The sequence below is a fragment of the Phodopus roborovskii genome, unplaced genomic scaffold, assembly GCF_943737965.1.
Source record: "Phodopus roborovskii unplaced genomic scaffold, PHOROB, whole genome shotgun sequence".
Classification (NCBI taxonomy): Eukaryota; Metazoa; Chordata; class Mammalia; order Rodentia; family Cricetidae; genus Phodopus; species Phodopus roborovskii.
The window spans coordinates 3,928,288-4,072,466 of record NW_026126651.1 but is presented as its reverse complement, the minus strand read 5'-3'; the positions used below and the strand labels follow the sequence as shown (position 1 = coordinate 4,072,466).

Here is a 144,179-nt window from a genome sequence, read left to right as displayed (position 1 = left end):
AGTAACTATCAATGACCCGGTATTGCAGATAGGTACAACCAAGAAATCAAGTGAGTAAAAATATATTACGAGTAATTATGAGCCTTATGTTACTTTTAATGAACATAATCAAAGGATGAAGATTACTTATAATGTTGCTTTCATGTGCAAGGATGTGAGTTCTTTTTCAAAATACTTACTGCTTTCCTCCAGCCCTCACATTTAGATCTGAGATCTGCCTTAAATTAATTTTTGGATATTGACTGGCAAGTTTCAAAGTTCCTGTTTTATTAGACATCTAACAGTTCCACTGATATTTATGGAAGGGACCTTTTGTCATTCTATCAACTCTCATTAGGGACTTTATCAAAATGATTATTTCTCTTTTATACCAAAACCGAGAGGGTAATTACTCTGCTAAACAGTCATTATGCAGTGGAGCACAGAACACCCTTTTGGGAAGCAGAGAGAATCTGAGGGCAGCCAGGGCCACGGGCAAACAGCCCTCACACTAGCTGTACTTCACTGGTCATTTCTTCCTAGTGTCTCTCTTTCACTCCAGCTGTGACTTCAATCATGGCTCCTTTGCTCAAGACAGTCTGTCCAGTTACCTATTTCCAGATGGCCTTGACGTGAACAGCTCCCTAGCTCATTCCTGGACGGCATGACCCCTCAGCCGTCCAGGAATGAACAACAAAAATGTTCATATTTGATAAAATATAATGGTAGCACCTAGCCCTGAATCGGCCCAGCAGGTGACCTTGGCCATGGCACATATTGGCCTCCCATTCTTCGTGTCTTCTTCTCTCAAATGACAGGGTTAGATGGCTGATCTTAAAAAACGCCTGAGCTCTGACATTATGGATTCAGAGAAGGGGCTGGAAGGCCCGACGTGATGAACGGCCCAGACTTCCTCATTCATTGCTGTCTTTGGAGGGAATGAAAAGAGCCAAGTTATTTCTTACCTCACTCCTTGTATTCAATAACACAATCCAATTAATTCCAATTAAAATTTGTCGTTTCAATTACTTAGTCTGATGGATTTCTTTTACAAAGCCCCCTACATGTAAATCTCTACCCTCCCCTTTCAGTGACAGCTGCCTAGAGCTTTATAATTTCTGCTCTTGAAGCCCATGAAGGGCATCGCCTGTGATTCATTACTCTTTGTTCCCATTTATTGATTAAGCCTGTTTCCCCTCGTCTCTCCCGATAGTGATAACATTTTGCTTAAGCAGAATTTTAAAGATTGCTATAAAGATCTTAAATTATCTTGACACTGTTCCATTCACAGCACCTTTAAAGATTGTTAAAGGGGCTCCCACCCCAGCTGAAATGGGTCAACATCCCAGCCGCCTGGTCTTCCTGGTCTTCGTCCTGCTATTATTGCCTAGCTGCTCTGTCTGTGGCCTGCTAACTTCTAGAGTCATGTGATGTAAGGAGTAGAAGGAACCCCTCACAGCCAAATACTTTCCTCACAGAGCTGCGTGGTCATCGATACTGCGGGCACTCGGTTTTTATTTTACCGTATCTCAAAAATCAGTACCAATCTGAGGTTTTGTGAAGACAAAAATGCCCCAAATTCAATTATTTGTATCTTCCAAGATAATATGAGAAAATAACGCTTACATCTTTGTTGGATGCATTCACGAGTTGAAAGTTTTAAATGAATGAATTAACTAAGCGTCGTTAATTGCAGTCTAGTTATGTTACTTGAGAACGCTATCCTCAATTAACCACAGTGTGACTGACATTGTGGCAATGCTTCTTCAACGGTGGCTTTGACCCAGACACCATGCTAAGCATTTAGTTAGAGCAGTGAGCCTCCTTGTGCTACACCAACCAACTGCAGGAGAGAAATGCCATTGTTCTTCATTCTTTAATTATTAAGCTCGGAGTTAGGAAAGATAATTTACTCAGGTCTTAGAACCCACGAGTGACAAAAACAGAATTATGACTCAATTAAAAACAGAAAAATTTAAACGTTGAAACACCCATTAATATAAACCACCACCGTTCTGATTTTTGCTTCCGTGACTCCTGGTTTTAGCTAACGGTGTCAATGTTTTTAAAATGTACCATAATTTTTACATGGTGTAGTATTGCTTTCCTCTTTGCTGTGATTAAAAAGCCCAATAAATATTGAGTTAAGAGAGGACGCATTTCTTTTTACCTTACAGTTGGAGGGCATGCTGTCTGCCACAGCAGGGAAAGCTTTGCACAGCTGTGACAAGCAGGTCAGCTCTTCCGCCAGGAAGCAGAGCACAGACAGGAAGTGGGGCTAGGCTAGACAACTGCAAGACCCGCCTACTTCCTCCAGTAAGGCTCCGCCTCCTAGCTGCTCCACCACCTTCCCAAACAACTGCCCCCATCTAAGCACCCGAAGTGCTAACAGATGAGTGTCCGGGGCTGTATTCACACTGCCACACACTGGGCGAGACTTCTTTGCCGTGATTAGCACCGTAATGTTTGCAATCTAACTGATGAATGCCTGCTGCCATGGCTGTGCCTTCTCTTACCAAGTTAGCCCTGCTCTCGAGCATACACTCTCCAGTTAGTACTGTTTTATCCCTCATGTCACATCTTCATTAATTTCCCGTTACTCTAATTCCCAGGTATCACACAGGGAGGAGGGTGGTCCCACAGCGTGTCAGCGGCCACAGAGAGCACCAAGTGATAGATACTCTGTCCCACATAGCGTTATTGACTTTTTAAAGAGTATTTATCGCATACGTGTGTGCGCATCTATGAGTTTACATGCACCCTGTATGTGCAGTGATCTCAGAGACCAGAAGAGGGTGTTGGATCCCCTGGAGCTGGGATTACAGGCAATTGTGAGCTGCCTGTTGCAAGCTCTAGGATCTGAACTCAGGCCCTCTGCAGGAGCGGTAAGAGCTCTCTTGGTATTTTAATTCGTCTTTTCAGTGAACGTACAAAGTAGTGGGGTTTATTATGGCAATTCTCCTACATACCATGTTCTTACTTACCCTCTTGCCTCCTCCTTCCTCTCTCCTCCTGTGACCTCGGGCTGGTCCCCTCCCCACAATCAATCCCTTCTGCTCTTACCATTATTTGTATTCTATTATGTGCTCCCCTCGCCTGAAGATTTCACCCTCTCACAGTCCTCTTTCTCCCTTAATGTTATAGAAACACACATGCACACAGGCAGAAGAGTACAAACACTCGTGTGTGTGTGTGTGCGCGCGCGTTGAAACCTAGGATCCACAAATGAAAGTAAACATGCGTCTAACTTACTTTACCTGACATAATGCTTTCCATCCACTCTCCTGCAAATATCTCCGCCGTCACTTTTTCTCTGTGGCTGCCTGAAGCTCTGTGGATGAACTATAGACTGTTTCCAGTTCTCAGCTGTTACGACTAGTGTGGCATTGCACAGTAAGACTCCTTTGAGTACATTCCCTGGAGTGCTGCTGCTGGGAAGAGGCAGTGGCCAGATCTCCTTCTACTGAGGAACGTTCACACAGATTTGTAAGTGGCCGCACCAGTGCGCACTTCCATCAGCAGTGCTAACGGCCCCTTCTGCTCAACATCACCAGTATTTGTTGCCCATTGTTTCATCCGGCTTGGCCATTCTGGGCCGAGGTGGAATCACAGAGTAGCTTAGTTTGTGTTTCCCTGGCATAGGACACTTTTATAAATATGACCTGGCCATCCATATTTCTTGTTTTGAGAGCTGTGTGTTCGCTGCCTGCCCATCGGCAGCATGGGAACGTTGTTCCGTTTGTGCTTGCCTGTTTTTGCCTTTTTAAAATGTTTTCTGTATATCAACCTCTAGTCTGAGTCAACAGTTGCCTTTGCTGTGCAGGAGCTGTTTAATTCTTGTCGCCTCAGATGGACCAGCTTTCTGATGACCAGCATTCCTGGGGCTCTTTGGAGCAACAAAGGGCCTCAAGGAGAGGCCAGCACCTCCTTCATCCTGATGCCTACATTCTCAATTCTCTCTGAACACTCAACGTGCACAGCACTCTTTGCCATTTGGGGGCATATTAGAATTTTAGACTTTGCATTCCTCACTGGAGGAACACATTTGTCTCAGTGGGCCCCACTGTTTTTTTTTTTTTCAATCTGCTTTCCACACGCTGACATTTCCAAGAGCATTTAACTGTCTTTCCTCCTTCACATAACGCGCATCTCTTGTCTTTCTGTGAATGGGCAATTTCCATGTCTGTTGCACTACAGCAAGAAGTGCTCAACTCACTCATCGTAGGGTAAAGCCAAAAGTCCTTCGGTTCTGCATACGCTTTGTTACAAGCCAAAGTAATAGTGCGTGCCTCTTTGCCTATGTGTTCTTGTTTCCTTTCTAAGTAATTTTTGCAAATCACTCAGAATTCCATGGTGGCCCAGCATGGAGCATCTGCTGGGCATTTGTGTATGATAGCTGACAAGCTGCACACCACACACCTCGGGAAATTTCCTGTCTGCGCACCTCTGACCTCTACTGAAAATCTGTATCCTGAGGTCTTTCTGGACTCTGATGAATGTTTTTGTTATCAAATAACCAGATTAGGAGGCACTTTCCACCTCCAAAACACTGTCCTACAGCTGCACTATTGTTACAACTGTTCCCATCCAGCCTGTTGTTCTGTCATCGGCTATTACATTTCATTTCTTATAAAGAAGATAGTTAAATTTACTTAAACACAGAAAACACACTGGCCCCTGGACTTCAGGGTGGTCATATCTCTTGTATGTTCTTTCTGTATGTCTAGGTGGGTTTCTCTGGATCTTGTTTTAATTTTTATTCTTTGGTGGTGGGGAATAAAGCACAGGGTCCTTGGTCCCACAAGGAAAGATCTCTACCACCGAATGTTGCTCCTAGTTTTCTTTAAGACACCCTGAGAGAGGAAGATTTAGGATACAGCTAATATGCATTAGGAAGAAACACCTTGGGGAGGGCTAGAGCAAACCCTAGCATCTTCTGGATAGGACAAGATACTGCATTCTGGAACCCAGAGCAGCTACGGGTGCCTGCACAAGACCAATATTAGATCAAGCCAGTCAACATCCTATCATGGAGTAGGAAGGGGTTCCTGGGCCCCCATCTCCAACTGAGGAGCAGTTGATGGCTTCTAGAAGAGGGAGATTCTGTTCTCCTTTAATATATGGCTCCTGGGGGATCTACCATCCTCCAGAGGATGGCCCTACACCTGGAAATATATGAGCAGCACCATGGAGTTGTTAGATACTTAAAAAATGGACATGAGTTTGGGAGAGGTAGGAAGCAGGGTAGACCTAGGAGGAGTTGAAGGGAGCTTTTGGGGGTGAATACAACCAAAGTACATTGTATGAAAGTCTCAAAAAATCATAAAAATATTTTTCAAGTGATACTTGAAGATGGGTGTAGAGCTGCTTCCTCTTCATTTTATATGGTTCAAATCTTTTCATTCAATACGTGAGCCTGTACCTGTTCCTGAGTCACTACATCCACCAGACTAGTAAATTCATGGCATTCCTTAGCCAACCATGAGTCATTCATCTGTGCTCTGTATTTTTCCCATATCCGTCATCACTGATAGATTTTTTTCATTGTCATGAACACAATAGCATTTACAGAAGTTAAATCCTATTCAATAGATACAAGAAAGATGTAAATAACAAATTGTAAGAGGAAAGAGGAGAGATCTGCATTCTGTCTATAGTGTCTCTGCTAGCTTGCTCATCTAGCAATTAGCATATTACTTGCCAATATATGCAGTGGCTTGCCCATCATGGCAGATAATTAGTGAATGGACAAATTATATACTGTGAGTTGTTCTGAGCACTGGAAGTTTCATAAGAGCACTGGGTACTGAATTCACTCTAATGAATTATCAGACATTGTCTCAGGGCTGGGGAGATGGCTCGGTGTATAAAACACTTGCCATACAAGCATGAGGACAAGAGTTTGAATCCAGAAAACACAAGCAGATGCCAGATAGGCATGGAAACTCAGCTATAATTCCAGGATGTGAAAGGGAGAGATCGGAGGCCCCCATAGCAAGCTGATTAACTGGATCAGCCCATACTGGCAAGTTGTAGGTTCACCTGAGAAAACCCAATCTCAATAAAGAAGGTAGAAGGCAACCAAGGAAGATTCACAATGTCAGCTCGAGGCTTCAGCATACATGTGCACACGTGTACACAATCATCTTCAGACGCAGATGCACCCATGTATGTTAGCATGCATACATAGACTATACACATCATATATTGCAAAAGGAAAAAGACATCAATTGTCTAATCTAGATGTAGAAACGAGGTAGCAAGGCACAGAAATGAAATGAACGGGGCTTGCGGGTAGGGTACATAACTCCTGAGATGAGGAAAGAATGACCTCTGCATCCATCTCCTCCAGTCAGCCTTGCCTCCGTTCAATGGCATATTCTTCCCAGATCAGGAAGCATCACTTACAATCTTGTCTTTTTGTCCAAGGCCGTATTTCTAGTGGATGAATGCAGTCCTTTGGCCGCTGGTAAGTATTAATTACAGGGATGTTATCATGCCTTGTGAGTAGATAAAGGAAACCTGGAAAGGCACGTTCATCTCAGCCCAATTAAAAGACTTACTCATTAGTAAATAAAGCTATCTCATTAAAGTAGTTTCACTAATCATTGAGAAAATACGTATACTTGGTAGTGGGGGGCAGGTATTCAGAAGACTTGAAATATGCAGAGTGACTGATCACTTCCAGAAAGAAAGAAAATCCTATCAATAGGAAAACATGACTGAGAGTAACACCATTTCAAATCCACTAACAGAAACTAAAACTAATGAAAACACTAATGCAATACCGAAGACTTCATGGGACAAATGTCCCTAGTCTCCTGGAGCACCATCCCTGGCATCCATCATTCAATTTGCTTCTGCTTCAACCCTAACTTCAAAAAAAAAAAAAAAACAACATTAAAAAGTCCCCAATTACATTCTGTTCATCTGTTTAAGGAGTCTTTAGAAAGCCAGTGACAGACACAGGTGTTGTAGAATGTATCCACTTCCTGGAGGGATGTCTGAGCTCTCCCAAGACCAAACTTTTGTTTGATTGATGTTTTATTTTTAGAAGTGTGTGTGTGTGTGTGTGTGTGTGTGTGTGTTAAGTGTGCAAGAATATTAAACTTTCTCCTTTGGGGAAAATTGTGTGCCTGAAGACTGTTAATTTTACCAGAAATAAATTCCTATGTTGAGAGACTGGTAGGTCTTAGTCTTGCTTCATCCATCTTATTGGAAGATTTGATGTCTACCTTCGGAAGACACCAGCCCTGTAATTGGGACCAAGAGAGAGACAGTCCCGCCCCTAGGGTGCCTGCTGTCCACCAACAGCCACGTGAACAGAATCTGCAAGTCTCCTCTCACTCAGAACCCTGCTAAATGTGTTCTCTTTACTAGCGTGGGAGTGAAAAGGGACCTCATTCTTTACCGGATTGACACTCCATTCTTTGCAAGCCTCGTGGCTATATTTACACATAGCTTATGTTCCTAAGGGTAAAGATATTAAATATATTAAATAACCTTACAATATGACATTAGATTATCAGAATTAGTGATGATAGCAACTTGTCAATTATTATATGCTGTTAGGGGTGATGATATCTCCCAGAGTCATGCGAGTGCCAAAGCTGCATGCCTATTTTCAATACTATGTTTGCAACACACACACACATACATAATACACACACACACGCACACACATACATAATACACACACGCACACACACACATACATAATACACACACACGCACACACATACATAATACACACACACATACACACACACACACACACACACACACGCATCCCTCTTAATGGGTCTACCTGTGTTCCTGGAAATAATTAAGGGAGGGTGAGGCCTTCCATGGAGAGCCTCTTCAAAGTCTATCATATCATTTGGGGCAGGCCCTAGGCTCTCCCCCATGTGTCTAGGCTGAGAGAGTATGCCTCTATGTGGAATGGGCGCCCAAAGTCCATCTGTAGAGATAAATACTGATCCTCTACCCATAGACTGCCCAGTCCTCCTAACTAGCACACACACTTAGGGGTTCTGGGTCGGTCCTATGCTGGTTTCCCAGCTATGAGACTAGGATCCATGAGCCCCCTTGTTCAGGTCAGCAGTTTCTGTGGGTTTCTCCAGCCTGGTCTTGACCCCTTTGCTCATCACTCCTCCCTCTCTACAACTAGATTCCATGAGTCTGGCTCAGTGTTTAGCTGTGGGTCTGCTTCTGTTTCCATCAGCTACTAGATGAAGACTACCTTATATGCTGGCATATACGGTAGTCATTAATTTCATTATCGGGGAGGGTAGCCTCTCCCCTATTGCTTAGATTGTCAGTTGGGGTCATCCTTGTAGAACTCTGGACATTTCCCTAGTGCCGGATTTCTTTTAAAACCTATAATGGCTCCCACTATTACGGTATCTCTTTTCTCGCTCTCCTCTATTCTTTCCCTGACTCAATATTACTGCTCCCTCATGCCCACCTCTCCCCTCCTCTTCCTCCTAATTCCCTCTCCCCTTCCCCCATGCTCCCAATTTGCTTGGGAGATCTTGTCCCCTTTCCCCTTCTCCAGGGGACCATGTATGATGCCAGAGGGTTCTTAATCAGTTGGCTCGCCTTGCAGTCCTGAACTTTCCTTGTGCTCTCTGGCGAAAACTTCTCTCACAAAAAAGGTTTTGGAAATTTTGACACTGCATGTTTAACATGTGGCACAACCTGTCTTCATGGCAGCTGTCTTCCTTTACTTCCACTCCAAACAGTCACATTGTTTGGCAGATGATATTGAACAAGTATACATCTTGTCTTACAAGGTTGGTGCCTGCCAGAGGTGACATTGATAGAAAAGATCTAACACTCCAGAGATTTGCATGTGTCTGTCATGGCCTGGAAACCTTGGACATGGGCAATATTCCAAACATAAAGCAAGAGGGCACTTTGCCATGTTAGCAGATGGACATGTGGAGCCCAGAGCCTCTGTAACAAGCACCATGATGTGGCCGGAGGACAAGACATGCTGCCAGTAGCATTTAATTGGCTATTTATCTGTTGCTTAGGAACCTCAGATTCAGGACCAATGTCCTTGCTAATTACAACTTGAGCTTAGGATATTCCCATCATAAGAACCAGGGTCCATGACTGCCATGGTAAATGTCGGGCCACGGGCAGCCAGCTGGGTGTTTGAAGCTGCCAACAATGCCAGCCATGAAGTCTGCCCTTAGAATGAGACTTGCTTCTTTTAATCTAAGTCAGAAGTGGTCTGAAGAATAAAGATGAATCACTGCATGTTTGCACTCTCCCCTGCTTTTACAGTGAGTGAACAGGAAAATCGTGTGACATGCAAAATGCCGGAGAATAAATCCTTCCTGAACTGCAAAGACAGATGAAGCTGTGCTGAGCCCAGGCAAGACCAAAACAGAAAACAAACGAGAAACCTGGAATCTAACTCACTACTCTGAACCTGCAGGGTCAGAATAGAAGGGCTCAAAAGTGGCTTCCGGTTCTAACCCTGACCTTTACTCACTACAGTTCTATTACTCCAACCTCATATATGGCGATTACAATGAATTTCCCCAGGAGAGTTTCCATGATCTAGAGTTGACTTCTTTGTATGGAACAAAGATTGCCTAGCTATGCTCGGTCACTGGAAACCAAAGAAATGGGAGGGATCAGTTAAGCATCAATCTTGAGTGCATTGCTTGTCTGTCCCTTGTCTTGTTATGCAAACCTTTGTGGTGTCTGCTTCATCCATCTCTGTATCTTCAGCTGCTTCCTGGAGAAGAAATAGGAATCAATTCTCGGTGCTATCTGTGTTTATCCAGTTGGTGTTTCAGCCATCTATCCTTCGTGTCCTACAAGCCTGCAGACCTTGTGTATCCAAGCGGATTTTTATATCCACTCCAATTCCTCAGCACGCTGATGCTTTCCTTGCCCTGTATCCCTCCGTTGTCCATGGATCCCAGTGTACCTTGATGCTCTGTGTGGCCTGCGTATCATTTCCACAAGGTTGAGTGCGAAACTGATATGTTGCTCTAGTGTCACAAATCTAACCTGGGCAGTAATATCACCTCACATATCTGACTTAACTCATCTCCATTCATATTTAATTGCTCTTACGTATTTCTAGTTTGGTCTCACCTGTGGGGGTAACTTTATTACTTTAGTCACTTATTTCTCGTGGCGTGTGTGTGCCTATACCTGAGGGATGCTGTGGCATGTGTGGAGGCCAGAGTTAACCTATGGAAGTCGGACCCTACTTCCCTCATATGAATCCAAGGGACTGAACTCGGGTTCCCAGGGTTGGTAACAAGCACCTTTGCACCTTCTGCACCATTGAGCCATCTCTCCAGCCCCTTTGATAAGGACGTCCATGAATGGTATTCCCGTGTTCAGTTTTGTTCCAACTATATCATTCTCAGGACCACTGTGTTGGTTTTAAAACACAATCGCGTCTCTGATACAAAAAAGAAAAAAAATAAATAAAAGCAATCTCTGTGCCCATATAACACAACTTCAGCTGAATATCTGTAGACTAGTGAATCCCAGCATTAACCCTTCATGCCATTCTATCAGCCACATGACAACCTTGAAGATCCAACTGGCCTATTCCAAATCTTTCCTTGTACGGTTTAAGCCATGACTTCCAAATTTCAGCTCAGAATCTTACCTGACAATATGTTTTTCCTCAGGCAGGGCAGCCCTTTGCCTGTGGCTTTCTCCTGGAACCTGGGGGATACCACTGCCTCCTCAAGTCTTTCCCTTTCCAGTACCTCTACTCACAGGTGACTTTAGGGTCTGCTTTGGTGCCAAACAATGCCATGTCGCACAATATCTACCACAACCGCCGAATACATTTCTCTCTTAAACTATTAGGATAGACTCTTTTTTCTTGCCTTTACAAACTGACTTAGGGGCTGGAGATGTGGCTCAGCAGTCAAGAGCACTGGCTGCTCTTCTAGAGGACACCTAGGCACCTCTTCTAGGTTCAAATCCAGTACCCACAGAGTGGCTCACAACCATCTGTAACTCCAGTTACAGGGAATCTAAAACACTCTTCTGGCTTCTGCAAACACAAGACACGTGCATGACATGGTTCCTAGGCATGCATGCAGGCAAAACACCTATGCACACAGAATAAAAAAAATCCTAAACAAAATAATAAAAACTGAATTTAGTAATGAATTATTCCATGTTACCTGTTTCTTGGCTTATTTTCCATTGTGTTTTGTATTTTGACTCGTCATTGAGTCAATTTATAGTGCATATTTTCATGTTCAGGCATGAACTAAGGACCCTAAGATGCACTCCATTAGCTTTCTCAACTCCTATGGTAGAGAAGCATCTGCATTTTCATAGCTATAAACTTCATGTGCTTTTAAATAGTTACTACTAGTAAAGAGAGAAAACTGGAGAATTTCCCTTCCCACATCTTTATTGTTACTTGTCCACATTTCAAAAGGTCAATTTGCTATTATATCCCTGTATCAAAAGAAATCTTCATTTAAAAATTCTTGGGCATAAACTCACAGGTAAGAAAATCACAGCTTGATTTCATTCTGTCTTTACTCCATGTCCTTTTATGAGATTATTTTGCAGGGCACAGATTTTTTTTCCCCAATACTTGGCCCAGGTATATAGCTCAGAACAGGGGCATAAATTTGGTTCCTGTTGCTTTTTCATAGCTGGAAGCTCAAAAGCCAGAGGGATTCTTTTAAAATGTAAATTAGACCATGTCATTATACTGCCAAAAACCCTTCTGATAGTTTCTCGACTGTCTCACGGTGAAATCCCACAAACTTCTCCCAAGAAGGTGCATGCAATCCAGTAAGTTTGATGAAGCTTCATATCGAATCCTCTTTTGGGGAGTCAGAATTCTTGTCATCATACCAACGGGTGGGAGAACTTTTATGATAAAAAGTTAATGTCTTCCAAACATGTGTAAACGTATTTCTAAAAAGATAGCAGATCTCCTGGCCTCCCGGAGGTTGCTCTGTTCTGGAATCTTCAGCATTCGGGTACAGGGTATAACGTGGTATGTTTAGCTTCTCCAGGGAGACTGGAGAGTGAGAGAGTCACATAGGATTAAGAATTGCCTCCCTACGTTTTGCTTTAACTCGAAAGTAAAGTTGATGAGGAGATGTGATGTTCCGTCTTCACTATTCACGTGACAGGACACGGAGTCACCTAGAGGACGAACCTCATGGCATGCCTATGGTGTTGCCAGCAAGGTTTAATGAGGTCAGGAGTCCTGGGCTGAACTAAAAGGAGAAAGCCAGCAGGCGCCAGCAGCCAGCCCTCTTTGTTTTCTGAATGTAGGAATAATGCTCCAGGCACCTCACACTCTTGTCGATGTGCCTTCCCCAGCATGATGGACTCAATTTTCAAACCATGGGACAAAAGAAGCCCTTCTTCCCTTAAGCTGCTTTTCTCAGTCTTTTGCAGCAATGTGAGAAGTCACTGATACACTAGATGCTTCTGTTTTCATGCTCCAACTGAGGAAAAGTAGGGTCAGAAGTTTGGAAATAGGAACAGAGTAAGTCTGCCCTATGGGTATTCTTGCTGCATTCATATTTTTTTAAGAAGTTAAAAAAAAAGACATCAGAATTCAGCCTCTCTCTATCAGAGGGAGCAACCTAACACGTTTAAGAGCTCAGATGCACAGTGTATGACTCTCAACAAGTGTCCCCTGCTTTTAAGACTCAGTTGTCACCTCCTTGGAAATGTGAGTAAGAACAAATTCTAACGCAAAGAGCTGCGGCCATCATATTCAACCACACAGCAAGTGCTTATTAAATATTATCTCCTGATTTATTTCTACACACGAATTAAAAACTAGAAGGAAGAGAAACCTATGTCTTCAGAGTTAAAATTCAGCTTTATTAGAAAAGGGAGACATTCATAGAAAAAGCACACAACAACTTAAAGAAGTCTGTCCCTAGAGGCAGGAGGGAGGGCCTAGTCCCTACTCCAAATGACTCAACAGATTTTGTTGATCCCTTCTGGAAGGCACCACCCTCCCTGTGGAGAGGGGGGTGGATGGGATGGGAGGGTGGTTGGGGGGCATGGGCAAGGGAGGAAGAGGGGGGGAGGGAGGGAGGGGAAACTGGGATTGATATGTAAAATAAAAAATGTTGAAATAAAAACTAAAAATGTAAACACTGAATTTTAATTAAAAAAAAAGTCTGTCTTAAGGAACAAAGACATGGGTTTATCTCTTGGCTTTGCCATATTCACTTGGGGCTTATAAAGAAAGACATCTCTCTCTAGTAGATCTCATTTTCCTCTGATTCATGTTGAAATGAAACATTCCCTTGGCTGGGGTGACAGAAACAGGTGTGTGCACCATGTAAGAAACATGGAACGCTGCTGTTACCAATGGAAGCTTCATAACCATGTTCAGCATGAGTGGCAAAATGTTGCCTAGTCACCATGAGGACCACTGTCCCTATATACATTGAAAGCAGGGGGGACAGGTCACTTCAAGATTAAAAGCACTTGCCAATCTTGCAGAGGGTCTGGGTTCAGTTCCCAACGTGCATGTCGGGCAACTCACAACTGCCAGTAAGTCCTGTTCCAGAAGGTTCAGTGTCATCTTCTGGCCTCCCCTGGTACTGCACTCATGTGGTACAGATAAATGCAAATAGGGGCATCTATATACACATAAAGAACAAACACGTAGGAAATGGAGAGATGGCTCGCTGTTTAAGAGTGCTTGCTGGCCGTGTAATGACATGAACTCTGATACCAGAAACCCATAACAGACAGCTCAAACTATACATAATGCCAGCTCCAAGGTATCCAACACCCTCATCTGGCCTCTGTGGGTACCCTCATTTGCATGCATGTACTCACACAGACATATACATTTGTACGCATAATTATAATGTCTCATTTTAGATCTAGTAGTGATACAGGACTCTGGGAACTCCAGGATGCAGTGAAAGCCTCGGGGTTAGAGTTTCAGATTCAGACTTTGGGGCTGCGCATTCTATTTGCTCTTCCTACATGGGCTCAAATTGTGCAGTCCTTTCCAAATAACAGCCAGTGGTGGCAATTTACATTCTAGTCATGGGAAACCCCCTTTCTCCTTGTTTGCCACTAGCTGAGAAGCCCAGAGCAATGCTGTGTATAAACCACATGTCTCCCTCGAGGTCAATGATATCGACATTTCCCTCCTCATCTGGAGATGCTTTATCCACCAGCCACAGTAAATCTGGCTCAGTCTCATTTTCCCCATTGTTGATAATTCTGGCTTTGGCAGAAGCATCTGTCATTCCCCAAAAAACAAAGCAAGGAATAGAACCTCCTTCCCAAGATGTGTGATGAAGGCTCCTGCGGTCCAGTTCCTGTGTTTTACACCTGGGCTCCAGTCAGCTCTAAAGAGACTTGGATATAATTCTGTGGACACACTGGATCAATTCCCACTCAAACAGAAATTTGTCATCATCTCATCTGGCTTGCTGAGAAGGCTGTGGTGCAAGGTATGAGTTTTTAGACGCAAATAAGCGGTATGTGTTAGAGTTGGCCTAACTGGAGGAGTAAAGAGAAAAACATCAACATCATTTTTAAAGAGATTGATTTAAAATCAAGGTTATAACACCCTGGGAGAAATGAATTCAGCCACTGATTGTCTTTTCTCAAAAAAAAAAAAAAAAAAAAAAAAAAACTTTGAAAATCAGATTTCTCAAGTCTTAGTACAGGGTCCAACATCAATGTGAATATAAGTCTTAAATGAAAATTTGGAAAGATACACACAGGGAATGTCTTTTATAGTGACCATTATAGTGAACATTTGCTTTGTTTTGTTTGTCTCTTGGCTTTTTTATCTTCTCTTCTACATTTCTAGTAATAGCACAGTGGGTTTTATATCATAAATTAATGTTCTATTCCATACATTCCTGTTAGAATTGTAAGCTACAGTGACTCTTCTTCAACCATGGCCCGTGAGCATGTTATCCAGCCCAGCCTCAAGACTGACTGTCTTCCAGGCTGTAATTATGGAGATGGAAATGGACATGTTGCGTGGCTAAGGTTTTCAAAGGACTCTCTTCTCACAGAAACAGCAATAGCTATTCATTTACCTGTGTACCTTCACGAGACGTAATGTAGCCAGGTAAAAAAATTACAGGATCTGGCTTTAAAGCAGTAAGAAAAACATGCATTAAAGAAGGCAAGGAAGTAAGAAGCGGCCACACCACCAGCTACTAGCTTCCAAGCAATGCAGTAGGTAAGGCTGTCTCTGCTTGGGAGATGAAAGGATACTGAAAGCAGACATTGGGCTTCAAAACCAGTAAGAGCCACAACACACTGAGCCACACGGCTGGATAAAGCACCATGACTGCTAGCCACAGGCTGTTTCCCCTGTCCCAGTCCTTTGCACCTGAATTAGCCAGACTGACATTATACACCTCCCAACCTTAGAAAACACAGCATAGAACAGGTCTCCATCCATCCGTGTTGGTAAAGGAGAGCAAAGCAAGTCCAGGGCTCTACTTTGGCAGTCACCACTGCAGTAAAACCTAGGAACACATTGGTTTGAATGACCCCCTTTCCCAGCTCAGTACTGGCTTGTGAAGTTGCTCTAGGTAGACAGGAGAGTAAAACATTACAACATCTGTGTTTGTCTTCATTATCTCCAGACTCAGCCTGGGCCTGAGACATGTTCTTGAGCCTGTCCAGGCCTCTCGGAAGGATGGACCCAACTTCGTAACAACCTAATGGAACTTCTCCACCAACCCTGACTGAACCTCTGGCAACACAGCACTAAACCATCTCTATTTAGCAGACCTTCCTGCTACCTCGCTGCGCAAGTGGCTGAAGACGGATGAGTGCCACTATGATGAGCAAGTATGTGCTGGAGAGATGGAGAGAAGAAGAAGCAGAGTGCTGTGAGGAGAGGCAAACCTGGATACAGGGCAGCAGCGAGGTCCAGGCTGATGTGGGTGGCCTACTCTGTCATCTGAGGCCATGACAATAGCTGGATCCATGCTGCTATTAAGGGCCATGTCTTGTGCCAAGACCTCCTGAAGCCTGGGCCTGTGTTGATGTCCATGGCCTGTGTTACCACTCAAGGTCATGTGGATGACCATGGCCTAAGCTGTAGCCTGAGGCCATGTTGATGTCCAAGACCCAAGAACCTTCAGGGGCCATATTGATGTGAGGGCCTGAACTACCACCTGGGTTCTAGTTGATGTGCATGGTTCAGGCCACCTCTACGAGACTTGTCTGGATCCATGGTTCTACTACAGCCAGTGTCTGTGATGTCACCAGACAGCATGAGGAAGCCCATGACCCACGCTCCCACTCACTGTAAAGAGCAAGGAAGCTATTTTTGCAAGGATGTCCATGATTATAGATGCACAGTTAAGAGGCAGACTTGGAAGGTGTCTATGACAACCCATATGGGCCCAAATCCCCCCACCCCCTCAAAAAAAAAAAAGGTAACAGCCTAAACAGGAAGCCATTGAAAAGAGCTCTTCAGAAGTGTGATGGTAAGGATGCTAAGGTTGGCTCGCCACAATTGATGGCTGCTGTCTGGGTGTGGGAAGGCAATGACTCAGTTCTACTTCAGGGACAGGCCACTGAAAGTTTGAGCATGCTCCAGTGAATGTATGGATAACACAAATTAAACTCTGACTTTTTGGGGGGCAGTGATAAGGGAGGTGGCAAACAAGGATGGAGTGGGATGTGAATGCTGTAAATTTCCAAAGAATGAGAAAGATGGGGGGGGGGGTAGTTACTAAACAACTGTTCTATTTCCTACACCCTGATTTATGATACAAGCTGCAAAATCACACAGTAATTATACAGCCATCATATCATGAGACAACTCAAAAAAATTAAGAATTCTTCTGGGGGTACATAACAACGGACACTGAGGAAATCCAGAGACTCTTCCAGGTCATACTTTGAAAGTCTGTACTCCACAAAATTCAAAAATGTAAAGGAAATGAACATTTTTCTGGATAGATATCATTTACCAAAATTAAATCAAGAACATGCAGGCAATTTAAATAGACTTATAACCTGTTATGAAATAGAAGCAGTCATCAAAAGTCTTCCAACCAAAAAAAGCTCCAGGGCCAGATGATTTCAGTGTAGAATTTTATCAGAAGTTCAAAGAAGAGCTAATACCAATACTCCTCAGAGTGTACCATACAATAGAAGCAGAAGGGCCATTGCTAAACTCTTTTTATGAGGCTACAATTACCTTGGTACCCAAGCCAAACAAAGACACAGCGAAGAAAGAGAATTATAGACCAATATTCCTCATGAACATTGATGCAGAAATACTCAATTTAAAAACTGGCATATCAAATCCAAGAGCACATCAAAAAAAAAAAAATCATCCACAATGATAAAGTAGGCTTCATTCCAGGGATGCAGGAATAGTTCAACATATGAAAATCCATCAATGTAATCCACCTTATAAGCAGACTGAAAAAGAAAAACCACATGGCCAAGTCACTAGATGCTGAAAAAGCCTTTGACAATATGCAACACCCCTTCATGATAAAGGTCTTGGAGAGATCAGGGATTCAGGAACATACCTAAACATAATAAAAGCAATATACAGCAAACATCAAACTAAATGGAGAGAAACTCAATGCCATTCCTCTACAATTAGGAAGAAGACAAGGTTTCCCACTCTCTCCATATCTCTTCAATATTGTACTTGAAGTCCTTGCTAGGTCAATAAGACAACAAAAGGAGATCAAGGGGATACAAATTGGAAAGGAAGACATCAAACTCGCTATTTGCAAATGATATGATAGTTTACATAAATGACCCAAAGAATTCTACCAGGGAACTCCTACAGCCGACAAGCACCTTCAGCAAAGTGACAGGATACAAGATTAACTCAAAAAACTGAGTAGCCCTACTATATGTAGATGATAAAGGAGCTGAGAAAGAAATCAGAGAAACATCACCCTTTACAATAGCCACAAACAACATAAAATTTCTTGGAATAACACTAAACAAACAGGTAAAAGACCTATATGACAAGAACTTTGAGTCTTTAAAGGAAGAAATTAGAGAAGATATCAGAAAATGGAAAGATCTCCCATGCTCTTGGATAGGTAGAATCAACATAGTAAAAATAGCAATCTTGCCAAAAGCTATCTACAGTTTCAATGCAATCCCCATCAAAATGCCAGCACAATTCTTCACAGACCTTGAAAGAACACTATTAAACTCTATATGGAAAAAACAAAAGACCCAGGATAGCAAAACATGACCCTGTACAAAAAAGGAACTTCCATAGGCATCACCATCCCTGACCTCAAACTCTATTATAGAGCTATAGTCATGGAAACAACTTGGTATTGGCACAAAAATAGACAGGTAAACCAATGGAATCAAATTGAAAACCCCTGATGTTAACCCACACACCTACCAACACCTGATTTTTGACAAAACAGCTAAAAGTATACAATGGAAAAAAGAAAGCATCTTCAACAAAAGGTGCTGGCATAACTGGATGCTGGGGTGTAGAAGACTGAAGATAGACCCATGTCTGTCGCCATGCACAAAACTCAAGTCCAAATGGTTCAAAGACCTCAACATAAATCCAGCCACATTGAGCCTTTTAGAAGAGAAAGTGGGAGGTACCTTTGAACAAATTGGTACAGGAGACCGCTTCCTGAACATAACACCAGTAGCACAGACACTGAGATTGAGAATTAATAAATGGGACCTCCTGAAACTGAGAAGCTTCTGTGAGGTAAAGGATACAGTGGCCAAGACAAAAGTGACAGCCCAAGAATGGGAAAAGATCTTCACCAAACCCACATCTGACAGAGGGCTGATCTCCAAAATATACAAAAAAAAATCAAGAAGCTAGTCACCAAAATAATAAACAATCCAATTAAAAAATGGAGTACAGAACTAAATAGAAAATTCTCAATAGAGGAATCCAAAATGGCTGAAAGATACTTAAGAAAGTGCTCAGCATCCTTAGCCATCAGGAAAATGCAAAGATAACAACTCTGAGATACCATCTTACTCCTGTCAGAATGGTTAAAATCAAAAAACACTAATGGCAGTTTATGCTGGGGAGGATGTGAAGAAAGGAAACACTCCTCCACTGCTGGTGGGAGTGCAAACTTGTACAGTTACTTTGGAAATCAGTATGGTGGTTCCTCAGGAAAATGGGAATCTGTCTACCACAAGATCCAGCAATCCCACTCTTAGGCATATACCCAAAGGATACACATTCCTACAACAAGGACATCTGTTCAACTATGTTCATAGAAGCATTATTAGTAATTGCCAGAACCTGGAAGCAACCCCTTCAACTGAAGAATGGATAAAGAAAATGTACATTTACACAATGGAATACTACTCAGAGAGAAGAAAAACAATGGAATCTTGAAATTCACAGGCAAATGGATGGAACTTGAATAAACCATCCTGAGTGAGGAACCCAGTCACAAAAAGACAAGCACGGTATGTTCTCGCTCATATATGGATATTTGACATAGAGCAAAGGATCACCAGTCTACATCCACACATCCAGAGAATCTAGGAAACCAAGAGGAACCTAAGAGTGACATGCATGCTCCCCCAGAGAAAGGGATAGGGACAAAATCTCCTAAGCAAATTGGGAGCATGTGGGGAGGGGAGAGAGAGTTGGGAGAAAGAGAAGAGAAGAAGAAGGGGGGGGAGAGGAAGACATGAGGGACAAAGAAGATTGAGTTGGGGAAGATTAGAGGTCAAGAAAAGATACACCTTAATATGGGGAGCCATTATAGGTTTAGAGAGAAATCTGGCCTGAAGGAAATGTCCTGGGATATACTAGGATGACCCCCAACTAAGAATCTGAGCAACAGTGAAGAGGCTATCTTAAATGTCCTTCCCCTATAATGAAATTGATAACTGATATGCCATCCAGTAGCTGATGGAAACAGAAGCGGAGTCCCACAGCTAACCACTGTGCTGAATCCCTGGAATCCAATTGCAGAGAGGGAGGAGTGATGAGCAAAGGGGTCAAGACCAGGCTGGGGAAACCACAGAAACAGCTGACCTGAACAAGGGGAAGCTCATGGATCCCAGACTGACAGCTTGGAAACCAGCATAGGACAGAAGAACCAGGCCCCCTGCACATGGGTGATAGTTAGGAGGCCTGGGCAGTCTGTTGGGTCCCTGGTAATGGAACAGCATTTATCCCTAGTGTACTAATGCACATTGAGCCCACTCCCTATAGAGGGATACTCTCTCATCCTAGACACACAGGGGAGGCCTAGGCCCTGCCCCAAATGATGTGACAGACTTTGATGATCCCCCATGGAAAGCCTCACCTTTTTCGTGGAGCAGAAGAGGGATGGAGGGGGCTGGTGGAGGGCATGGGAGGACAGGAGGGAGAGGAAACTGGGATTGATATATAAAATAAGATTGTTTCTAATTTAAATAAAAAATAATTCTTTTGGTAGGTGAAGCCAATATGAAGTTGTATTTGGCTGTATAGTCTTGTCAATGAAGTGGCTGTTTCTTGCTGTAGATTATTCCTGAAGCTTATTCCTTTCTGGAACAAACTCGGGATTTACTTCCCATAGTTTAGCACTAGCTGACCATTTACTGGGAACAATTTCCCCTATGCAGTTGGAGTTTCCTGATCACATTCCTTAGCTGTGTGTGAGACCTGTTTCCCGCTATCAGGACCTTGTTCCCCTCTCCATTGTGATTGCTGAGATCTGCCTTCCTGCAGTTATCCTTCTTGACAGGTATTTGGTCAGTGTTTAGGGTCCAGGCAAAAGCATTCCATCTAAGACATTCTCGGATATCCAAGGACATCGAATTACTACACTCCCAAAGCTGTTGATCCATAGCTGCCTGGGTGGATAGAAAACAATAAGCATGCCCTGGTTTTACCTCACTGGCATATTGATAAGCTATAACCTAAACTAACCCTGCACTAAAAGATTCTCTAACTCCTTGTTTTAGTAACTCAAGATTTTAGTTTGGAAATGTACTGCTCCATCCTGTTTTCTCTGAGAAAATGAAGACAAGGGCAATCAGCCCTTTTGTTCATCCTCAGAGAAAAGTAGACTGTCCTGAAGGCCTGTGCTGGCTCTGAAGCCAGAGAGCTGGAGGGTGCCAGGTGTTGTTTGTTGTGCAAATTAACCTTAGACCTGCTCCTTGCCCTACAGTCCTAAGCAACTGGTGCTAAAAAGTTTCTAGAAGGTTTAGTTTATAGCTCTGTGTGTGAGTCTTGTCTGTCTCGATGACCCGGAGAAATTCAAGCCTCACATTTTATTGCAAAAAGATCACTGTTATAAATGTATATATACCCATACCACCAAGAACTGGAGAGAGAAAGAGGAGGAGGAGGAAGAGGAAGAGGAAGAGAAGGAGAAGGAAGGAAGGAACATGCAGAGGAGCAATTGTGTGGGAGTCCATTCCTTTTTCCTTCAGATTTTAGTTTCTTTTCTTATTTGTGGCACCTTTTCTTTGAACCCTGAGTGAAAATTTTAGAAGCTGACCTTCTAAGTTTTTGACAGATTTATCTAAAAGGTCAGAGAGTTGGTGTAAGACATTAAACAAATGGCTTTTTTCTTGGCACTTAATCCCAGGTTTGTGAAGTCCAGAAGAGGGAGCTATCCAAGACCTCTTTCCCTATGCCTGTGAACTCCGTAGAGCTTCTGAACCCACTCCCTCACCAGGACACTGCAGACCCAAGCCCAGACAGACATGCATTCTAAAAAGCATACCAGTGACGGAGTCTACAGTGCTGTGTTAGGAGCACCAAGTAGTACTAGATCATAGCAGCATTGGCCTTGATCATACACCTGCTCTTGTACTTGAGGGGTCTTGGGGGGTTATGGGTATAAGGTACATTCTAGAAGAGGTGACCATGAGACTGCCAATCCCATTTCTTCTCACGAACATTCACAGTACACAGGGGGCTAAAGAGAAGCAGTAAATAAGACACTTAGGCTGGTCTCCATGGAGAGGCCAGCTCTAGGCAGAATCACAAAGCGTTTTACTGTAGGCTGGTGGCTGCTTAGCGACTGTCCTGTCTCCAAGTGCAGGCACGCACAAAGGCACAAAGGAACAGGATTTCTTGGTAGTCCCACACATATTTGTTTTGGTTGCTTCTTCCCCCCCACCTCCCTGTATTCTTTCCTTGTACCCTTCTATCCCAGGATTCCCCATTCGGCTGTTGTATCACATGTTTTCTTCTCTGCTCTACTACTCTTTCCCAACTTCATTAAATGTGTTCTCTAAGGCTGGAAAGATGATTCAGTGATTAAGAGCGTTTGCTGCAATTCCGGAGTTCAGTTCCCGGCTCGCACACTAAATAGCTCCCAGACGCCTATCACTCCAGATCCCGGGAATGTGGACCCCACTCTTCTGGACTCCCCAGTATTCTGCACTCACATGTGCAAACACACACACAATTGAAAATAAAAGTAAATATGTGTAAAAAGTTTATTTCTCTCCTCTAATATATATAAAACATATGTGTGTGCATATATACATGTATGTGTGAATATATATATGAAGACAGAAAGAAACAGAGTTGGATCAGTATGTGTGTGATGGTTTGAATATCATTTACCCCCATAAGCTCATAGGGAATGGCACTATTAGGAGGTGTGGCCTTCTTGGAGGAAGTGTGTCACTGTGGGGGCGGGCTTTGAGATCTCCTATGCTCAAGCTAAACTAGTTCTGTTCACTTCCTGTTGCCGGCACAAGATGCAGAACTCTCAACTACTTCTCCAGAACCATGTGTAACCCCACAGTGCCATCTCCCACCATGGTAATAGACTGAACATCTGAACCGTAAGCCACCCAATTCAATGTTTCCCTTTGTAAGAGTTGTTGTGGTCATGGTGGCATAGCATAGCAAAAGAAACCCTAACTAAGCAATGTGATAGGGAACAAATGTTATTTCTCCTTCTGAAAAAAAAATAAATTTTTTCAGATCTACACATTTTCCTGCAATTTTCATAATTTTATTTTTCTTGTAGCTGAGTAAAATCTCATCGTGTACGTGTACATTGTCTGTCTGTTGATGGAAATCTAGGCTGATTCAGTTTCTCAGTTGCTATGAACAGTGCAGCAATAAACACTGTAGAAGATACAGAATCCTCGGGGTATGTGCCCAGGAGTGGTCATGTCCTAGCTCTGCTTTTAGTTTTTCTAAGAAACCCCCTAACTCAGTTTATTCTTTCACCAGCAGGGAACAGGAACTCCTCCTTCTGTACATCCACTTCCTGTCATTTGTTTGCTTGATGACTGCGTTAAGATAGAATCTCAAAAGACCAGGACTGAACAGGTTCACTGTTGGGTTATATCATAATTTTAAGGAAAATCGAATTCCAATATATCCCAATTGGGGTTATTCTTGCTGTGATGAAACCCCATGGTCAAAAGCAATTTGGGAGGAAAGGGTTTATTTTACTCACAGTTCTGTAGAACAGTTCATCAAAAGTTGAGAGGGCAGGAATTCAACCGGGGCAGGAACCCGGAGGCAGGAGCAAATGCAGGATCATGGAAGACTGCTGCTTACTGGCTAGCCCCTCATGGATTGCTTAGCCTGCTTTCTTATAAAACTCTGGCTCATCATTCCAGAGCTGCCCCCACCCACCTCCGCTGTCAATCACTAATTAAGAAAATTCCCCACAGACTTGCCTGCAGCCTGGCCTTATGGAAGCATTTTCTCAATTGAGGCTCTTCTTTCTGATGACTCTAGCTTCTGTCAAGTTGACATAAAAGCAGCCAGCACACCATGCTTCTAAAACCATTCCACAAAATAAAAGGAAAATAACACTACCAAAACCATGCCACAAAATTGGTGTTTCCTGATATCAAAACCAGATAAAGACACAACAAAGTAAGAAATTACAAGCCAGTTTCCATGATGTACATAGATGCTAAGCTTCTCCAAAAATGACTCACAAACTGAATTTGATAATACACTAAGAAGATTGCACAGTGCAATCAAGTTGGTTTCACATCCAGGATGCAAGTTTGGTTCAACGTATGCAGATCAGTGAATGTAATGCACCATTTTAACAAAGTCAAGGACGGAAATACACTATAATCTTGAAACAGCAGGCACTTGACTAATTCAACACACCTTCACAATAAAAGTCCCCAAGAAAATTGGAATGGGAAAGCCTATATCCAACCTTGTACTAAATCTGGAAAACAACTGAGAGCATTGACTTTAAAATCTGGTCTACAGTTTCTTAGGAACTCAGTTCATACTGGTGTTGCCAACTGTGGGTATGGACAAACTTGGACCTGGGGTGCCCTCTAGTGTTGAGACCGTGAAAACACTCCAAGAACAGACCCCGAATGCTTAATAGTAGTGAAATAGGAAATTGTAACAATGACGCCTTCACACCCAATAACAGAAACAGGATTTTCATTATCCACAATGGAATATTAGAATTCAGCTGTTAACAGACACGAAATTCACATGTAAAAAGGGTGGAGCTAGAAACAATTATCCTGAAGGAGGTCGTCCAGACCCAGAAAGATGAATATGGCATGTTTTCTCTTATATGTAGATGTTACCTTTTCAAATTTAGGTACATGTGTTCCTCTTGGAATATCCACAGAGGTTAGTTAGCCACTATGGAGCCAGAGGCTAGGGAGGGGGGACTTGAAAGAAAAGCAAATGGAATATATTGGTGGTTAGTTTTTGTTTGTCTGCGGAGTTGATATTATTTTTTGAGACAAGGTTTCTCTGTATGTACCTCACTGTCCTGGAGCTGGCTTTGTAGAACCAGCTGGCCTTGAACCCAGACCTGCCTGGCTTTGCCTGGAATGAATATAGAGCTATAGAGAGATAAGGGATAAACTAAAATAAGATAATTAAATGAGGAGGGGAGAGAAGGGAAATGGATGGATTATGAAGAGGATCAGCTAACACTAAAGGCCATTTGAAAATAACAGGGAACCTACTACTGTAGAGGTTTCCTAAAATAGATGCATTTGTGAAAAGAATCTAAATGGAATCCCCAAACAATAGGAAAGACTGTGCCCCAACTGGCATTTTATTCCACCAAATAAAACCCTCAGTATTAGGAATAGGTTACATCGGGCTTCGTCATTGCCGAAAGAGGTCTCATAGACCCTGGAACCATTATAGGCTATTGACAATGCTATTGGTTGCCATCTATAAAGAGGGCAAGGCCTTATTGCTGAAGACATCACCTACTTATGTCATAGAACACGGAAAGAATGGGCTGGTGTCCAACTAGAGACCACACACCAGCATTCATAGCACTGGATGGTGCTAATCACATTACTGAAGGAGGAGAGTAAGCCTTGGTCTCACCTACAAACCCTATGAGGTACTGTTGCAAATAATGGCCAAAAAATGCTATGGGAGTAGCCAGACACTTTTTCATTAGACTTAAGACCCACTCCATGAGATCGACCCCATACCTGATACTGTGAATGAGGACAAGAGCCTGAGACTAAACAGGCCCTAGAGGAAAGCCTGCTGTTGTTATTCTGCTAAACCAGTGGTTCTCAACCTTTTAAATGCTGTATGCCTTTAATACAGTTCCTCATGTTGTTGTGACCCCCATCATAAATTTTTTTTCATTGCTGCTTAATAACTGTAATTTTGCTACTGTCAGGAAGCACAATGTAAATATCTGATATGCAAGGTATCTGATATGCAACCCCTGTGAAAGGCTCATTTGATCCCAAAGGGGACATGACTCACACGTTGAGAACCAATGTGCTAAAAGAACTACTCTTTTATTTATGTAGTTTGGTTTTTGTTTTTAATATTCAACTGCAATTTTCCCTCCCTCCTCTCCTCCAAGCCCTCTCCCCCCATTCCTCTTCATCCCTGTCTCTTCAGAAAAGGGCAGGCCTCCAGTACGGGGAATGGGTCCCCAAAGCTGGCAACACTGTTAGAACTCCCACAAGAACAGTGTGCTACTCAACTGTAATATATACGCAGAGGACCTAGGTCTGCCCAATGCAGGTTCCCTAGTTGTTGGCTCAGTCTCTCTGAGTCCCTATGAGCCTCCTTGGTTCTGTAGGGTTGTTTTGTGATCTCCTTGACCCCTCTGGCTTCTACCATCCTTCCTCCCTCCCTTCAGCAGGAGTCCCCAAGCTCAGCCTGTTTGGCTGTGGGACTCTGCATCTGTTTCCATCACTTGCTGAGTGAAACCTCTCTGATGACCATTGATCTAGGCTCCAATATATGAGTACAGCAGGATATTATCAGAAATCATTACACTGATTTATTTTGCTAGTTGTGTAAAACTACTCTTAGTCTATACCCATACATCAATACTGCTGAATGTTTCTTTTCAACCATCTTTAAAGGGAAATTATACTGAATACTATATATATATATATATATATATATATATATATATATGTGTGTGTGTGTGTGTGTGTGTGTGTGTGTGTGTATGTGTGTGTGTGTGTATGTGTGTGGTGTGTGTGTACGTGTATATATATATAATCCTGATACACATGTATCAGAAGACTTCCTTAATACATGCTATGCATTTAATTCTCATGAGAGCACAGGCTAGTAATTTTATAATCACTATTTTCCAAAGAAGGAAACAAAGGCGAGAAGGGTTTGCCGTCTACCTAAAAGTGATACCACGGAATGGGAAACTGAGAATGAAAACTAGCCTGGGCCTGGAGATTCTACTTTAGCAATACCACACCCTCCCTTGAAGGCATTACTTCTTTCTTTCTGTCTTCCTTCCTTCCCGTCTTCCTTCCTTCCCCCCTTTTCTTTTTCCTTTCTTTCTGTCTGCCTTTCTTTTATTTTTTGAGACAGGGTTTCTCAGTAGCTTTGGAACTCACTTTGTAGACCATGCTGGCCTCAGACTCGCAGAGATCCACCTGTCTCTGCCTCCCCAGTGCTGGGATTAAAGGCGTGTGCCACTACCACCTGGCACCACACTTAAAAACCCATCATGGTGGCAGAGACCCACAGCCAAATATTAGGCCAAGCTAGAGAATCCTGCTGAAGGTGGAGAGGAAAGATCGTAGGAGCCAGAGGGGTCAAGGGCATCACAAGAAAACCCGTGGAATCAAGAGCCAGAGGGGTCAAGGGCATCACAAGAAAACCCGTGGAATCAACTCTGGGTTGAGGAGGGAGGAGAAACTGCACTTGGGAAGTAAAAAACTGAATAAAATAAAAAAAAAAAAAAGCCCATCATGGTTAGTGTTTTGATTTTCTTTTTGAGGTAGGTTCTTGTGAAGCTACACCCATGAAATCTCAACTGTATGGTCACCTAAACATGATCTACCTGGTGAGAGCAACCGTTGACATGACAGTATGGATATGGGAAATGTCCCAAGGTCTCGCCCCCAGACGATGAGCTACAGACAATCAATGGCTGTTGAGAGAAGGAGAATAACTCTTCTCCAGTAATGAGCACCCTGATAGACTATCCAGTCCCAAGTAGAGTCATGAGCACCCTGATAGATTATCCAATCCCAAGTGGTCAGCCCCAGACACACGCACAATGCAAGTAACAGTAAATGAACTCGGTAGACTATGTGCCTTCGGTGTCCTGCATATTCCCATAAAGATGGGTTCTAACTCAGATCTAGGCTGAGATATTACCTCCTAAGAAAAAATGAACTGAGGGCTTTCTATAAAATAGAAAATAGTCTGTCGTATCACTGTTGCGCTCTCTCTCTCTCTCTCTCTCTCTCCTCTTTATCTTTCTTCTGTATTATATCTTCTCCAACTAGAAAGTAAGTACCTGTGTGTCCTGAAAGTATTTGCTTGGTTTTTTATATTTTTTTCTTCCATTCTTCTATCACTTTGTGCTCTCTGGTTACAATAGTCAAGGTCTTAAAACAGCTATTTTAGTCTGTCAGTCTTCTGTTTTATACTAGGACACTAAGTCCTGACCCTGCGTGACCCTTGGGAACTGCTCTATTCTCCTTTGTCCGACATTATTCCTGGATCCTGGGCATCTCCCCTGCCTGAAAAGGGGGAACCACCCACCCACACACCTTTCCTTTACCTTCTCACTTGCCTCTGCCCTTTGCTTTCTCAGCCTTCTTGTGTTGATAAGAAGAAGAAAGTTAGCAAATGTTGTGCACACCTTGTGGAGACTCATTATTTGACTCCCCCAAGCTTCTAGAGCGCAAAGCTTTAAAGCAGTAGAAAGGCTCTCACCACACAACTTCGTGGAGGAAAGAGAGAGCTGTCTATCCTGTGTTGGTCAAAGATTAAACGACCGCACTGAATTTTTCTTTTCCACGGCAGTATGTGTTTCCCAAGCACCAAGTATACAATAGTGACAGTGAAAACTAAACAGAATCCAGTTTCTCTGCACGAAGATCTCATGGTCCAGCCACGGGCGTTTCTGAAAATGAGTCTGGGACACATTTTCACTGGTTCTGAGGGAACTTCTTCAGTAGCCATGCAAGATGCACTTTCCAAAGCTATAAGAAACAAATGGAGCACTCTGAGCTCTCGTATCTCAAAGGACAAGGTAACAAAAGGCAAGTTAGCCACTGGTGCGTTTGGGGGTTCATGCCAAACAGCACGCCTGACTTTATGTTTGTGTTCCAGACATAGAAAGATATTTTTGGCGTATTCCCCACCGGACTTTATTTCAGTGTCTGATAACAGCTCAGCCTGTGACTATGCAACTCACAGCGTTAATGAAATCAAGGTGTCAGAGGAGAGACAAATTTGGAATTTATGTATTCCATGTAATAAACAACCCCTGCTTAGTCCTTTGCCTGCTCCATTTCAACAATACCCCCTCCCCAGGACATGAGAAACTAAAAGGTAGTAAAGAAAACAACATATCCTTAAAAGATTCTATCCTATGGAGAGTCTATAAACTATGACGGCATTTCCTTGCTACATTTTCTTTGTGGTGCTGAGCTTTAAAATTATCTCATATAAATATTGACTATATATATATATGTATATACATATGTATGTATATGTATATATGTTTATGGGCATCTGCACTGTGCATACTTGTGTGAACTAATGTCAGGTTGGTACCCAAAGGACAGTTAGCACTTGAAGCAATGCACTTGAGAATCCATATTCTACAGCCTTATTCCCCTTGAATATGCATAATATTTATCCGCCAATTAAATAAGCCAAGAAGCGCCAACATTTCAAACTGACTGTTGCAGAAAACATCTATTCTAAAGCTATATCTAGTCAAAGAAGTCATAATTGGCACAGGGGATGTTCACCTACCCCCAGGGGTGAATGTGTGGGATGCTCAGATCTTTCCGTGGGTAAGGAAATAGTTTGTAAGTTCTGAAGCCTGATAGGAACTAGAACTAAAGCTCTACTTAGTGCAGCTGCATCGGGACCTTCATCTCAGTATGAGATTTTGCCTAGTCTCCTCCTAACATAGCTTCTGCCACCTTATCCAGCTGCAAGGCAGCCTGCAGTCCGGCTCAAAAGGAACCACTCAAGCATGGAAAATGTGCACTGCCTGAGGTCATACAGACACAGAAAACATTTTTGGAATGACGGTCTCCTTACCTGTTCAGTAAATAACACAGAGATGCACTCATTGCTCCTCTGTTGCTGTGATAAAACACTGCCCGCAGCCAAAAGCGTGTAGAAGGGAGAATGTATGTATCCCCACTGGGTTTGGGGTGCCGGGCGGGGGAGGGCGGTGTTAAGATTCCATCATAGCGGGCGGGCAGCCTGCAGCAAGCCTCAGGCATGGCTGGCGGCAGAAGCAGGAAATCTGAAGATCCTAACTTTCACAGCAAACAGGAAGTAGAGAGGGTATCGGAAGGGGGGGGGGTTAAACTCCCAAAGCTGGACCCTAGGGACGCACTTCCTCCAGAGAGACTTCCTTCCTTTTAACCTTTCCAAACAGTGCCACCAACTGGGGACCAACTGTTTAATGTCTCAGCTTATAGGTACCTGTCTCATTCCATCGCGCTAGGAGTAAGGCTGAGGGCGAAAGTCTCCAGCGTTTGTTGCTTCCGACTTTCCAGAGTTTCCTCTGCCACCCACTTAACTTAGATCGCTTTCCAAAACTAACTTCCTCCTGGGGCCTTTAATATGTACTGACTGACTCTAGGACAGTGGGGATGGGAACGTTCACTTCCTCCACTTGCTAATTGTTTTATACCTTTAAAATTACCTTGAATGCCCCACAACACTGGAATAAGTGCTATATGAAACAAATCAAAAGAATTCGAAATACAATGTGGAGCTGGGATGTGGCATTTGCCTTACAAACATAAAGACATGAGTTTAGAGCCCCAGAAACACCTAAAAAACTAGGTGTGGTGGCAGCATGCCCTAGAACCCAGTGATGCTGAGATGAGAGATGGAGGCAGGCGTACTCCAGGAAGCCGACCTGCCAGCCAGCCTACTTCCCGGGCAAATCTCTGGACCAGTGAGAGGCCATCAATCAAACAAACGGTAGAAAGTGTCTGTGGAATGACACTCATTCTACAAAGATAGAGACACGTGCAGCCCTCTTCACATGAAGTCTCACACACACACACACACACACACACACACACACACACACACGGAGTTGGTTTTTCCGCCCACCTCTGGTCTCGTCCCACCGCCCCGCGCCAGCCCCAATTAACACACCAAGACTCTGTATTAGATATAATGTTGGCCAGGTACTAGTTTCTTATCGGCTAGCTCTGTCCTAAGTATTAACCCATTTCTGTTAATTTAAGTATTTCCATGTAGTCTTATCTTACCAGGGAGTGGGGCTGGCGTCTGGTCTCCCCAGTCTCTCCATCTTGACTCCTCCCTACTACTTCCTGGAATCCTCCTTGTCTCCTAGTCCCACCTACCTTGCTTTCCTATTGGCCAACAGTGCTTTATTCATTAACCAGTATGAGAAACATATTTACAGAATGACATCTCCCAACACACACATTGTTTTCAGTGAAAGAGAAGTCACAACATGTAGAATAATTGTATCTTATTTAATAAAATGTAGCACAGAGAACTAGGGATGTATCTCAGCGACAGAGGTTTTACCTAACATGCACAAGGCTCTAGATTAAGTCCCCACCACTATATATATATATATGAATAAAACAAATTTACTATAGTCATTTTATGAGAAATGGACATAAAAGAAGACCTTTTCAGTCCCTAGCAGTGGGCGTAGGGGCAGTTTCTGACTCTTTTGCCTGCCTTTGGGACCCTGTCTTCCTACTGAGTTGCCTCATCCAGCATTGGTATGAGGATATATTCCTGTATTATGGTAGTTAGCTATGCCATATTTGGTTGATAGTTCTGGGAGGCCTACCCTTTTCTGAGTGGAGATGGGGGGGTGAATCTGGGGAGAAGAGGTTGGGGAGAGGAGGGGAGAGGGGAAGGGAAAGAAACTGTAGTTGGGATGTAATGTATGAAACAAGAACAAGTTTTTTTAATGAAGAAAAAGAAAAAAAGAGCCTTTCATTGGTCTGCTACTTATTTATATGTGTATTCTCAGAAAAGTACATTTCGGGTTTAAATTTTCATAGAACAAAAACATTAGCGCCAAAATTAACCAGACCCCAAATCTATACAACTCATTAAAGTTGGAATGGAACCTGTGACGCTTCATAGTAAAAGTTTCATTTTCTTCATCAAATACATTTTATTCTATTATCCACCAGCAAAACAAACAAACAAACAAAAATGAAAAGAAAACTCCATGACAGACAGGAAAGGAATAATAACCTTTGCATCATTGTCTTTCATAAAACGTCATGTGATATATTTATTTGTAGATTTTAAAAGTCATAAAACTTTTAAAGTATTTTTATAGAACATGTGTTATCTACATTTTATCCAAAGGTCCTAGGCTCTATAAGTGAATCTTAACAGGGAAAAAAAAAAAAACATCCAGAATGATCTTGTAGCAACTTAAATCTTTACAAAGCCTATATGGTCCCAAATGACATGACCAGAGAGCACAGAGCAGGCAGGAAGAGGACAAGATTGCTCCCTGAAAGGGTAATTTGTGTGTAATTAGTACTTAGGAGGGATTGTGCATCTCGTAATTCACTCATTGTTCTCTGCTGCCACTTCTAATATAAAATAGTTGAGTTGAACCATCCAAGATTAAACAATAAAATCCTAAAAGAAGTGTTCTTTTAATGAGGGCAAACATTTTTTTCACTTTTTGATAATCGCTCAAATAGTTTGAAGGTTGGAAGGTCAATTGCACTGAGTACCATCTCTATTGTGAGATTTAATTTGTATCGAGGGTGTAGATGCCTCACAAACACCTCAGGCAAAGCACACTGCACACACGGGAGGTACAGGAACCGCAAGGCCAGCGTGGAACGGCACACATGTATTCTAGGGATTGAGTTGTTGGACTAGGACACAGGGAAAAACATACATTTGAAACAATTGTCCAAATAAATGAAATTCGAAACACAGCGACGCTGTCTCCCAGCCATGGCATGGCTGTTGCGCTCATCGACTTACAGCATTGTGGTTATCTCTGCACTCTTGAGGGTTGAAAATCCCAGCAGAGAGGGGGTGGATGAGCTCTAGGCCCCACACTTTGCTTAGGCAGTGATAGTTGCTGAGGAGACAGAACAACTTTTTTTGGAGAATGTGGCAACTGGTAGCCTTCCCATTTCTCCAATGGATAGCCTCCCAATCATGTTTCTGTGGGAAACACTAACTGGATTTAATGGGCTACCTCCCTGCAAAAAGACCTGAGGTTGGAAGGGGGCATGATGGGAAGGATCTAGAGACAGTTGGAGAAGAGGGAGATAGATACAGTCATATTTTAGTATGTATATGTATATAGATAGATATGATATAGATATATAGATAGATGTAGATATATATATATATAGAGAGAGATACACATATATATTTCTTAGCAGTAAATATTTCTAAAACATACATATGTTCATTCAATGTAGCTTTTAACTCTTTATAATCTAGTCATTAACCTGTATTAGTATGCATAGATGGGCATAAATCTCTACCCATTGATTCTGCCATTTGTAAACAAGAGTTGACAGACTTCAGCCCAATAGTGTTCTTCCTTTTGTTGTGTGTCCCAGTTAAATTCTAATTGGTATCCCAGTTAAGTATGGGATGTCCCAGTTAACTGTGTTCCATGGTAGAATGTATATAATTCCCTCTGGCCTAGTGCTTCTGCCACTATGAATGCATTCTGCATATATAAACATAGGTAATTAGAAAGAAATATTGTACTCAAAATATAGATGGTAGACTGTTAGGGACCTCATACACACAAGGCAATATCCTGAAATTCCCCCAGCATTCCTCGGGTTTCCAGAATGAGGTAGTTGTCATAGTTACAGGGTGAAGCAAAAGCTATACTACCACAGTAGCATCAGTTGCTGTTGCTGTTTTATAAGCCACAAAGTTGAAGCCTTAAATCAACAAGAAGTTTAATGTTCAGTGTTTGGAGCCAGCATCCTGGTCTGAGTGCAGTGGAGAAGTTTTCCTTTAGATCTGGTCTGCCATCACTAAATCATTGGCAATCTCATGGCAAATCAGCTAAGGCAAGGTAGTCTAACATGGCTCTGTTCTTTCTACGTTTTTAAATTTATTTTACATACCAACTACAATTTCCCTTTCCTCTTCTCCTCCCTGCCCCACTCCCATTCCCAACCATCCCTGCCCCCTTCCACTCCTCCTCCATCTCCATTAAGAAAAGGGCAGGCTTCCCATGGGCTTGAAGAAAGCACAGCACATCAAGTTGAGGCAGGACCAAGCTCCTCTCCTCGCATCAAGGCTGGGCAAGGTAATCCAGCATGGGGAACACATTCCCAAAAGCCAGATAAGTGCCAGGGACAGATTCTGGTTCTGATCTCACTGCTAGGAGCCTAACAAAGAGGCCAAGTTGCACAACTGTTAGACACATGCAGAGGGCCTAGGTTGGTCCCATGCAGGCTCCCTACCTGCTAGTTCATGAGCTTCCATGAACTCAGGTCAACTGTCTCTGTGGATTCCCATGTCATGACCCCACCCCACCCCTTGACTTGTACAAACCCTCCCCCTTTTCTTCAGCAAGACTCTTGGAGCTCAGCCCAGTGCCTGGCTGTGGATCTCTGCATCTGCTTCCATCAGTTACTGGATAGAGTATCTCTGATGACAGTTAGGGAAGTCACCAATCTGATTACAGTAGATGGCCAGTTCAGGCACCCTCTCCACTATGGCTAGGAGTCTTAGCTGGGGTTGTCCTTGTGGCTTCCTGGGGGGTTTCCCTGGTACCAGGTTTCTTCCTAACCCCAAAATGTCCCACATCGAAGCATCTCTCCTTTTACCCTTCCCCTCAGTCCTGCTTTGCTCTTATGTCTGCCCATAGGTATCAAGGAAGTCATTCTCTCTCATTCTTCATAGAGATGCCCATGGGTACTATCATGTAGAGATGCCCATGGATACCATCACACCAGTCTTTCTCTCTGTGAGGTCTCTCTCCTCATAGAGGCCTCTATGGGTTGTATCTATCATGGAGGCTTCTCTTTACTCATCCCTGTGGCTTCACACAATGTTCACCAGGTTCTAAGTGGGGAAAGCTGGACGGACGTGGGTTTCTTGGAAAGGTTTGATTCATAAGTTAGACGTTCTTACCAGCATGCTCTGTAGTTCATTGCACATTGCAAGGCCAGTTCAAATACGACTTCCCATCCTGATAGCAGAAGCAGAAACTTCACACTGCAAAAAAAAAAAAAAAAAAAAAAAAAAATGAGAATTTTTTTTTTTTACTTATTAAAATTTGTTTCACTTTTTTTTTTAATTTTTCGGATTCCAGAACTTACTACAGTATGGTAACTCCAAAGCATTGAGTGTTTGAGTAGTGTCTGCCTCCCCTGAACTAACTCCACCACTCACTGATGTTCTCACTCTATCTACAAGGACAAGACAAACGTCAACAAATGATAGCTAAAGGAATATTGGATAGTCTTTTATGTTCTCTTACATCATGTGTTTCATAGGATATTGAGTAGTTGTCAGAGCAATGAATCATAGAAATGAACAGCGACTTTTAAAGCGTAGGGTTGACCTTCATACATAACCACTATGAAATACTGCTTGGTTTCCATAATTCCTACCCATGCTTGTATGCTTGGTGAATTAACCCATGTGTACAACATTAGAGTAGACATGGCAGAGAATGGGCTGAGGCATAGGAAGGCAGGTCAAATGTGAAGGGCAAAGTAAAAGATGAGCCAGGAAGGATGTATGATAATTATCTAGGACACAATGAGAAGAGCAATAAATTTATTTCAGCACATTGAGTTGAAAAATCCTAAAATATTTCATGTGGTAAGATAGAGGTGCAACACTGATATGGAAAACTGATATGAGTTACCAAGTAAAAATTAGCTATTTAGTCATCTGGTCTACCGCAAATATGCATATATAGCACACACCAACCCTTGTATGTAGGGTTAGAAATCTCTGCCAACACGCATGTTTAAAATGTTTTGTGCTCGGTAAATAAACCAACATTTTACATGATTGACGTTTTGATGGCTTTATCATGAAAATGTAATATAAACTTCATTTAAAAAGTGAGATAGTCAATTAGGAGTCCTTGACATTGGAATGATGCTGATGGCGACCTTTGCTAAGTTTAAAACTTCAGAAACTCCGTTTTGATGAACGCTTGCTTCAGATCCAGGAGGCAGTGTGGGCAGAAGTGATAACAGATAACACAAGCAAATAGGAAAGGCTTGGTGACAGGGGTACTTCCATATGTGCAGGAGTACAAAGCTGTGGCGTAATATCTGGACACATCTGGGGGACATCTGGGTAGTTCATCTTCTCATTTGCCCTTTATTCAGTGTGGGTCTCTAGTCCATGGGGTGTTACCACCAGTATCCAGGACGAATCTATCTCCTTGTTTAGATCTCTCCAGAAAGGCCCTCATGGACATGCCTACAGATGTATTTCACAAGTGATTTTTATTCCAGTCAGCTTGTCAGTGAAGAGCCAGTCACAGCTTCATATGCAAGTAACATGCTCCTATATCCTGTGGCATTTTTTGTTTGCTGAGATATTTCTTCAAGTGCTTGGAGGGAGAAGATGCCAGAAGTATCCAGAGACTGTAGAAAAATACGCTGTAGTTTTCAGTCTCACTCTGAATTCCCAGGTGTGAAGCTTTGTGCTGTGTTGCCTACCATGTTTTATATTGTCGCCAGCATCCTCACCCATGCGAATCATTCCATGGCTTGTGGCCATGAACAAAGTAACCCTTCATCCCTCCTTCTTCCCCTCAGTTCCTTTGCTATGCATTTGGTCACAGCAGTGAACAGAATGACTAACGGTACATTCTAGGAGTAGGGTCAGAAACATAGTAGGCCTCCAGCAAAGAAGATCCTGAAGGAGGCTGGGAGGCTGGCATGCCACGAGGCTGTTCATTGGCCATAAAAATGTCTAGATCTCTGATTTTGAAGGAGAAAACGTGCAAAGCACTTGACACCATGCTTATTATTCAAAAAAAAAAAAAGTTGGCCACAAATTCAATTGCTGTGCTTAGTATGCGTTTAAGCCTGCTGTGTGTTAGCCATTGCTTGATGTGCTGGAGAAATCGTTTTTTAAAAAAAAATAAACAAAAATCTGCCATCTCAAATGTTCGTCTGAATAGGAAAACAGACCAAAATGAAAGGAGCCAAATATATGAAGTAGATAAATCAGTAGAGAAGAGGAGGTCAAGATGGGATTGCCATTCAAAATAGGTAGAGAGGGACGACTGGTACAGTAACACGGAAGACAGGCAGAGTCCTACAGGTTCCTGCTTCTAGGGGTTCTGGCTGCAAGACCATTTAGCACAAAGTATTTGGGTACCTGCTAGTCATGTTATTGTGCCAAGTCCTGTATACAAATAATTAATACAGCAAACCCTTGTTGGGATCTCAGCATATGCAGGCACCATACTGAGTATGCAGTCTGCATCTAACCTTTCTAAAAATGATCTCATGGCATGTACTAAAGACATTAAGTGTCTTGATTGCTACTGGCAGTCACTCTAGAGCTTAAACTCAGGGCTGAGACACCAGTGCAATTACCAGAGTCTCGTGCTTACCGAGAAAAAGGCAATCCTACCCTCTCAACAAGGCCTTCCATTTTTAATTCACCGCCCTCGGCATTGACGTTATGGCCCATTCACACAGTGGCTTCTCTCAGCATCCATCTCATACTGTTTGGAACAGTAGAGGAGATCAAAATCAGTAGAACTTCTCTGAGCCACCACTAAATGTGAAGCATTAGAAATAGCATCAAAGTCCCTGGCAAGTTCTCAGTCCGTGCCTCCTGGATTAACCCATGAATCTGACATAAAGGTTCATTTTTATTTTAGGGATATGCATTCATCTCTGTGTACCCATGTGCATAGGAGGACAGGTGACCACGGAAACTGGAAGAAAACATTAGCTCCCCTGGAGCTGAAGTCACAGAAGGTTGTGAGATGCCTGACATGAGCTCTGGGAACCAAACTTGGATCCTCTGAAAAACCAGCAAGCAGTCTTAACTGTTGAACCAACTCTCCACCTCCAAGAGTCTCATTTTAACTGGCAGTTTCTTTGTGGTACCTCATGTGTTGCAGTGAGCACATTACTTTTCTCCGTGTCCAAAGAAACATTTAATAAAAGGAATTCAATGATACCAAATCACTGTAGTGTTCTGAATCACGAGACTAACCTGGAGCTTTGGAAAGCGTCTTCTAGTCTGTGTGTGTCTGTCACTGGTGTCTGTGATTTTGCTAGCCCAATGCTCTCTACTGAATCAGTACCCCGGTTTATTTTGGAACGCAATTGTTTTCTGTGAGAGCGTTCACTTTGAATAGACCTACCCTACATTTGACACCAATAATATCAAATTAAGCATTTATTTCATGACTTTAAAATGCATAAAACTGTGTGTATGTGTATATGCACATGTGGGTATGTGTGTGCATGTGCCTGAGGAGGCCAGAAGTCAATATAAGGTTCTTTCTTAATTAGTCTCTAGCTTATTTTAAGACCAGATCCCTAGGAAGAAGGCTGTTGACATGGTCCCTTGAAAAGTCTCCCTGCATCTAGGATCCAATCCTCATCTTCTCCATGTCAAAAATTCTGGCCTATTCATTTATTCAAGGTTGATCCGATTCTGGAGGACTGACTGACACTAATCAAACTCACAAGAGATTGATTAGGAACCCTAAATCTAATTTCTTCGTATATAATGAGAAACACTGCTGCTTAATGAACCAAAATTCTCACATCAACTGGACAGTGTATTTTCCTTCTGATAGGAAACTGTTCTTGAGAACTGAATTAATATGTGAAAGTTGCTGGGTAAGGAAAGAGATGAAGGGAAGGAAATGCAATTATCTTAATGAACTTATAATTAATTGCTTTCTCTTCTGTTGGTTATAGTGCTTGATTTATTTGTTCATTCCACACATCCTCAGCATCTTCCCTTTGCCTGTATTACTGCTGAGGTATATAAAAATGTGTGGAAACAAATACAGAAGATAAATACAACAACGTGACAGTGTGCACCTAACCTATCCCCTGAGCTTTACAACCACACAATACTGAATTTCCATAAAAATTCCATGAGGAATTTATATTTTTATTTTGCCCCTTTGGAGATGGCAATTACTTTTAAGGAGCTGCAATTTAAAGAAACTCGGATCATACAGTTAAGTGTTTCAAAACTATATATTTCTCTCAAAACTCACAATATTTATATCGTATAACTCAACACTGCTTTTAATTACATAGGAAACATGAAAAATGTATGGATTAAAATGGTGTGGAAATTTGTGCTCTGGTTCCCAGTCTAGAACCAGGGAAGGGTTGCAAGATGACTGAAGAAGTTCCTTTGGGACATATTAACCAGAGATCTCTTCCTTATAGTGTCTTAGGTGATTATCTCTGAGGGGGTCTGTATTTTTTGTGACCTTAGGTAGGCTCTGGTGCCTGTTATTGGGATTAGCAGACTCTGAACAAGGGGGCTCTCTGTAAGGTGGGCGTCTCTCCTTCCATTAGCCAAAGGTCTCAGTACAAAGAGGTTTCCACAGAAGGTTGACTTCTCAGTTGCAAGAGAGAAATTCAGTCTTTTCAGTTCTCAAGGCCATGGTAGCTACATACTTGACTCTCCAATCTTCTGCCCTATAGACTTTCAAAATTTGCCCAGACTTGCAAAGGTCATGCAAACCAATTTTTCAAAATCTTTCTACCACTCCTTGTCTCTCTCCCTCTTCCCCTTCTTGCCATCTTCTCCATTCCACTGTCCCTCTGTCCTCTACTCCTACTATTTCTATTTCTCTAGTAACCGCCAACTAACGAAGATTTTCATACTTGTCTCTATTTTATAAGAACGGAGAAATCTTAATGCTATTAGGATAATGGAATTCTGGAGTGCCAGGGACTAGATAGAAGCACAGGTATGTGAGAGGAAAGATCAAAAGTCTTGCTAAATACACATCAGAATTAAACCAGCAACAAGAATAATTTGCCTCAAACATACCTGCAGTACTGGGCAGTTGATCCTGGTATCTCAGAAGGGAAATGCATAGGCAGTCCATTAAGTTCTTACTTGAACTCTAAGTGAAATAGCTCTGGGTTGAGAAAATAATGTGTAAGTTTAATTCTTTTGAAAATAAACACTTCCTGTATCTGAGTCTAGAGCCCCCTTGAACAAGACAGTCAAGACCGCTTGAAGAGGATCCATGCTGAGCCACTGAACACTCACACTATATTTTTGCCATCCCTCCCCAACAGGACCTACATCTACAGGCTTTGACCAAGGTGGGTATGCAATGAGGAAAGAAAACACTCCTTTTTTCCATGGTTTTTTGTGTCTGGATTTAGACTAGCACTAATTCTCAGAGACCCAAACTATCTCTGTGATGCATTATCAACATGGAGCCTCATAGTGTTCAAATGATTGATGGAATGTTGCCTCAAGTTAACCCCACAGGGAGACAAACTTTGTTAAGAGTAGATTTTTCCTGCCGGCCTGGTCCCACAGCTGCACCAGCCCCAAATAACACACAAAGATGCTATATTTGATATAAAGCTGTTGGCCTATTTCTAATGTTTCCTATTGGTTAGCTCTGTCTTACCTATTAACCCATTTCTATTAATCTTAGTATCTCCACATGGTCTCATCTTACCGGAGAGAGGGCCCGGACCTCCTCTTCTCCTTCCTCTCCCCTTCTAGTCTCCTAGTCCCGCCTATCTTGCTTTCCTATTGGCCAACGGTGCTTTATTCATTAACCAATAAAGAAACATTTACAGAATGACATCTCCCATCACAACTTGTTCTCACAAAGACTGATGTTTATCTATCAATTTGTTTGGACCATAAGGCTCAGGTAGCTGGTCAAATTATTCTATAGACATGTGTGTTGGGGATTGTCTTGACTATGCATTTATATATGAATGCCCAGACCACTTTGGGTGGTAATATTCCCTGGGAAAGAGATCCTGGTCTATATCAGAAGACCAAAAGAAAAAATAGAATAGAAAGAAAAGGAGCTAAGCATTGGTATGTCAGCTAGCCAGGGAGGGAAGTGATCCTCTGTGGTTTCTGCTTTAATTCCCTGCTTGAGTTCCTGCCCAGACTTCCCTGGTAATAGACCTACTGTCGGTCAGCTCTGACCTAAATGAACCCTGTCTTCCTCTAAGTTGCTTCTGGTCATGGTGTTTGTCACAGGAACGGGATAACTTATCCATATTGATGGATCCTTCCTTCCACTTCCACATGAATGAATGAATGAATCTATCAGTGTTTACCTTTACAAATCCCCAATTATGTGGTAGGGGAAGGAGTGTTTATGCTTGAGTAGGTGAAATGTAAAGATTGCTGCGGAACTTCACATTCAAGACAGTATTCTAATAACTAATCCCACTCAGTTGATATTTCCATTTCTACTCTAACAATGGGAAATGAATGTCCTTGATTAGGAGCTTAGAAAGACAGGCTGTGATAAAGCAGGCTGCTTTTGAAGATATTGCTTGTCTTAGTTCTCTTATACGCAGGCGCAGCTCATCAGCTCAGTTGATAAGTCTGCACCGAGTTCCAGGTTGAAATGTCGCAGGGGCAGGGGTACACAACTTACTCCTTGATTGCTCAGAAAGCTTTCTGACTTAATTCACTTCAATTTCCATATATATATATGTATATATATATATATATATATATATATATATATATATATTCCCCATTCTTTTCTGAAAAGAGACTTCAGACTCTTATGGTGGCATAGGAGGTGGAAATTTGCAACGTCATTTTCACAAAGCACTCAGGGAAAGTATCAGGTGCTGAAATCTAAAACAGGCTATCTGGATGATCTTACACTCACTGGTGTGATAGCTACTGGAAAGATCCTAAAATACTCACCAGCATGCAGACAGCACTTCCCAGGCAGGTATAGGACAGGAAGTAGAGTCTAGGTCCTGACATTTGCTACTTAAAGCAAACATTGGTGTAATAGAGGGTATTGCTTGTGTTAGAAGGAGTACCATTACAAATATTGCAGACTTACATCTTTCCTTTGCTAGCGTTGCTTGGGAACCATTAGGAGACTCAGCCACAATGTGTCAAAAATAGAAGTGGGTGTGTAATCAAACCAAGATTTCCCAGTGCACATCCCCGTTTTAGAAAGGTGAATTGGAATGGTAAAAGCCTCAGGCAGCAGGTTCTCCACCATAAATAGATCAAGAGCAACTAACAGTCACATGCTTACTTTGGATGCTATCAGACTGCTATTACAGGGCCCATGGCCTGGCAAGGTGTTAGCTACTTATCCCAGCTGTTCCGGATCTCAGATTCTGGAATACTCAGAAGTCATTCCTTCTAGAAAAGTTCTAAGACTGCACATACCCAATCGAAGGTAAACCTAAAGTATTAGAAGACCATAGGAGACCAATGTAGATCAACTCGCATGTGCCTAAGGGTGCAGAGACCACCTGTTTGCGTAGTTATACCACCACAGTCATTTCTGCCTCATTTTGGTTTTATTTATGCGTGGGCACATCCGATCCCCTAGAGCTGCGGCTGCAGGCATGATGAGAGGCCCACATGGTGCCAGAACCTGCCCTCCAGTCATTTACAGCACCAGTACATGCTCCTAAGCACTGAGCCATCTCTACCCCTTCTGTCTGTCTTAAAGACTCTGGGCTTATTAATATACACAGTTAGCATATTCTTCCTGTAGAAAATCTGGAAACTTGTAAGGGAGGAAATGTCCATTGTAATAACTCCAGATCTACACAAACCATCGTTAATGTTTTGGTATGTTTTCTCTGTATCTAAAATTAGAAACAAAGATTTTTGACATGCATGGTAAATGACAAAAGTGTGTGTGTGCGTGCATGTGTGTGTGTGCGTGCGTGTGCGTGCGTGTGCATGTGTGCGTGTGTGCCTGTGTGTGTGTGTGTGTGTGCATTGAGAGAGAGAGAGAGCAAACAACCTAATTTATATCATACACATAGTAAACATATTATTGCCCCTGCTTATTTACATGTTTATTTTTCTGTATTAATATTAGAGTAGTGTATTTGTTTCTCTCATACCCATTTGTCTATTTTAAATACAAAGGTGATCCTTGTATACAAACATGATCTTTTTATTGTGTTTTGTATAATACACATGTGTGCAGTACATGAGTGCAGTGCCATTGAGGCAGAAGAGGACGATTGGATGCCCGGGAATTGGAGTTCTAATAGATGGTTAGGAGCCGCTGTTTAGATGCCGGGAACTGAATGCTGGTCTTCTGGAAATCAGCCAGCGCTCTTAACCTCTAAGCCATCTCTCTGGCACAATTCCCAAATTTGGACATTACAAGTGATGTAATAAATTTAGCTTTGTAGAAAAACTATGATTTTTTTCCACTGGTCCATGTACATCATTTTTTGTTGTTTTGGTTTTGGTTTTTGTTTTTTAATTTTGTAGACTCCAACTTTAGAGTTCAGAAAGCAGGGCCATTTTTATTAAGAATTGCCAAGGATATTAAAACTCTGGTCTGATTTGCTCTAAAGTTCTGAATTGTTCAATGCCAAGGGAAATAGAGAAATCAAGGGGAAAACATGCAGCTGTTAATAATGAACTCTCCTTGGAGTTGGACAGATGGCACAGCAATTAAGAGCCCTGACTACTCTTCCAGAGGACCCAGGTTCAGTTCCCAACAGCTCCCAATCTCATGTACCTGCAGACCCAGGGAAACCTAATGCTCACTTCTGACCTCTGCATGCTTGTGGTATATATCTGTATTGTAGGCAAAACACCAATACATGCAAAATAATGAATTTAATTAAAACAACCTGGTGAGGGAGGTACTATCATTTATTTAAAAATAGAAGATTAAAACTCCTAGGTATCAAAATATGGGTAGCTAACAAAAGCTGCCAAAACTTGTCAACCAAGTGAGTAATAAGTAGACTTCTGATCATACTCCCTTTACCCGAAAACCCACGAAGCATGCCAACCAATCCTGACTACACAGACTTTTTATCCCTACCTCAAAATTCCTGAATGAATACTTAGACTCTGCAGGTTCAGGGTGTTAACTATAATTATGTCTGCTTTAGTGCAATCAGAACATATACTCACGCAGGGTCGTCCCTCCCCAATTCCTCACTCAGAGGAGAGGTCAGAGGAAAGGCAAGCATGCTATCTGCCCGTTCCCCAGCCCTTGCCCACTGCAAGGACGATCAGCCTAGTCAGGGGCAGGAACTCCCTTTATTGATCAGAGCACATGTTTAAGTAGGCTTCAGGGTAGGGGCAGGGCTTCAGAGGGAGAAGTTTGATGATAGTGGGTGGAGAGATTGGTGAGGGCCAATAGCGTTGTTTTTAATCACCAACTACCAGGCAGAGGTTACTTTCTTTCATTCCCTGCTGAGTCATGCTGTACAGAAGTATAACCTGATATAGGGTTGAGTCATGCCTTTAGGCCTGGCCTGGGAACCATCTCCAGGCCTGATGTCCCTACATAACTCATCAACCTGAAACAAATCATTTAGAAATGCTGGGTAAATAGGAAATCCGGCTCAGTAGAACCCTGTGAGTTTCACCATCCCATGGGCTATCACCCCTGTAGCAAGGGTGGCTTTGCCATGAAAATTCTGATTTGCGGGTTTGATAACAGCTGCAGCATGTCAATAATTAGTGTAAACACACACCAGACACTCTCTTTCAACAACGTGTCAGGAAATTATCCCTGAAAAAGGCGTCGCACAGATATAAATATATGCAGAAGTTTTATAAAAGGATAGAATTTATGGATTAATGTTCCGTGGTGATGGCTTTTACTTTAGTATTCAGGACTTTTCTCTGTCTTAAACTTTACCAAAATCAAGAAGACTGGCAGAATATGCCAGAGTATCTAATATCTATTCTACATATTACAAGTAGTTAAAAATACAAACCTTGATTCTGACTTGACTTTAAAAATTAATTGCACTTCTAACTGGGATACATTCTTCTTAGTACATGGACTATAAGATTACTTCCAAGAATGATGTCACCTGTTATTATCGGAAAGGGGGTGCTCCCAAGGCCTAATGTCTAGAGTCCAAGACTGTCTACGCTTCTTATATTTCCATATTGCAAAGATTACATACCCACGACAAAAAGAATTGTGTAGCCCAAAAGTCTGTAGTGACTGAGAAACTTGGTCATAATGTTGAAGATGTAGATTGGGTGAATATTTTAAATATCAATGAACACGTTGTTTCTTCCCCCCAATTATTTCCCATCCTTCCCAAGACAGTTGATGCTCGCTCATTCTGGTTTATTGATTGGGTCTGGAAAAATTTGATCTTGCTGGGGAGGGGAAAGATGGCCATATAATAGTTGGGAAATAAACTGGCTGAGGATTATTGATCTAGGTTTATGTTAATCTCAAGAATAAGACCACTAACACAGTTATGGGCCAAATTTGAAGCGAGCTTTAATTAAATCTTGCCCAAGATGTTGAACTCTGGCCACATCCATTCCCAGGTCCTCATAAAATGGCAACGAGTCACATTCTGCAGAGACTTGTGAAAGCAAACCCATTAGGCCACAATATTTCCCATCAGGTCCAATCAAACGCAATCATATATCCTGACACACTTCCTATACCAAACTCCGCCACACTCACATCCAATCAGGGGCAAGCATACATCCTGATGCATTTCCTGCCCACATACCTCCTGCCTACCTGTGATTAAGCACATACAGTGCAGTTGGGTCAAACAAACTTGTTTAGGGGAGTGAAAACATGTGGCTTGTTATCTCCCATAAATAACAGCCTCCAGCATTTCAGGAACTATCTGTCCTTGGACAAGGGACTTACAGGTTAGAGAAAATTTGGTTTTATGAATCGCCTTGCAAGTAAAACATAACTTGGCTCTCACATTTATTACTATATGAGATTTTGTTGCATTGTTGGATATATGAATATTTTCCCTATTTTTAAGGCATTGTTTGAACATGAGCCAGGAGATCTCTCAGCCAGAGCCTTGCATCATCAACCACACCTCTTACATCTATTTTTTGAGGGCAGATCCTGGAGTAATATGGTCAGTATCCTTACAGAACAAGACACGCAGCCTTTCTCCCACCTGAGGACACAGAAGGTGACACCTGAAAATCAGAAGGTCTGCCCACACCAGACACCAAATCTCTAGAATGCTGGTCTTCAATTTCCCAGTCTATATAACTGCAGGAATCTAAAACAAACAAACAAACAAATGTTCACTTTATGATGTTTGTTTTACCATAGTACCCAGAGCACTGACTTCGGGTGGCTGACAATCAACACTGAGAACCAACCAAGGCCAAGAGGGAGGTATCCTAATAAAGGGATAATCCTAGGTATACTAGAAGGAGAAATTGGGGAGTTTTCCCCTCTAATCTATACAGAGTTATGCAGAAATTTGTGCATATAGTCTGTCAAACAAGTCTTTCTGTAACTGTAGCACACTTTCTCATTCTGTCCTTTACAAGCATAAAGAATAATTCTAATGTCTTCTGTACATGTAGTTGTTCTAACAGGTATTTTTTATCTGATTTTCTCCTTTGGCAAGTACTAAAGAGCAAGTGTTGTAGTCTGTGCTTATTCTTTCCCTGAGGGATAGGCTCTTAAAAGCTTTGCATTGTGAGAAACTCTGGTAGGAAGGTGGCTTGGAACATTCCAAGGTCACTAAGTGCCTCTGAGAAGATGGGGGCTATGAGGCTGAGATCCTCCACACTGTCATTTCGCAGACTCTGTCTTACACACAGGAGTCTTGAAGAGCCACCGAAGATCAGCATTCCAGGCTGCCCTTACATTTCAGAAGGTGAGAGCTGCCAAGGTACTTCAAGGACCAAAGTTATCAATGCTGGATTTTCTCCATGGAGCACAAGACAGACTTTATCTCCCAATTATTTCATTTTCTTTCTGTCCATAAAAATATTTCTGTGCCTAAAAAGCAGTTCAGAGCTTGGTGTAAAAAGTGTTAATCATGAGGTGGCATTGTGAGTTAAAGACATCTCTCTCCAGTGCTGCCAGAGATGAGCAGTGTCATCTTGGAAAGTTAAGTAATTTTTTTTCCAAGTGTGTTAGCTTAGCTGAGTATTGATTTAAAAAAAAAAATCTGTGACTATGACTTTTGAGGAGACTTTATTGAAGAAGTTTAGAAGTCTAAAATAATCATAGCAAAATTCTATCAGTCCCAATTCACCGTGTCAATAATCCTCAATCAATAAATCCAAGGGATCTGGAATTTCCCTCCTGTAATATCGATTCAATATACTGAGTTTGTAAGTCAAGGCTGGGTGGTGGCTCAGGAGAGCTCCAGGGGCTGTCTTCTAAGCCTAGGCTTGGTGCTTCCTTCTCCCTGTGCATCTGCTCGTTTGGCCTTCCAGTCCCAACCTTATGCTTGCTCTGCTCTATCAAGTGCTCCCCACCTGCACCACCATTGTGCCGAATTAGACTGGAACCAAGCAACTATTTAGTTTCCGCCATGTACTAAGAAACCTGTAAATGTTTTACAAGCATTGCTAGAGTATTTGACATATTTGAAGTGTTCCGTAAACATGTAACAAACAAATGTCTCTGCGAGTGAGCCTCAAATGATTTCCCAGCAATTATTATGCCAATTGACAGCGCAAGCTGTTGCTGTTGTTTGTGTTCTGCTAATTTTTTAGCAACGAATGACCCCAGTTTACTTGTGTGTGAGAGGAAGGAGACAGAGAGAGGTGGGGGGGTGGCCGACTCTGCCACATGGGTTCAGGAGTCAATGGGGGCCAGAAGAGGCTTTTGAATCCCCTGGAGATGGAATAATAGGGAGATGTGTGCTTCCCAGTACACGTGCTCAGAAACAGACAGGAATGTTCTGGGAGAATGTAAGTGTCCTTAACCACTCAGCCATCTCTACAGCACTAAGATCACTTTCCTCTTAACTGTCTCTCATTTTCTTATCTTGGAAAATGGTAAAAACATCTCATAAAATGTTTGTTAGAATGAAGTCAAACCAAAAAAAAAAAAAAAAAAAAACAAAAACAAAACAAAAAAAACAAATTTAGTTTTAATGAATGAATACAATTTGTACAGCTTTCTATAGGCGTTTCCATCTGAGCATATAGTCCAACACTATAAATTCTAGACATCATGCAAGAGACAAAATACAGAGATGGTACCTGAGACAGGTAGGTTGCTCTTAGAGTCATTCATATCTCATCCTTTTCATAGTGGCCAATATCACCACCACTACCGCCACCACCCAGAATCATAACACTGAGTTCACAAAGGCACATACCTACGTGGTCCAAGAAGCTTAAAGAAGCAGAGCAGGACAAGCCACCCCTGTGCTACATCCAGCCCCTCCGAGGAACCAGATTTCCAACGTTCTTCTCCAGAGTCCAGCCTAGTGATTCTCTCCGACTCTTCCCCTCCAAGAATCCTTCCAAATCTGCCATATCTAGCCTAGGTTGCACATCCAGTGTTCACGCCTAGTCTGGTTGCCCCCTGCCTGTGCAGTAACCCACCTATGGGATTCTGCCAGATCCCACCACCATGCCCCTGCTACTACCCAGAGATTCCTCCCACAAGGCATCCACCCTCTCTACCCAGCCAGAGCTACACACACACACACACACACACACACACACACACACACACACACACACACACGGGTGGGGGAGGGGCGACACAAGGGATAGAAAGAGTATTATAAAAATAGTCTTTTAGAACAAATACATTGCTATGAATTCCGCGGCTTATTAACAGCATAAATTCATGTTCTGAGGGTGTGACTATGAGGGCATAACACCAGTGCAGTCTTCGGCTTCTAGGACCTCCCTCTCCTCATGGTGTGCCAAGAGCTCACTTGGTGGCAACAATGATTCAGAACTCTCTTTCTCTCTCATAAGGAACCACTAGTCCACTTCCGAGGTTTCTATGTCATAAGCTCCTCCCAACCCCTCTCTTTTAACACTGTTTAACACATGGCGGTTAAGATCTTGACAGGAGTTGTGAGAAGAAGCAAGCTTTCCAGGGAGCCATTTCCTACAGAATCAAGTCTTCAATTTCACTCCATAGTTCCAAAGTGAATTAAAAAAAAAAAAGACAAATCAACTTAATTTGTAAACAGAGCCAAAGAGAAAAAAAGCAAATGATCCATCGTCATCCCTTCGTCAGTCCATATAGAGCAGCCCCTCACACCTGTGTGCCAGGAACCCCACCATGACACGAGGGGACCCCACTGCTCCCGAGAGCCATGTCTGACTTGTATCAGGTAAAGCTTTTAATCCCCATAGTCCTAGTCACTATTCCCTCCACGGGAATAAATATCACCAGTTTCTTTATGCGGCGTCACTAGGCAAAGGTCATGAGGGAAGACTGGATCAACAGCTCCCACAGAATGTGAGATAGCAGTGCAGCAATGTAAACGTATGTTTGTGTGTGTGTGTGCGCGCACGCACATACATAGGGACCAGTTTACTCCGTTAACCTTGAAGGCAATGAATCTATAATACAGGCATTCACAGCTAGCACATAAAGACATTGGTTACTCGGAGCAAATAAGGAGTAATCACAACAGGACCTGGCATCTGCTCATCCACCTGAACACGCACACTCAGATCACATGATAGATCACGTGGACAAACGTTCAGGAGAAGAGCTCACCTTGCACGTTTCCAGCTGTGTGAATGGTGATTGGTGGGCCGTGGTGTCACAGACAAACGAAAGCAGGGTTGCTGGAACTGTGGCTATTCAAATCGCTGGCCAGACAACCAGAAGTTGGTCGCTGCTTTTAAGGATTGTGTGTTGCTTTGCCATTGTTGTTGCTTTCCCTTATGGATAGATCTTGAAAACCTATTCCCATAGTTTTGAATCACACAGTCTGTGGGTTCCCCCTGCTGGCTCTTTGACTGTTACAAGCTCGAAACACTTAACACCCATGTGCTGAATAGCAATCCTAGAGAGAAAAGGAACATCAGAAGGGAGCCTGATCCTGGAAGCTTCTGGTCTCTTTAAGGCGGCAGACAGTGAGACATAGCCCACTGATCCACAAGTCACACACGTAACGTTTGAGGATTGGTTGCTGAGAATTAATGTTTCTGGCCTTATAGGAAAGGATGTTGAGAATGAACGGTTATCACCCTGAGGTCCAGCTGGGCTTGTCTGTCTTAGATGCAGGTCACTCTCTGGAATGGGTGGTCATCAGTCCACCTGTTCAGCAGCCTGGTATACCAGTCCCATCTCATGCCCTGCCTTCCCCTGGGTGTTCGAGTCTTGAGTTTCTGTTTCAAAGCATATTCTCCACAGCCCGCTATGCTTTATCCCATACCTCATATCACAGCTGCTTCCAAGGGCAGATTTTTTGTGGTTTCGATGCAAAAGAGAAAATGTGCCTGATAGTAGATGCTGTAGGAACTCTAGTCCGGGACTTAACTGCTTGTAATGACACATCTTGTGCTGCTTAACATTCAGATGTGTGAAAATGCATATAAACACTGTTCACAGTGCAGAGGCCACTAAAAGAAAGCACCTTGCAATACCGCTTCACTTTTGGATCCGTTTCTACAGCAACAACAGGGAGCAGAGATTAGAATCCCGTAGGATTCGCCAGGCAAAGAGCAGAAGAAAAACATACTATCTGGAAACGGGAGGAAAGGAATAGGGGAGGCCATTTAAGTAAAGACCTCATAACCTCACGGAGCCCTGCCTCCGGCAGGCTGAGTGCAGGAAACCCAAAGCCCCTTTCACACGGAGTCCCGGTGAAAAGCAAACCCCCATTCAGTGTGTTACAGTGTGCAACTGAGAAATCCGAAGCTGCCATCTGGCTCCTTGATAGCAGAGAACACAGGCACCCAGGAGCTCACAAAGCATAGGTTACTTTTATGCCACCTGGATGTTTGCACGAAGCGAAGCTTGTTTAAAGGGGAGGAAAATAGTTAAAAGCGGTTAAATAACAATTTCTGAGAACTTCGCATAATTTTCCTCTCCAAGTTCAGGTTCTTCCCTTCATCTGCCCCTCACTCTAGGAACCCTCTCTCGTAGATCTGGTTAGCCTAGCCCTTCTTCTGTGAGGATTCCTGGATCTAAACCATGGCACACACTGGGAAGGAGAGACAGAAGAATCAAGAGTTCAAAGCTAGTCTCCACTCCATAAAGCGCTCCATGGTAGCCCTCTTTGGAAAACAACAAAAATAAATAAACAAGCAACAACAAAAGCAAACTGTGGCTCAGGCCCTGAGCAGCTCTTGGGCTGGCAAAACATAAATTTGAAAAACATGGTATCATATTATTTCTCTTGGTGCCTAACATACCATAATACATCTATGTATGGGCACGGAAACACTTGTGTTTTCTATGTGTAATATTTGAAATGACAAGAAACAAAAGCCATAACAACCACAGCTGGTGTGTGAGTGTTAAGCATAACTCAAATGAGAGGAAAGCATATGCTGCCAGAATTTCCTTTGGGTGTGGATCTTGCATAGGGACCTCTTCCCGGTTCCTGATGAAATGCCTGTGAACTGAAACCTGAAAGTCCAAACCATGCGATGAATAACTAACGGCATGATTGGCCTGAGCCAGCTACACAGATACTGGGCAGCTGGTATCAGAAGGAACAGCTGCTTAGGTCACAACTGCTTGAAAGATGGCACAAGTCCCTGGGGCTTAATGCATCCACAGGAGCTCCAAGTGTTAAGGGATCGTGAATGTCTTCTTACATTTGACATGCATGTCCTGGTCTTTTCGAACAAAGCAGAGTTCATCTAAGGATATTCTATAGGATGTCACTTGGTGCTTTAAAGAGAAAGGAAGGAGTTATTTAGAGTCTATTGAATGAATTAAAGGGTGGTTGAAGGGATTCTTCCAATGATTTTATTTTCTCAGTGTGCAGTGTACTTTGTGAATTTACAGAAGATGGCCACTACATTTGTTCTTAATGAGGTGTGGTGCCGTATACTAAGGTCGTTCAGAAGACTATGCTATGCGGGCGATTTTGATTACTGTGATAGCTCAGAGCCTTTCTTCGCTTTTCAAAGGCAGGTGCCATGGATGATAACTGCCTCCACACAGTCGGAGCAACACCACCTAGCAAAGGTGGCTGTCGCTGTCAGTAACCTCTCCTTGGCATCAAAGCAGACTGACACTTCCACAGAGAGGTGACTAGTGTGTCTTTGATTGAGACAGTAAGCTTGATCCAGAGAGGCCTGCGGAGGTTACCTTATAGGCTTAACCCGCTTAGATGGGAGGAGAGAAGCATTCTCTCTACCACCTGTCTAGACACAGCTCAGCCCTTCTCTTGGGTTTGGTTACTTCTTAGGGCATTTTCAGAAGCCTACAGTCCCAGGAGCCACACACTTCTTGCCTTTATGCTGTGGAAACTGGCCTCTGCCTCCCACTGCCCACATCCACTCAGCCTGTCTCTAGGCAAGCTGTGGTCTTCCTTCTTGGATCCTTCTATGGATCTTTCTGGCTTGTCACACCCAAGGCCCAGCTGACTCTCCTCTCTGTCTCCTTGAGAGGCAGAAGATTTCGAATCTTCAAACCTCCCAGAATGTGAAGAGAAGCAGGGAGAACCCTGAAGGACACCAGGAGACAGCAGCCCTTGTTCTGCCACCACTACAAAAGCAGAGAGGGTAATCAGGGAGGTGTCGAGGCCGGACAGAATTCCCCAGGGCTCCATCCAATTGTCAACCTGAGGCGACCTAGAATCACCCGCGCCTCTGTGGAGGAGTATATTAGTTAGGTTGCCTGAGTTGGGAAGTTCTATCCACTGTGCAGAGACCATTTGTTCCCTGGGTGGGATCCTAGACTGTGTAGAGAAACCTGGCTGCACACTGGTGTTCACCTTTCTGTGCTTCTTGGTCATGGGTACTATGGAAACAGCTGCTGCTTCAGGCTCCTGCCACATTGACTTCCAGGCCAGGGTAGAGTGCACACCTGAGCCATGAGTCAAAATAAGACCTTTTCCCCCATGTCCCTTTTGTTGTGGTATTTTACTAGGGCAAAAGGAACCATCACTAAGATGCTCATTTTAGTACAAATATGTAACTACCTGCTTTTAGCTTCTGAATTCTAGCTGGTAAAGACCTTCGCTGTATCTAATCTTGAGTCTTGTTCTTGATGCATTCTTTCTAAGGTTTATTCCTCCTAGATCTTCAAGACTTGTGAGAGAAACACATTGTGACATGACAAGTTCATCAGCAAAGTCTAGGATAAACAAAATCACAAGTCACAATAAAGCAAGAGCAGAGACAGGGTCCAATCTCTAATGTCATTATGAGCCTTAAGTGAAAAGTCTGAAAATAATTTCAGGATGGTACCTAAGGGTCCATAAAGGTTTACTCTCAACATATGATAAAATCATCTCTTGATAATAACCACACAGTCTCTTCCTCCAGTAACAAATTTGTTTGTCTCTTTTAGACATGGTTTCTCGGTGTAACAGTCCTGGCTGGCCTGGAACTGGCTTTGTAGACCGGCTGGCCTCAAATTCCTAGAGATCTGCCTGACTCTGACATCCCAGTACTGGGATCAAGAGTGTGCACCACCACCTCCCAGCTTCCAGCAAAGAATTTAGCCTTCCCGAAATATTCTTCTCCCCATGACACTAAACACTAGAAATTATTAGTAGAAAAAAAAACATATTAGTTTACCTGTCTGCTTTTGTTCCAGTTGCTGTGAAATTAAAATGGAGAAACTCCCTGTTTTTATTTAAGATTTATTTCATTAACTTTGCATGTGTATCTGTGTGTGGGTATGTGCACATGAGTTTGGGTACCCGAACAGACCAGAAGAGGGAATTAGACAGCTTGGAATTGGAGTTACAGTCGCTAATGTCACTCAGTATGGGTGCTGGGAACTGAAAGGGTCAACTCTCTGGCTCCAAGAAGGGCTTAGTAACCAAGCATTGAAATTTACTCTTTGTTTGGTCTTATTGACATGTGTGTTCAAAATGGAAAAAAGATTTCCAAAGGAAAGTATGCTTTGGAAGCTTTGCTTTCTGGGTGTCTTTTAGCTTTCAGTCACTTGCCTAACTCAGGAAATAGTCATCAAACCCAGATTTATATAGTTCCTGCTTCTGAAATGATCTTGTTTGAGTGGAATTATACTGAGCTATACATATAGGGTGGTTCTAAGAAATGTGTTTTTATTAAAAATTAGACTCAGAAGACTTTACTTTCCAAATCAGTAAATTAAATATAAGGAGGTGATTGCTTGAATACACATATACCCTCATGGAGCTATATATATATGTAATTGCTATAAAGCACCAAATGAAACAATGCATAAAATTTAACTATATTATTAAATGGTTATGGCCAATACAATAATAATAACAAGACATACCTAAGAACACTCAGCTGTAGCTATAAAGCCATAATAAGAAGCTTCAAAAGGAACACAAATTCAAGATGAAGTTCCAAGGAATAAAATTCTGATTCCTTAAACACTCTGAGCAAAAAATAAAAGGCAGCATTGGATGGACTCCTTAGAGTCTCTCAGAGCATTCCATTTCTAATTTTGCAGAGAATACAGGAAAGAGAAGTCTAAAAGTTATCCTGGACAAGACAAGCAGGCAGAGGACTACATTTTGCCCTTTTTAAGACAGAGTCTCAGTCTACCGTCCACTCCCAAACTCACCATGTAGCTTAGCCTATCCTTAAAAAAATTATAGAAATCTTCTTGCCTCAGCATCCTGAATGCTGGGATGGCAGGCATGAGCTACCATGCATGAGTTAGATTGAAATTGGTTGTATTCCACACCTAGTATCAGCAATAGAGCAGAGAATGCAAGCTAAGTCCTTATATCAATGCTCAGTTCCACTGAGACATACTAAATTTAGTTTAAGGAGTGGGGTGGTAGCATTTTACAAAGGCCTTTTGACTAACCCATCTTACTCAAAATAATTTCTTATTCTTGCATCTTCTGGCAAAGACTGTTTTTACAACTTGAAAAAAAAAAAAAGGCCACTAGAGTAAGACATCTGCCCTCCCCCAAACACTGGGAGATGGAGTGGTACCTTACTTGATAATTATCTGATAAAGGGGTAATTTCCCTGTATTCAGAGACTAACAGGCAGCTTTTTAAGAGATGTAATTCCCAAAGGGACAGGAAATGATTTAGGATTACAACTTTTCTAAAATAAATAATAGTAGGAAAGGGGAGTGGGATCTCAGCTTCAATCAAATTGAGTTAGGACTACTGCTGTCACAGGACATTGGGGCATCCTGGTCAGGGGCCAGTTTTTGGTACACACACACACACACACACACACACACACACACACACACACAAAGACCTTGTGGGAATGTCAGAAATGGTAAATCCCAGAGACAACAATACATAAGCATGACAGAAGATAGCTAACGTCCTGGGAAAACCTCAGACAAGTTCTCATAGGCACTGGCTCCCATCCAGCAGTTAGAGTTTAGAAGTGAACACACATCTTCAAGAATAACAATTTTGATCTAATTCTACCTCAAAAATGGGTGCTGAGAATTTGCTCCAAACTGAGAAACCAGAATGATGGAGAGGAGGGGAAGAATAAGGTAGAAGTAAAGACAATACCCCAAGGATGCCCCTCACATACACTCTTTCAGACTGGATTTTCTTGGCTGTGTCCCCTCACTCCTCTACCATGAAGAGGGTCTTGTCCTCTGGACCACTTGCATTCTAGGAACTGTGTTATGACAACAAGATACACTGCGATCAGTCATCTGCTATTTCATCTTTAAAAGGTTTTGGCTCCTAAGATAGATGAATGCCTTTGGCACATTTCCTATGACAAGGACCAGCCACTGGTCACCTTGCACTGCAGACTCTGAGGAGCCATGGCAGATACTTTGTAGTTGGCTTTAAATGATGGCTTGATGTCACTTCTACGAACTGAGTAGAAGTATAGTCAGAGAGTAGATTTATCTGTGTTTCTTTTTAAATAATACAAGAACTAATTCCCATCGTGCCACGACAGTTTAAGATTTAAAATGTTCATTTTACACATGGGGATATATTGAAGTTTATGTTTTGTAGCTTTGGGTGGGGGGTTAATTAATATGGTGGTCACAACAATATTTACAACGATATTATCCTACTTTAAACAGAGAGAAATGAAGCTGCTGATCATATTGCCAGAGTATCACGCAAACATCAGCACCTCTGGTAGAAACAGAGCAAACACCTTGAGTGCTAGCTTTAGCTGTCTTCCTGCTTAGACGTAATTTCCAAGTGTGTGGAATTGCAGGACCCATCTATCACTTCAAAGTCAACATCCTGCCCTCAATGACCAATATGTGGTAACAGCATCAGTTTTAGGCAGCCTGTGATGTCAAAGTTCTGTGCAAAGGGGGAAGTCATCGTGCTCATACAGCTGCATGAAGTTCAGAGATGGATGGGAATGCGTCTGAGATGTTTTCTAAGTGTTTTTTTTTTTTTTTAAGATGGTGTTAAGGATGAGTTTTGCTATTTTCTCCCACTATAAATCAGTTTGCCAACATTTGTTCATTTCCTGTATATTCACAAGAAAATTTGTTTGCATTCCCTAAACACAAATTCCTGGGTAGCTTCAGATCCTACAGCCACCCACCCGAGTCCACTGATTAATAATGGACCAGATATCTGCTTTGATTTATTTCACAGCTAGTGTAAATACCACCAATTGGACAGCACAAAAGTCCTTTCCAAACATCACTAAAGCTACATTGGTTTTCCTGGCATTATTTCCTACCTGGGGACTTCAGTGAAGCAGACCCAGAGGGAAGATCATAATCAACATTGCACGTGTACTCTCAGGTTGAAGATGGATGTGAAAGGTAGAGCTGAGACAGAGTCCTTCTAACAGTCCAAGCCCTGTTTCTGGTTTCTGTTGCCTGCCAGTCTGTTATGAAACTGGGGCTCAAGACTCCAATATAGAACCTGACTTTTAAAAGTGACAGTGTCTTATCTTCAGGCAGAAAAATATCTTAATGAACATGGAGCCTTGAAATCAATCATGGGATCTGGAGAGGTCTCAAGGAGTCAGACACTGGGACCCAAGGAACCCACAGCACACCACGCCATGCCTCTTGGGCTCTCTCTTTCCCAGTGGCCACATGCTATATGAACAAGCATCTCCAAGGCTGCAGGCAGATTGCTCCAGCTGTGTTAGTTACTTTCCTCATTGCTATGACAAGAAACCTGGAAAAAGCAACTTAAGGAAGAAGTGGTTTATTTGGGCTCCCAAGTTTGGGGTTACAGTCCGTCATGGCGGGGAGGCATGCAGATGGGATGTGATGAGGCTGGGAACACTGTGCCTACAGTATGGAAGAGATGTGCTTTGTTCAGCTTCCTTTCTCTGTATTTTATACCTTATTTATTCATTGAGGATGTCATACATGTATATAAAATCTTTTTTTCCTGGATGTTTTATTTATATATTTATATTTTTTTTCTTATTTTACATAGGGATCCTAGTTCCCTCTCCTTCCCTCCCTTCCATGCCCTCCCACTCCCCTTCATCCCATTCCCCACCCACTCCACAGGGAGGGTGGTGCCTTCCAGGAGGGGTCATCAAAATCTGTCAAGTCATTTGGAGTAGGTTAACGGAGAATCCCTCCATGGGGAATGTGCTCCCAAAGTCCTTTTGTGCACCAGGGATACATCCTGGTTCCATTGTCTGAGGTTCCCTCAGACTGCCCAGGCCTTCCTCCAGATTTTCCTCTTTCAGCCCGCCCCAACTCCAGAAAGGGTGAGTAGGTCAAAATGCCATGGCCTCGCTGGGTTTCGTGGTCTCATGGACTCTGATGTCCCCTCTGTCCTTCTGAATATTTTCAAATGTTCACCAATTAGATCACTGGCTGCGTTAGTGTTAATGTGTTCAATTATGTTAGGAACAGATCCAGGGAATTTCAAAATCTGATTATTTACAGGGAGTAGGCAAGAGGACATTGTGCTGACTATCTGGAACAAATGTAAAATATCATTTCCATGGTTGCCTAATTAGAGTGAGTTAGTCCAGGAGAACAGACAGGACGCCCAGCACATTAGGTAGTTCACTCCCACACTCTGTCCGTACTGCTGGCCCACCCTTTGGTAAATGTCTAGTTAACTGATATTTCTCTTATTTTGGTCGTCTGTTCCAGACTAGACTCTGTGATGGCAAGCGCAGAGCTTTGGAATCACATACAAGAATGAAAAGTCCTTAGGTGTAGGGAAGCCGCACTGTAATTTATACAGTACTCATGTGACAGGGAAAGCTAGCTCCACACCTTACCTTCACCCACAAAAGCTCTTGTCAAGAGATGCGATTTGCAAGTGAAGGGAAGAGGTGTTTGTAGTAGCCAAGTCCTTGCCAGGGAATGTGTTAATGGCCACACCCACTTTGGGCGTGGCTTCATCCTCTGTTAACAGAGGGAGAAGGGGCTCTATCACAAGATGAAACTTGGCTAGGCAAATGGGGCAGGAACTCCTCGGAAACAACCTGCTCATCCTGCCCAGGTAACCGGAGGGCAGACGAAGGGATACTAATCTGTTTGTGAGTAGGTGATGTGCTCACAGGCGTCCGTATGGTGGGCAGTGCCATGAGCAGCAGTGGGTAGCGCGGGTCGGACCCCACCTATACTTCTCCACCTTCCAGTCACGTTTGCCTGAAGCCACGTCCAAAGGGGGTGTGGCCACTAACAGATTCACTGGCCAGGAGATGCTACTACAGGGGTTCATTTTCTGACTCTGTAAATGAAAATCGTCCCCCAACCCTGTAACTGTATCCCAGCAATGGCTTTTTTTCCCCCCCTCGCATTTGAACATGGGAATTTCGGGTGATTTTTAAATTCCACCACTAAATTCAATGTCCTGCAGGTCCTTCGATTTTTGTAACAGATTTGCAAATCTTTGAACCCCAGATAAACTTTGTTTGTATAGATAAAATTCACCTGCACCCGGAAACCTTAAAGTGAAAAAAGCCTGGGACAAAACTCATTGTGACCAACCCTTTGTAAACACCAGAGGGCACTAAAGAAAGCTGTAGAAATTGGCAGACTGGGCACAAACAGACCTCAGTAGAGGGATTAAAGACAAAGTCCAGATATGAAAGCACAGAGACCTCAGAGAAGTCCATCTATATAGAGTATCTGTGCTGCCTCAACACAGAGGGTGCATGTGGGTTGCAATCTAAGGAAACATGCTACTACCCAAATGAGATTAAAATTAAACTGATACCTGTGATCTTCTCTTAAAGAGATGGAGAAATCTGCATCTGAATTTAAGTAATCGTCTAATCCCTTCTCCTTCCTTTTGGCTATCTTCACGTCATGAAGTCTTCATTTCTGTCTCTGGCTACAGTTCACCCCTTGTCTCCACCACCACAATAGAGAAGTGAGAAGTGTCAATACAGAAAAGTAGATGCTCCTAAACCACTGGGTATTCCCAGAGTATATACTGAAAATTGTTGTTATTACTAGAAGTCACGAAATGCAGAACCAGACAAATATATATTTATAGCAATGAATGCACATAATGTTAGAGCAGGTCCACAATAAAATGAAATTTAAAAAAAAAAACAAAACCATGGCGTTGGTGTGAAAATATTGGCTTTAGAAAGAAGATTGATCTCTGCAGGCTATTTTTTTTTTTTTTTTTTTTTTTTAAGGAAAGAAAAAGGGGAAGCTATAAAGTTAGGAGGGGTAGGGATGGATCTGGAAGGACTTAGGGGGAAAATTTGGGGCTGAATATAAACAAAACATGAATGTCTCAGAGAATAAAATATTATATAGAAAGATAACCCTTTTAACCATATCTGAATATAATGTACATATAATATAGTTATAAAGATTTTCTTAAAACTAGCTGGGCATGGTGGTGCACATCTTTAATCCCAGCACTTAAGCAGAGGCAGGTGGATCTCTGTGAGTTCAAAGCCAACCTGGTCTACAGAGTGAGTTCCAGGAAAGCCAGGGTTGTTACATAAAGAAATGTTGTCTTGAAAAAGAGAAAAAGAGAGAGGAGAGAGAGAGGAAGAAAGGGAGGGAGGAAGGAAAGCTATTTTATAACTCTTCTACCTACTGACAGCTTGATTATATAAAGTAATAGAAAAAAATTGTAAAAAAAAAAAAAAAAGCAATGTGTTCTGCTTTCTCTCCTTTTACTCATCATACTAATAGCATATGCCTCTGTATTCTTCTTGTAGTGAATGGATTGAAATCCACCAGTCCACCAATGCCACTTTAATTTGAGCCTCTGGCCTCAGTTTTGCCCGTCAGGGACAACCCCACTGTACTCTTGACATGCCCTGCTAGTTGTTAGATTTCCTTTGGGCACATCCTTACATGGCAGTGTCTAAAATGTGTATGTTTTCTCCTGAGAAACTGTAGAAGCTTCCAAGTCAACAATACAGGCCCCCCCCTTGCCTCCCACTTCCTATGTGCCCAGCCCCTGTGCTGAGAGTGGGAAGTCCCATTCCTACATCATCAGCGTTCTTTCAGAATCCCAGGAACACATGCTGGGCATGCCACCAACAGCTCATGGGCTTTACAGCCCTGTCTGTTCTTAGAACATAGGGACTGGAGAATAATGCCCAAATTTTCCTTTATGTATGTTCAAAATCATTTGAAAGAAAATAAGTCATTCAGTTAATACTTTTATTTCCTTCAAAGTAGTTATATTACTGAATTTTTTTTGTACAAAGATGGTTACATTTGATTAAAGTTGGTTTAATAGAAAAAGCAAAATTGAAGATCTTTGTGTGCTTATTAGTGTATTTTAATGTGACTCCAAATTAGAAACTTTTTCTGTCTTGTTTTTTTTTTTTTTTAATAATGCTTAACATTTTAAGAGCTTTTGTAATAGTATTCGCTTATTTTGTGTATAAGTCTAAGTTTGTGGGGGGGATGCACGCCAGAGTGTGTGCATTCTTTCCTTTTACCACGTGGGTCTGAAGGTTTGAATTCAGGCCATTGGGTTTGGTAGAAGCACTGTTACTGGCTGAGCCATCTTACTAGCCTTCAGAATAAATAAATAAATAAATAAATGAATAAATAAATAAATAAATAAATAAATCTGTAATCCAATGTATAAAATAAATATCTATTTGTATCACTGATACAAATAAATCATGGAATAGATTCATCAGAAGCAAGGGGCAATTTTTTGATGCTGAAAGATTCTGAATAACTTAGGTAGTTCCTTAGTCTTGAGGAGGTGGAGCATGGCTTCCTACCCTAAGGTTAAGCCGTATATTGTAACTCCCTTCCAAATGGTACCAAAATATGGAATTAAAGGAGCTGCAACCCTCACAGGACTGGGCAAGAGCATCCTCTTGTTAAAGGGGGCAAGGGATCACCGGGTGGCGGATGAAACCCTTACCCTCCTCACCCACCTGGACTTAAGTGATGAGGGCAGGGAGAGGCACAGGGCATACATCTGTAGACTATTACCCTTCTCTTATTCTAAAGTACTAAACCACGATTGCTGGAAGATTTTCAAAGTCTCGGAGACAAACACCTCATAATCACACCAAATCAAGCTGTGGCGCATGGAGGTGTATGATAGGCACCAGGCTGTCATCCATGCACTAAGAAAAATACATGTATCAAGCAAGTCAAGTTCAACCACCTGTAACACATTCTCCCTCCCTTCCTCTCTCCCTCCTTTCCTCACTCTCCACCTCTCCACACTTTCCTACCATCATCGTTTATCTTTCCTCCCATGATCTGATTGTCCGAGCATCTTTATGCTCCAGTCAAATCTACCACCACTAGACTAGACTATGATCTTCATAAGCATATCGTTGAGCCACTTTTAAACGGCTTATCTATAAAATGGGAACAACACTAATAATAATACATTTCACATATCTCGTGTCCATTATGGAAGGACAAAGCAAAAAGCTTTGAACTATGCCTCCCAGAGACAACCATGGCATCCTTTCTGCCTGATGTACAAAGGAAGTATGGAGATACTTATAAGGGATGACTGTTACTGTCTAGAGCCTACTGGGGTCCTGATCAGTTTCGTTTTCTCTGCCAGCTAAGAAATTAAAAGGCAGGAAAACTTCTCCAGCCCAACAGGTAGGAGTGGAAAAATAGTGAAGACGGCAAACAGGAGCAGACAAAAATCAGTGGTTGAAGGCAGGCTTTGATTGGGGTGAGGAAACACATACCACAGCTGACGGAGAAGACAGCCCTGCACAACACAAAGTAGGAGCGCAAGAGAAAGGCCAGCTTCTCCCTGAGGTCTGGGCAGTTTCAAGTCTTTGAAGGGTCTTCGGGTTGGTCAGCTTCACAAAAACAAAACAAAACAAACAAACAAACAAACAAACAAAAACAGAATGGCTGATTGGCCCAAGACTATTGCTTAAACATGTCCTAATCAGACCTTGTACTTGTTGAGCCAGTCCATCAGAGTATGGGCCCTACTGGTGGGAGCAAAGGCCCACAAGGCTTGTGCTTTTAGCTGTCAGGCTTCTGTCTCGGGTCATGTAGGTGAGATAGCAGCCAGCCATCTTGGGAGTTCGCCATCTTTATTATCTAGCCAATGGCCCCTCCCCCATCTTTCTACCTACCAGGAAATCTAACTCCTCATCCCTCAACAGGGGTGGGGATTCGTTCCTATTATTAAGTTTGGGATATGCAGAGGTCTTTAGCTTGAACCTTACCTAATTCTCTTTGCACCTTCCCCCTTTAGAAAGACCATCACGCCCATTTCAAAGCTGAAGAAACTGAGGTCTCATAATATTTACATCTCAATTAGGATTTTAAAGCTACTCAATGGCACAGCCTTGAGTTAAACTCTACACACACACACACACACACACACACACACACACACACACACGCCTTTTTCCCCTTGTTCCTCAGGCTTTGCCACTGTCTAGTCGTTAAATAGAATCATGTAAAACATGTGTGGAATGGGCCAAAATTAGCCAAATTTGGTAATTTGTATTGCTCAATGTGTCTTTAGAAATGTTTGCAGAGGTCATCAAAACGCTATGTTTTAGAACAATTTTATTAGAGTTTAAAAGGAAAATCTCCATAGCAGGCAAACTGTAAATCCTGGCAGATTAAATGGGAGAAAGGTGAAGGAGAGAGAAATCTGTCATTTATAAACAGCCACATGGAGGAAAGGGAACCGAATTAACTTCATAGAAAAGGAGTGAGAAGACCTTGAGCACCTCAGAATGCAAGTCTAGGCTTTGGCAAGTATTCAAGAGAGGGAAAATAGTCAAAAGAAAAACAAGCTTTCTTCATGATACAGAAACGCAGGTGTATCACGGAATAAATAAGGATGGGGAAAACAGACAGGCTGATGGATGTTCCTTCAGGGAGAAATCACTTACAACAGAGACAGATGACCGCCAGCAGGTTCCCGTCCAGATGTCTCCAGATGCTGACTCCGACCGGGTAGCAAGAGAGAGCCTCTGGGGTCATGGACTCCAGACCTAATTCTCCCAGATGACTTCCTCATCTGTCCCCACCCCCAATGGGCGTGGTCGGTTCAACAGGTAAATATCTCACACACAGTCATTAGCATGGCTGGAAATAGCAAATACCTAGCTGAATGATTGCAGAGGGGCATACTGGGACAGGAATTGTCAGGATTTTTGTTTGTTTGTTTTTTCTTGGTAGTTAAATGCCTAGGTCTGGCTGTGCACCCAGGCCTGAGACTGATCTGTCAGAGGTGTCTGATGATTAAAGTGGGTAGCGATGACTTAACAGAAGTACAACGCACTGATTGTAAACACTTCCTCGTTGCCTTTGGAGATGATTTTCCTATGACAGGGCTGGACTAGAGTCCTGCTCTCCGAGTCAAATGAATATATAAGTAAGTAGGGCAGGGCTCCTGTGAGACCTTTTTTTTTTTTTTTTTTTTTTTTTTGAGACTGTTCTTACAAAGAGGAATTTGCTAGAAGGGACTAAATAAAGATAAAGAATTTGATAAGTAACTGTCTCCTTAAAGTATAAAATTACAACCCACAGCAGGCTCAATTGAAAGCTTGCCCAGCATCTGGAGAAATCAAATAACATTCCTGCCACTTCGAATGCCCCTGCTAAATACTGTGCTACCATTGGGTGGAGAACACACATGAAGAATTAATTAGGGTAGATAAACCCCAGACTTACCTGCTGGGTCACTGAAACTCTTTAATTTCACTCACTTGCTACCATTTACTGGCATTGCATATAAACGATAAACCTTGTGTGTCTTTATTTAGACATATTTTATAAGAATTCTGACCAATTTCCTTATACATCAATTGTGTGTTTTCCCTAACTTGAAGCTCTTACATTTTATTCAAATTTGGGTTTTATTTTTTTTGTTTGTTTGTTTTTTTGTTTTTGTTTTTGTGTTTTGTTTTTTGAAACTCAAGTTTCAAGGACACTTGGGATTTTAATAGTAAGTATGTTTTGAGGAGCCTGAATTGGCTGAGAGCTTATTTGAATCTAAGCTTGAGGTCATCCTTTGACGAGTGTACTGATTTAATGAACACTCTAATCAACACGAGAGTCCATTGAGTATTAAGAATCAGTTCCAGTATTCTAAGCAATGTTTGTATTGGCATTTTTATGTGTTATGTACTTAAGTTTTTAAGTTCGGAAGCCTTTGCATTTGTCCCACGGATTGTAGGAATAGGACATACTGATAAAATCAATCTCCTTGCAAAAATTAAAGGTATTAGTAGTAAAAAGTTACAGCACTTCCTCAATAATAACAAGTACAACAGAATGAAGACATCTTTTGTTTTATTTATTTTCAAGGTTTTTCAAATTTTTACATGCATACATGTATGTGTATGTACACATGTATGCAGATGCCTAAAAAGACCAGGATAGGGCTTTACACTTCTTGGAACTTGGAAGTTCCAGATGGTTGTGAGCCACCTGACATGAATGCTGGGAACTGAACTCAGGTCCCCTCTGTTGTAATTTTAAAAAGCAAGCAGTACGTAAGAGAGATGCCACATGACAGAGTTTGGATGGAGGGTTTTTTTTTGTTGTTGTTGTTTTTTGTTTGTTTTGGTTTGTTTGTTTTGTTTTAAATCCGGAGAAAGTGAATGGGGAAAGAGGGGAGGGGAGGGGAAAGACCAACCTCTGGGGACAGAAGCAACAGAAGAGAGTGGTAGACAGGTGGGGGAGAGGGAGGGGGAGAGAGAGAGAGAGAGAGAGAGAGAGAGGGAGAGAGAGAGAGAGGGAGAGAGAGAGAGAGAGAGGGAGAGAGAGAGGGAGAGAGAGAGGGATGGGAAGTGAGCAGGACCCTTTAAAAAGGGAACATAGTGAATGTGCACAGGTGGTGCTCTTAGTGGCTGCAGCTGAGGGTGTGTCCTGTCAGAACCCCAAGGACAGGCCAGTACAGATGCCTGAATACTAACACTCTCCGTGAGCAGCAAGAGCTCTTAACTACCAGACTGTCCACCTGGCCCTGGTTAAGTGAAGACTACTAAACAACCTTGTGCAGGATGAATTGTTTTCTTCATTTTATGGAGAACAGAGCTGCCACTCAGAAAGGTTAGGAGACACAAAGGCATACAGCTAAGATGTGAATGGGCTAGTGTTTGTAACTGGCTCCTCTGAGCCATCGAGTGACCGAACCCCCATTAGATAGGGATGGGGACAGGAGCAGGAGTAGAGAAGAAAGGATGAATCTGGGGCAGTTCCCAAATTTCCCATTGTGGGTCAGGCATTTTAAGATAAATGACCAAATAAATAAATAAATAAATAAAGGTCTAGAAATGATTTTAAAACACTCAACAGCATCGACTGGCTTGTTTCCACTTCAAAGAGTGACGAGAAGATGACAGACAGCCTGTGCTGTCAGGCTCTCCTGCATATTGTTCCTTTTTTTTTTTTTTTTTTTTTTTTTTTTTTTAAAGTATTTATCCTCTTTTCGGTCCCAGATTCCTAAATGCCTTTTTAAGGATTGCAGTCACGGAGCCTGGAATGAGGCATGCTGTAGAAAGACTGCTCAGGGACACGAGGGTTGGGACTAGTCAGACAGGAGCAGAGAGAGACAGAGCTCAGTCACTGACTGTTCTGAACCTCACGGGTATCTCAAGGGCTGTTGACTGCACCAAGCTCCCTTTGTTCCCACACTCCAGGGTCAGCCTGAAACTCCTATCACAGCTACCAAAGTGTGGCAGAAGTTGTTCTCCGTTACCTCACGTTTCATTCCTTTTCTAGGAGATGGTCTGGGATCTCATTCCTGAAGCAGGAAAAGGAACATCCTTTTCTTGGGGTGGTGGGTTGGAACCAGGCTAGTCTTTATCAGAGAGAAATTTCCCATCACATTCTGAAAAGTTAATGCACAGGCTCAGAGGGCCATTTGGTGGGGCACCAGCTTATAAAGGGTTCCACAGTTTAGGCATCTCCTCACTTTGTGCAGGCAAAACCAATGCCACTATATAAGCCTCATCACAGATGCAGCCCACTATTTGCTTGTTGGTGACGGGTGGGACTAAAGTAGGGTTTTCCTTGGTGCCAGAAGCTGCCTTTGGAGATGGCATGTCCTATGGATCCAGTCCCTTCCCTGCTGCTATCATGATCTCCCTTTTCGGCCCAGTCACCTACTACTACATCAGTAGGAAGATGGCCTCCAGAAGCCATGGAGCCGGTTTCAGCTGCACCATGGGCTGGGCAGGCCCTTAGGGCCTGCTCTACCAGAAGCCCCACTGTACAAGTGACCTTGAACCATTGCTCCAGAGCCCAGCCAGTGGAGCTCTCTTACAGTTGTCAGTTTCAAATGTGGTATGACAAGCTGGTTCAAGTTCCTGCTGTGTCTTCTCTGCTATGATGGACTAAAACCTGTAGGTTCAGTCAAAGCCTCTCTCCTCTAGGTTGCTTTTTGTCAGGGTATTCTGTCTTAGCAAAAGAAATGAATTTAGGGAAAAAAAAAAACAGCAGCTACATAGTATAAAGGTTAATCTTGATTGACATCATGTCTGGATTTAGAATCACCCAGGAGACACATCTTTGGGTGTTTCTGTGATGATGATGCTGTCAGAAAGATTTAACTGGCTAAAGTGTGTAAGGGGAGGTCAATGAGTAAGAACCAAACAGTTCTGCCATAGTTATGATTATAGGCTGAGGGGCCATTTAACATATCAAAGCATACACGGCCACCAGGTTCTCCCAGCATCCCTCAGTCTCTACCTGTTTCAGGGTCTGGCTCTCATACTCTACCCTCTACCCTGAGCTCTCCAGCCCAGGGACTGGGCTGCCCTTCCCCCAGAGCTCTTCCCTGTGTAATTGAGACATTTTTCGTTACCTGCCCAGTTTGGACATCTGACCTCCTTGACTGCTACAGTTGGTTCCCGTTTCCCCCTTTTTCTTTCCTTCCTCCTCTCCCTGAATGGCCCAGCTCAGTATGGTCATCTCTACTCTGGACTCTCCCCAATATCTCTGCCTCTACCTACAGTCTCCCTTTTATGCACAATAAACTTTCTCCTCCACCGTACCAAGAAGCAATCATGCCCTTCCCTTCCCTTTCCTTTATATTTATGTATTTATTTAATTTACAAACACATCTATTGCTCGCCTTATCCACTCTTCAAACACAATTGCAAAATATGTCAAGGAGAGAATTGTTCGAAGCCTTAAATCGTTTGGCCACGCCTGAGGTGTTTTCAGAAAGTCAGTGGGAGAAAATCTGGACTGTATACAGAATTAGAGAGCTCGGTCCTTACAGCAAAATCCTAGCCATCCCGGAATCTCTAGAAGGTGATTGTCCATTTCAGAGCATTCCTGGAACAGAAAGATACACCGCAGCCGTGCAACCAAGCCACACACTTTTCTTTAGTTGATTGTTCCTCAGTTCTCGAATCACCCCAATCTAGCCCTAGACGGCGACTGGCCACTGCATTGCCAAGGTGCTCTGCTCAGGTGCGTGACCGGCTCACCTTCAGCCCATCACTCACCGCTTACCCTGTATCACTACCTCCTCGTTACTATAGGGCTGCCAGGCCCAATTCAGAGCAATTTGTTCCCCGGGGATTCCTCTGCTTCATTTTCAAGGTTAACATTCTTCCTAGCCAAGAGTCTTCTGGAACCTTGGAGAAGACCCGTCTCACGCTCATGCCTTAAAGGGAGTGAGATGCTTTAAGGGAAGTGATTCTTTTTCTCACCCGACAGAAAATAACCCCCAACTGGGAAGAAGGTTTTGCCCTAGCAGGCCTCACATTGAGTGGAGGGCCAAGCAATCCAGGGGAACCAGGCCTACCAGTAGGCTGAGGCTGCCCATCAGAGGGGACGTGAGAAGGGCTGGAGATGGCGAACTGTGGGTACCTGCCCTGAGTGGGTGGACCGGTGGAAACGGGAAGCTCTGAGCCTGTCGAGTATGGAGCAGGAGGATCAAGATGGAAGGGAGCCAGCTGACTCCCAGGAGCCCGCAGGGGCTGGGATCCCCAGGCAAGCTGTTAGGGTGGAGGGGCCAGAAGTCTCTGATGATGTGGATGTGGCCAGGGCCTCTGAGGAGGCGAGACAGGGAGAGGGGCCTGAAGTCTCCTCGGCTGTAGCCATGTTGAGGGTCCCCGAGGGGACAAGAAGGGTGGGAAGACCCGGAGTCTCCAGCGCAGAGAGGCTGTCTGAGGAGGACCAGCTGGAAACCCTGCAGGAGAAAGGAAGAAGGCTGGGGCTGCTGAGGGTCCAGGAGGCAGAAACTGGGGCGGAGTCCGAGCTGTCCGGAGAGATCAGCGAAATGGTGGTCCCCAAGGGCAGGGCGCCAGGCAAGTCGAAAGGGAAACGGAGGACTCGCCAGCATGAAGTGGATGAGCAAGACGATGAGCAAGACGGGGAGCGGCAGAGTGTGGAAAGCTATTTCGGCCAGCCTAGCCAGGAAGAGGAGCACTACTTAGAGCCCTACTTGGAGGGGACGGTGCGGCGCTATCGCTCGCGCACAGTGAAACGCAAGGGCTTAGCAGCTGACAATCTGCAGGGCGGCCGCAAGAGCCAGGGCAAGTACCGCCTGGAGAGGAAGCCCAGCATGAGGGCCCGCGCCGAGTCTCTGGCTTCCGGCCGCTCGCCCTTGGCACATCGCACGTCCCTGGCGCCTCGCTCCCCTCTGACTCCTCGCTCATCCCTGGCTACTCACTCGTCTGTAACGCCACGGGTGTCCCTGGTGCCCCGGGTGTCCCTGGGTCTGGGCTCTCACTTCTCTGGCATCTTGAAGGAAAGCTCCAGCTGGATACAGGAGCCAGAGCTGGAAAAGCGGCGGCCTACCATCCGCTTCAGCCTCTGCCCCAGGTCATCTCGCCGCCTGTCGCAGCGGTCCGACGGCCGCTGCCTCTCCTTCATCAGTGCCTTCAACGAGCTGGCAAAGATGGGCGACCCGGACCTGCTGGAGATGGTGAAGGAGGAAGGTAGGACCGCAGGCCAGCGCTCAACAGGCGCGTGAACTTGCTCCGCGAGCGTTTTCTGGGGGACGTTGGCAGCTGTGGGTCTCTGTCCCGGGGAAGTTCGCAGTGTGTGTGGCCAGCCCCGCGCTGCGCCTGCCAGGCGGTGGGTGACATTCTACGTCCCCCGGTGCACCTGCGCGCCCCGGACCTGCAGCCTGTGACTCCCTAGGGTATCCCGGCTCCTTGGACCCCACTGACCCCGAGTGATTGGCGTGGTGTGGCGCCCTGGCCAGGGGAACCCACTCCTGGCAGGTTCTGTAAGGGGCTGGCTCTGAGATCTTCCTGTCAGCTCTTTGCAGACCTTCCGACAAGTTTTGAGATTGTGATTATGGGATGGGCAGACCTTTAGGTCTAAAAGCTCTTGGGACCTAGTGTGTGTGTGTGTGTGTGTGTGTGTGTGTGTGTGTGTGTGTGTGTGAGACAACTTGAACTGAAGCCTTACTTCTGTTGAGAACAGTTTTTAACTAAGGTTTGCACTGACCTACATTCTGTCAATGTATTATTTAGTTAATGCATTATTCCTAAACATACAGTTTTCATGCTAGAATCACCAAGCCTCAATTCTCTTAGTAATTCTGGGGTTTTGTTTGTTTGTTTTTTATCCTTGTCACATTATTTAAATATAAAAGGTGTTGGGTGTTGGAAGAGGGGAGGGTAAGACCTCTCACTATGTTGCTGAGCCAGACTTCAAATTCATGGCAGAAATCCTGTCTTAGACTGGTGGCTGGGAATAAAGGCAGGAGCCACCACCCCTGCCCCTCCAAAAAAAGAAAAAAAAAAATCATTAGAAGATACAAATGTAGTCTTACTAGTCCGTCTTAAAGGGACCAAGAAATCAGGGAATAGTGTTATTCCCACCAACCCTTTATTTTTCTTTTTGAAACAGTCTCACCATGTAGACCAGGCTAGCCGAAAACACACACAGATATCTGCCTGCCTCTGCCTCCCAAGTGCTGGCGGTATTCACACTTCTCTCTTCCCTTCTAAAAACAGCCTTTTATTGAGACATAATCTTTATCCCATAAAACACACCAGTTAAGCATTGTGGTTAATGGTTTTTGTTTACCATTGCCATAGAGTCATTTTATATCATTTTCATCATTTCAGCTGATAGGCCTCTATGTAGCCATTCCCCATCCCTAGCCACAGGCATCTGTGCCTCTTGTCTCTGTGGATTTCCTTATCTCAGATATTTCAAGTAACTGGGACCATGAAGTTTGTGCTGTGTGTGAAACTGGCTTCTGTCTTTTGATATGTTTTTGAGGTTCAGTCACATAAAGCACCGTTCCTTTTATTTAACAAGTGCCATTTCACTGTGGAGTAACACCACACTCATTTGTCAAACTGTGGACATAACGCTAATTTCCCCCTTTATGCAATGAATGATACAGCAATGAACATTCATCTGTAAGTTATTGTTTACACATTGCTTTTCATTTTTCTTGAGTCTATCACAGGAACTCTGTGGAACATGCAGTCACTCTGTATTGACATGGCCACAGTGTTCTAAGTGTCTACATAGTTTTTAATCCCAGAGTGACTCCCATTTTCTTCTTTGAAGGAAAAATATGAAACAAGAATATACATGAGATGATATTTTCTGGGCAATAAAGGAAAACATTTCATTACAGCCACATGGAGATGGACCACTTCAGACTCTCAGGCATGTGCAGCTTGATGTGGTTTAGTCTCGAGGTAAACCATTTATTTACTAGAAGGTGTGGGGTTAGCAACCATCTGGCATGAGGACACGTGTAGCTTCTGTCCCCCTAAGAAGTTTCAGAACATCCCTGCAGCTCATCTCTTTTTGTGGCAAATGCCACTGTGGTGTATGTTTCCTCATGTAATTACAGTTAGTTCTCTGATTTGGATGGAGGCAGGAGAAGATTATTTTGATGGGGACTCTGATGTCTGCATCCTGTCCATGTCTCTGGATCTGGCAGCAGGACACTAAAGAGAGCAGAGACTCAGAAGCAGAGTTCCTTGGACGACTCTTGTTTCTCTAGGCATGGAATCTGAAAGCTTTGGTGCGTTGGTCTGGCTGCCCATTTGTCCTAGTTGCTTTTCTATGGTGTGGAGGGACACCATGACCAAAGCAGTTTATAAAAGAAGACACTCATTGGGGCTTATACTTCTAGAAGCTTATAGAGTCCATGCCCATCATGGCAGAGAACATACCAGAAAACATGACATTGGAGCAGGAGCTGAGGCCTTACCTCCTGAACCACAGGCATAATGCAGAGAGAGAGAGAGAGAGAGAGAGAGAGAGAGAGAGAGAGAGAGAGAGGACTAAATGGGATTGGTGTGATCTTTTGACACCTCAGAGTTCACCTCCCGGTGACACACTTCCTCCAATGAGGCACACCTCTCAATCCCGAGCAGGTCCACATGGACCAAATTCAAGTATGTAACCCACAGCAGCCATTCTTATTCAAATCACTACACCGCTGCCTTCGCTTCTGTGACTGCTGTTGACAAGCTGGCACTGGAAAAAGTAGATTAAAAGTTTAGCATTGGAAATGGAAGTTTAAAAGCCGGATGAAGGTCATATTATTACAGCTATCTTAAACGATGTATCTAATAAAACCACATGCCCCTTAGTCGTGAGGTTACTTAAGTTCCCATACTTAAGTTGTTAGTTGCTCTAAGAAATCTGCTGTTAGGTGATTTCAAAGGCCTGGGTGGTAGGGCACAGTACAAACTTGGGAACACTAATCCATCTGTGGTCTGATACAGACTGACTAAGACACTGTTGATGGTGCCACATGGCTGTGTTTTATTTTGTGCTGCTGGTAAGCATGTAATGTGAGATGATCTCTTGGCAAACATAGGGGCTATTTGGGGCTTTGGTTTTGCAAGAGAGCATGTTCTTGGTAAGGTACTTTCCACAGAAACTGGTCACTCAGTCTGTACTGGCTTTCTTTTTTAGTGTGAGAATGATGATTCTCCTCAGTGGTTGGTACCACCCTTCCCAGCTCTGGCTTCTTGTGTACAGCAAGTCTCCAGTGGTGGTGGAAGCTCCAAGTGATCACTGGGAGCTGGCTCCAAGTTTGACCTCCTAAAGACACCCACCCCTTTTTCTTTTTTAATATTTGGAAAAATGTTTTCATTTATTTAAGTGGATTTTTAATATTTGTTTATTTTTACTCTATATGCATGAAACTTATACCTGTGTGTATGTGTAGCTCATGCATACATGATGCCCTCAGAAGCCAGAAGAGGCCGTTGTATTCCCCAGGGACTGGAGTTACAGATGGTTGTGAACTGCCTTTGTGAGTGCTGGGAACTGAGAGCCTGATCCTCTACCAGAGCAATATGTGCTCTAAACTGCAGCGCCAACTCCCCAGCCTCTCTCTCTCTCTCTCTCTCTCTCTCTCTCTCTCTCTCTCTCTCTCTCTCTCTCTCTCTCTCCTTATGTGTCTGCCATGTGTGTACATGTTCCCATGGAGGCCAGAAGAGAGCCTTGGGTTTGTTGGATCTCGGCTAACAGGCATTTATGAGCTTCCGGATATGAGTGCTGGGAACCTCGGTCCTCTGGAAGAACACTGTGTACTCAGGGCCTCTGGGGCCTCATTCCAGTCCCAAGCCTCTTGATTGGTGTGTAAGTGTGTCTGAGATGTGAACACTTGTATGTGAGATAGCTGGTGGTGTGTGTGTGTGTGTGTGTGTGTGTGTGTGTGTGTGTGTGTGTGTGGTGTATAAGGAAGAAAATCTATCCACCTCAATACTTCTTCTCAGAAGAAGATTCAACATGCAGAAAAGTACTCATGAAGTGGTTTGGGGCAAGGCTAGGGAGGAGAATGTCTGAACGGCCAATGTGAAGTATCGGCTGGGCAGAGCCGCCGGAGCCCGTGTACTCCAGGGAAGGAAAGCATGGGATTAAGGGTAAATAAAGTGTGAGGGGAGGATAGCAGGGCTCATGGGAGATTGGGGCTTACAGCATCCTTTGTCAGAGTCTTCAACCCTAGCCTATCAAGTTCAGAGGAGAGTTTGAAAGCATTTATTCTGCCCAATTTTATGTTAAACAGAGCAAAGGAATCAGGTCAGGGAGGGTTTGTTGTTTAGTTTCCACATTCTCTTCATAAGAAATGGCTCTCTAAGTACTCTGTGTACCTTGTTTAAGAATGGGCTTTTTATTGACTCTGGGGCAGGATCCCTATTTGTGTGTTGCATTGTTCTTTGGTGTAATTGTGACAATGCTTGTCTTTAAGAAAAGAAAACCTTCCTGTGCTGGTGTGACCTTTGCTTAACTGGGGGGGGGGATAAATGCACATCTCCAAGGGTCTTAATTCTGACCTCTTGGTCATTGCAGAAGCAAATGCAAGAGAACAATTTATGGTGAAACCCAATGCCAGAAAGACTTAGGGTGTGACATACTCTTTCTCTGACAGGTTGCTCTCCTAAGGAATGACTGAGCCTCCTCCAGAATTAAAGTAGTTTCTTCTAAATGTTACGCCTACACTGTCCCAATTATATGCAACTAGGCTCTTACCATCCCCTCTCAACAATGTCATGCTGGGAGTCGGACTTGTGGCATGTGAAACTCTGGGAGACCCACTCAAACCATATCCAAGCCATAGCACAAAGTCATGTAAAAAAAAAAAAAAAAAAAAAAAAAAAAGATCAGTCTTCATTTCTCTCACAAATCAGATGAGAACTGTTTGGGACATTGTTAAATCCTGAGCTATATATTGAGGAAATATATAGGAAATATATACTGGAGAAGCCCATGCCGTGTGGTGGTTGTATGTCATATACCTACACCTTTCAAAGGATGTTTTACTTGTTTTCCTCCTTCTCACGGAGAAGTCCAAACTCAGAAAATCTAAGTACCGCAGTCATTGTTGGTGAACAGTCGCGTGCTTGTAAGTGCTAACAGGTTAAGAGCACCTCCTGCAACGCAAAGGTATGGGTATAAAAATAATTATCAGAACTTCATTCGGAAACTTGAGCCAAATAATTTATAGAACTTCGGAAAGATGAATCAGGGACATAACATATGCTAATAATAGCAGCATCTCCTACACAATGAGCACACACATCAGCTCATTTAACGCTCACACACCTTACAAGATGGAGATGACATTTTGCCATTGATGCGCCAGCTGAAGGGGAAGCTAGGGATGCTGTGCTCGTTGGCCATGATGCATTGCCTCTCTGTGTATAGTATCCACCAGTTGTTTGTAGGGAACACAGCCTGGGGACCCAGTGCAAGCCTGAAAGAGCAGTTGATGCTAAACCCCGTTTTCTTCTATATCATGACTACATTTAAGCTTAATTTCTAAATTGGTAAACATAAGAGATGACCACCTACAGCTACCAACGAAGAATGACTGTCACCACATACTGTAACAAAGGGATGTGAAGGCAGTTTGTCCCTTCCCCTCATAATGATTAATTCTGCTGCGCTCAGCCTGCTGTGAGTCTTTATAGACTGGCAGAGCCTGTGAAGAGGTATCGAGCTTCCTGTATCACTGTTAATTGTGAGAACTTTTCTGGGATGTATTGTTTCTAGGATTATGAAAATCCCACATAACCGGCAGTTTTGTATTTTCTACATTTTTTTCAGAGTTTATGCTAACTCTTCTCAGAGGAATATTTGTTAAACAAACTCAGATAGTACCGAAGGCTTTTTGCACAGCATACAATGGAGCTGAGTCTCCAAATGTGCCTATGGAAAAACCCTTGCACATTTGCAAGTGACGGGAACGTTTTAAACACTGCAGTGAGTGTGGGGGAGTAGTTGTCAACTTACCTGTGAGAACAGCAGCATCTTGGGAGTTATACAACATTCCCCATAAAAAAAACGCACACACAAATCCACACAAGGTATTAGTGAACCGAATCTAGTGACACATAGTTGCATAGGAAGTTATTGACTGGAGAGATACCAAGTTAGAGTCCTCAGAGATTAAGAATCAATTTGGTATGTGACAATCTGGAGTATCAGGAACCCGCTGAGAATATATGTCCAGATCACTAAACTCCTGACAGCTATGAAGATATCCCGGTTCTTAGAGAGTAACTTTGCTTAAAAAGTGATAGAACTCTAGTAAATCCAGAAAATAACAGAAACAAAGTCCCTCACAGAGAGAGCAAATAGGTAAGTGTCCTTGAGCCCACTGGATGGTCTTTCAGAGGGCTCAGGCTCTGTTTGATAGGTGTGTTCATCAGAGTTATGTCTGTTTGCTAGTAACTGAGATTATGTTTTCATGATAATAGTTTTTAAAGAAAGACATAATGTGTGGTAAATAAGAATCTGGGAAATGATAGGCTGATGGATATTTATTTGGGGGAGACATTACTCATACCAGAAACAGATGACTACCGTAGGTTCCAGTCCCAAGGATGCCTCCGGATGCTCTCTGTCTCCAACCAGGAAGTAAGAACGTGAGCTGGGATCTGGGCCCCAGACCTAGTCTCCCCAAGTCACTTCTGCACCTGTCCCCACACCCACTGGGGCATGGACAGTGCATCAGGTGAGGGCGGAGTGAATATCTCACTACAGAGACATCCTTTGGAGGCTGATTTGAACAGTTTAGCTTCTGGAATATCATATATATATATATATATGTACATACATATATACTTTTGAACAAGACTAGTCAGCATAAAGGATCTTTCTTTTTCTTATTTGTTCTAGGCATGAGAACCAAAGAAATAAACAGTATTTTCCAAAGGAGTGAGGTAAGTCCAATGTCTGTGTGTGAGCTTCACTCTATGTAAAATACAAAGATTAAGTCAAGGTTAGCACCCCAGATGTATAGCCTCTTTAGCCTGACTTTTCACTCCTATAGTGCACTGTCTTCAATCTTCTCTGACCTGCTCATCTTTTAATGTGAGACAGATTCCATATCTCGTTTACTATTTAAATTTAAAATTAGATTGGTACTCGTACTCAAGAAAACCTGCCCTTTCTGATTAGTTTGGCTGTCAGCCAGTTGCTTGATTTAAGAGTTCTAAAATTCCTTTAAAAGTTAAGTTTTAAAATGGAGAGGAGCAAGATATTGTTGTATTGGAGAGCAGTCATAAGTTTTAATTTACATTTACTTATTTTTATGGTTTTTAAAGGAGTCCTTTTGTTTCTATTAAAATGCATACATGCACGTGTGTGTATGTGTGTGGTACACGGTTGTGTGTGTGTGCGTGTGTATGTGTGTGGTACACGGTTGTGTGTGTGTGTGTGAATGTGTGTGTGTCTGTGCATGTGTGGTACATGGTTGTGTGTGTGTGCATGTATATGTGTGTGGTACACGGTTGTGTGTGTGTGTGTGTCTGTGCATGTGTGGTACATGGTTGTGTGTGCGTGCATGTATGTGTGTGGTACACAGTTGTGTGTCTGTGCGTGTGTATGTGTGTGGTACACAGTTGTGTGTGTGTGTGTGTGTGTGGTACACGGTTGTATGTGTGTGTGTGTGGTACATGGTTGTGTGTGTGTGCATGTATATGTGTGTGGTACACGGTTGTGTGTGTGTGTGAATGTGTGTGTGTCTGTGCATGTGTGGTACATGGTTGTGTGTGCGTGCATGTATGTGTGTGGTACACAGTTGTGTGTGTGTGCGTGTGTATGTGTGTGGTACACAGTTTTGTGTGTGTGTGTGTGGTACATAGTTGTGTTCAGCTGCCCATGGAGGCCAGGAGAAGGTATAGAAATTACATGTGGAGCTAGGAACCAAACTCAGGTCCTCCAAATTAGCAGCAATCACTCTTAACCTCTGAAACATCGCTCTATCCCTTTATGTGTGTGTAGAGGCTACCATGTCAGAACCCCCTGATGGATTAGTTTTCGCTGATTTTCTGCTATAGTTTGATGAGCAGGTAGGTGGATTCACAGCTGTAACTTAGGTCGGCAGAAGTAGCTTGAATATACCTGTGCTAGCACTGTCTTTGCCATCACTAAGAAGACAGAGAGACTGTTGTTTCCTGGCAATTCCGCCAGGTAAGTTCTACAGCTCATGAGCATATCTCCAAAAGCTCCTGAAGTACCCTTAATCCATGTTTACTGTTGGTCAAAACTGATTTGTCCAGAACCAACCAGAACCAACCAGATGTTGGATGTGATGCTCCCAAAAGGAAATATCTGAGCGTCCTGTGTGGATATGGACGTCAGGTCCCTTCTGTTAGCAGGGGCCACTCCTCCTTCCATCCTTGACAATTCAGGAGCCAGTTCTGTGGTGTGTGGATGACCGAATAACAAGTGGCTTGGAAACCCATGTCCAAGAGAGCAGAAATGCTTTAGTTGCAAGTGCCTTGTGTGTGTCATATATACACAGGCAATTTTTTTCCTTGCATTGTGTGCTTCTTTTTTTTTTTTCTTTTAAAGAATAATGTGTCGTCTTCAAAGCTACAAATCCTTAATAATTTCAAGCCAGCGCCAAGAAGCACGAAGCATTTAGTCAGTGATGTGTATTCCCTGTTGGTCCTGCTCAGAATCCTAAAAATACCAGAGCTGCTGGTTATTTTGCTGTGGGGTAGAAGCTCTTAAGCATTTCACCTGTGGTAGATTGCCTCATGACCTAGCAGAGCTTCCTCCATGATGCCTCCTTCCCTTTCTCTGTCCCTCCACCCTCTCTTCTTCTTCCCAACCACACACGGACACATACACAGATGCACACACACACACACACACACACACACACACGCACACGCACTCACACGCACATACGTGCATGCATGTACACATACTTGCAACTTCACATACCATTTTGGACGGGGAAATAGAGTTCAGGTTGCACGGTACAGTATTTCTACAGAGACAGCATCACTGCTCTTGCTTTGGAAACTTAAATGCTATAGTTTCTCACTTGTGCTATCCTTAACAGCTCTGTATCTCTCTCTCCCTCACCCACCTTTTGCTATCGACAGAGCCTGAGCACCAGAGAGTCCAGCTTCCTCATCTCTAAAGAGCCACAGTCACTGGTAAGCAGTAAGCCATGCTTCCTTTCCTGGGTACACACACAGGTGTCCTTCTGTGGCCTGAACAGGGGCTACTGTCACCTAAATCTCAGGTGCTCATGTGTGGTATCTGTGAATGTATTACTTTTAGGAAAATATTATTTATTTAAGAAAAAATTACCACTGTCACCTATATTAAAGGAGTCTAGTTTGGTATTATTCAGGTTCCCCATTTGTCAGACTTGAGTCAGTGATCTCTCACGAGCTCCGGTCAGCTGATTCTGTGGGTTTCCCCATCATGGTCTTGACTCCTTCCTTTATATTATCGCTCCCCTCCCCCACTTTGATTGTACTCCAGGAGCCTGACCCATTGGTTAGTCGTGGCTCTCTGCATCTGCTTCCATCTGTTTCTGGAAGAGGGTTCTAGCTTCTCTGAGGTTGTGGGTTGTAAGCTAGGTATCCTTTGCTTTATGTTTGGTATTATTCTTATCAGTGAGTACATACTATATTTGTCTTTCTGGTTTTGGGTTACCTCATTCAGGCCACTGGCGGTGGGTCCAAGATCTAACAGTAATGCATAAACTGGCTTAGTGGGGCCCATTCTATATGGAGTGATACCATGCTCAGCCTAGACACAGGGGTGTGCAGGGTGGAGAGATGCCTTAGTCCTGCTTCAACGAGATGATGGGACAGACTTAGTAGGCTTCCTAGGGGAGGCCTTATACTCTCCGAGGAGCCGATGAGAGGTAAGGGGGAGGTGGGGGAGGGAATCTGGTGGAGAGGATCAATGCCTAAGAATAGTCATAATTTAAACTTTAAAAATTAAACTTAGATCCAACTCAGAAGCTATCGAACTTTAAATTCGATTAAGTTTAAGTATTTGTTTTTATTTGCCGAATAAAATAAGTAAGGGTGATGTTTGGGAAGACAGGAAATGGAGTTGAGCTGTCCTCCGTTTCCTCTGATACTGTCTTTGGACATCCTTAGTAGTCATGCCTCCTCTGCACCTCCTGGTTGAGAGAACTCTGAGAACTTTCTTATATCTGGTGACCTCTGGTGTTGATATCATCCTTTTACTTTGTAGAGTGCACCTCAGCTACTTCCTAAGGTGTTTCTCACGACTCAGACTGGGGATGGAGAAAGTGAAAAAATGCCACCAGCTTTGTAGCCTGTCCCGGGCACATTGTGATGCTTTAGCCTTGATTATGGCTTAAAGTGGGGTTGCCCAGCTTTCTCCACTACAATGTTTCTGTATGTTTCTCTTGTCCTGTGCTGTACTAATCTGTGGGTCAGTATGCCGTGTGCACATAAGGGCTAGAGGTTGTGCTTAATTTTAAAAATAGCTGGAGATAATGACATTTTTTTTTTTTTTACCGTCACTAACAGTGTCAAAGCTTGAACCCAGGGCCATTGAGAAAAATATTCTACCAGTAAGCCACATGCCCCTTCTGTGGCCTCTCATTTCTCCCCCCCCCCACTTACTCTGCATCAATCTGTAGACATTTGTTTTATATCTATGTTATAAACTCAGCGATACTTTATTTCATTGCATTGGAGATCTTTTTAGTGATGCGTGTATAGCTTGGATACACTCCATTATCGTGTTTTGTTTTATTTCTAGTGTTTTCTTCACCTAGATATTACAAGATACTGCAAGTTCACCTCATATAGTTCTTGCCTTTATCCTAGAATGAATCCCTACTGGAGAACAATTGTTTCATTGCAACCAATGGTTGTGGAGTGTATCTGTATCAGTCAATATCTCCTTAGACATATTCAGAGTAGAATGATTTAAGGGGCACTTGGACAGACAGACTGCCAAAGGTGCAGAAGATTCCCAACATACACAGGTATACCAGCCATGACCCCAGTGCTGGAAAGGGACTGTTTCCAGAACCCAGAAGAGAAAGTCAAGTTCACAAGACACTCTTGAATTTAGGCATAGGAAGAGGATGAGGGTGGAGGAAAGCATTCTGGCTTTTGGTTGGAGTATCATTGGGCTATTTTCTTTTTCTAAAATAAATGTAAGAATGTTTTTAGAATTCACATTCCCTTCTCCTTTCTTTAATAGCCCATATTTGTGTGTGTGTGTGTGTGTGTGTGTGTGTGTGTGTTCTCCTGAAGAAATAGTTTCTTGTATCAATGTAAGAGACTCTGATTTTCTTCTGCTGAAACAGCTTTCAGTTGTGTTTAGTCTATGTCCACTTTGGGTTAACTTTCATCACACACACACACACACACACACAGACACGTCACCACGAGCTGCTTAGGCCTCCCCAGCATTGAAACAAACCTCCCTGCAAATTACTGAGTTCCTTTAATGATAATTGATTTACATGATCGTTTGCCCTCTCCTTTTAATCAAATTCGAGCAGCATGGGCCTTTGGATGCTATGGATTTGATTTTTTTTTTTTTTCAAGTTTCCTCCTCACAGCACTGAGGATTTGGTGTAGGGCCTTGGGCCTGTTGTGCACAAGCTTAACCAGTGATTTCTTTCAGACGGTGTTCACTCTCCCCGGTAACTGCAGGTAATTTTCGGTAATAAAAGATTGAAGAAAAGTCATTATTTCGTTAATTGCTTTTTCCTTTTCTGCTCAGTATTTGGAGAAGTCATAGAGTGGTTAAAAAATAAAATTAAGTCCTATGCAAACTGTTTTTTCTTTTTCTTAGTCTCTTGGAGACAGAGTCTCGCTCTGTTCCCTGGGCTGGTTTGGAATGCTGTTTCAGCCCTGCTGGGATTGTAGGTGTTTATCACCACATTGTGCTGTGATGTAAATACCCCACACTATGAGTCACCCAGAACAATGTCAGGGTTTTGCTATACTTGTTGGCAGAAACATATTTATTTACCAGACTACACTGCTTTACATGCAAACCTGTTTTAAAAGTTGTCTTTACAAAGGGTTTGTAAGATGAAGACCTTTCTCCTTTTTTGTTGTTTTCATTCTCTTTCTTCCCATTCTTCCCCCTTCCCTGTTGACGTCCTCTGCTAGTCGACTTTCTACGTTGTAGACACACACTGAAGGCCTGTTCTGTGCCGGGGATGGGGCTGTCAGTCCTGTGGTGTGTATGATGCTTGAGGGGTGCCAGGATGCCCGGGAACAAACAGAAGCAGAAGTGGAAAGTTCATCAGCATTCCCGTAGCAGAGCAGCAGCAGCAGCAGACAAGATGCACACGGGATTTCTGAGGGGCGGCACCTACCAGGCATTTTAGTGTCATGGTGGTTTGGAATAATTAATGCCGGGGCTTGTTGTAGTTAGCAGCGCCTGTTGAGGCAGAGCAAGCCTTGCTAAGTCAGAAGGATCTCAGGACCATCACCTGCTCTAACCTGACATCCACTCTGTGAAGCTATGATAAAAATTCTTCCTGGGTAGATGGTGGCTGTACTCGGAGGAAGCAAACCCCTCCTCTGAGGGAACAACAGCCCTACGCCGAGACTGGAATGTTTCAGCATAGCCAGCCACCAAAGAGTAGCTTTATTCATGTGTGCCTGTGTGCTGGAATCTTGAACCCTAGCGGATTTGTGCTCACTCTCCATTGGTTGCTTTACAGCCTCAGAAGCGGTTCAATTTGTTCCTGAGGAGGCGTCTTATGGTAAAACGGTGATGGCTGCTGATGCCTGTGCCCGAGTGTCTGTTGTAACAGCCTGGTGCTTTCAGAACTCTGAATTCAATCCCATGAATGCCATACACACTGGGGGAAGGGGGGTCTGGATCACTCATTCCCAGTTCCCGGGCAGCGACATTTAACCATGGTGATCCTTAATCTTTTCCACTGGATGAGCCCTCTTTCTCAAAGTATACATACAAACACATTTACACACAGACACTGTAAGTAGGTTCAGAGGCTCAAGAACCATCAGGAATATAAATTATAGTAAGCTAAATCCTACCTGGGTATTGCTTCGTAGTAACTGGGCATCTCCAAGGACTATATATACATATGTACATATGTATATTATATATATACATATATGTGTATGTATACTAAAGTGTGTTCTTTATGTCATGTTTTCATAAAAATAAAAGCATGGTTACAGCTGTCTGTAAAAAAATGAATGGATTTTTTTCTGCTCCATTTAGCTCTAATCAGTTTTTGCTAAGAATCTGAAGACTTAGGGCTGGAGAGATGACTTAGTGTTTATTAGAACTGGCTGCTCTTATAGAGGTTCTGGGTTTGAACCTCAGCAACACATGGTGAGTCACAATCATCTCTTAACTCCAGTCCTAAAGGAACCCTAGGGATTGCTCTTCCAAACAATAAGAACTCTCCTAAAAACATCAATGCTTTTTTTTAAAGCTTCTAATATGCAAAACTTGGTTGTCACAGAACTGGAGAAGCATGGATATTATTTTGCTTCCTGACTTTGTCCTTTGATTATATGCAGACTAATTCTGTCTTTGTTGTCAGTTGGCTTCCATACATTTTGGGGAATTTTATCAATTATGTTAATTTTATAATGATGTACAACAGTGCCAGTGAGAATTTTATTTAGTTTTCATTTTTTAAAACTGGGTTATAACCAACATATAGGAGCTCAATTTTTCTCAGGGTTTTTACATTCCTTTACAAAAAAGGAGAAGCTGTGGGTCGTTTTTGTTTGTTTGTTTGTTTGTTTGTTTTTTGTTTTTTGTTTTGTTTTTTTTGAGACAGGCAGATAAATCAAGCCTGTTGTTTGAGTTCCAGTATTCTAATAGTCTCTTCTCCCTAAATATTTTCTTTGTTCATTTCCCCAGTCTTACCCTCATATCCCTTGAGAGATTGTTTCTCCACCACCACAGCCACCAGGAACCCACAGATAAACAGCATTACTGTGTTCACAGACCACAGATCAAGCATGAGGTTTTCCGTCCTGTTTGTGGCTGAGTACCACTTGTCCCTGTTATGGGGACTCTCAGCTGGGCCAACAAGCGCAAAGCATCATGGGCCCTACAGAAGATGCTCAGGAACTACCGGGTGTACCTACCGAGAAAAATCAAGGGAGCCAGCTGAGAAAAATCAAGGGAGCTAGCTCCCACCCACCAGTTCCAGGAAGCAGCTGGAAGACCTCCCAGCATGGTGCTGAGCTTCTCACAAGGGGCTGTCGCTCAGAAGTACAAAGTACTATACTTTTCATACGAATTGGCGAGGAATGTAAAACCAAACATGAAATCTCTTTTTTTCACCCTGAAATGCTCAGTATTGTGGGTTTTTGTTTCTGTTTTGCTGTCACGAAAGGGGAGGAATTCATGAGCTGGATGTCATGTAAAAGGTGAAAGTCTAATTTTGATTATTAAATTGAGAAAAACCATAAAGAAAAGATGGGTTGTGGCTCTCTTGAGACACTGATGACAGACATTTGTAGGGCTTAGACATGGTGAGGTCGCTGGCCAGCTACCTGCTTCTGATCCTTCCTTCCTTCACTGCACCATGAGTTTTGATTGTGCTCTGGGAGAAGTGTGCACGGTGCATTGCTTAGTAGACTAGTTGGTGTGGTGTTTAATCAAAACCACACATTTCTGTCTGAGCATGCATTTTACTGTCAGTGCCTAAGTACGCTCACCTTATATTTTGGCCTAACCGCAGCATTTTTGTGAGAGCATGTGCTTAATGTGTTTAAGCATGTGATTAATATGTGTCAGCTTTTCCTGGGTATATATCATGCAGTCCTCTCTGTGGAGTTTTACGTTATGAAAGGGACCGAATTTCTGTTGTCTTTTGCCTTGACTTGCTGTGTCAAGTGTGGAAAAAAAATTGGTCAAATTGGTTTGCAGCTACTTCCCTTTGTGTTTTTTGCCTTCCCGGATTGAATACTAATGTAAAACCATGTCATTTGTGTCTTCTACAGTTCCAGAGAAGCGAACAAAGCAAAGACTCCATCTTCTTCCGAGATGGAGTTAGGCAGATTGACTTTGTCCTTTCCTATGTGGACGATATGAAGAAAGATTCAGATATAAAGGCCGTAAGTGCTTATTTGAGAGAGGCAGGGAAGAGAGATGAGTATGTGGCCTACCAGCTGACACTCATTTCCTGAATGTTTTGGAGATAATGACATCAGCAACTTCTTTCTCCTCCCCTTCTCTCTTCCTCCCTTCTCTTCCTTCTCTTTCAATGTGACTGCTATCCATTTCATACACCGTCCTTTAGACAGGAAGTGTGACCCCCACAAATAGAGGATTCATCTCTGAATCTAGGGTACTGGTCCTCAACCTTCCTAATGCTATGATCCTTTAACACAGTTCCTCTTGTTGTGGTCGCCCCCAACCACAAAATTATCACGTTGCTGCTTCGTAACTGTGATTTTGCTACTGTTATGAACTGTAATCTAAATGTCTGGTATGCAGGGTATCTGATGTGTGACCCAAGAGGTCATGAACCACAGGTTAAGAACCACTGATCTAGTGTCTCCTTTTAATGTTTATGTACAGTTTTCATCTTCAAAGCATATGGTCAATCAATCTAATTTTTTTTTAAAAAAAAAAAAGCAGCTTTTGTACTAATCTCTAATCCTGACTTGCTCCACGTGTGTAGAGATTTTCCTATATGTACATATATGTGCAGCTATTTATTTGTATGCTGAAATGTTATACAGGTAATAACTTGAAAACTGAGTGTTATCCCTACAACCTGAACTTCCTTAGCTTTGCATCTTTCTACCTTGTTCCAGAAACCATCGGCTAATGCCTCTGCAATTCATAGACCATCTTTGTGTCTTTGTATATCTTCTGTGGACGACCCCTTCACGCCCTGTTTCTCATAACCATCTTCCTTTTCAATAGGGACAGCACAGGCTGTTGACTTTATTCTTTCCCTTTTCTTCCTGAAATTCCTGAGTTTTGAATCTCATCAAGTTGAGTTCACTGTCATTTACCCACCCCCAGGCCTTCCCGTATTTCTACCACTGTTCTCTGAGCTTCACTGTGGCTCTCTCCTCCACCACTCCATTCCGATGACCCATAAACACAGTGCGTGTGTGAGTGTTTATTTGGGCATTTGTCATTTCTGTTCTTAGATGACCTTTACCAATCTTCTTAGCTTTTACTTAACCACCTGTTCTCCTAAATTATATCCCAGCAAGTGATTGTAACTCTGTAACTTCTCTCCATTGGTCTGTTTAATCCACCTCTCAATTAGTGCTTGTCCATGCCCTTTTTTCACATACAGTCCAGAAAAGATACTATTATAGTGCCATATTTTTCCTTCCTACCTTCCTTCCTTCCTTTCTTCCTCCTTCCCTCCATCCATCCATCCATCCATCCATCCATCTCTCTTATTTCCCTCTTTCCTTCCTAAACTTTCATTAGCAGATATTGATTATGGAATGTGTGACATCCATTCTCATACATTCATATAACATGCGTTGATCATGTTCACCCAGTCTATTTATTTCTCCATTCCTCTTTCACCCCTGTCAAGCCCCTCCCCGACTCCACAGACAGCACTTGTTTTGGTAGTCCAGCTTTCTTCCCTTAACATGATGATCTCCAGTTTCAAGTATATTCGTGCAAATGACATTATTTCATTCTTCTCCATTCTGTCCACCCACTCATCTCTTGTCTTAGTCAGTGCTCTATTGGTGGAAAAAGACACCATGACCACAACAACTCTTATAGGGGAAATCATTTAATTAGAGCTTGCTTACAGTTTCAGCAGTTTAGTCTATGTGTGTGTGTATATATATATATATATATGTGTGTGTGTGTGTGTGTGTGTGTATACATGTATACATACATACATACATACATACATACATACAATATGCAGGGGAATTCCTACAATCACTTAGAGGCTATTGTCCAGCAAATACAATAATGGTTGGCTATGAATGGAGAGTTCAAGAATCCAGAAGTTACAAGTCTCAGCTGGTCTTCAGTGGACACTGGAATTTCAAAGAAGTAAGTTCTAATGCCAATAAAGGAATGGACTTGCTAGCAGGTCAAGAGCTTCCTTCTTCCATGTCCTTGAATAGGCTTTCAGAAGAAGTTGTGAACCAGATTAAAGGTGTGACTTCCCACTTCAAGATCCAAATTAAAGACGTGTGTCTTCCTGCTTCAAGATCTAGATAAAAGATATGTGTCTTCCTACCTCAAAAGTGCAGACTAGAAGTAGATTCTACCTTAAAACCAAGCAAAACATCTCTCACAGGTGTGCCAGCCATTTCTGAATTGCAGTTCATTCCAGATGTAATCAAGTTGGCAACCAAGAGTAGCCACTACAACTAGTCAACATTTGGTGAAGTCAGTACCTTCCTTGCTGTGTGTCTTCTCTTCTTTTCTGGAGGCTCTACATCCTCTGGAACATTCTATCCCTTTACTTGCTTCTCCTTGCCAATCATCTTTCTTTTTTTGTCTTGCAATGACATTGACATAGGGCATAGTTCAATCTTCTTCTTTTTTTTTTTTTTTTTTTTTTTTTTTTTTTTTTCTTAACTTGGGTTGACTTCTTTGATGGCAGCATTTTGTCTCACGGTTTTAAATCTAGAACCTTCCTTTCTAGTCTACAATTCTCTGCAACAGCACATAGCTCAGTGTGCATCCACATCTCTGTGTGAACTTCACCAATGTCTAAAACAGAAAGGTTCCACTACTAACCTGCTCCCCAAAGCCTGACCTATCTCCAAATGTACTCTATTCATAATTGGTCATCATAAAGTTTAGCAATTACAGAAGAGAATAGAGTAGAACCAGTAGGTATGAGCACGTGTGGCCCTTACAGAGGACCCGAGTTCAGTTCTCAGCACACATGTGAGTTAGCTCACAACTGCCTGTCACTCCACAGGGTATTGAAGCCCTCTTCAGCCTCCACAGCCACTGCACTCACATCTACAAACACACACAAATATGCAACATAGTTTTAAAAAAGATATAATGTATGTGTTATAATGACCTCACAGCATATATCTATAGAAAGTGAATTACATGAAAATTAGACACATGTTATCATTCATTTTTTTGTTTAAGATCTATATGAGGAAACCCTCTCACAGCTAAAATTTTTCCTCGCCTAAAATTTCCATTCTATTTTTCATGTATTTTCTTTCTCATGTGAATGTCTACCCTTGTGCATCTGATATTACTCATTAAATCATAACTTTGCAACAAGAAGCATAAATAGATAGAGATATTTTTATCTTTAAACTTAACATTCTAAGCCTTATTTTTTTCTTTTGGTATTGATCAATTTTACAGCTATGTAAATTTGTGATTACATGAGTATATAATTGATAAAACACCACTGATATATTATAAAATATGATAAGAAAAAATTTAACATAAGTAGCATGTCATAAATGCATTGATTGATGAGATACAGGGACCTGACTTTATTTTCATCATTTATGCATGAATAAGATCACTCCTAGTATCAAAGTGTTCAGGTCCAATTATGTTCTTTTGTTCTTATGTATCTTGGTGCAAAAGTAAGGTGATTTGGATCTATAGGTTGGAATTACTGAATTACTGATTTCTTGAAACCCCCAAGTTTTGTGGAAGTTTTAAAATAAGGTGGGTAGAGGTGGCTCAGTAGTTAAGAACATCGGCCGCTATTGCAGAAGCCTCTAGTGTGGTTTCCTGCACGCACAGGGAAGCTCAATGCTATCCAAAACTCCAGTTCCACGAGCTCAGATGTCCTCTCCTGTCTTCTGTGGGCACTTCACACACGTGGTGCACAGACATACAGCCAGGCAAGACACTCACACACGTAAAAATAAACAAAATCTTTTAACAAATCTAGAACAGCTCCATTAATTACAAAGCATGAATGTTTAAAATAATGCTTAGTGTCCTGACAGTCATTCCTAGTTCTGCCATCAGTTCTGTTGAACTCTGAGCGTAAGTGAGGCTCTAAGCTACAAAAGCACACGTCTTCGCAAGTAAAGATTCAGTCGCTCTGTTGGTGCTGGATACGGCATTTTAAATTATCCCTCCTGGGTTGTTAATTTTTTTTATATCATAAGAATACATTTGAGTAGAGGTAGCTGAGGAGGGAGGGTTTTCAGACATAGGTCCCTTCATATTAACACTGGGCACAGAAGAGCATACTAAGGTGATTCCTCATAAAGTTTCCCAGACACTCAATATAAAGGAACCTATTGAGCACAAATACTCAGAGCATCCTAGTGAAGCCTTTCAAAGTTCAGTCTTTCTGAAAATGTCCGCATTTCAATCACAATGAATGCTGGAAGAAACTTGGCTCGTCTATGCTTTGCCTAAATCCTACAGTAATTATTATTTGCAAGCCATGATCTATAGTGAATTTTAATCCTTCTTTCTCTAAGTGAAAGCCCTCTTGCTATTCAAGAGCAAAAGCCATGACGTGAGTATGGCCTTCAGTGACACTGAATAATTTATGTGAGGATCTCTGGTCTTTGTAATGTTGAGCCTTTACCAGTTAGGACCCCGTGTGTCTCTATCCCTAAGGGCTTCTCGTGCTTTCAAATTACTCAGCAAAAATTTGTGCGTATCTTCAAATGGAGCCTATGGGTAATGGAGATTGTTCCTGTTTTGTATCTCCAGAGTTTTGCCAATTATGTTAGAGGTCAAAATTAGCCCATGCCCTGAAGGCAGAGATACCTTGTAGGGTATTTTTATGTATGACCATAGAAGGTCCTAGGACCCTTTGGAAGCACAGCCTTGAGTCAGTCTAACCCTAAATAAGCCATCACCAAGGTTAGCCAGGCACGCCAGCTAACCTAGAGTGTTGGCCTGTCACTGCGCACTAACACAGAGAGTCACCAAACACAAAGGGTTGGCCTGGCATTGATTGCCAGCTACCATGGAGGTTCAGGCTGGCACTACCCACTAACACAGAGGACCTACCTCACCACCCTTTTCCTTTGCTTTTTCCGTAGGAAAGAAGACGAGAGTTTGAACTGAATCTCAGAAAAACAGGTCTGGAGTTGGAAATCGAAGACAAAATGGTAACTCTATTTGATAAATTACGCAAGGATCGTATGTTAAGTGGACTTTTCTCCTGTGGATGTATTTGGCTGGGTAGATGTTGGGTTTGGATCAATACATAAATCGTATGGCTTCAGAAGTGTGCACACGGAGACAAGAAGACCTGCACCATCACGAATCTACCGTCAGTGAGGGGAAGGCTCCGTGAAATGTTTTAAAAACAGTAGGGTCGTAGGCAGTGGGAGAATGGCCAGGCTGCACAGTGCTTGTCATGCAAGCACGGATACCCAAGTATCACCCAGAGGGCGTTTAAAAACTTAGGTGTGGCAATGTGTGCTTATACTGCCAACAATGGGAAACAAGTGGATCCCTGAGCCGTACTGTCCGTGGAGTCTACGCTCGTTGGTGAGCCCCGGGTTCCAGTGAAAGACCCTGTCTCAAAGTACACAAGCAAACAAGGTGAATGGCTCCTCAGGAACTACACCCAAGAGTGACTTCAGCCACCCATGCCCACACACACACACACACACGCACGCATGCGAGCACACACGCACGCACGCACGCACGCACGCACACACCATGAGCACGTGAATGCCGTGAACACACATGATTTCTCCTCAGGGTACAGAAAGGTGAAGCACTTTGTTGACATAGCTGTCATACCTTGAAGCTGCCTGCCTCATTGTACACTGAACCTGGCTGTCCTGTCGGATAGCCCCTAGGGACAGTCCTCCTCCAACAAAGCCATGCCTCCTAATCCTTCCCAAATAGTTCCACTAACTAGGGACAAAGCACTCATATTAGCCCATGAAGGCCATTACTCAAACCACCAAGGTACACTTACGTAAACATGTCAGAGTAATCTCATTTCCTAAACCTTTTGCTTAAAAAATTGATTACGTTGAAAATTTATTTTTATCATTGAGAATTTATGAAGTCTGCTTTCTTTAATCTTTAACTTCCTTCCACTCCATCTCTTTTCTGTGCAGAACTCTGAAGATGGAAAAACCTTCTTTGTGAAGATCCATGCCCCATGGGAGGTCCTAGTCACTTATGCTGAAGTGCTAGGAATCAAGATGCCTATTAAGCTGAGCGACATCCCGAGGCCAAAGTACCCACCCCTGAGTTACATGCTTGGGCCTGTGAAGCTCCCAGCCAATGTGAAGTACCCTCACCCTGAGTATTTCACTGCCCAGTTCAACAGACACCGTCAGGAGCTCTTCCTCATCGAAGACGAAGCCACGTTCTTCCCATCCTCAGCGAGAAACAGAATTGTAAGTAGTGAGGGTCTTGGGTACCTCTCTCTATATGTAGCATGTATGACTCTGAGCTCAGTGCTAAGCACCATGCAGGGCTGGAAGCCTCTTAGGTGCAGCTTTACCTTGTTAAGGTCCCTATTTCTCAATAGGAGACTGATTGACTACAATAGTCCAAGAGGCATTATGTAACCCTAGAACAGCCTCTCACCAACACCAAGGGTTTGGATTTTATATCATCATTGTAAATTGATTTCATGATCTTAAAATTGGGTTTTATAAATTTAAAGTCAGAGAATATTGATCATTGTAATTCAGTTTCAACATTTTCTTTATATAGATATATTTTAATTTCTTTATATAGAGGTGGGCTTCGAGGAGCCTTGGACATTTTCTCCCCTGTTGAAATCATCTTCAGTCCTGTCAGAAATATTTCTTCTTCTGTAGTCGTAGGCTTGTAATTGCTGACCGAAAGCTGCACATACTGCTGTTTCCTCATGCTAGACTGAGATCACGTACATTTTGTATGGTACCCTGAGAATTAAGTGACTTAATCTGTAGAAAACTTTGAACAGCACTTAACACACAGCAAGTGTTCAGTGACAATTAGCTGTCACTCTCATTAGTCTGACTTCAGAAGAAACAAATCTGGTCCCATTTGGGTTTGCACTTTGTAGTGTGTGTGAGTGTGTGTGTGTGTGTGTGTGTGTGTGTGTGTGTGTGTGTTTTAAATTCACCATCTGATTCCCAACAACTATAGACTCGTTCCCCCTTGAGAGTACACATTTTCCCTTTGTAAGTAGAAAGGATAGTTCATTCCACTTTCTTCCTAGTTCTTAAATATTTTTATTTAAATTCACAGAGCTATCAAACAAAATGCTGCTCCTAGAATATTGGTACAATATGAATTGAATATGAATTGAGAAAACAATTTCTCGCTTTTTCTACTGGGATTAAAAGATAAAGACCATCGCATCAAACCATCATCTTTCAGGGAATAAAGAGGCCTTGTTTTTGTATCAGAAGGAAGGCCTGTTGTAAAGCCATAATGCTGCCATTTCCTAAGAAAGATCACTTCTCTGGAAGCAGAGATCTTGCTATTTTCATGGACTGTAATTGAAATCTAGTCAGTAACTTGTCTCCTAAATAGTTCCTGGTAAGAACTTTGGATGCTACTCATTGACAGAGTGGCAGCCTATCACACATAGAGAGAGCACTAGATTTAGGCTTCACCCCACCTTCCAAAAGGACGGACCAGGAGGTTGTTCAGCATAGGGAAGTCACTGGTATTCCTAACCCTCACCCTGTGTTTCATGTTGTCACTTGTGAACCTTGCCAGTGTGTTTTCTAAGTGAGAAGTGTGAGCCCCCTTCCTTCTGCAGTGTAGAAGCACCGTGTTCCCTTACTTAGAAGGCTGATGTTGAAGGAGTCACTTCCTTCCTGTCCCACTCAGCATTTTAATCTATGCATGGACACAATGAATAAATGGATGTAGCATCTTCCTAAGATAGATGCTCATACTTGAAAGCATCTATCCAAACACCAGAGTAATCTGGAGATTCCCCCATGATATGTAAGTGCGCGCACACCATCGTAGCAGAAACAGGACATAATTTTTGACATGAATGAAGACTCAGCCACTGGTATGGGTGGGAAAGCTTCCACACCTCACCACCACCTTGGCTCCTAAGCACCATCTCGCAAGGTCACCGTGGTACTCTCCAGTCCTTGACATGCTCCACCGAGTTTGTCCATTGACAGTTTTCCCACACTTAAAAGAAATAGGGCTAAAACCACTGAACACTACAGTCTCCAACAGTGACAAGAGGGTCACTTAGGCTTTTGTTCAGACTTCGGTTTATCCCAAAGGACAAGTCAAGAATGTCCTCAGAAAAGAAGAGGGTGAGAATTAATTCCTTTTTTGGCACCGGTGTTTTTGGACTTATGCTGCTCATGCTTACGTTTCTCACATTGTTGAGACCGTTATACTCATTCCACATTCCTAGTTTGTCCCACAAATGGTTCGCAGAGCCATTCCACCCTTCAGAAGAAAGCACTCAATGGCTAATGCTACCTCTCTGGCCCTCACAGGAACCTGGCCACAGGCTATCCTGAGCCACAGTGCACAGGGCATTAGCTAGAGGTTTCTCTGAACCTTCTTTTTCTCTCCCCACAAGAGAACCATCAGCCCCCTGCCTTTCCTGACGGGTGTTGATCTGGCTAGATGCCCTTCCCATTGCAGTGGCCACTGTCCTCCATGACAATAAAGCCATTCTTAGCCAAGTCCAGATTTTCTTTGACAACAGTATGTATAACTTGCTACCCCCATATTGTACATCTCAGTATAAGTTAGACTAAGCTTTCCACTTTGTTAAAGCCCAAGGCCGAGTTCTTACCTTTTGCCTCATAACCACCAAGCTTATATTAACAAGAGTGAATAGTAGGTTTCCTTTAGGTGGATGACCAGATTAGATGATGAGAATCCACGGACAGTATCCAATGCAGGCAATGAGCCTTTGAGAGATGAAATGTGAGAGAAGCAGCCTAGGCAGTATCTCTAACACAGCCCACATTCAGCAAGCTGAAGAGGTAGGCATTTGCCAAGCTGCTCAAAGGCAAAGGAGAATAAGTAGGGTAGGTTAAAAAAAAAAAATACAATCACAGAAAACACCAAAGAGAAAGCTGACAGAGGTGTCTAGAACATAGTAGAAGAGACACAACCAACTTAACACGTTCAACAAGGTAACACCAGGCAAAGGCCCCACATATATCATTAGAATGACTGGCTGAAACAGCCTGGCTAGATAGCAATTTGGTCTCCAATTTCTCATAGTGAACTATTAAAAATGGTACTTGAAAGGCTGGTTCTACTAAAGAGTTGTGGCACAAGAGATTCTCAGAGGAACTTGAGACAAGAGAAGAAAATAAATGATGATTCGTGCACCCTAGCCCCCAGTGAGGCAGAAGGGTATTGTCAGAACCTGGGAACCAAACACCTGCCAATTGTATACAGCTCCCCGATCTGTGTCTTCTCACAGTCCACGAAGAGAGGCATTCTTCTGTAGCCAGAGCCTGTGTCCATTCAGGGTAGATACTGTCCACTTACGGTTTTCAAAGTGTAAAACAGCATGGAACTCTTTACCCTCAGTGTGCTGGGCCCCCACTTTTACCTCATAGTCTTAATATAGTGAGGTCCCTGCATGGAAGGATGCATGTGCTGATTTTTTCCTGGTACCCACCTGGCAGGTTTACTATATCCTGTCACGATGCCCCTTTGGAATAGAAGAGGGAAAGAAAAAGATTGGGATCGAGAGACTGCTAAACTCCAACACTTACTTATCTGCCTACCCACTCCACGATGTGAGTATCGGCGACCTCCATAACGCGGGTTCCATTTCCGCCCTCGCAGTCAGAGCTCATCTTCCTCAGGGATGGAGCCGCTCTCCAATAGCTTCCCATTCCCTCCTTCACAGAGGGAAATTTCCATATTCTCTGCTTCCAGGCTGAGGTGTGCTCTAGCAAGGCTAAAGTACACTTTTCATGCTAGCATTTCAAATGGAAAGTCTTTTTAATGATCATTTGTATATAGCACAACATTCTCTTTAGAATTCATTCCAGAAATCATATATATATATATATGTATAAAATCATATACATATATATATATTTTAAAGATTGGGTGACATATTACTCAGAAATTCCTAAAATGTCGTTTCTCATAGATTTCTTTTTATTTTATTTTTTTAATAGTAAATGCACTCATGTTTATCCACCAAATGTAGAACTGGTTTCCATCACAGGGAAAGCATTTTTGTTGGCTATTATTTTTAACACTACCTATCATGACTCCAAGTCCAGAGATCAGGGATTACCTAGAGACTAAGCAGATGTCTAGCTGAGGGTACTGAAGATACGATTATCAGATATATCTTCACTAACAACCAGAGTTCCGAAGACCTTTTTCTTTGGGATTGATGACTCATTATTGCACAAAAACACGGAGCTTTACGTGTTCCACAAAAAGCAACTCTTCCGAATGTTGAGGTCAGTTAGTCAAACCTTAAGATAGCTTGGCAGCCTGGGGCTTCGGGCTGGGGGCGGTGGTGTTTGCACTGAATGGTGAAGTACATTCAGTTTCACTGTGGCTTCACAGCAGAGAGCAGGCGGCTGGATCTCATGTCCCCTTTTCCATCGCTCTGTCCTGGCTGCAAAAGACTTTTACATGCTATATTTCCTGCAAGAAATGCATCCCTCGGCAAGGAGAAGAAGCATATTTATGTTGGAACAAATGCAAGACATTTTCCTCCATTTTGAGTGCTGCTTGTTCAACAGCGGCACTGCTGGCGTGATATTGTTTTCTGTTTTTATTTTTATTGAATATAGATTTTTTTTCCCATGCAATATATTCTGATATGGATCTCCCTCACCCAAGTCCTCCAAGACCCTCCCTGCCTCTCCTCCCATCCATGCCCACACCTTTCTGTCTGCCACTAGAGGCGATTTTCAGATTCAATTTCAGATAAGCATTGCCTCCTTCTAACTCTTGTGTGACCCTTTCCTATGAAGGAGGAGGAGCTGGCCATCCTCCTCCAAAGCCACAGTCTTCTAGAGAAGGACAGTGTGGGGAATACAGAGTCAAGATAACTGAGCATAAAAAGATGCTGTTAGACCAGTGCACAGGCCGCCAGGCATTCTTTGCTAATCTTTCTTTACGAAGGTGATTATGTTTGGAAGACTTTGGGGATTTTTGTTCATTTGCTTAGCTGCAGGACATTGATTCTTTTAACCTATTGCCCTATTGTAAATCCAACTCCTGCCGCGGTCCTGGGTGTTTTTGTTTTTTTTTTTTTTTTTTAACCTGTACATCCAGCCTTTCAGCTCAGCTTTGCTTGTTCATGGGAAGTGGGTGGCCCTGAGTTGTCTATAGGAACCGCTAGAAGTCACCATTTTTAACACCTGTTCTGAATGCAGATTCCCAAGTGCTGGGTCATCTCGTGTGTGCTTTTAGAGCGGTGATCTACACCGTCCCCAAATGCCACCCTCAGGACACTGTCTTTAAGTTTCACTTCGCAAAGGTCAAGAGTCAGTGGTGTTGCCTACAGAACAACGAAAAGCTGGATTTAGTGGGATATAAAATGTCGCACTTTGTCATAAATCTTCACTTGTGTTAAACGTGAAGCTGGACACCCACTCACACTACCCTCATGCCCACATAATTTTTTTAATGGTTTTACTAGGCCAGCTTAATAAATAAATCACTCTGTGATTTTGTTGGTTTGTTTGTCTTTGAAAACGTTAGCAAATGATTTCCTGTGAGTGGAATATGAATTAGAAATGTATCAGTAAAAGATGGCGTCAGTGTTGTCCGCTGGCCACTGACCCAGAGAGGCGCTCTCTCCATTATCTGTGACTCTTACGCTCTCCTTGACTGTGTGCAGGGCCAGTATTGGGAGCCATCAAAAACTCCTACTCACATCAATGAGAGGTATATCCTTCGCCAGAACTGGGCTCGATTTTCCTACTTTTACAAGGAGCAACCCTTAGATTTGATTCGGTAAGTTCATTCAGCACTGTGCTCGCTAAAAACCAATAACGTGATCTTTGTTCGCGGTTCTAAAGGAGACTGTTCACTGCCTCTGTTAATCACTATGCCTCCCAGCCATTCTCTTTACTATTAGTTGTTAGCTTGGGAGATGGCAGTTGTTGCCACCGTCTATGAAAGGAACGCTGTAACGTGGCTACTAAGGGTCAGTAGCCTTTAGCTAGGGCGCAAGCTAATTCCTGCCTTGTGCAAGCAGCACACGGTTGGCTGTGGCTCTGAAATGCTGTGTGGTTTGCCTTTAGCATGGACGTGATGCTTTGTTTTCCTTTGAACATGTGATGTGACTCGTCTCCATTTTAGTTTGTGTGCATAGAAGAGTTTAGAGTACAGGAGAAACCGGCCTGTGAACGTTGGTCGCAGATTTCTGGAAAGTTCTTGGTTCTCTAATCTCAGTTTTTTAAATATGCATGCAATCAATGCACAATAAATAATAGAATCAAGGAATATATGTGGGTGTTTTTAAATTATTCTTATAACGTTTTTGTGAATTTGAAATGGTTTCCAAACGAGAACTATAATAAGGGGGGGGGACCTCAGAAGCACAACAATGATTTGATTTTCAGCAAAGGTGACTAAGAAACCCTTGTGAGCAAAGGCATTGTGACAGTAAATGGAACTGGCACAGGGGGATGATCATGGACGAGATGTGTGTCTACACCATTTCCAGGGCAAAAATACAAATTTAAATTAAAACCTATCAGAGCCGAAACTACCAAAATAAAACATCTAAGGGTGCAGAAGAGAAGAATTTCTATGCCCTGAATGGGGTTCGGCCTTCTCAGATCAGACAGAACACACACTATAAGGAGTATGTTTGATTAAAGGCACAGTACAGCATGAAAAAAAAAAATGTGTACAATAAACGCATCAATGAAATACATTCATCTAAAAGTAGGAAAGACTTATGCGATAACAGATGCTTCACCATAGGAATATGATTATGGATGGCAGCAGCCATCCTATGCATAGTCACCCACAGGGAAATAGAAACTGTGTCACTGGGGGGGGGGGGGCTGTGCTCCTATGCGCAAAGTCAGAATCAGAGGTCACACAGGAAGAAGCTGTCATAGCGCCAGGCTGGCCGCCATATAAAATCCTAACACCATTGGTGGGAATGCATGGCCAAACGCTTTGTCAGCTTCTTACGACGTTAAATGTGTCCTTTCTGAGTGAACCAACAGTTCCACCCACAAGTGTTTCACTTGGGAAAATGAAGCGTCTCTCCATAGAGACATCATTTGAATATTCAAAGCAACTTAGCTGGTAATGAAGAGAGACTTGGAGCAATGAGACATCTAAGAACTGGTATCGTATGAGTAAGTGACATTTCCATCACAGAAACAAATGAATGTACATAACGCCAGGTAAGAGACTTTCAAGGACTGTGCTGAAGGACACAAGAAGACCACAGAAAGCTGCACACTCCGTGCTGCGATTAAAACCATTCTTCTGGAAAGGGTGTTAAACACAGCAAGACCAACACACATAACAACTCACAGAGACTACAGCAGCCTGCAGAGAGCCTGCACCAGGGTGCCCCAGATAAGAGCCAAGTGTTGAGAGGGGGTACAAGCCCCCATTTATAACCTAGAAGTTCTGTCCAATTGATAACTACTCAGAAAAAAAAAAAAAAAACAGTTTCCTGCAATAGTGTCATGGGATACACAAACCATACTTAAGGGCAGGCCCTATGCCCAGCAGTAGATGGCCAACGCAAAACAAGCTCTATGGTATTTGGGGAGGTTTTTTTTTTTTTAGTCTCACAATGTTTTGACAGCATTTTTTTATTGTTAATTTATTTATTTTTGCTGCACAGGCCTTTTCCTTCTGTTTTATGGTTTCTGACTTTGTTTCTATGAGTTTTCTACACACGTGAATGAGTGTGTGTCGGTGTCTGCGCTTTTTCTTTGCCTCTTTTTGTTTCTGTTCATTTTCTCTTATTCTGGTTTGCTCGTGTTAGTTTATCTTATTGTTATTTACATGCCTGTTTGTCTTCTAATGAGAGAGAAAGAAAAGGTGTGTATCTGGGTGTGTAGGGAGGTGGGGAGCATCTGGAAGAAGCTGGGGGAGGAGAATCACCATCAAAATATACGATATGGGAAAAAAAATCAATTTCCAATAAAAGAAAAGAGAAATCCAGAAAAGGGAAAACAAACAAAAAGTACTAGTTTCTCAAGATTCCCAGTTTCACCATGGATTCCTGAGAATTCTTGCTCCTGTGGAAAATATGCTCACTGTGCTTCCTACGATAGTTGCTATAAGCTTTAATACAGCAGAAGGTAAGCCAATAGACCATGTTTAAAAAAAAAATACTTAGTACTTAAATATAGTGCAGGCGTCCACCGCAATCCCAGCATGGGGTGGGGGGTTGATGTAGGGGCTTGGCTGAGAATGAAAGGCTGTCTTAAAAAGGAAAGACAGAAAAGAAAACATACTGGTGTTCTTTTGACGATCTTGGTATTGTTCAGTATTATAGAAATTGCTTTATTCTTTAGTAAAATCTCTGAGATGCAGGGTCACTCACATTTACTGTGGGGAAGTGTCAGGAGCAGGTTGCTTAGGGACTGTAACAGACAGCCATGCGGGGGGAAAGTACAAGCCAAACTGCAAACATGGTTATCAGCATTGAAAAGAAAATGCAACACACAGAGAAAGGCTTTCAAAAGCAGAAGAATTAATACGGGGCATGAGAAATCTATTTAAAATCTGCTTAAAATGGTCTCTGTGGGAGGCGACATCTATGTCCCCCTTGCTCACTCCCTGTTGCCTCCTCCAAGGGCAGACTTGGACACTGCAGGTCATTATCTGTTGCTCTGGAAGTAGTAAACTCAGGGCCATCAAATCTGTGGAAAGGCCATAGACCTGGTGGTGAGTGCTCCGAGGCAGGGAGGGCTGTTCCAGGTCTTTGAGCGTGGACTCAGCTAAACCTGGCTGTAAATAGAAGCAGTAATGTCCACTCTGTGAAGCGAGGGCCACAGCCATACCTGAACGGCGTCAGAGCACCCACGCCAGCTGGGGAAAGAAGCAAGACGATTGTTCAGGCTGGTTATGTCTGATACTTTAACTTCTTTGTTTAATAATTTATCATACGTTCGCTTAGTGTTGGAAAAACTTACTTGAAGCTTACGGAAACTTTAAAATTCATGAGTTCTCAGTATGATAATATTTAAAAACTTTAAGTCCCACCCTCATGGCTTCCTTCTTCCATGCGCTATTTCTTTTAATCTCTACAACTATAAATTTTGCCTGCCCGAATGGAGCCAGTGCACCTGGCCCGCAGTTTCCTTCCAGCCTCTGATCTTGACTCTCTTTCGCAGGAATTATTATGGAGAAAAAATCGGAATCTATTTCGTGTTTCTCGGGTATTACACAGAAATGCTGCTGATTGCGGCTCTGGTGGGCTTAGCCTGCTTCATCTATGGCTTGTTGTCAATGGAAAACAACCAAAGTAGGTGAGCACAAGAGACTGGCACCAACTGGCACTCCTGTGGTCTAAGCTTCTGCCGCCTCCTCATTTTTTCATTGACCTCTACCTGCTTCCCTGTGGGAGCAGGCAGTGTTTGCAAAGCAGAGTCACACGTAACGTTTCTCCTTGCGGAGGGCTTTCTGGAAACTGACCTTTTGTTGTTGTTAGGTTTTGATTTCATTCATTTGAACGCCATTTATTCTTTCCTTTGTTTGAGGATTTCATAATGCATGCATTGTGTTTTGAGCAAATCCTCCCCTGCCCACTCAATTCCTCCTCCATTGTCCTTGCCGATTACCCATGTTCATTTTAAAACCCAAGCCTACCTGGTGCTGCCCTCATGGGCATGCATGGAGGACTATGTGCTAGAGCATGTGCCCTCAGTCCCCCAGCACCAGCCACCAACTGTCTAGCTCTTCCGCCAGGGGTAGGACCTCATGACCCCTCATTCCCCATCCTATGTGTTGTCTGGCTCCATCCTGCTCAGGTCTTCCACATCAGACTTTTTAAAGATGTAGTCTAAGGAGTCTGTTCTGTAGGCTGCAACTTGTGCCACCGCAGAAACATTTGCTTTGTCTCCACTTTTGTTGTGGGTGGACATGCATTAAACAGTCTGCTGAGAGCTGCTTAGATTGTCCACTCCCAACGGCATTGCTTTTTTTATCTGACTTCTCTGGGTAGCAATGAAATCTGTGACCCAGACATCGGAGGTCAGATGATCATGTGTCCACTCTGCGATGAAGTGTGCGATTACTGGAGACTGAACACCACGTGCTTGCATTCAAAGGTAAGTGTGCAGTTTGGCGGGATGAGGCTGGAGCTTCCTTCCTGTGGTGACGTGTCTCCGTATTAAGTGGCTTCTGTGATGGTGTTCCTTTTACAGTTCTCCCATCTGTTTGATAATGAGTCAACCGTGTTCTTTGCGATCTTCATGGGGATCTGGGGTGAGTACAGAGCCTCCTCCAAACTAATTTCCTTTGTGTTGTAACTGTTCGTGAATTTAGCACGTTTTGCCTAATCCGTTATGTAATTTCTTTTTACCACTGGCAACAGCGCTGGAAAAAAAACTTTTCTAAGACAAGCTCTCCTAAAATGCAGGCTGCCTTGAGCTCTCAGTGTAGATGAGGGTGCCCTTGGCCCTCCTGCCTCTGCCTCCCAAATTCTGGGATTACTCCTGGGCACCATCACACAGAGCCTATGTGCTGCTGGGGATGGAGCCCAGGGACTCACGTATTCCAGGCCAGCACTCTACCATTTAGCTCTATCCCCAGCTCCTGGAACAAATACCTTCATGTATTCACACAGAAACCTTCTAAGGATATTACTTACCATGTGAATTGATGGGGAAAATTTATATTTACAACTTAAAAGCTTTACTATATACTTACATGACTCACATAAAAACTGGACTTTTATGCACCTTCTGCTCTTAGTTTTTAAACACTGGAGATGCAGTTTGACACATTGGGTGTCATCTCATTAAATAGTTTTGATTTGTACTTGTTTGATCGATCCCGAGTATTTCTGATATTTGATACTGGATCTTCTTTGTCACTGGAAGCATCTTTAAAAGATTTATTTATTTTTTTTATTGTGTGTGTGTGTGTGTGTGTGTGTGCACGCGTGCGTACACGCTGTATCGACTTTATGCCAGAAAAGGGCATCAGATCCCATTATAGATAATTGTGAGCTACTATATGGTTGCTGGCAATTGAACTCATATATTTAAGATATTTCTAAACTCATCATTTACATCTGGTCTTTACCCTTGGTCAGGAGAATCTCGGATATATAATCAAGCCATAAGCTTTTCTTTCCAACCTTGGTTGTGCTGTGTGTTTCTGTAGCTTATCTAAGATGTGCACCCATGCGTATTTATGCCAGGAACGCAGTGGTTTCATTTTACTCAAACTTGATTGTAGTTCTAAAGGTCCTACAGTGTCTGCTGAAGGGCAGATAGTCTTCTACCTGGCAGAGGTGGAAATGTGCCCATGTGCGGCCTTTATCTCAAAGCAGGTACACATGGACTCATGCCTCCAGTCACTGGTCTACCTGCTGTTTTAGAGAAATCGTCCTCAAGGCTTTAGCTTCCAAAGTTTCAGGGCTGGGTTTGTTGTGTGCTCAAACGTGTTAAATATGGTCCTTTCCCTTTTTTCTTTCTCTTCCCCCGCCCCCCGCCTCTCCACACACAGAGAGAGAGAGAGAGGGAGAAAGAGAGAGAGAGAGAGAGAGAGAGAGAGAGAGAGAGAGAGAGGACTGAACCTAGTCTCTCACACATGCTGGGCAGGAATCTATAACTACACTCTACACTTCATCCCCGAACCTCTTTTTTTTTTTTTTTTTTTTTTTTTTTTTTTTTTTTTTTTGCTTTTTGTATTGAGTCAGGAAGTTTCCCAGGCTTGTCTTGAACTTACTGGAACCAAAGCAGGCCTTGATACTTACAACCTTTCTGCTTCAGCCTCCTGATCAGCTGAGAGGGTAGGCCTGTCCACCGTGGTGTCCAGCAGAATTCTTTCTTGTACAGAAAAATATCAAGTTCTATTTAAGCTCAATCTAAAATGCACAAGCCAAGGGTCTGTATAATTTACAGAGATCCCCTTCCAAGGATATTCTAATCTTGGGATCCTTGTGGATTTATGTACCCTCAAGAAACCCAAGGAATTCATGGCTGTAGTTTGGGTTTTAGAATGTTTCTTTTCCATTTTCGTGTAATACTCTTTTGCTAGCCATTTTTCCATCACCATCTTTTGTCCCTGTCTGTGTTATCTGGTTTTCTTATTTTTTCTTCAGAATGTCAAATTTTGACATGAGAAGGGTTTAACTGTTCAGTGTGCCTAAGAGTCATGTGAATACGGTCATCAAATACTGTTTCTAAAATTTATACCAGTTAGTGTTTGGCTAATGTTAAGATGAAATATTATAACATTATTTGAATGAGGAAGCTGTGCAGATGATCTGGAAATTTACAGCTTTGCCTGCTAAGAAATCAACTTGAATTTCCATAGTGAATAATTTCTGTTATTACTTAGTGTCACATCAACAGTAGTCACTGAGAAAAACAAACAAACAAAAAACATCAAAAATGGCCAATGTTTCCAACTGAGAACATGTGAAGCATTTTGAAAACAAATGATTACAGGCAGAAGTGAAAGTTTCTTTTTTAAGATATTGTATTTTCAATCGTATGTGCACACATGCACATACATGTGCATTCTGTAGGCGTACATTGGGTACCCTGTGAGACCATATAGCATTGGATGTCCTGGAGCTGGAGTTAAAGGTGGTTGTGAACCCCCAGATGTGAATTCTGGGAGCTGAACTCAGATCCTCTGCTAGAGCAGCAAGCCCACTCAACTGCAAGCTAACCCTCCGGCACCTAAGGCTGCCGTCTTGCAACTTTTGTTTGTCCACCTACTGATGGCTCCACCCTGACGCTTTCTTCTACTGTAGTCACACTGTTTCTGGAGTTCTGGAAACAGCGACAAGCCAGGCTCGAGTATGAGTGGGATCTGGTGGACTTTGAAGAAGAACAGCAACAGCTCCAGCTTCGGCCTGAGTTCGAAGCCATGTGTAAACGGAAGAAGATGAATCCTGTGACGAAGGTACGGTAGGCATGGAATAGGTGATTGATTCTGGCATCCCTCTGCTATTGGCTGCCCTGGAATAGCCATGTTCCATCAATATACAAGTTAATCAACAAAATTCCTATTTATATGAAAAATTTCAAACACACTTCCAAATAGAAAGCTATAGTGTATACGATATATAATTATATAATATATATAATTTAAGCCATGGCTGGACCTGCTACTCAACATTGCATTTTCACCCCATAGAGAGCATTTATTCATATGTATCCACACACCCTCCTGTTACTAGATTATTTTCAAAGCCAATCCAGTGCATCAGAGAATACGGAATATGTAATGTCACTGCTAGGTGAGAAAAAGTGAAATGGAAGCTAGTGTGCATGGAAACGAGTTAATGTGTTCCCCAGTAGCTGGGTGAAGACAGTGGATTTAAGGGTGAAGATTTTATTTGATAGAATGCCTCTTTCCACGGTGCTTTCACATTGACTGTTGTGGGAGAGTCACTTCACTGGAAGTGAGAAGGGTCTACATTATTAAACTGTCTGTGTGTTCTTGACTAAGGCTTCCACTCCTTGCAACCTCCCTGTTCTCCTTTGAAAGTGGGATGTGCGCTGCCTTCCGAGGGCAGAGCGTTAGCTTCGTAGGCTGGGAGCTGCTCTGTGCCCGGAGGGAAGGAGTGTGCCCCACTGCAAGCTCCATGCCTTCTGTGGAATTCTGTCCGTTCTGGAAGGCACCATTGCGGTGCTGCTCCCGAGATTCCTTTCACAGTTCAGGCATTAGACAAAGTCTCTTAAATTTCATTGAAATATAAAAATGTGTAACAGTGTGAATGACACCTACTTAATCTGGGTGTGGTAGGAATCACTTTTTCTTGACGTTGTGATAAAATACCATTGGCAAAAGCAACCTATAGAAAAGAGAGTTTAGTTTTTGCCTGGGTTACAAAGGGGACAGCCATAAAGTCAGGAAATGCTCAGCAGCCAGGGCAGGAATCCAAGATTCACACTCATCCACACACAGGAGGGGGGGGGCACGGAGGGAGGAGGGGGTGAGGGAGAGAGAGAGCGGGGAGAGAATGTGGGGCTAGCCTGTAGATGCTCAAAGCCCTCTCACAGGGAAGTACTTCCTCCTGCAAGGCTGCACCCACTGAAGGTTCCATAACTCCCCTAAACGGTGCAACCAGCTAGAGATTAAGTGTTCAGATGCTTGAGCCTATGGGAGCCATTTCTTTCTTAAGCCAGAAGAGGTGTTGAGAAAAGACATTAGATAAAACAATGGCGCGATGTGTATCTGCTTGCTTTTTCCTGCTTTATAGTAGAAAAAGACAACCAAGGCATGGTGCCACTTGGCTTCACCAACACAAAAGATGGACTGAGTGTTTGCGTTTGGACTTTATAGCAAGAAGTGTGTCTAGATTCTCCCTGGTTCTTTCACTATGTTTAGCTCTAACAGACTCAAAATGACAAGGCAGACATTTTTTTCATTTCTAGCAATAGATTTTGGTGTTTAAGCACAACCAGAGCTCTTACATGTGGGTCTGCATCAATGGCACATGTGTGTGGGTACACACGATGGGCACTAGCACGCATACATTGGGTGCACACAGGGACAGTACAGAGGATCCCATGTGGGCACAAGTGTGCATAGCCTGCATGTCCATAGAGCTCTTAGAAGGCTTCTCAGACCAGGGGATGTCCTGTAGTTCCTGGTGCGATTTGAAGATCCATAAATGTGGAATCTTACATTTTGTATAATTCCGTGGTTTGTGTATTTCCTGACAGCTCTTCTTTACTTTATAGCAACCTTTGTAAATAAAAATCCACGCTTGACTGTAGCTCAGAGTGTCGGTGGATCCAATTAATACCTTGCATATTAAAGGTTGTAAAGACGGGGGGAGGGGGGGGGAGAGCCTGACCTGCTGAGTTTTGGGATATAACCCAGGGCCACCTTCATATGCTGTGAAGCAAGCAGCGAACATTCCAGATGAAATGAAATTGTGCCTCAGCACACATCAGTGCTGCGGTTTGGACATTGTCTCTGTCAGACCCTGGAGGCCGCTGTCACCCAGCACTTAGGAAGCAGGTCGTGTTAATCATGTCTCCCAGTTCATGTGGAATGTCACTTTGGGATCTGATGGTCTCAAGGGAAGGGAAGGAGAGACTTTGCAGGGGCTGTGTAATGAGAGCCATTGTGAGGGGCACTCCTTGAACGTTCTACTCTCATTTGGGTTCCCAACGCTGAGGGTGAAGTGTGACTTCGTTATTTCTGCAATGTTACAGGAGATGGAGCCATACATGCCTCTGTGCCATCGCATCCCATGGTACTTTGTGTCAGGGGCCACAGTGACCTTTGGGGTAAGCGCCATGTTGGAACCTTTTACCATCTCTTTAGAACACAGTCCTCTATGAACCACAGTATCCCCACAACGCCGTCTGTGTCAGCTCTTGGATCATTCCTGCCACGCCCCATTCTTCCTTCGTTGACGACACCTCCTGTACAAAGCATGCCATAATTCACATAGATTTCCCCCCAAAGTGAAATTTGCAAAAAGATGTAGGGAGGAGAGAGTCCAGATTTCACAGCCTGTCCCTATCTGTCTCCCTGACTGCCACTTTGAAGCCAAACAAGAGTGTCATATTCATCTTCATTGCAGTCTCTGGTTAATGTTATCAACGTCATCATTTCTTTAAAGTATCTATGCATGTGACCAAGATTTAAACATCTTTCTTCTTGTTGAAATAAACAGAGTCAACCCTGAGGAAGACAAATCTCTTGGAGGGAGTTGGTTTTTCACAATATCTGTAGCTAATGCCTTCATTGCCACCATGAGTTTTTTCCATGCCTTCCTTTCTAATTTGTGTACTTGCCACAGTTAGCTTTTGATTTGGGGAAGAGTGGTGAGGGTGTTAGCCTCTCAGAGAATGGCACGTTGAGGTGTAAACACATTAACTAGTTTAGATTGTAGTTTAACTTCTCCAGTGTGTGTGCGCGCGCGCGCGCGTGTGTGTGTGTGTGTGTGTGTGTGTGTGTGCTCTGTACAATTTTAACAGTTCCTATTAAGACATTTTTTATATCTTGAAAGAGTTAGTTGGGATATGTTTTCTTAGCTTGCATAACCACTTTTAAAAGAAAAATAATGAATAAAAGGGAAACAAATAGCTGCCTTAGGATAAGTTCTGAGAAGTGAGCTTGGAAGCACAGTCCCAGAATTGTTCTTCTGTTTTCATTCTCTACTTCTAATTCAATGTGCTCTGCTTCCCCGGCTTTAGAGTAAAGTTTCCCAGTCATTGAACTGATACAGAGACACAGCGCTTTGCAATATACAATGTATACAAAATTGATGTGGGGACTTTATAACTAAAGCCTAGATCATGTTCTGGCAATTTTTTCCCAAAGGGGGATCAATTCATAGTTACATAGTCTCTGGTTCAGGATTATTTTTTATTTTCTTTAGAAAATCTATATTGATAGAGATAACCTAGATAGATAGGTAGGTAGATAGATAGATAGATGGATGGATAGGTGATAGATAGATAGATAGATAGATATGAAGGGTTCATAAGTGATAGATAGACATACAGGCAGGAAGGCAGATAAACAAACATAAGATAAATGACAGATAATAAACTTATCTCAAGAGCCACATCAAAACATACCGCGCCAGCGATAAGATTCAGAAGGGCTGTCATTTGTAAATACTGAGAATATAAATCACAAAGTTGAATGTAGTGGCCCCCTCTCACACTGCAATGATGAAATAACTGGCAAGAGACAACCAAGGGAAAAGGGGTTCAGTCTGGCCCCCAGTTCAAGGGCACGGCCCACCATGGCAGAGACTGCATGGCAATGAGAGCCTGAGGCAGCTGGACACAGTGCATTCAGAGTCACAACATAAAGAGAGACAAACACCAGTGCCCAGCTCCCTTTCCGCTTTTTACCTTTACTCCCCGGGGAAGAAGGGTCTCCTGCCCCAATGAACATACTCTAGGTAACTCACCCCTGGCCAGGTGACAATGCCAGCCATCACAGTGGGTAGTGGCTTTTCCTCTATTTCTTGTTTAACCCATAGCCACCAGATGATTTCTCTCTAAGCCTTCTTGCTACCCTGCGGTAGCTTATCTGCTGCCTCCGTGGTAAGAGGGGTTGCTTTGCCTAAGCAGCTGCTGAGCTATATCACCGAATGGGCAAACAAACAGCACATCCTGTGGCTCTCGGTTTTCCCCTCAGATGGCTCTCCTCCTCAGCAGCATGGTGTCCATCATCGTGTACCGCCTGTCAGTCTTTGCCACGTTTGCCAGCTTCATGGAGAGTGAAGCCACCCTACAGAATGTGAAGAGCTTCTTCACACCCCAGATGGCCACCAATCTCTCCGGATCATGCCTGAACTGCATTGTCATCTTGATCTTGAATTTTTTTTATGAGAAGATATCTGCCTGGATTACAAAAATGGGTAAGCTGGCCAAGTTATGAGGGCGAGGGGAACAAAAGTTTCGGTCAACATCCATCTTTGGACCCTCCTCACTGGGAACCAGCGTCTGTAGAGCACAATTTTCAGGCTGCCTTGTTCTCTGAGTAGATTCACACCAGGGTTGGTTTTTTTTTTGTTGTTGTTGTTTGTTTGTTTGTTTGTTTTTAACAATTTCTGAATATCCACACTCAGGCATTTCACGGTGGAGAGAAAAATAAAGAGGGTTCAGGACTCCTTGGGCCATTTTGAGGACCCTTAGCTCAGCATTCCTGGAGTTGTAAAACCATGCAATGATCTGGCCTTACATGATTTGTTTCTGAAGGTTTTTGCTACTGGAAATCAGTCTGAAATAGAAGAGAGCAATAAAAACAAACAGGGCACAGTCCCTCCTGAGCGCAGTGTCTAGGTGGCATCTGTTACAACCTAGACTACCTTCTTGCTAAAGTTTCCAAATTTCTCCTGAAGTAGGGAGCGGTGGGTTCATGGGTAAAGCAAGGACTTGAGCAAGGAATACTGCGAAGAGCATGTGCGCTTCTGTTGCTCTCTTGGACATGTTAGAGATAGACAAGGCTAGCCCCCTTAGCTAGCAGTGAACGACATCCCTCCCCATGGCTCCACACAAAGGCAAGCACTGGCTGGAAGCAGCTCTTGCATCATCTGTAATTTCTGAGTTGTCAGTCAAATCTACTTTTCCTCTGGGCAAGAGCAAGTGAATCACAGCAGATAGGGTGCTAAGAAAGACACCACCAAACTTTTCCTCAGTGGAAACTACCCCTAAGCTCCTCTCACACATGTTTTTAATAAGTTCAACTGAGCATCGCTAAAATGGAAGTTGTTTGTGTCCTTAGAATATCTTGTTCTACTCCTGAGTGTCACGGGCATGTCTAGGTCAGCTGTTCTACTAGAAAATTGCCCCCTTGTGAAAGAAAGTGTGTTCCCTTATCCTCACAATTCTCTAACAGGCTTTGGGGAGAAGTTATTACTTCCCTATGTTTACAATTTGTTAAATTACAAACCATGACTGCATTTTCATTAAGGAAAGAGAAGGCACACGTATTTTCTCTGCCAGCGTTTGCACGTGCAGTTTAGTTCGGGAGAGGGAAAGTACCATGGAGTTAGAAACCTTCTCAGCCCTTGACACAAGCTTTCCTTGTTTAAACCAGCTTGACCGCAGGCAGAGTAGAGAAAAGCAAGATGGGATTGTCATAGTGTCTCGCAGTGAGGGGCTCTTCCCATCTTGTAGATGGGAACCCCACATTCAGACTCTCTTGCACATAGAGAAATCCCCACCCTTGAAATGTAGCGACTGTCTCCTAGACTCTGCCCGCCATGGTATCAACACAACACCACCAACAGGAAGCCAGCACAAACACACAGCTCCTCAACATTGGTCACCTGAGCTCAGACCAAGAAGCATGTTCACACACTTTGAAACTGCATGCCTAGATAGCCACTTGTAAGTACAGTGTTCGGGGACGGAGCATTTATCCTTGGTGGTTTCTATTGGCAGAAATCCCCCGAACTTACCAGGAGTACGAGAGCAGTCTCACTCTGAAGATGTTTCTCTTCCAGTTTGTGAATTATTACTCAGCTTGCTTTTACGTGGCCTTCTTTAAGGGGAAGTTTGTGGGCTACCCTGGGAAGTACACATACATGTTTAACTTATGGAGAAGTGAAGAGGTAAGGACGTTCTCAGATAATTAAGACCCGCTTTTCTCCCTAGCACTAACTCAGAAATTGTCAAGATGTGTAAGTCCAGACATTGGCCCCACCCTCTGAGCAGTCTTCTCGTTAGATTTCTTTTCAGTTTCGGATGAGCAAGAATTTATACGGGGCCTGCCTTGCTTTGTTTCCCATGGCTGTGATAAACCACACTGGCAAATGCAACGTATGGGTGAAAGGGTTCAAGGCAATGGTGCATCGTGGCAGGAAAGTCGAGGCAGCAGAAACTGGTTACATGGCGTCCAGTCAGGAATCAGAGGGCAATGAAAGCCTGTGGCTGCTCAACCGCCTTTGGCCCCTGACACAGTCCAGGGTCCCATCTAGAGAATGACAACCCCAACAGTGGGCAGGTTTGCCCACCTCAATTACTCTAATAGAAATGGTCTTCCAAACAAACACCTGTCCGCAGACTCGTTACCCAAATGATTCTACTCTATTCTAACAGGGTGACAATTGACACTAACCATTGAAGAGCCTGCGGCCTGGCAGTGAACACAGAGTAAGGGGAGCAGAGCTTTTGTTCTTGAAGGTGTCCTGCCAAGTGTCAAGAGTCAAGAAAGGGCTCCTCTGTTAGACATGACCAATGGTTTTCAAAACCGATCACACAGAAAGTATACCATCTTTTAGTCGTAGCCCAGACCTCAGGGTTCATAATTTTCTAAGACTCAGAGGTCTGTATTTCCAACGCAGTCCACAAACGGTGTGATGCAGCTACCCTGTTACTAGTCCTCGGTCTGTGGGACTGAATGGCTCCCAAAACCCATCATTGCCCCTCCCGACCCTATTGTAACCCTTACTATATATATCTTTTTGAGTTTCTCATATTCTAGATGTTGCAAAATTCTGTTTCTCTCCTCTATCTCTATTTTCTCCTCTCTTATTTCTGAATAGTGTGATCCTGCAGGTTGTCTGGTAGAGCTGACAACCCAGCTAACCATCATCATGATTGGGAAACAGCTTTTTGGAAACATCCATGAAGCCTGTCAACCGTATGTATGACTCACACATTGCATGTTTGATTTGAATATATATATTTACATATATATATATACATATATATATTACTGTTATTGTATCTTTGTCAAAAAATGTCTAGGCAAACAGGAACAATTTATGTTTAATGAACAGGGCAGAATGCTTCTGGTAATACAGGCTTTTGTTATACTTATTTAATGGCCATCCAAGATTTTCTTCCAGGCCAGACAGTGTTGCACACCTTTAATCATAGAACTTGGAAGGCAGAGACACAGACAGATCCCTGAGTTCAAGGGCAGCCTAGTCTACAAAGTGAGTTCCATGATAGCCCTACTACACAGGGAAACCTTATCTCAAAAACAAACAACAAAGCTTTTCTTCTTTAGTTTTATTTTCAAATGATGAATAACACTCAACTTATACTCACTTGCATGGACATATTTACTGGCTGCAATGTGACATTTCAGTACAGGCTTTGTGTGTCTCTGTTTTTAAATTGGGTCACCCTATGTGGCTCTGGCTGGTCTAGAACTCACAACTCACAGAGATCCATCAGCCTCTGCCTCCTGTAGTGTTGAGATTAGAAGTCTCACACCTTATAGTGCTTTTAAGTGAATATTTCTGCTGTTGAGTGCAGCTGTAAAGATTTAACTGGGGATAAGTAAGGCGGATGGTGCCTGAGGAACAACACTGATGTTAATCTCTGGCTTCCATGTGTCTGCACACGCACACGTGTGTGCGAGCACACACACACACACACACACACACACACACACACACACACGAGCGGTACAAGAATGTCCTCCACAGGAATGTTTGAAATACAGGTGGGGTCTGGGTGTTGGTGTTGGTAGTGATACACAGAGTAGGAAGCAGCCTGTATTCATGTACAATTGGCTGAGATACTCTCATTGAGTCATGAAAACGTGTCCATTGTGGGCCAATGAAGTGACTCACTAGGCAAAGATGCTTGCTACCGAGATTGATGTCCTGTGTCTGATACCGGAAACCTATATGGTGGAAGGAGAAAAATGACCCCTGCTAACTGTCCTAGGCATGCAGGCAAGAACATGCACACACATGCGCGCGTGTGCACACACACCACACACACTCACACACGGGGACACACACACACAGCCCACACACCACACACACACTCACACACGCAGGCACGCACGTGCGTGCACACGCACCACACACTCACACACGGGGACACACACACGCAGGCATGCACGCGCACACACACACCACACACACACGCAGGCACACACGCACACACACACACAAATTAATAAATGTTTAATAAAAATGTAGCTTTCAAACGAAGTGAGAAAAAAAGATTTACCTGGGGAACTGATATATTAGATTCCCCAGCAGGATATTCTGCATGTTGCTTATTATACTTTTGCAATTTAAGTTTTTAGTGTAAAATTTGTGCTGATTCTGTGAGAATTTCCTACTCAGTCCATTCTTCCCCCTCATTTCTTCCACGTCTCCACCTCCCCCTCACCTCCCACTCTGTATTCTTTCAACTTTCCTTTTGCTGTGGTCCACCGAGTCAGCTTATACTGTGCATGTACTCATGGGTGTCTGCCCATCCACTGGAAGGTGGTCAACCTACCAGGGGCCACAGCTTTGAAGAAAACCAACTCTCCCTCTCCCAGAAGCCATCAGCTTCCAATAGCTACTCATCCATTGGTGCAGGGCTCACCACCCACTTCCCCACAAACGCGTACTTCTCCGCGCTAGAACGTTACATGCCTCAATCTTGCAAGCCCGTGAGTCCAACAGTCCTGTCAAACTGGGAAGACACCATTTCTCCCTCACCCAGTCCTCCTGACCTCTGTGTTTACAGTCTTTCTGCCTCCTCTTCTGAGATGGTGCCTGAGCTTTGGGATGTTGCATATATTGTTACTATTGCTAAAAGTTGATCATCTTGCTTTTTAATCATTGTGTTACATTGCATAGTCATAGAAACATTAGAGAATTTAGGAATTTAGGTCATTTGATGAGGGAGGGATTGCTCCCTCATCCAAAAGCACAACAATAATATATATATGTATACATATATACATATATATTACATAGATAGATATTCATACATAAATTAAAACACCAGCTGATCTCACGCACAGAGGAACATTTCCACCAATGAAAAGAGCAGGGATAAAAAGGACCTCAGCTTGTGTTGAGGGTGGGCACTCTGTAAGAAGCAGTATGAAGCCAGGGGTTAGGTTTATTTCCTATTCATTAGAGTTGAAAACACATTAATGGAGAGAAATGGTGTGTTTCTGTATTGGAAGACACAGCATAGAAACACTGTCCATTATTCTTACGCTGACGCATGCATACACTGTTATTTAAGTGAAAGCATGGGGGTTCTTGTCTGTACAGATGAGCAGATCCTACATGCTATGTGGGGGCGAAGAGACTAGAGCGTAAAGACAGAGGAGTTGCTCCCCTGATCTGAAAACTAACTGTAAGAGTTCAGCAATGACATGAATATACAATTGGAGACAGACTGGTAGTGTAAATAACGAAGGGAAATAAAGATGTCCAAATCTGTGATCTATACAAACATAACTAGTATTGCAAAAATAAATAAATAAATAAATAAATATTAAAAACCAGTTAAGCTTTCGTGTTAGGAAATGGTGAAAGAAATCAGACGTCCGTACACAAAATACAAAACTTGGGACAAACCTCAGTTATTCAAAAATAGCTCGGAACAGATCCTAGGTAACAAAACTGACTTCAATAGAGCAGAAGCGGTTTAGATGCAGAAAGGCAGCCGTCCCCATGGGAAGGCGCTCCCTGAGGAAAGGCTGGGATTCCAAATCGCCCCACCAACCCCTCCCATCCTTCTTTACTTTTTGTTCTCTTTGTGTTTCTGTTTGGATCTAAGCTATACAAAAATAATTATCCTGTGCAGTCCACAGCTGCTGCAGCTGTCCGTGTGATAGTTATTTCTCTGTTGATCCATTTGCATGTATAAACTATACCTCTTTGAGGTCTTATTCTGCATTTGCCCAGTTAATTGACATGAAAAGACCGCTCTCTGGCTGTGATGCTCTTGTTCATGTAGTTTGATGCCTCCCCTACCTGGCTGCTTATCCTTTTTTGTTTGCAGTAACGCTTCAAAAGCTCTAGCTATCTGCTCTTCTTTGCTTTCTTCTGTTTTGAGCGCACGTGCAGAGAACATTTTGTCCCACCACAATTCTTATCTTTTTGTTTTGTAATAATCTCATGAGGTTGCTCAGCCTGGATTTAGCTGGGGCAGCCCCGTGTTTCTATTTGCAATGCACGATAAATAGATGAATTCTTAGAGTCACCACGAGGGGGTGCTAGGCCACCACCTCCCTATTCTGACACCCAATGTCCCTGCAAAACCACTCTGGTTGAGAGGCACTGCTCTAAAAGCATAAAGTGCAGGCGTGGGAAGTCAAGCTGAACACCCTGATATTATTTGGCCTGCAATCTTTGGTAGATTCTGGTGTGTGTGTTTTCAGATCTCTGTGAATGTGTTTGGTATTTTTTTTCCCACAGACATATTCTATTTTATAACCTTAGTGCTTTTGATTACATTTATTTATTTTTATTAATGCTATTCACTTGAATGTGATCGTGTACTTTCTCACTTCAGTTTGGATTCCAAATGTCTTCACACCAATGAGGAATCTACCTCTATCTTGTCTGCTTCGCTCAAACTGAGCTAACTCAATTTCATTCGTGGCTGGTTATCTCTCAGAAGTAGACTTCAGAAGGGATTCGATACCACACGCTATGGCGTTTGACATTAAATCTACCCAGCACATCTATTGTATAAGTTGACTTCCTAGTTCAAAAACAAGCATTCATTCCTTGGCTCAATCCAGTCCTACCATGATCTACCTTCTACGGTATGGGCTTTGGCTGGCCAGTGGTTTGTAATATTATTGCATTTACTTAGACAAGCTTTTCCTGTCAAGTATATTTTCTGTTATACTCAATTTCTCACTTCTGCAAGTGTTCTCTGAGCACTGAAGAGTTGTGGAGATGCCCTGACCACCTCTCTCTCACGTTCTGTCAACCTGCCTGTCCCTGAGTGAGCTATGTACGTTTGAACCTCATCTCCTATTGTGCTAGCTTAAGATGCTTAGCCTCGCTTTCTGACAGTTTCCAGACCTGACATACCGGCTCCCTTGCTCCTTTCTTCAAGTGTCCATTTTGTCATTTATAACAGCTTAATTTTTAATTGGTGGAGACGCCGAAGAACCCGAACCCACTCTGAGAAACTATACAGCCGCTGGGAGCAAGATCATGACCTTCAGGTTTTTGGACAACTCGGGCTGTTCTATGAGTACTTGGAAACAGGTAATTTCCAATCATGGTTCTGAGGCAGCAGTAACAGCAATAAAATGGATAGTTTTCATGTCTTGCAATTTCTTTCTGTTTCATATATAGTAGACGTTTGAGTTACTAAATGAAAACATAGATGACTGGATGGATAGATGGTAGATATATGGATAGATGACAGACGGACAGATGATGATGATATGAATAGTGGCAGATGGGTTGCTGGATTGATGGATGGGTAGGTGGGCTATACACTTGTAGATGAATGGTGGATTGGATGGATAGTCATATAGATGAATATATGACAAATGTACACACATAAGGAAGAAAGAAAGATGGCGGGTATATGATATATGGATAGCAGATGGATAGAAAAAGACATGTGGATATGTGTTGGTGGAAGATAGATGATTGGATGGATAGATGGATAGATGGAGGAAATGGTTCAGTTTTCCTTCATCCCAGGGATTGAACCGAGAAGAAACACCGAGGTGAGACCTTAGAGAACTAGTCCTCGGGCTGTTTGTGTGATCTGCCAAGGGCATTTCTGCCACCCTGCTTTGGTGGAACTATAGGGGACAGTTTATATACTTAGTGTCAAAATCCTGATGCAACACAAGGGGATGGCCTGAAAGCTACTAAGTGATTAAATATTTATTAGATATGCTGTATATTTTATATTAAAATCTACCAGTGTGGTAGAAAACATTTTTATGCTTCAAGACAACCCGTTACCCTAGTTTACTTTATATTGTACGGCATTATTTGCACATTGCTGTGTAGAGAGATGGGAATTCATATTTCATGCAGCTCAGTATGCGATGAGGTGGTTCGTGTTTCATAGGGTGATGACACAGTGTTTTTTGCTCACTGCGGGAATTCTGAATGACTATGTATACAAAGACAGGGAGGTTAGTGCTGACACAGAGATGTGAGCCAACCAAGACTCAGTTTATACTGAAACCTCTCACAGATGATTCTAGTCATGAGATAGTGGTACAGTGTGCTCATTGGCTGGCTGTGTTTGCTTTGGGTGTTGAACATGTCGAAATTCAGTAATTAGCTTTCTAAATAAAGATCTGAGACTAACACCTCGAAACCCAGGCTGCCTCTCCCTCAGAGTAGTTATAGGTCCCTTCAGAAGAGCAAGGGGTGGATCAGTGTTGCTTGTACACTTCATAACAAGGCAGGTGGAAAGAGGTAAGGCCGCAAGTGGCGAGAGCGAGGTGGAGCGGCCCTTCATCTCCTCGGGAGTGATGGGCGACCTGTGTCTCCTCAGTGATCCAGTTCGGGTTTGTCACGCTCTTTGTGGCCTCCTTTCCCCTGGCGCCCCTGTTTGCTCTCATGAACAACATTATGGAGATCCGGGTGGATGCCTGGAAGCTGACGACTCAGTACAGGAGACCCGTGGCTGCCAAAGCTCACTCCATAGGCGTCTGGCAGGACATCCTCTATGGAATGGCCATTGTTTCTGTTGCAACTAATGTAAGTGCCCCTTCCCACGGGGTGGCTTTGCCCTTCTCTTTGTCCCTGTCAGGGTGGTAGAATGGGATGGCTCCTGACTCAATCCCCGCTGGCACCAAAGTCATCACAGCGATGGCTTGTAAGGTCAAAACACCCGAAACTTTATTTTCTGAGCAAGAACAATAGGAGGGAAATGGTATTTTCTCACTAGAGTTTCATGAGGCTGCTTTACAGACTGCTAATCCAGGCAGAAAATCAGTGACTATGTAACAGGTTTGATCAATGCTATCAAAGATTGATTACACACAAATGCGTGTTATATAAAGAACATGCTTATTTTTACTTACAAAAGTATTTTAAAAATTAAATTTAATGACCACTCAATGTTTTTTCAGCCTTCGTGTTCATCTCAATTCATGTTTTTATCAATTGGAGCTTTTACTGAGATAATCAAGAGGAGATTTGACAATGTGACATCGTGATTTATTTTAGAAAGCTTTACATAAAGGACACAGTGACTGAAGCGGTAGAGTTTAAATGCAGTGGAAGCATGAAGAAATGAGGTAGAGCAGAGTGGCAGAGAACTAACTCCATGGCTGGTGACGCTCTTTAAACACTAAGACAGGAAAACTGGACGTAAGCAAAGTGACTTGAGGCACCAAAGGAAAGCTCAGGGTCACAACACGTGAAGAGCGGCAATTCAACCGTGGGAGTGGGCTGGCCTGCAAGGCAGACTTTGGACACTGGACTGGGCTCACCATCGTTCTCTCCCTTTGTCCACCAGGCCTTCATCGTTGCGTTCACGTCTGACATCATCCCACGCTTAGTTTACTTCTATGCCTACTCACAGAATTCCACGGAGCCCTTGAGTGGATACGTCAATAACAGCCTGTCAGTGTTCCTGATAGCTGACTTCCCCAACCACACGGCACCCATGGAGAAAAGGGACTTCACCACTTGCAGGTGTCAGGGTTTAGCACTGTGCCTTTAATGTCTTCCTTCATTTATCTTTTTCCTAAGGCTTGTCTTATAGTGTGAAAGGGTTACTTGAGACAGCACATTCCCCGGGTTAATACCGTGCATCGGTTCTGAAGTTCACACATGGTATGACCAAAGGAAGGGCGGAATTATGAGAGGAGGTCATGTTCTCAAATAGTTTCTTGGTTTTGAATTATTTTTGAAAACGTTGCTCACTGACTGGGACAAGCTCCCTGGACTTGAGCCATGACATCTATCAGTCAGTATAGTTAATGAAGTGAATTCTACCATTTATCCTCAGGAAACATACCAAGAAATAGAGGAATAACAGTGTGACAATGGGACCAGTTCATCAGCCGTCATTCGGTTTAAAGGTTTTCTTCAGTGTAGAATGTATGAGGTGGGATTTATGAACTGTTAATATCACACCCAGTGTGGGGATCTTTACACCATAGAATATGAAAACAATAGTCAGTAAGCAGGTGACTAGATAATAGAGATATTATAGATAGATTACTGATGGAGGTAGGCAGGTGGTTGGGTGGATGAATGCAAAGATAGATAGATAGATAGATAGATAGATAGATAGATAGATAGATATGGTATAAGTAGATGACAGAGATAGATGATAAAGATGTATCAATAGAAATATAGAGATAATATATATATACATATATATATAAAAAGTAAAGATAGATGTGGATATATATATATGTGGATTATATATGGATGATAGAGTTATATGATAAAGATAGATTGATTGATAGATGATAGACATAAATAGGAGGATGGTATTGATATATGTTAAAGATATATATTCATAGATAAATAGATTGATAGGTAGAGATAATCTATGATAGGTAATACAAATAGTAGATCATAAATAGGTAGTAGATAGATAAGAGACAGACTGATAAACATATGCACACATATGTACACACAAAGCCTTTAATCTTAACTTTAACCTCACACTAACCTCTCCCTTGGGGATTCTAGGTAAGAGCAAGAAAACCATCTCAGGACAATAAAACAAAAACACTGATCTATGGCACATTTGAATACCAAGGAGTCATGGTTCAGTGTTCAAGACTGAGATATCTGTTGTCAGATTTCTTGGTTTAACCACTTTCTGAAAGTTTGGATGCGTTTTTGAAGAACATCTAGCTAGTTTGAAGAACATCTAGTAAGTTTGTAGAAAGGAATAATATGAAGGTCTGAGGGCAGGTAGAGCCCAGAAAGAGAACACTGCCTTGTTAGTACACCTACAAGGAAAAAGTCTCTGCAAAAAAGAAGTGGTCCACATAGCAAGTTGGATGGGTCAGACTGGAGGAGGGTTCTCTCGTGGGAGAAGTTGCACTGGACCAAGGAAGTTTGTCTGGGTTATCCCCTATGAGGGAGGTAATGTGGGTAAGTAACACAAGCATAGAGCTGTGAGAACAGGAAAGGGTTTAACATTATCTGTTACTTTCCTGTGACTTGGGTTTGTACTCCGTTTCCTAAGAGAAATAATAAAGGTTTACTCAAGGTCTCTTTAACTTACCACAAATATCTCTCTATCATCTATCTATCATTCTGTCCACCTGTCATATGTGTCTGCTGTCTATCTACCTACCTATGTGTCTATCACAGATCATTTATCTCTCATCTATATCCACGTCTATCTGCTTAATCTTCCTATCATCTATCAACCGTCATCTGTGTCTATCATCTCTCATATCTGCCTGTCATAGATCATCTCCCTCTGTCTTTATGCCTACCTATCTGTGTTCATTTCTGTTCTTTTTCTGTGTTCTGTAGGTACAGAGATTACAGGAATCCTCCTGATCATGAGAACAAGTATGTCCCTAACATGCAGTTCTGGCATGTCCTTGCCGCCAAGATGACCTTCATCATAATAATGGAAGTAAGCTGGCTCTCCCCATCTCTTTCGCCATTCCCCTAAGTGGCCGATTTTAAACACACCTGTCATCAGGAAGCCATTTTCCTCTGCTGTCTGTTGAAGGAATCATTTGTTGTCTAAAGTTGCAACTTCTCTATGGGAACTTACTGTTCTCTTACAATTGGTAAAAAAACAAAAAACACCTTGGCAACAGGAAAAGATAGGCAATGCACGGCAAGGTCAGGAAAGAGGCTGATTTCTAGAACTCCTGTTAAATGATACAGTCTTTTGATGTTTAATCACTCTCAACACTGAAATGGTGCATATTCATCAGGGTTTCACCTAAGAGTTTACTCAAGGTTCACATACTATGACTTTGTACATATTAGTAATGTTTGCTTCATGCGATCTGCTCCAAAAACTTTTCTTTGCTTAGGCCCATGGTCTTCCCACTCCTGCTCTTTCTCCCCCCCCCCACCTCTCCCTCTTCCCCTCCATTCCATCAGATTTTAATTCTTCTTAAATTTATTTCACATTTCCCACAAAAGGTCTAGATTGCTCAGTACTCCCCTGGGGATTGTTACCTTATTTTGAGGTTCATCTTTCAGGAACTCTCTGAAGAAAAGTTATAGGTGGTTTGTTTTTGAGACCTTGAATATTGAAAAATTACCAACAGATATTACAATCATGTGGTCTGAAATTAAAAGTCTGAAGTTGTTGTTATTAATTTTTTTTAATCTTAGCTTAGGCAAACTTCAAAAACATTTAAGACAGTGCTCTGTGTTTGTCCATCATCTAATGCTGTTATCAATGACAGGGCCATTTAGTCCCCTTCCTTGTTCATGACCTCAAGATAAACGAACACTGAACGTTCTATCACCAGCTCTGCCAATCCGAAACTTCACAAGCAAGATATTTTCTACCAGATAGCACCGTTGTTCTGAACACTGGCTGAGGCCCCTAGGTCTGAAACCATGCCCTTAAGATGGGGGAAGGGCAAGAAATGCCTGTCTCTTTGATTTCCTTTTATTTTTTTTTATTTTTTATTTATTTTATATAACCAAGTCCATTTAAATGAAAACAAACATTTATAGACAATATTTGGGAATTTGGGCATCGTTCTTTCCAAACTATTTCCTGCTGGTAAGGGGTGCTGTCATGGGGGATTCGAAGAAGATTCAGAAATCCTGGCTGTAGTCTGTAAGGCTGCTTTGTCCAGCTGTTTTGAATGTAGGATCACCTGGTACTCTGTTTCAGGTGGTCTGGCTTGATCAAACCACATTAGTCTGGAAGGAATCCACATCTTTTCATTTTCTGTGGAAACAAAAATAGAAATCCTTTTCCCCAGTAATTTGTTCTTGAACTTAAATTTTGGAGTCAAAGCATTTTTTTTATTTAATTTATTATTTTACATGTCAGTCCTAGTTCCCTCTCCCTCCCTCCCTTCTTCCCTCCTTTTTACCCTCTCTGCCCTCTCAATGCACTCTAACCACTCTCCCCTCCCATCCCCCCCACCCCAATTCCATATTAGGGGAATGCCATCCAGTTGGGGTCATGTAGATCTGACAGGTCATGTGAAGTAGGGCCTAGGGCTTCTCTCCTGTCTCTAGATTAAGGAAGATAAAATTGAACACAAAGAAAGGTCTAGAGAACTACAAGACTGCTGCCAAATAACAATTTGAGCTTCCGTGGAAAGGCTACCATAAATGCCCTTCCCGGAGAGTGAGATCAACAACTAACTTCTCCATGGAGCCCTCAACTAATGCCTGTTGGAAACAGGAGCAAAAACCCATACATAAACACTGAGTCGAAGTAGAACCCAGATGCAGATGGAGAAGACCAGGTGGCAGAAACACATAGAGTCAGCTTACCTGAACAAGGAGGAGCTAACGGGCCCCCATACTGATAGCTGGGAAGCCAGCATGGGACTGACTCAGACTCCCTGAATATGGGTCTCAGCCAGAAGGACTGAGCAGTCTAAGGGACCTCAGACAGTGGAGCCAGGATGTATCCCTGGTGCACTAAAGGACTTTGATTTCCTTTTCAAAAGTCCCTTTGCTCTGTTGTTTCTCTGTTATGATGTCTATCCTCCAAACTTCAGTGATCATATTTTCTTACCTGTAAAGAGCTGGATCCATAGTTTTGCTCTCTCCGTCAGCTCTTTTCCAGCTGGTTCTATTTTGTTTTGCTCTTTCTCTTTCCTGTTAGACATTTTATTGCACAGTAGACAGTATTGTATATTCAAGAATCAGAGGCTTAAAGGGGTAAATTATGAGCTTAGGGTACAGAAGTGTGAGCCTACCTTTTATTAGAAGTCCACAGAAGTTCAGTCGGCTGCTCCCTATCCCAGATGGGTCAATACAAAAAGAGTTGCAGGCCTAGCCTGCATGAAGCAGTGTTGGGTTTTGTTTCTGTTTGTTTTGTTTTTAATAGAGGGGTCTGGCAAGATGTTACCAAGTGGGTAAGAGTGCTTGCCTCCAATCCTGGCAATTCAAGTTGGATTTCTAGAACCCATATGATAGAATGAGAGAACTAGCTTCTCTGAGTTGTCCTATGACCTCCATGTGCCATCCACACACCCACATATGTACACAATTAATCAACAACTGATTTTAGAATGATAAGGAAAATCACCCAAGAAATAGATCCAAGCACACCCAAAACCATGGTGTTAGCTTCTCTAGAGGCTGTCACTGTTTATTAAGATGTCCCTTGTATATGTATTTAATTTGGCTTGTGTGTGTGTGTGTTGCCTTCATGTATGTATACTACAATATTAATGCAGTATCCACATAAGCCAGAAGCTGGTGTCACATTCCTTGAATCCAGTTACATCTGTTAGCTGCCCTGTACCAGGAATTGAACCCAGGTCCTTTGGAAGAGCAGCTGGTGCTCTTAACCACTGAGCCACCACCCAGACCTCATTAAGAAGAAGATCCTACCTAAGTAGATATGGGCTCCACGTAGGAGTTGCAATTGAGTTTTTGGGTCGTTAACCACCACAATGGCAATCCCAGCAGCTCTGAAGTTCACGCTCCAGAACGTACTAAGCCTTTGAAAGCCTTTCTTTCCTTTTGATACATGAGATTACAGGATGGTTCTGAAGGAGGTGCTTTAGGTGGGGTTATAATATGATGAGGTAAAACCATGAGCTCCTAGGAATGTGAAAGGGTTTCCTAGTGAGACTCCTACCAGTAGGTTCACGGATGAAAAGGGAAAGAAGGCCTTAGTGTTGGCCATCGTTTGGCCCTCTGTTCCCAGTGGGCCGGGGGCTTCTTCCCCTGCCTGTGTCCCCAGTTTTTGCTCTTTCTTTCCAGCCCACATTCAGTATTCTGAATTTCACATTTTAGAAATGTTGCTTTCAATACATTCCCCACCTCCACTTAACACCATAGCCTATGCCCCAGTGTTCACAGCTTTCTGGTATAAGGATAAAAATTCTTCACAGAGTTCCTGAACATTCTACAGCTTCTTGTAGAAATGCCAAACTGATGCTCTTATTTTCAGTTCTGAAAGCATCCTAAGAATCTAGAACAAAATGGCCAGGACGCTTTAAGTTTCAACTTCACATGAAATCACCAATTACATGGCTGAGTATGAGCTTTCTTACCTATTTCTACCTAATTTCTAAAGGAAATTAGGATGATTTTAGAGATGTTATATTAGATTCTTAGAGTGGGGCACAGATAAAGGGGCAGGCTTTTTTTTTTTTTTTTTTTTTTGTATTCATGTTGCATTTCTCTAGTCGCTTATTTAAATATGTTTATTTAATTTGATTTTATGTGTGAAAATTATAGGATACACACGTGCACACGCACACACATGGGCACTCTGATATTTATGTGTATATATAATTCAACTTAGTGCTTCCTGTGTTCAACAGAGTTTGTTAGATGCTCAAGGGGACCTTTAAGGACTCCTTGCTGAATTCTTGATGGTCCTAACAGTATTTCTGATCTTCCTTTATCATTCTTTTAGCACATCGTGTTTCTGTTTAAATTTTTATTGGCCTGGATGATACCAGATGTTCCAAGAGATGTGGTAGAGAAAATCAAACGAGAAAAGTTAATGACTGTCAAAATTATTCATGACTTCGAGCTCAACAAGTTGAAAGAAAACTTGGATTTTGAATATGGTACCATTAAGGATGACATTGTAGAAGACAACAGATCCGTGACGGACAAAACCTCCATCTAATCCACACATAAGTCAAGAAGCTTTGTACCCTTCTCTTTCCACTGTTACCTCTGGGTTTCTGGCTGGATGCTAGAGTCCATGTATCCATTTGTTTTTCTTTCTTTCTTTTATTTTTAACTCGAGTCTTTATGCACTTTGATAGAGGCTGGCATCAGAAGAAAACGCAGGCAGGCATCATCCACTGGGCTCTCCCAGGGTGTGACTCATGGGGTCCTGTAAACACCAGCAGGTGGTGCTGGTGGATTCAAAATCTGGGAAATCATGGAGTGTTGCTACTTAGAGTGAAACCCTGGTCTGGGGGGATGCTCTGTTACTTCCCAGGGCAACTGTACATCTCTACCGTCTTCTGTTGAGTGTCTTCCATCTGCTTCCCAACAAGAAAAGGGTCATATCAAAAAGAAAGCTAGCAAAGGGGCCCATCATTTCATAGAACATCTACCATTGTAAGGTTCACAAATAAAAAGACAAAATCAGATGTCTTGAGACATCTCCCCAATTGACAAATGCTGGTTAGAAATCATAGCAGGAGAGTGCTCTTGACAGTGTAGGTGAAAGTTAGCTTCTGACAGGATCCCAGATAGCCTTTCCTGGTAAAGGAAGGATCAATTTTTCCATGAGACTAAAAGAAGTTTCATGAGACTTTTAAAGGTAGCGTTTCCATTTTGTCAACTAACTTCAACACCATGGTGTCAGGTGACTACAAGTTTCTAAGCGAAGGTACTATGTGGAGCCAATGTGTCTACTTAGAAACTAAAGAAGGCAAGACAGTGCATAGACATTAACTTATTCAATGATAAAGTGGACTTTTAAATTTCTCTGAAATGCTGACTTTTGCATCATGAAGCCGTTTCAAGCTCTAGCAGTTTGTGTAAGTTAGGCACAAACTGTTTACAAAATGTGATCTCTTTGCTTAAAGAAACTCCATCCCTTGTAGTAGGTTTTCAGTCTTTTCATGGTTTATGTCACCCATACAAAGTCCAGTGTCTTCTTTCTATGCCTTTGACGCATGGGAAATTATCTGGGTGACTGTTAATTTGATATGATAGAGTATTTCAGAAGTCAACTTGTCTTAGAGAAACTGTCAGTGTTGTGAGCACAGAGTTTATCACCAAAGACAAGCAACCAAGCAAGAAGGTGATAATTTGGTGGGAGAAAAAAAAGTATACTTGTTGAAGTATCCCATCCACATTTATCCTATGTGGATATACAACAATTCTTGTCATTGGTTCAGTTAATACAATATCACATATGTACCCATATATAACTTACCACTAGAGTGGGAGATATAATCTAGCTGTAGAGTACTCAAATCTTCAGGTTTAAATTAGAATTCAGCTACAAAGGAATATTTTTTTAAATCACATACATATAAAGAAACTTGATCACAAGATTTTTAAACGTAGTGTTCCCTTAACAATAACAGAGTCTTACAGCATAGCTGATATTACAGTATTAACTAACTACTGATAGATACTAAGTATCTAAAACTAGGGATTATGGATTTTATAAAAATGACAGAAGAGTTAGCACATCACATTATTGGCGATAATGATTTGTTATATAGTAGGTAGATTACATGTTTGGGTCACTTGAAATGATTTCACAATTGAAAGATAGTTTCATATGTAGAGATGGTCAGTTTAAGAAAACCAGTCCTTTAGGGCATGATCAAGCCATAGCTGTGGTTCTTGTAGACTGTCAAATTACACTGTCATTATGGTACTTTTTACACACAGGTCACGCTGCTAATTTCTTAAAATTAGCGAGGGAATGATAGGTTTTTGGAAATACACTTTAGTTTTGTGACTTCAGAGTACCGTGGAGTTAGACTGCCAGATGAGGACAGAGCTGACTTGAAAAGCTGCCACTACACTGCAGGTTCAAAACCAACTCAAGCCCTGAGTGTCTATCGCAGAAATTAGCAAGACTGGAATCTCTTCTACGGCAAGGGCTTCTTCGTTTTTGCTGGTATTTTCTCTTTATGTTTGCCTTGTAATTTTCCACTGAGTACTTTCTTCTTGTTTCATGTTTTGCCCTGAGATGCTAGAGTCACTTTCTGGAAGGCCTGTTAGTGAAAATCAGGTTGAGTTTGTGCAGGCAGACCTGCCTCATTTCACCAGCACCCTGGTTGGTGTGAGAACGCTCTGCTAGAAACAACTGACCACAGGACGCATGTTCAAATTTAGGAGTGTGGCTGTGCTGTTTTTATCCTTTAGTCAAACAAGTAGTTTACTATTTTTCATTGATATTCCAGGGAACGTTTGAGATCGTATGTGAAAATAAGATCTTCAAGTGACAAAGCCCCAAAACACACAACTCATTTCAAAGGTCCTTTGCAATCATCATCTTCATTGTTTCTTCTTAAAGAGAAAGCAAACGTCCTTCAAATTACTTCGTTTAGACTTTCAAGGGGGGAACTGACATTAAATGAAAGATGTCTTAATTTTGCAGTGTTTCTGAACTACTGGATTTCACCATTTTGTTGTTGTTGTTGTTGTTAAGAGCAAAGACAGAGCTGTTTCCTCTGGGTTCTTTGGGGTCCAGCTGTGGGTAGGAAGATGTACATCTCTCCTCAGTGCCAGTTACTAACGGTGAGAGGGTATATCTGGAGACATTCCAGGTTGACAGTTATTGTGTGTCAAAAGAAAGCCTTTGCTTTCCAGTAACAATGATACTGGCCATTCAAAAATATAACCTGTTGCTTTGGACAAACCTCTCACAGTTATTATGTAATTGAATGATGCCGTGAAGAAAAACATTGCATTGCCAAGCTTTGGACTCTGCTGCAAGGAATCAACGGAACTATCGTGTTACTGTTCTTGCGATTTTAATTGACTTTTCCGTGTAGTAATTAAAGTATGTCCGTTATTTCAGCATTATGTAAAATTGATGACAATTTTTAAAATGTAATGTATAGCACAGCAGAGTCTGAGTGAGATTCAACTGCCCATTCCTGTAAACACAGCATCAGACACAGGATGCAGCTCTCCCGATACAAAATGCTGTGGCCTGAGGTTAACTCAGAGCAATACAAGCTTGCTTTTCCCATTCTCCCTCCCTCCCTCCCTTCCCCATCCTCTCTCCCCTTCCTACTTTCCTTCTCTCCTTCTTCTTTTCTTCCTTCACTTTCTCCCTCTTTCCTTCCTTCCCTTTTTACTTCCTTGTTTCCTTTTCTTCTGTCTGAAAGGATATTTAGGAAAAAATGTCTTTACTTACAGACCCAAACCTCAAAAGCCAAATCACTTAGTGATTAAGGTAAGTAAATAATTCCAAGTATCTTGAAACAAATATCATTTCTTTTCTCTCCATTTCATTATTTGAGAATTTCACACATGCATACAATGTGCTTTGATTAAATCCATCCCCTCATTCCCTATGCTACAATTCTTCCTTATTCCAATCACTTTTCCTTCCCAACTTCCTGTGCTTTGTTTGTTAAACACCCCTGATTCAACGCTCTATGAGTGAGCGTGCGTGTGTGTGTACACACACGCACGCACACACATTCTCAAGCATCCTTGAGCAGACTTTGGCTTAGAGCTGAGACAATTTCTGAAATCAGGAACTCTTGATAAGGTATTACATCAGATGTGTTTTTTGGCAGAGACTTCTGAGCACACCCCACCCTCAGGGTTAGCCCAGAATGTCACTGTCCACCTGTAAAGTACAGAGCCAGTCAATAGCAGCTGCTGATCTATAGAAGATGCAGATGGTGGAAGCTTTCCCCAGATTGCCTCCCCGGACTTTGGAAGGTGTTGTTGGGGATGGATGACAACATTGTAAATGACAAATCTGCAGCTGAAGCACTTTGACAGAGAGCCTTGACCAGGCAGCCTGGACCACCGTGAGTTAGGTAAAGTCACATAGCATCAGGGCAGCCAAGCTTCTGTTGCTGCTCTAGTCTTGTCCTTTGGGTACATCTGGAGACTAATGGTTTACAAGCCTTACTTGTCTAGCTTGCACTTATTAAAGACACTATGTTCATTTCATTCAGCCTATACATGTTTTTAAAGTACAGAGTGATTAGAAACTCAAGGGATTTTATCACATTTTTTTTTTTTATGGATCAAGCATAACTATCATGCAGGGCTTAGATAGCAAAACAAAATTACCAATATAATGGGGAAGGTGTTTCTTTTGAAATTATAGAGAGTCTGGAATGAAATGTGGACAAGCCGGAACCTGCAGGACCACCTTGTGCAGGCTTGAAACAGCAGATTTCCCCAATTCCTGTACAAGTGACCGTGTCTTCTACTGCTTGCATCAATCTGTAGTCGGGTTTCACTGATGGGAGCCCAGGGCTGGTCAGGAAGGGACATGAGGCTACAAGAGAGCAAACAGGCTAGATGGATGGTGTGTGCACTGTACCATGTGGATGGTGTGTGCATTGCACCATGTGGATGGTGTGTGCACTGTACCATGTGGATGGTGTGTGCATTGCACCATGTGGATGGTGTGTGCATTGCACCATGTGGATTGTGTGTGCATTGCACCATGTGGATGGTGTGTGCATTGCATCATATAGATAGATTGTGTGTGCATGCACCATGTGGATGGTGTGTGCATTTTACCATGTGGATGCTGTGTGCACTGTACCATGTGGATTGTGTGTGCACTGCACCATGTGGATGCTGTGTGCACTGTACCATGTGGATGGTGTGTGCACTGTACCATGTGGATGCTGTGTGCACTGTACCATGTGGATTGTGTGTGCATTGCACCATGTGGATGGTGTGTGCATTTTACCATGTGGTTGGTGTGTGCATTGCACCATGTGGATGGTGTGTACATTGCATCATATAGATAGGTTGTGTGTGCATGCACCATGTGGATGGTGTGTGCATTGCACCATGTGGTTGGTGTGTGCATTGCATCATATAGATAGGTGGTGTGTGCATTGCACCATGTGGATGGTGTGTGCATTGCACCATGTGGATGGTGTGTGCATTGTGTGTGCATTGTACCACATGAACCTTCAAGAACAGTCACAGAAAGATGCCTTAGCTGCTTTACTGCTGTTTGTCATTTCGGCAAGTAGGATCTGGTTACCTTTTCATCTCTGGGACAAAGTTCCTAGCCAGAGCAAGTTAAGGGAAGGTGGGATTCCTTTGGGCTCACAGCCTGAGGACTCAGTTTATCATGGTGAGGGAGTCATGACGGCAGAGCACGAGGCAGCTGGTTGTGCTGCAATCACAGTGAGTGGGCATAGATACTGGTTGTCAGTTACCTCCTCTTTTATTCAGTGGGAACTCCAGCCTATAGGAGATGCCACCCTATTCAAGGAAGGCATCCTCCCTTCCAGGTAAACTTACATAGAAATACCACACAGGAAAACCCAGAAGTGTGTTTCTAGTGATGGTTCTAAGTCCAGCCAAATTGACAGGGTTAGCCATCTCAGACCTCACAGGGAAAGGCTTCCGGGACGAAAAGGCCTATTTACCTAGCACAGACTATAGACCGAATGCTGCCCGAAGCTTAGGAAGGCTGTTGACCACTCAAAGAACATGTTTCTCAAACTAGAAATAGTTTATTTCTATAAAATGCTCTCTGTAAATGAAAACTAACAGTTTTTCACTCACATTCTAAACACTTCAGACATCTGATCATGTACAATATTGGAAACAAACACAACCAATAAGCTTCAAACTACTGAAATCTAATGGTTTACATCTCTTTGTCCATAGCAACAAAATAATAAAATATGACCAAGGAAAATAAATCAGAGTAATAAAAATAAAATTCATGTGACATTTTAAATTACGTATTTCCCAAAGTACTTCACAAGTCAATATTTGTGAAATAAATTAATCTAATCTAATTTATGAAAAATGTACAGCTATTTAAAAAAAAAACATAGAAAAGCCATGATTCGCATCCTAGTAACTGAGAATAAAACAATACAATGGAAAAGAACAATCGCTACATCATTACAATCTGGATCAAAACTACAAGCAAGTAGACTGTTATTTGGGTATATTATTTTTAACCCTGTCTTCAAAGATTGTCAAACAGAAGTTGGTTAAGAACTTTCTAATTTTCCCTCATATTCAACATGTCTGTTATGAACAGAGGAAAAGGAAACACTAGAATAGAGTCAGTTGGTGGTGACACATGCCTTTAGTCAGCATCTGGAGGCAGAGGCAGGCGTATCTCTGTGAGTTCAAGACCAGCCTGGTCTACAAAGCAAGTTCTAGGACAGCCAGGGTTATGCAGAGAAACCCTGTCTCAAAAAGCAAACAAACAAGCAAAAAACCCACTAGAAGAAACTCAACTGTGTAAGTAAAAATGAGAAATCTCATTTGCATCTAAATCCACACATTCACAGGAAGCCTGGGTGTCTGAGAATCATGTTAACCCAGACAGTCTCTAATACTCAGTCTGAAAAGATCTCCAGTGCACTAACAACCAGCTTTCCTATGCAGGCGAATCGGAGGCAAAAAGAGATGAAGGAGAGTCCACCAGATAGAGATGCTTAGGAGACATCACTCACTCGTGCCTTTGCTATGGAATCTGACTTCAATCATCCATGAAAGCTAAATGAACAGATAGCCAGAGCAGGCTGGGAGCCAGCAACACCACACTCTGAGTCATGAATCATGTTTAACACATCCCCACCCTGCCCAAACGTAGTATTTTTATTAACTATTTGGGAATTTCAAACAGCACACTTGTTTCCCATTCCTCCCAGGTCCACCCTTTAGCCCTCTCAAAAAACAGTCTCACAAACCAAAAAAAAAAAAAAAAAGTCCAATTTGTTGCTCATTTTACCCGTGGCATTAATTTATTTCAGCCGTATATTCTGAAAAGATGTGGCGCCTGGAATCCGCTTCATATAATTCTATGTGGGACAGGACAGGTTAAATCAGCAGTAAGTCCAATAAAACAAACATGTCCGAGTATAGTTTATCTCAGTAAGGGAGACCTGTGGGTTTTGAAAGCTCTGATGCTTCAAAAACTATAGTAAAAATACTCCAACACACACACACACACACACACACACACACACACACACACACACACACAGCATACCACCTGTTGAGTAATCTCATATTATAAAATCGACCATAATAATCCTTCTGTGTTCAGAAATACAATCTCTCTGAGCTATGAATAGAAAGTTGATACTAGACAAGTACGTGAAATAACAACCAAAATCCGTTTTAAAGGTTTTGAAAAACGATGCAGTTCTCTCAAAATTAATGTGGCAGTGATACTTTGTCGTTGAGAGACCCACTTCTTTACAGTAGTAACAGTCAGGGTGTGCAGTGCAAAGCTTAAGTGTGCAACTGAGCTCCCAACTTGATTCCCTCTGCGGGGATGAACAGCCATTTTTGTTACTTGGGTTTTTTGTTTGTTTGTTTGTTTGTTTTGTTTTTGCTGTCTTGCTCGCCACCTGCAGGCTATGAAGGAAAAATACAAATTGGTTTCCAACTAAACTAGGGAAATAATCAGTCCCTTCACCTGGATATAAATGTTCAGTCTTTGGAAACCCCACCCCGCTCATGCTCCTATTGTAAACACTGTGTCTGGTCTATCGGTAGAGACAAATGCCATGGGGTAAAGAGAGTGCATGTCCACAGTTTGGGAGTCTGTGTGAGCTGTAATCCACTTTGGCAAATGACCCTGTGATTCTGGTATTTTATGGTAAACAAAGCAGCAGTGTATATTGCCTCTCTCTCTCTCTCTCTCTCTCTCTCTCTCCCTCTCTCTTGTTTCTCCGAGACATGTTGTTTTGTTGTTTGCTTGCTTTGCTTTTTGTTTTGTTTGTGTGTAGCTCTGGCCATCCTGGAACTGGCTTTGTAGATCTGCCTGCCTCTGCCTCCCAAGTGTAAGTGCTAGGAATAAAGGAGTATGCCACCACTGCCCAGCTTCCTTCCTTCCCCCCCCCCACCCCCGAGACAGTGTCTCTACATAGCTCTGGCTGTCCTGGAACTCAGTATGTAGAACTCAGGGAGATCTCCCTGTCTCTGCCTCCTGAGTGCCTGCCTGCAGCATATTTTTATATCCCCTGTGGAGTGGCAACTGCACAGGCCAGCCTCGATGCAGGGCGTGTGCTGGCTGCAGTCCCCCAGGCTTATGTCATGTTCCCATGTAAGCTCTGCATTACGGTTCATGCCACAGAGCTTCACACATTCTAAAACTGGTTATACACAGGGCAGGTCAACAGACATCTTGTCTGATCATCTTGGCCTACAGCTCGTTAGTGTGCCAGGCTGCACAGAGCCCGGTGGATCTTCCAATTCGCCACTAGATTGCCCAGCTGGAAAGTCATGGATAAGGAAATCCATAAGGATGTGGGTGTGATGCTGTGCTTACCAGGGGTTCTAAGTGTTGAAAACTACACAAGAAATACAGCAAAGGTCTACCAGCGCATTGCCACTGGAAATTAGAAACAAGTCCCACTGCGACGTGACCCCAGACTGTTTGAAGCCAAGCTCAGAATCACTGCACTGAGAGACAAACGATCCTTCACTACTGAAGATTTCAACAAGGAATGAGAATCTGGCCTCCCGACCCAGCCGAGGATGAGCTCTGGATGAGCAGCGGGATGGGTACCAGGACACGTGTTCCCTCCAGTTTGTGCTGAGGCCTGGGGAAAGGGGTAGGATCCAGGTCCCACCAGGATGACTTGCAGCTCTGTCTCCATCCTTTTATCTCCGTTCATCACAGCTGTAAGCAGTGAGTTCCCCCTCTCTGTGCTTCACTTTTCCCAATCGTAACTCTAGCTGGGCTTAAGCTTTGCATGAACAAGCCTCCACCATTATTCACCGGAAGCACACTCGCTGGCACCGGAAGCACTCTCGCTGGCACCGGAAGCACTCTCTGCTGGCTGTGCTGTGCTCATCTCTTCATCTGTGAAATTAAGACATGGGTGTGTTTGCTAATGAAACAGCCTTGCTGAGATGTAAATATGTACCACAGAACTCACATCATTTTTAAATTTACCTTTTCTCTATTGATTCTTTGCAGGTTTCATATCATGGACCCCAGTTCTGCTCACTTCCTGGTCCCATCACTGCAGCACCCCCCGCCACACACACACACACACACACACACACACACACACACACACACACACACACAAAACAAAACGAAAATAAAATAAGCAAACAAAAACAAAACAAGGGAACCTCTTCTTTGGCTCCTCCCCAGCACCTGCTCATTCATCCTGGTGGCACTGGGTGTCACATGGTACACTCTCTTATCCTGTCAGCTTTACTAGCAAATGTCCATTGCAATGAGTCACTGGCTCCAGGCCTCTGCTTTCAGATGCACCGTCATCACTGGATCCTCATCCAAACTCCTCTGGGATATCTGATGGCTGTCCTGAGTGATGCAGATCCTGCGGGTATTGTCCCATGGACCAATCCCTTCACAAGCTCCAGAAGGTTCTAGATGGGGTAGACAGTAGGGTGAGCCAACCCAAGGCCCGGCTGTGAGCCTGGGTGGTAGCTGAGTTAGTCAGTCTGGGCCACTGGAGCTTCCCGCCCCAGGAGAGGGTGGAGTCAGCTCCCTATGCTCCTGCCATCAGGATCGGTTTACCTTATCCTGTGTTGAGGGGTGGGGCCAGCTCTCAAGTGCAGGGGCCAGCTCTCTTGCATCAGTGTCCAGCAAGAGGCATGGCCAGCTTCCCCTGGGCCAGCTCAGCATGGCGCTCTGATTTCATCTTGCATGGTTCCTGAAGTCCCCTAAGGGGACACCGGCCTCAGGTATCAACAAAGACCCAGACATGGCCCGCAGCCACAGTTTGTGTCTGGATGACTTCCTGGCTCTGGGTGGGAGCTTTGTCTGCGCAGGTCAGGATGGTTCTGACCACATACATCACCAAGGCCTTAGCTTGCAGCCCCAACCCTGGGCTTCTGTGTGACCTTTGGTGGCAATATGGGACTCATGCTCCAGTACAGATTGTAATAAGACCATGGACCCAGACATGGTCCTCAGCAGCTGGGTCTGGATGTCACCATTGCCCCAGGTAGAACTGGCCCCAGCAGCAGGCTGTGGTCCTCAGACACTGACACAGTGTAAGGTGCCTTCAAGGTCTTCAACGGTTGGAGGAGGCTAGGATATCAGCATAGACTGGCTGCAGTAAGACCATGGACCCAGACTTGGCCCCCAGCTGCAGCTCTGGCCTGGATGTCACCGTGGCATTGAGTAGAAGTGAAGGTTTCTCAGATGTGGATGCAACCTGGACTCAGGTGGCTGAGTTGACCCTGGGCATCGTCATAGCCTTCGGTGGAAACAGGAGCCACATATGTCAGTCTAGACCATGGCCTCTATGAGATCTTAGACTCAGACATGGCCCTTGGCAGCAGCCTGGCCTGGATAGTGCCATGGCCCTGGGTGGCAAGCAGACCTCCCCCATCAGCCTACTCCTCCCTGCCTTCACTTCTTTCTATCTGTCTGTCTGTCTATCTGTCTCTTTCCATAGTCCCAATTTCCCACCAGAAATTTTCTTATCATAATGGGGCCCACCTGCCCTGCAGCACAAGGGGTGGGCAGGCCCATGGATGTCTGCCTACAGCCAGGGCCTTGAGACCCCCAAGGACTTTTGACTATGATAAAGACGTCCAATTTAAAGACACACGGCACATTTTCGTATGAGCACAATTTTCATTTCTTCAGAGTACATACTTGGAGGTACGATGCTCCTTTTTTAAAGTAAGTTCTCACTATATAGCTAAGAATGGCCTCAAGGTTGTGATCCTCCTGACTCAGACTTCTGAATGTGGCTATTTCACATATAAAGGGATCGATTGTCAGAGGTAAGAAACTATTTCTCAAGTCTGTAGTCCTGGAGATGAGAACAACACCTATGTGTCTTCCTCACAATGCCCAAACAACAACCCACACTGTCCTTCTACCAAAGTCCATGCTGAAGAAGCTATGATTTTCAAGTGCAGAACACGGAGCCATAAAGCAGCCATACTGGAAAGTCTTTAGCATGAATGATGCCCCCCCCCCCACTCCATCATGGATGGAGCGCCTTTCTGTTAACTTTGTCCAATCTATATACTCCAACACCTCCCTGAGAACCCCTAGGCCATGTGCAGTCAGTACCAAGTTCCATTCAAATGGCTAGGACCAGTGAATTCACACTCTCTCTGGTGAGGTTCCAATGACCCTCTCCACTCTTCAGTGAAGGAATCTCAACAGTGCACAGTCCAGACATGACTGACTCTTGCAGACCTGGAGAGCTGATACGATGAAGATGATGAATGTGATGTCTGCTTTGCTGGAGGAGAATGCTACAGAACCGTAACTATGAACCAATGATGTCTTCCATTGCACACATGAGCTCATAGCAACCATGGTCCGCTTGGTATTGAGCCACCCGAACGAACGTACACATGGATGGGGAAAGGGATCAGAAAGTCCCACGCTAGCTGAGGAACTATGGGAAATTGAGAGCTGCCAGGGAGGAGTCGGTTAGCTCGAGGGAAGCCCCTGAGTGGCTAACCATGCCCCAGCTGATGGTCCTACATGCATGCATATAAAAACAGCACAAATGGACCCAGTGGCTGAGAGAGAGAGAGGTGGAGGCATGAAGTTCAGAAGGGAAAGCAGTGTTAGGGATAAGGGAGGAGTTGCATTATTTTCACAGTGCTCTCTTACGCTTTTGCAATCTAAGTGCTTGCTTCATCCTTCACCAATTTTGTATCATCCTTCATCAATTTTGTAGCAGCTTAGCCTTTCAATAGGGCTTCAGACACACAATTTAAATGATGCTGCTTTGGATCATGGCATGGTAATATATGATAAACAAATCCCATTTTTAAAAAAATGCTCAAAAATAGAAATAACTATCCTCTAGAAGTCACTTTCATAGCTGGGATTTCCATCACCATGGTAATTATTTATGAAGGCTGATCAAGTAGGTATGTGATATGATTTACCATTCTGTGCTCTGGCAAACATTACACAATGAAGAGGTAAGTTTCTGCAAGCCACCTGGGAAGGAAGTAGACATACCAGCAAAGGGCTGGGAGTCTCAGTAATAAACGATAAACTTCTCCTCTGCAGGAGATCCACATTGCAATTCTATGAAAGACAATGGTCCCAAGGGAGCAGGAGCTGACAGGTAGAAAATGGCATCCACTTTATTTTACAGTTGCTGCAGATGAGGCTGAGGGGAACTTGGCCAGAAGCACTGTGCCCTGAGAACAGTATCTTCTCTTGACAGAATGTTCTTTCTTCCAACACAGAGGTCACCTTGCATTTTACAGAGTCACTGAGCTGAAGGGCGAAACAATAAAATGATCATAAAGACTTTTTAAAAAAAATAAGATGAATAATGGGGCCATAGCTTCTAAGTCATAGCATTTGAGTTGGTTCTTTTGCTCTTTTCTTCATTCATTCCTTCATGCCCTCTTTCTCAAGCCTCTCTCTTGATCATCTGATCCGGCAAAACAACACCCTGCCGGAAACTGTCTCCTTCATGTTTGGAAGAGGTTTTTAATAAGGTATTCCAACCATCGCTTCCAGGACCAGTGCTGAATCGTCATAAGGTAAACAAGAAAAGATGTGGAGTAATTCCTGGTTCCGTAGAACTATGAGCTCCCACAGAGAGCTGCAAAGGCTTTCCAGCAAATTTTACACAGTAACCCTTACCATCATTTCACATCCCGTGTTCATAAAACTTTAAGCATATTCTCATATTTTACCCAGGAACTTCTATGATGCATGAAAGAATCAGAAAATACTTCAAAACACAGAAGAGTTGGGGTAAGCATGCAAGGAAACATAGGGTTTGCCTTCCTAGAAAACATCAGCAATGATATTCTTGGCAGGAAAGTCCAAAGCTGAATCTTACTAAGTGATGAGAAAAGGCAGGTCATGTCACAGCTGCTTAACTTGAGCCAGCATGTTTTGAGAAAGCTTAAAACCTCTTGGCGCTTTTCCTAGAACCATATACAATGATGTAAGGCCAGACATAGTTTTTTTGGATTAAGGCAGGTCGTAGACAGACAATGCTTGGACTTATCTGTTGCTTCAGCATTGCCTCAGCCCTGATCAGTTTTTTGTCGGTTGGATGCCAGCCTGGGTCATCTGAGAAGAGGGAACCTTAATTGACAAAAGGTCTCCATAGTTTCTGGCTGTAGTGATTGATATGGAGGGCCCTGCCCACTGTGGGCGGTGCCGCTTCTGGGCAGGTGGCCCTGCCTGAGTTGTATAAGAAATAAAGAGTAGCAAGTCAGTGAGCAGCATCCTCCACGGCCTCTGCTTCAGGCCCTACCTTCAGATTCCTACCCTGAGTCCCTGCCCTGACTCTGCTCAGTGACAGAGTGTGACCAGAAGGTAGTATGCTGAAACAAGCCCTTTCCTCTATCAGCAATGGAAACCAGCTAACACATCCATCCAGAACACAGATCATACTTTCTTCTCACTCAGCCATCATTAACTGTTGGTTTTCATGTCACATATGACTACTCTAATTTCAGGTGCCAAGGGTGGACTGGGAAAAGAAAGATTATGTATTAGTGAAAGGCCTTAACTAGAAGCTCCATGCCTACAGGTATGCATATACCATGCACCAACTCATGAAACCACTGGAATATGAAAGACCCAAAGCTCAGTTTCTGCAAGGAAATGGCCACATCCACCACAAACTATAAAAATAATAACAAAGGTTTTGCCCACTGTCACCATGAAACACCAAATCGAAGGACCTGTTTGCATGGTGCTATAGTTTGAACACTGGACTTCCTGTCTGAAGTACATGTTGAAAGGTAATCCTCATTATGAGTGATGGAGAGGAGCCAGGAGGATCTTATGAGGCTGTTTGGGCTTGGACCTCATGAATGAGTTGATCAGTTCATGCAATCAATGGTTAGTAAGTTCTCACTCACCTATTGGCTAGATCTCTTCCAAGTTCCGTCTCCTCGCCTGATGTGCCTTCAACTCATCCATGACTCTGCCTACAAGAATCCAACTTCCTGCTCTCTCAACTTTGGAACAGAATAAGCCCTGTTCCTATAAATTACCTTTTCTATGATAGCATGTATGTAGAGAAAATGGACTAGAATGCACTGAAGCTTGCTTTAGGAATGTCAGCCTAACTGTAGGTAATCAAGTGTTCATGACTCTGAGGTCATGGGGCTTTTTTAGGGACATGAACATCTCAATAATAAAACAAGAAACTCCAAACAAACCAAGATGAATAATGTGTCCCCACCAAGGAGGCACTACCACTCCCCAATGCTCAGCACCATATTTCTGAGCTTTTACCATGCATGGTGAGATTTGACACTCCGTCACCTTTTCCCTAGCTACACCCAGTCCCGTGTCTTAAGATAGGCTTAGATGGGATAACTCAATGATGTGACCCTGACTTCCACCCAGGCAGCTCAAGGCAAAGGACACACAGATGTTTAATAAGCATCTTCTCCAAATAAAGAGGGTACCGTGGCAACTTTCCTACCCTTGTTCTGTTCCGTGCATAGTTCAATGAAATTTAAATTTCCGAGTAGCTCTTTGCCCAAAACTTGATCATATACTCAACTCAGCTTTATGCACAGTCCAGAACACTGGATTCTGTTCTAACAATGCTCATCCCTACAGGAAAAAAAAAAAAAAAAAAGATCTCAAAAGAAAAATGAGTTGAGAATTCCCTGGAGGAGTCCACTAAGGGCAGTTGCAAGAACTTGTGAGTCGGTATATGTTTCCTACACAAGCACCAACTGTTGCTTGCAATGGCACTTTTGCTATCGTTATTATTATTTGTACTGTAATTTGATTTGTGTCATTACCTGAGCAGAATATCTTTTCTTTTGAGACTTTCCATTTGAAGCAGAGTCCACAGTATCTCGGCTTCTGTTCCCTTTGTAACACAGAGGACAACTTTCTGTCCCATCAATATGTCACATTACACTCAGATGTGGCAGATATTCTTCTAGAAATTTCTGCTTATACAGAGCTGTGTGACGCGGAACAGATATCTACTCTCCATATCTGTTCAGCAATCCTCTGAGAAACACTGGAGTATGGCCTACTGGTCTGCAGTCCCCAGCCAGTACATAGCCACTCTATGCCGAGGAGCTACCAGCCAAGTCATCCAACTATCCTTCCACAATTACTTAAAAAGAAAAATAAAAACAAATTGTGCCAACAACAAAATTATCTTTAATAAAGTAAAGGAAACTATTGAGTTGTTTTGTTGTTGTTATTATTTGTTTTGTTGCTTTGATTTTTTTTTTTTTTTTTCAGAGAACAAATCTAGCCAGGCCTGCTGGTATATGCACATATACACAAGCCCATGAATTCAGTCAAATTTGTAGTTTAAAATAGAAGCTGACCTAAGACTTACACAATATTTTGGTATTTGGCAGGGCTGTGTTCTGAGTACTGACTGAAGAACATCTAAGCCTTTTAACTTTTGTTCTGATCTTCTAGAGGCTGACTGTAACAGCCTCCTTGTCCAAGTCAACAATTGACATGGCCAGACTCATTTGTTCCTTCACAGGTCTTTCTGATTCTCCTGCCTGTCCCTTTCTGTACAAAGACATTCTTGGTGACTCTGGGTCCAGGTGGAAAATCTGGAGCAATCACTACATATCCCTTCCCATCTCAGCATCAAAGAAACAGGAGTGAGGCTTAGAGCAGTTCAATGCCTGCCATCCCGTACCCTCTAATTGACTTAGAAAAGCAAGTACAGAACAAAACTGGAAGGGTCTGAAGACCTGATGGTGAGAGGGACAGCATCTGCCCTAGGACATCTCTTCAAAAACTCCAGAGCCTGTGATCACACTGTGCATGAGAAGCAAGCAGTGCTTTAGAATTCTCTATGTGAACCTCGAAGCTGACCAAGGATGAGGATCCCTATCTCTGGACACGGCCTGGCTAGCATTGTTATGGTTTTTCTAACTCTGGAAAAGCGAAGCATGGCCTTTTTTTCAGGACTTACCCAATCAAACAGTTTGTTGCATGCTAAATCTGCAAGACTGAGCCTATGACTTTATGAGCAATTTCTCCTTGGACCTTACTGAAATAGCAAGACAGGAGTTTGTTTGTTTGTTGGTTTTTAATTATTTTTGTTTTATGTTTTGTGTGTAGGTGTTTTGCCTGTATGCATGTTTACATGCATGTCTGGTGCCTTCAGAGGGCGGATGGGAGGTGGGTCCCCTGTAAATGAAGTTACAAATGGTTTCGAGCCACCATGCCCGGCTGTTAATTGACTGCGGGTCCTCTGAAGAGCAACAAGCGCTCCTGACCATGGAACCATCATCTCTCCAGCCCCGATACAGCAGTTTTTAAAATGGTACAAAAAGAGCAGTTCCAAGGGCACAGATCTAAAAATTTTTACCTAGATTTTGAAAGTTTGGACACCAATGAACAGAGTGGGGGGTGGTGGCCCAGGTAGAGAAAGGTGAAACCTACTGCCCTTTAGGAATAGCAGCCAGAATGTGCACACACTGGGAAGAGTTTCAGTTGGCACGGTCAGGGCTGCTGGCCTGCGCTGTCAATGGGACATATTGTCGTCCTAGTCTTTTGTTGTGGTTTAGATGCTATTTGGCCTCTGACTTAGCTTTTCCTAGAAATCCTCCTGCCATAGTCTGGATGCTGGGAGGGCAGGCGTGGGCTACCACATTCAACGTCTATGTCTGTATGAGGGCACTTTGCTCTTCCCGACCTATAAAACCAGGAAAATGGGTCTTGCAGTCATGGTAAGTAATGGACATGTATCTCTACAGGTGGGTGTACAGACAGATGTGAGCCCCAGAGCAGGCAGGGATCTGAAAGGAGAACCCTTAATGGAATAAGGCACTAAAAAGCAAAGTCTGAATGAATGACCAGAACTGGTCTCCAGCCCCTTTCCTGCTTACCTTCCCAAAAGCTGTTTGCATAAGGTCTAATCCTCTCTGTGAAAAGGACTGAAGGACTCTATAGAGGGAAGCTCATCGATTTAAGGCAAAAGGCACCCACCCCCTGCCACCCACTGGGCAGCACCAGAAAGGCTGCAGGGACAACTGGCTGACAAGTCTGATAGCTCCTTGCCTTTCTCTTAAACAAAATCAACAACCCCCCAAAAGTACTAGATGCTTGATAAAAGACCCTGGAATAATCTAAAACAATGCAACAAAGGGACATTGATGGAAATGGAGGTCTAAAGGTGAGTTTATTATAGAAACAAGTTTTAAATTTTTCAAGTGGGGGAGAGAAAAGTAGTACCCCCTTCTAAGGAGCCGCTAGGAAAAGGGGGTGAGCTGGGCAGTGGTGGCATACTCCTCTAATCTCAGCACTCGGGAGGCAGAGGCAGGCGGATCTCTGTGAGTTCGAGGCCAGCCTGGTGTACAGAGTGAGTTCCAGGACAGCCAGGGCTGTTACACAGAGAAACCCCGTCTTGAAAAGATAAAATAAAAGGGGACTCACGGGGTTAAGTGTTGGCTCACTTCAGCATCCACTGTCTGTGATCTGCTGGAACACGGTTGGGGGGGGGAGCTGTCTGGTAGACCCAGGGCTACAGGATCTCCACAACACAGGCCAGTAATGGGATGTCCAGGAAGAGCCCCGGTGAGGGCTCGGTGTTGATAATGTAACAGAAACAAGGAGCCTCAAACCAAAGCAAGGATTCTTTGTAATGAGCACCTGTGTGGAGAAAGGGGCTTACCGTGTGACTCACGGGGTCAGACTGCAGCTTCCATGATGAGACTTTTCCCTTCGCTCCCTTCCCCCTTTTCCTTTTTATCTTAATTTTTATTTATTTGTATTGGTGCAGGGGGGGGGGAGGGAGGTTGTCGGGGCAGATGCCAGGGGATGGGAGATGGGTGGGAATGGAATGCATGATGTGAAAGACAGACACAAAGAATAAATGAAAAAGTTATAAAAAAAAGAAAAGAAAAGAAAAAGAAAACAGAGGTTCAGAGAGTAAAAGGAGCTAGGAACTTAAAAAGAAAAAATGCAGAGGCCTTAAAAATTGATGGACCTGGAAAAAAATGGAAATCTACAAAAAAAAAAAACAAAACAAAAAAAAAAAAACAAAAAAAAAACTAAAATAAGAATCAGGAGTAAATATATGGAAGAGAAATGATTGTTTAAACTGAAGACCAATTCAGCATGGCTGATGTGTAATTCACAGAATCTGGCTGGGTTTGTGTTAATGTGACACAAGCTGGAGCTGGAGTCATCAGCTGAGGAGCCTCAGCTGAGGAAATGCATCAGTGAGATCCAACTGTAAGGGTTTTCTCAGTTAGCAATCAACCCTGGAGGGCCCAGCTCATTGTGGATGGGGCCATCCCTTGCTGGTAGTCCTGAGTTCTATAATAAAGCAGGTTGAGCAAGCCAGGGCAAGCAATCCAGTAAGCAGCTCCCCTCCACCCTGCTCCCCTCCACCCTTCCATGGCCCTTTGTATCAGCTCCTGCCTCCTCCCAGTTTGAGTTCCTGTCCTGACTTCCTTTGGTGATGAACAGCAATACCAAAGCATAAGCTGAATAAACCCTTTCCTCTCCAACTTGTTTTTGTCATGGTCTTTTGTTGCAATACAAACCCTAATGAAGACAATGGGGGAGGGGGAGTCAGAAGTGAGGAAATTATAAAATAGACTAATTAGAACGTCTGGGATTTGAAGGACAGGAAGTAATTTGTAACAAGTACAGACTAAAAAAAAAAAAAAAAAAAAAAAAAAAAAGTTCTTTTTGATAGTTTCGTGAATTTTATGAGACCATTGAGTGTGTCGTAAAGTTTCAGAAGTCAGTGTGAGGCTGCTACAGACAACACTGGGCAGAAAGCCATGGAGGAAGGCCACAGATTACCAGAAAAATACACTGGAATTCACAGACTCAAGAAAACCAATGTGAAGGCAGAAAAACAACCAATTTTCAGAGATACAAGTTCCAAATAATCCACCCCCATGTTCCCTCTTCCAGAGATGAGCAAAAACTATCATCAAGGAAAGGTGTTGGAAAGCTACCATGAGAGATTGATTCACAAAAGAGGTGAGGGATCCCTCAAGATTAGCAATGATGAGGGACCCCCAAGTCCGCAGCGGAGGAGCCAACTAATGAGTGTTTCATTTATATTGAAGCAGAAGAGCAGAGGGCTCTGGGAGAGAAGTTTCTCGTGGGCCACGTGGTGCTAAGAGCATCAGAGTCTGATCACACTCAGATAATCTTAACGATCTCTTTGAGTATGGGCAAAGAGGGCAGGGAACAGAAAACATTAGCAAGCAGAAGGGTGCCCCGAAGCCCAGGGAAAAGAAAACGCTGTGTTTGATAGGACATATAACGGTGGGATCTTGTTGGTAGGCTGTAAGCAGCAAGGGGCTAAGGGAGGGGGGCCCTGGGATCACATGGCCTGGAGAGTAGCCTAGAACTAATTGTTGCAGCCATTATGTACAGACATGCTTGGTTTAAAATAAAATAGAATATAGGGCATAGTAAATGTCCTTATATGGATGGAAGGAAAGACACAGAGAGACAGAGACAGAAAAAGGAGATGGGCAGGGAGAGATTTAACTGCATCTTTCAGAGGAGTAAGTCTACAGAGTCATCAAAAATAGAAAATCAACAAGTATAGCTATTATATGACTAACTCATGTGGTACTTACTCTTTTATACATTGATTTATACTGTACTATGCTCTTACACACATAACATATACACATAAACAAACACTTAAACACACACGTATATATATATATTATATATATATACACAAAGCACACATATATACCTACACACATATACAAGCATGCACATGCACACATATATACACATAGACACAAACATACATATATGTACATACTCAGAGATACACACAGAGAGACACACATATAGACATGTACACAATACAGACACAAGCACACACACATACATGCATGCCTATACAAACACACGTGCACTGTCTTCCACACAAAGTGTCTCTAGTTTGTCTCGAGTTAATGGTAAACCCAAACAATATAATAATCTACCAGAATGCTCTACAAATAAAGAAAACCAAACTCAAATATGTTAATATATTAATTAAAAGAAGCTCTGGCTCTGTCCAGTTAAAGATTGCATTTCCGCGTGGCTTGATCATACCCTACAGGACTTGTGCGTTGCCAGTTCTGAAGTCTTCAAAGCAGACACTATGCTAATGGTGATACTCCTTATCTTTCATGGCAAACTGATGCACTTACTCACTTATGGAGGGCAAATTCCTGCGTAAAACGTCCGCATCCCTGGAAACCTGTTCAACCATCGCTCTCAAGTAACTTCACTATTTAAAAAAAAAAAAAATAGCTCTTTACTGATTCTTTGAAAATATCACAGCATGCACCTCTATCCTCCTCACCTCCTAACTCCTCCATATCCACCCTTCACCCCTGTAGTATCACCGACAAAAGACACACCCCCCAAAATTAAAAACAAAACAAACAAAAAACCCACCTTGTTCGCCCATCTCCCCTGCTTCCCTAACACCTCTCCATTTGTCCTACTGGCGTTGGGACCTGCTGTGGGTCACACACCGGTCCCTATTGCTCAACCAGACCCACCTGAGCCATTTGTGTGACCAATAGAAATAATCTTTTTTTTTTTTTTTTTTGGTATTGCCACTAGAGTGCAGCAGCTAGAGAAATATCACCACCACTTTGGAGACCTTGTTTTTTCTAGTTATAATTAAAGAATGCTTACAGCCTGTTTACTTTCTCTGTTCTATAATAAAGCTATGTATTTCGATCTTTGGTTTGGGAAACATCACTGTAATTATTCTAAAAGTGGGAAAGACCTACACTGTCTGCTTTTCATGGTATATTCATGAATTTATTTAGTTTGAGAATTTCATAGATGAATACCATGTTTACATCACTTACACCCTCTCTCTCTTCCTATGAATTCCCTCTGTATTCCCTCAACTCCCTCTCAATTTTATGACTTCTTTTTAAAATATAGGTGTATTGCTGTGTGTGTGTCAATGTTGTGTGTGTGTGTGTGTGTGTGTGTGTGTGTGTGTGTGTGTGTGTAAACTTACGAGTTTAGTGTTGCTCATTTGTACATATGTTTATGGCTGGACACTTGAGATTGTATAACTTACATGAAGGGGTCTCTCTCTCTCTCAGCAGCCATTGGTTTCCTATTATTCTCCATTGAAAAGTGAGGCCTTGAGTGATCTACCCATGCACAGCTGCATGCCAACTGGTATCCTCGTTGTTGAGATCTTGGTTAGATAGCCATATTGTTACAGTTGGACAGCTTCAGCTTCCCTGTCATATTCAGAAGATGCCGTCTCACAGAAGATACCTTTGTCCTCTGACTTTTACCATTTTTCTGCCCCCTTCTCCACAACATTCTCTGAGACTTGGGTGTGGAGGTTGCATTGTAGATAACATCACTTGGGGGTGGCACTCTACAATCTGTCGTTGTAGTACAAATAATGTACAAGGTAGAGTAAAATTATAAACTTTCTAGAGCCTCACCGATGGATGGAAGCTTTCAATAACTTTGAATAACTTCTTTCAAGGAAAGTAGTACATGTCAGTATAGGAGAGAGAGAGAGAGAGAGAGAGAGAGAGAGAGAGAGAGAGAGAGAGAGAGAGAGACTCAATAACCCAGTACAGAAAAAGAATAAGGTTATTACAGAATCCAGAGGGGGAGAAAGACACACCCAAATACCAATCTTTTCATTCACCTGTGACACACCTAAGCGGTAGAACATGCCTTTATTCCCAGCACTCAGTAGATAGATAGAGGTAGGTGAATTTTTATGAATTCAAATCCAGCCTGGTCAACAGAGTGAGTTCCTGGCCAGTCAAGGCTATTTTCTTATTTCAAAAAAGAAAGAAAGAAA

At 42.9% G+C, this 144,179-nt stretch overlaps 1 protein-coding gene across 1 annotated transcript; it reads left to right on the top strand.

The window, feature by feature from the left end:
• The first annotated feature begins 67,653 nt into the window (after positions 1–67,653).
• Ano5 (anoctamin 5) lies at positions 67,654–122,416 on the top strand. Its single transcript, XM_051174242.1, has 20 exons — positions 67,654–68,674; positions 81,160–81,245; positions 83,435–83,548; positions 88,436–88,504; positions 89,474–89,758; positions 92,987–93,100; positions 95,179–95,294; positions 98,660–98,794; positions 99,490–99,595; positions 99,692–99,752; positions 102,259–102,410; positions 104,678–104,752; positions 106,626–106,848; positions 108,377–108,546; positions 109,480–109,577; positions 113,786–113,916; positions 115,178–115,383; positions 116,147–116,325; positions 118,138–118,243; positions 122,198–122,416. Exons 1-20 carry the CDS (start codon positions 67,654–67,656, stop codon positions 122,414–122,416), a joined length of 3,666 nt encoding a protein of 1,221 aa, XP_051030199.1.
• Positions 122,417–144,179: the final 21,763 nt, after the last annotated feature.

What these genes read in the sequence shown, in the direction of transcription:
- Ano5 (XM_051174242.1), top strand. Translation starts at nt 67,654, where the DNA reads ATGGAGCAGGAGGATCAAGATGGAAGGGAGCCAGCTGACTCCCAGGAG. An exon ending in GGAGATGGTGAAGGAGGAAG is followed by an intron (nt 68,675 to 81,159) that starts GTAGGACCGCAG and finishes GTTGCTTTACAG; the next exon opens with CCTCAGAAGCGGTTCAATTT. An exon ending in CCTCAGCGAGAAACAGAATT is followed by an intron (nt 89,759 to 92,986) that starts GTAAGTAGTGAG and finishes CCCACCTGGCAG; the next exon opens with GTTTACTATATCCTGTCACG.